At 39.0% G+C, this 133710-nt stretch overlaps 1 protein-coding gene across 2 annotated transcripts; it reads left to right on the forward strand.

The window, feature by feature from the left end:
* Nucleotides 1-638: 638 nt before the first annotated feature.
* Nucleotides 639-80638, forward strand: tgfbr3 (transforming growth factor, beta receptor III). 2 transcript variants are annotated; one of them, XM_007554701.2, is made up of 17 exons: nucleotides 639-901; nucleotides 6789-6969; nucleotides 25041-25228; nucleotides 39465-39602; nucleotides 50318-50501; nucleotides 54093-54249; nucleotides 54672-54819; nucleotides 58526-58703; nucleotides 58785-59053; nucleotides 60156-60311; nucleotides 62204-62326; nucleotides 63091-63273; nucleotides 64926-65225; nucleotides 67068-67182; nucleotides 71774-71800; nucleotides 71902-72009; nucleotides 75999-80638. In XM_007554701.2, the coding sequence occupies exons 2-17, from the start codon at nucleotides 6909-6911 to the stop codon at nucleotides 76115-76117; spliced, it is 2454 nt and encodes an 817-aa protein (XP_007554763.1). In that variant the 5' UTR covers nucleotides 639-901; nucleotides 6789-6908; the 3' UTR covers nucleotides 76118-80638. The 2 variants fall into 2 exon arrangements, with proteins under 2 accessions (XP_007554763.1, XP_007554764.1); XM_007554702.2 differs by having other exon boundaries at nucleotides 639-872.
* Nucleotides 80639-133710: the final 53072 nt, after the last annotated feature.

Genomic DNA, 133710 nt, shown 5'->3' on the forward strand with positions numbered 1-133710 from the left:
ATCTGGCCTTTATGGAAGAGTGTAAGCTGAGGAGATTCACTTTCCACACACATCAGCCTAAACAAATTATCCCCATTTTGATAGACGGTGGTGGCAGCAGCATGCAGTGCGTGTGTTATGTTGCCAAAAGTATTTATTAACCAACCTTAATCCTTCAATTGAGGTTTAGTATGTTCCAGGAAGGTACCCAAGGATGCAGTGTGTGACATTTTCCTCACTATGAAATGTTCCACTGTCCACTGTAGGGGGTGTAATAAGAAAGCATTATGTGGAGTAACAATGGGATGTCACTCTAGTTTATGTGTTTGTCAGATTTGGTTATGTGTGCGTCATCACTAGCAGCAGTCTTAATTAGTCAGCCATCTCCATAACCTGTACACAGATGCACATCACTGAATCCCCATGCAATGAGACTGACCTAGAATGTAGTTGGATACTTGAAGTTTTGCATGGTATCGCACATGCGCCTGTGACAAATCGACCGTATGCCAAATTCGGATCAAACTCATGACATCTGTGAGGAAAGTGGTCGCCCTATCTGTTCTTTAGAGCTTCCCAGTGCCGTCTGAAGGGACCGCGCGCTTTGCTTAGGGACTCTCTCCTCTCGCTCGCAGCTCTCCTCCTCCCTCAGGCCCCGCCCCTCCTCGAAAACCCTTGCAGTAAAACAGGCAGATAGACGCTCGTGAACTTAAAAACTTTTAGTACGGGGCGTTGTGAGGGGACAACTTTGCGAACAGTCGTTTTCCTTCAACAAAATTACCACTCCGACGGCAGAGACGAGAGAGAAGAAGGACTTTCATGTCCCCCCCCACCCCATCAACCGGAGTGACTTCCACTAAGTTTTTCAGGGCATTTTGTGAGGACTCTTCGTGGTACGTCCGCTCTTCTTTTAAAGCTAAAGGTTTGACGTGTTTTTTGTTTTACTTTTAAAAAATAACGTTTTCAGAAACACCTTGTTGTTCAAAACAACATCTCAACACCTCCCGTCTGTTGGTGGTGTATTAGAACCCGGTTTTAGCTTGTTGCGGAAACTTATATCCAGCTGAACATCTGTCTCGTGCGTCCGTTGACATGCAGCTCTTCATTCTCTCTCGCTGAAGCGCTTCTAGCTTATTACATTAAGACACGGCTTCTTACACCCACTTTATAACTTTTTCTTACTAATCTATGAAAACAATAACAAACCCAAACACTTATGAAGAGAATGTTTAGCCAATGTGATATTCCCTTCAGATATCTAGAGGAGGTAGTGGGGCTGTGAGTGTGCTGTCAGGCTGGCACTCCACGCGTTGTTGTGGGGCGAAACGTGACTGACAGAACATGGGTGCAACGTTTGGGATAAGGACTTCCAATCGGTCAATAAATATATTTGCAACTCCGTTAAAAAGAGGGAATTGTCTGGCAAATTTAAGCAGCAGATGCCTCTGATCTGTATTTAGATCTGTTATAATAGAAACAAAAAGTAATCTGTTCTTAAAGATACTGCCCTCTGCTGTATTTATTTCACTAAAAATATACACTACCAATTTAAAATCATATTTGAGTTATAATGTATAAATTTCACTGCAAAATACAAGGCAAATCCGGGAAAAATCCTGCAGATGCTGATTTGTTTGCATTTGGATTGATGACATCACAAGAGACACAAGAAACCAGCTGAGATTTAAAGATCAGGGAAGTTATGTATTAATGTATACATTAATACATTAATTACATTAATGTATACATTAATACATAACTTCCCTGATCTTTAAATACACGCACGCACGCACGCACGCAAACACACACACACACACACACACACACACACACACACACACACACAATTCTAGTTTAGTTTGGCCTTAGCAAGTCTACTCTGTCTGGATCTTCATGTATTTATATCTTTTTACATTTATTTCATGTGTTTGTTGTTTTAAGAAAGGCTCTAGTTTTGTTCTTTTGTTCCATGGAACAAAAGCGGCAGCAACAGCGTGTTTAGTGCATGCTGCTTCACGCCTGGTTCAGTGCATCAACCATAAACCTACCACTGGGGATGCTAACTGGCTACTTTAAACGCGAAATAGCCATAATTTCATTCCATTCAGTTCTCTATTCAGAGAGAAGACCAACCTGTCTGGCTTTTTGCATCTCATCACAAGAGTTTTAAACCATTGGAAAAGTACGAAGGAAACTTTCACTGGTTTTGAAACCATGAATTTTGGATATCACGATAATTGTTTCATGCTTAGTCATTACTGTATGATAAAAATTTGCATCAGGTTCTAAATATAGGGGATGGTTTTTGTAAATATGAGCATCACTTCTAAAATGCTATTTAGAGTTATTTCCTTGGTGTTGTCAGTGGGCTGATAACTGGTATAAAATTACTGAATAAGAGCTGAATCATAGATCAGTTTGATTATACCATGGAATAACGGTACACATTTTTTTGTACCGATTTTTTTTTTGTAATTTAAATAACAAAAAAAAACTGTCCATATTTTTCAAAGCATCTTTTATTTGATATGTTCACAGCAGAACACAGGCACAGTCATTTGAAATCAAACGGTCACTCTTTATCTGCCAGCAGCAGGTTGAGTTGCAGACTCCTGGACAGCTTCTCCTCATGGTTGTCAGGTTCTGGGCATACCTTCTCCAAAACCCCTAAGAGCAATAAATGCAGTCGTGTATTTTGTGGCTAAATTCTGTAGAAGATGGCTCTTTCCACATAGTGTGTTATCTTGCAGTCACTGTGTTGCTTTGCATGCGAAGGAAGACCAGAGTAGATGTTGAAGATACCAGCCCTGCCTAACAATGCTTCTTGTTACTTATCACTGTTTGCCACAGTGTTGTGTTGCCTTATTACAGACGTAAAACATGCAAAAAAGAAAAAAGACTCACTTTATTGTCTGAATTGTTACTTTTTCTGCATGAGGTAGCACATTAAAGTTAGAAAAGAAGGAACCTGGGGTGTATTTCTTAGAATGTTTGTGCCATGTAGCAAATATTTGTTTTTTTCTCTTACTCTACTTTTACTTAACTAGCATTATTTAAGTAAATGAAGGTAACTGTAGCACTTGTGCTTGCAGGATTAAGATTATGTAAAGCAATGAAGCTCACCTCTACAAAATCAGTTGCTCATTGTGATTAGTATAAAAGTGGGGATTTGGGGCTTAGTCTTGTACACGCGGATATGTGGGATAAAAAGATGAAGAAGTCAGTTAGGATTCATGTTGTTTAGTGAAACCTCTCCACAGTTTATTAGTCATGTTGGTATATCGTTACATGTTGGTCTGCTACAAAAAGTAGGCGTTGTCAAAAAATATGTGGTGTGGTACAGAGTAAGGAATGACATTTGAGCAGCTGGTAGTGAAATAATACATTTACAGTGTTTTATGTCAGCCTTTGAAATGTGTTTTCCCAGCTTTAATAGGAGACTTTTTGTAGTTTGTCACTTCTTTCTCAACATCAATATTTGCTTTAAATATGGACAGTGGGAATAAGAAACAGTCTTGGAAAAATAAATAAAATAAAATAAATCACTGGAACAATGGAATTTGGTCCAGACACCCCAGGGAAGGTGCACCACTCTTCCATTGTGTATAATGGCTTTCACTGTGATTCGTTGGAGTCGTACAGCCTTAGAAATGTTGTTGCAACCCTTCACAGACTGATATATATACAGACTTTGTTTCCCTTCTGTTTTTGAATTTCTTTAGGTCCTGACCTGATGTGCCACTTTTTGAGGTCTTCCAGCCATTGGTTTTTATTCTGTAGGTTTAGCAGTAATGAGGCCTTGTTTTGGCAAGTTAAAAAATTTACCTTAAAAAAAAATCTTTGTTTGACAATAAAAGCCATTTCAAAACATGTGGAGGTGACCAAGCAAAGCAAAAAAAAAAAAATCTCTAAGGTGGCACATACCTTTTTTTTAACCACAGAGGACTGTGAGACGCCACCTTGCTAAGATATCTGAAAAGTGATTGCAGTTTTATTCAGCAGAATAAAGCACACTGTAATGCACTCATGTCCTTTCCCCGCTCCATACTGCTGGTCAGCTGGCTGAAAGAAGGCCTCTTCACTATTCCATTCCTTACACCACCAGCTCAGCTGATTGGGAATTAGTACAACCTACCATTCTCATTTCTGTTAAGCATAAGCCTGTCGCAATCAGCAATAAATCAGTTAAACACACGATAAATCAAAACAAGTTTGATCATTTCCATTTACACAATTGTTTGTTTTTCTTGTGTCCCTCTCTCTTTTATCAAAAGCTGGATGATGAATGGTTTCAGCCTGGTGCATTGGTTTGAATATCAGTTTTGCTTAGAGACTTCATTATCGATTTTATTTGTTGTTTTTCAGCGGATTTTGTTTATTTATTTTGGACATTTAAAATGTCTTAGACATCAAGTGTTAACTATTTGCTAGAAATAAAAGTTTATTAATCTTTGAGAGGCTGCACCTGCATTATAATGCTATTATTACCATTGTAATATAACAATATTATTGTTTATCTTATTGGTTATTGCAATAACTTTTGGGACAATTTGTCACTGAGCAAAATTTGTTATTGTGACAGGCCTGGTTAAGCAGCCAGTTGCAGGTTGGTTATCTGTGCTAGCTAGCCGGTTATCTTGCAGCTACTTAAAATCACAGTGTTATATTTTTAAAAGCAAAATTGCAAAAGGTAATATGCAACAAAGTGTGCATGATTGCTCAACAACTACAACAAAAGTCAGTTCAACTGTGCATCAGAATTAAAATAACAATAAGTGTTAACAATAAATGTATAAGTGTAATAACTGATATGGAAATAATTGCTGGTAACACTTTATTTGAAGGGGTGTGCATAAGACTGACATGACACTGTCATAAACATGACATAACACTTGTCATGAACATAAAGAAGTCTTTATGAATGTTTATGACTGTTGTCATGAAGTGTCATTGCATGATTTTGTAAATTATGATAATTTAATGCAAAGTTGACATTTTTAATGGACTTTCCATGCAACTTTTTAGAGCAACTTTACATTAAAAGTGTCATTATTTACCGAATGACACTTCATGACAACAGTCATAAACATTCGTAAAGACTTCTTTATGTTCATGACAGGTGTTATGTCATGTTTATGACAGTGTCATATCAGTCTTATGCACACCCCTTCAAATAAAGTGTTAACGAATTGTTTGTACCCATACTATCATACTGTGAGAATCCGCTAACTGCAGGCGGCCATAGAGCAAGCTTGTTTCAGATTAGTAGCTTAGTCGTCCAGATGCAACATGTAATACAGACAGTCTGCTAAGATATCCCTCTGTGATTACTATAACAACATCTCTACTCTGTTCCTAGCAACACAACATGCACAGGAGGCAGTCGTGATGATAGATGGAAGCCAGGACTTTAACACTGAAGCCACCACAAGTATGTCGCTTGGTTTCAGCAGTGTTCAGGAGAATCTGGTAGTTCCTTCAAAGCTCTCCGTATTCTGATGTGATTGCCAGATTTTCTTTATGTTGCCACAAGAAAATCAAAAGCTTTAGGTGGAAAACCGCTAGAGTTATCTCACACCAGGTTGAAAACGTCTCCGTAAATCTTTTCGTATACCTGGGTAAAGCACAGCTAATCTGCAGCGCAGCAGAAGAGAAGAACACGACAGCAATTTGACTTTGATTGTGGTCTCTGCTTCCCAAAAAGTGTTGCAACACGGCCCCACCGTGTTTAGTTAGTAAGGAGGTGAATGTCAAGGAGGAGCATAAATCAAACAGAGGGGCACTAATCCTCCCTGATGAGCTAACGATGTAATATTTGTCAAGATCTTCCAAAAAAGACTTCCTAGCCCATGCAGCTGCCTCACACTGAAAGGCCCTTTTGTCTTGTGAACGCTGCTTGCACTGCAGAGTGATGCACCTAAGCGCTTTGTGCATCACTTCCCATGCACACTTTTCGGGTTCACTGCAGTGCACATATGTGTGCACATGTGCCTGCTCTTCGTGGCTTCCATTCTGGTCCAAGGCAGTGCTTTTAAGCTGTGAACAAGTGGGCTTCCTGTTACAGAACCTTGCACACATGGATTTTACATTGACTTGGGTACAGTTACAGTCTGGTTATCATGAAGAAAACAGGTAGCACTTAAGGTAGCGGTGTGCTTGTCTTTTATCTGGACCATATGTTTCATGAGAAATGTGCACAGTATATAGAGTGTGTAGGAGTTGTAATTGGTTTGAGCTTTCTGTAGGATTTCCTAATTTATTTTGTGTTTTGAAGTTTTAGGATACACAAAGTTTATTGCAATAAATTTCAGTTTTTGTCATTGAACCGTAAACGCTTCATGTGTTTGATTCTTGTATTTGTACAGAGAAAAATAAGATTTTGTGATTTTTGTACAAAATACTGAACTTTAATTTTTCCTGCTTACAAGTTCACAGTGATGTGTGTGATTGTATCGAGCTGCTTACTCCAAGACCCCACTGGCAAGTCACAGTATGTCCTGATGCCGTTAATGAAAGTGTGTTTATAATCCGTGGCATATTGTAGAGCGTTTAACACCCTCCAATTAAGTCACTCTTGCACTTTTTACACACTGTGACCTTTCACAGAGTTGTTTGCAGCATGGCCCTTTGAAGCGCGTGTTACCCCCAATTAACCCCCCAAATTAATCCCTTGGTCTGCAAACTGGCTGCTCCTCTTGTCTCATCTGATTGCTCCCACGGCGCAGACAAAGCACTGCCCCGCTGTTTGTTCATGCTCAGGTTTGACTTTCTTCCCCAGCTGACATCTTTTATTTCTGTTCCCTATGCAGCTGGAGCTGGAAGGTGGCTTCCTGTAGGCCCATTTACGGGGAAGAAAATCTTTGCGAAAAACAGAGAGAGTTGCAACTCAACCCACTGACATCACATCAGAGGCTGCAAGAAAAAACAAAATGGGTCAAAGATCCCGCATTCCTTTGATGCTTCTTGCATTATGCTGCCTGACGTCAGCAGGTGAGTTTACTCAAGAGATCATAGTAAACACGTGAACCTGGGTGTTGCGTATGCCCTGTACGACATGCATCAGTTTACAGGATTTCTATTTCAATATTCTGACTTTCTAGACTCTAATTTCTATAGTTTTTTTCTATGCAATTTGTACATTCAAGTGGAAAACATTACTCTTGAACCTCCCTGAATGGTTGCTTGGTCTTATTTTTCATAAGTACCACAAATAATATAATAATGAAATCAGTTAATGTGTAGCAAAGGGCTATTTCACTATTTTTGTGGCACCTGGACTAACTGAGATGAAATCTGACCTGTCAAATAAGCAATGGAAGATGTTGGATGAAACGGAGGCTAAATGGCACCTTCTATCATGCTTCCTTTCAGCCTTTGGCTTGTAGCTTTCCATTATGCTTCCAAAGATGTTGGCAAGCATCTTTGCTATTTTAGATCCATTAGATAAGTTATCCAGAGACCAAACACATAAAGAAATTACCCCTTTGGATTTCAGAATGAGTGTACCTTCACTTCAAAGTCAAAACACAGAAGATGTGATGTGACAAATCAAATATATGTTATGTCTCTTTAATATAAATGAGTGTAAAACAAAATGAATTTAATAAGCATTGTTAGACTTTTGTTTTGGAAATGGAAAAATGTTTTTTTTTGTTTTCTTATCCAGACCAGGTAAACAAACAAACAAACAAACAAAAAAAACATACTTTTTCAGACTTTTTAGATTGCAAAGGTTCCCTGTATTTACATCCAGACAGAAAATGTATTGAACTACAACCACTGATACTAACTGAAATATGAAGTCATTCTGCTTAAAAGTGTAAGTTTGGAATACATAGATCATCAGGAAAAACACTGTGATGAAAAATGCAAGCTTACTTTATGAAAATAAACTGAGAATTAATTAAGAAGGACTCAGAAAAAGTCTCCATTATAACAGTCATGAAACTGTCATAAATCAACAGCGTCTTCAGATTAGTTGCAAGACTGACTGCCACACTTCCTGCCCATGGCGTCACTATCTACAATGAATCTGAAGATACTTAATGATATGAGTTACGGCAACATTTAATTTCTATTTAGGATAAATGGAGCATTCAAATTGAATTAATGTATTATGTACTTATTTAGCTATTTGATAATGATCCATTTACTTATTTGATTATGAGCACGTTGGAGTTCCATATTGCTCTGCCACGGTGCCTGTCAATCACAATTTAGGCTATGCTGTGGGATTTTCCACTTTTATCTCCCAGCAAGCTTTTCTTGACAGTGCATGTCAGAGTTGTGAGTAAGGAGGATTAATACTCTGGAAAGTGCTGACAAACTGAATCTCAGAATGAAAAGACCCAGCAGGCCTCAGCAGGTGTACTTGTCAGATTGTACGGAATGACGCCAGAATGCTACCAATTATGCAGAAGCAGAACAGCAACCACAGCAAAAAGAGAAAATTAGGAACTTTGGCATGCTATGTCAAATTAGCTCTGGATGACATCATCAAATGCCCCAACCAAAGCTACTAATCCTAACTAATTTATCAAACTGTCGTTCATTGTTTTGCTAAATGTGCATGTCTGTATTCTCTCCAGCATTTTCTGAAATAGAAGGAATCCTAACAGTTGTTGAGAATATCAGTCTACTGTCTGACAGCACTTAGAAGTCCTTTTTACCTTTTTATTCAAACCAGGTCTGCTTCAGTGAAGCATAGCTTTGTTTTGCTGTAAATTACAGAAGTAGAATAAAGTAGTCAAAGTTGCCGTATCTCTAAAAACTTTAACCTAAAAGCAAAAACATGTTAAAAAATAAAAAGTTGAACATGAATATAAAAACTACAATTAAATTATGCTTTTTTAGCTAACTTATTGAATTTAGGTCTTATTTTGTTGCGACTTCCTTCAACTAGCTGACTAAAAATAAGCAGCAACAGGTTGGAAAAAAAGAGTGCTTCTCTTCTACTTACAACAAAAGATAGTGCTAGCCATTTTGGCACTTTCTAAAACCTTGTGTGCAGGAAGTTAAACTGCAGAGACCATGTGATAGAAAATTTTGGTGCTATACCTTGAAACTGGACAAGAGCCAGTGCCTAACATCTTTGTTCTGATGAAACAGAGCTATCTATTTCAACTGGTACAACACTCTGAGTTTCAGTTTTTAGAGCTATCAAAGTCTTAGTGATACATGAGAATGCAATGCTTACACTTGCGTCAAATTTTACATAAAACTCTTTGGTTGTTTATAATGTAGACCTAGTTGATTTGTGGTTTTCAACAATGACTTTCCAAAACACAAACTGTTAAAGTTACCTGCATAGAGCAACTGCTCAATAGATAAATCAGAGTATAAATCAATAAAAAAGTACTTAATTTCAACCACTCTAACATTTTGTCCATTTTACACAGCAAACTTGAAATATCCCTTTATTTGAGGTAACGTCTAGGATGCTGGGTTACATAAAATGCTGTCTGGTTACACTGTAATGCTAAGAGAACAGTCAGGGTAAGACCACAGCTATTAGGTCTCATCTTGTCTCCACAAGTAACATCTCCACCAATTTTCCTGCCTCCAGAAGTTAGTTAGAAGACTTTGCTGCACATTGGTTCTGGAGACTGTGGTTATATCTTTCATGGCTATCCATGAAAGATATAACCACAGCCGTGGTGTCTCCTCAGCTTGATGCAAGCTGTGGAGACACTACTGCTCTAGATAGCAACAGTGGTTTTCTTTGCTTTGCTTGGGAACCCGACCATCTTTATCAGTCTGGCACTCAGCCCCACGTTTTGATGAAAAATCTGTTACGGTCATATTGCAAAGTAACCTTAGACAGAAGTATGTCCATTTCACAAAGATTGGTTTCATATTGCAACATCATAGTATTTTGCTTTGCCAGTACAGGGATAGTTACCAAAAAAAATAAAAATAAAAAATTATCCCAAAAACAAAGCAAATAAATTTTGGGTTGTATTTTTCAGACTTTCAGTTTATTTGCCGCCAAAGTTTGTTATTTAAAAACTCCTCTCCGTTCTCCGGGGATTTGAGTGGCTGACTTTTGCTCTAAGGAAAACAAAAGCAGTGTAGTCAGTTTGTGTTGTGGGCAGAGAAAACATCATCTGTCCCACAATGCCAGGATCTAGAACACAATGAAGTTTTCCTCTAAATTCTTCCTCATACCTCATGCAAAAAGCATTGTTGTATCGTCTCACAAGGGGCAGATATTTAGAGTCAGACAACCAAGTGCCCTTCCCTCCAAAGTGCACAGGCAGCAAGCGTGCTTGCAGTTTCGGCTTACTGACAAAGTTTCAGATGTTCCTCTTTAATACCAATTAGGTTACCAGAACAGAGAGATACGTAATTTTTTTCTTTCTTGCTTGCGTTCATTTAAAATAATTTAGCATAGTTACATCAGACTCTACCTCTCATCTTTGTATGTCTGTTATGTTGTTGCGTCTGTGTAAACACTCAGATCTGCCTGTCTTTAGTTGGAAGAGCTCTTGGGTATTGTTTAGATTACCCTGTAATGAATCTGTTATTAGTGAAATGTAACCCTGGGTCTGAGCCTCCCAAAGCTCCTAAAACTCAGAGTGTACCTTTGACATCTATATTTCAGTTGCTTTTTGCCGTCTTCATATATATTTTTTCCTTCCATATAATCATTACCATTTTGTGGTTGCCTCTCCCCAGATTGCTATTACCACCATTTTGGGAGGGGATGTGCAGGCATATTTGTGCTGACTTGGTGTTTTGCAAGGAAATGAAGTTTTTCAGGAGCCATGCCATGTGTTACAGAGACTTGCAAAAGTATTCAAATCTTTTGAATTTGGTCACATTTTGTAACTTTGCAACTAGAAACTTGTGAAAAATGTTGTGGAATAACAAATCTAAAAAAGTGTGGCATGCATTTGCATTTCCCTCTTTATTCTAGGCTTGTGCTGTATTTAGCTTTTTCCATCTTCCTATAATTCTGAGCAAATTCCCTCTTCTCTCTCCTTGAAGACAAGCCTCCTCACAGCATGACCTTGTCACCACCATGTTTCATATCATCACGTTCTTATGTCATTTTGTACCAAAAGTGATGTTTGGAAAAACCTACCACCTTTTTTGTGTGAAGACAATTTAAGAAAAATAAAACAACAACTCACTTTTGGGGGTTGGGGGGAAAGACGCAGGCCATTATTTTAGGAAAGTGATAACCTTAGGGATGATTAGTTTTGTTAAGTGTTAGGTTTTTGCAGATAGTATTTTGCATGTAATCCAAAAAGTAAAACTTAGCATATGACTCTCTATAGATTTTAAAAGTCAAAATGATCATTTCCCTAGGATTAAGCATTAAAGACACTGAATGCATTCTCAGAATTTAGGCCACATGCTTTACTTTCAGCTTTACAGTAAAGTAAGCAAGTTCCTTCTGTCTGGATTTTTGTATATTATTGGCAGACACAAGTCATTGCAATGCCAGAAGTGGTTGTAACTTTTTTCCCCCCTCTTTCCACCACAGTTGAGCAAAAGGTTTGTCGCTGTATCCACAATGCTTTCTTAGGGCCAGCGAGAGTCAGCACTGCCAGAATGTATTGTGCAACCACTGTAATATGAGAGTCGGCGTAGTCGGGGGGAAGAGGAGAGAGGCAGGCGCAGGCGTGGGACGTCTGGTCCTGATCGACACACTCCACACACGGACGGTGTGCCAAACCGACAAAGTCCATTCCAGCACGCTAAACCAGATGTTGCTGTGTGATTCATGCCGAGGAACCGGAGCAGTGCAGCGAAGAGGCCGCGCTTCTAGGCATAGTGGTCGGGATGTTTACATAGCAACGGGAGTCCTGACTGTGTCTAATTACAGGTCTGCTCTGCCCCCATGGTGAGGCCTTTATCTTAACAGTACTGTCCAGGAGGAGGATTCATTCTGGCCCTCTTTGTTTAGTGCTCCTTTAACATTGCATTACCAACTTTAATTAACACAGTGTAGATGGAAGGACAGATGACTTACTGTGTTTTTCGTTACTCAAACATTTTTCCGACTGCAGAAGCACATCGACACAAGAAGAGGAAACTGCGCATGCATTCCTCCGAATAGATATGTCATGTCTGCCATGTCTTGTCAGCGTCCCGATAAGAGGATGCTTACGCAAATCCAAAGGAGTAAACTGAATCCCGCCCTCCTTCCCCTTTCTCTCTGTCTCACTCTTTTTCTCCATGGTTCCAGTAAGCCGATGTGTAAATAATTTTGGTCGGAGCCAGTAATAGGAGACATCTGGGGTGATAGTGTGCTTTCCATTATGTTCATCGGCTCTGTGGAAAATAGTGAGTACCGAGCCCATAGTAGAGTAAGAATTGTAGAGTTACATGTGCTGTGACTTCATAGAAGAAAGAGTGGGGAATAGTAAAATGAAAAATAATAACAAAAAAATACGTTCCTTGTGAGATAACCTTGGAAGGAAGGTGTTTACATCGGCACTTATGGCTTTTATTATTATCAGCTATAGTTTCAGCTTTCTGAATGACTCTGAAGGTCTTTCTAGGGGGTGTGAGCTAATGGCCTCCAGGGTGGTATCGTTCATCAAACTAGCCCCCTCCTTTGGCCTCAACTTCCCCACTCCACTTCTACCACACCAGTCTTGCTGAAAGACCTGGTCCAAGTTTTTGCAATGGTTCTTTGGAAAACCACAATGTCTGTCCAATGAATGACAGTTGTCCCCATTAGATGTCTTTAGATAACAAAATACATTCTCAGAAAAACAGTGCACTCTTTTTCCACTTGTGTTCCAGAATTTGATTTTGGATGTAAAAGTAGTAAGAAAGTAGATTTAGAAGAAATAAAAGAACTCGCAGGTGCCGTGAATATTTGAGAAAGTTATCAGATAGGCCGGTGCTTGGCTAAAATAGTTAAATCTTCTTATTTAGCTCAAATTTGATAGCTCAAATTTTTTGATGGAAGATTTTGAGAAGTTATTATAATTAAAAGTTCATTTACTTATTTTAGAAAGTCATCAATTGGTTGAAAAGAGAAGAGCAGGACAGGGAAAAGTACATCGAATCTGGGGCCACTGTTTTGCTAGTTTTAGCAATTAGAGGGTCAAGTCATCCAATCAGGTGTTTTTACACCTGATGGTCTGGTAGACTCGGTTTGATAGGGGACCAAAATTGTTCCATTTTCAGCTGGCACAGATTGCTTTCACACTGCACTGTGTCAAATGAACCAAGCCTTTTGAAAAACCAGTTTATCCCCTCACCTGTGGTGGCGCTGCACCAAGAACCACTGACGAAAACAACACAGAAACCTCAGACATTGAGCACAATTTCCTTCTTCATAAAATGTAAACAAATGGAGTGGTGTCAAATTGTCTTTGGCAACAGAAACCTGGGTTTTTAGTCTGGTTTTAGCTGGTTAGGTTTAGTCCTGTCCATGGCTAACACATGGATAGGACTCAGTGTTAGCCACCGAATCCTATCAGATTCTTAGTAATCTTTTAATGCTTACTCATCTGTCTCCATTCAGTCATTGAATCACAATCCAACTAATCACACGACTCAAGTGTATTTACTCCCCCTTCTTGCTTCATTTCATTGCTGATTTCTACTGGTCCCTGTCTCTTGTGGAAATATAGATGGTTAATATGCACACTGTAGACTGGCAATGTTGTTAACATAAATGGTTAGAAACTGGTACAACACTCTGAGAACTCCAAACATACATCAGAATGACATCTGCCTATTAATGTTAAGGGAACTGTTGTTGATAAAAACATAATTTAAAACAAATCTAGCTACCACTTTGCACTTTCCATAATGCATGTTGTCTGGCCATATAATGTGTTTTTCTTTTTGGTCAGAAAGACTCTTCTGGGTTTATTTGCTGTCTGGTGCCTGTTCTGACCCGCCTGCTATTTATCACACTTTGCATTTTGTTAACTGTCCAGTTAAGAAGTCCTCCCAGCTCCTCTGTACATGTTAATACTTGAGGCAGAATGGCATTTGACAAGTCATTCCTCTTCTTTTCCCTCCCTTTCATTGAGGAAGCCCCGTGGAATGAAGCCTCTTCCAGTCTGTGTGTGAAAGTGGCATCTGCCTTGGCCCTTTTCACCTCTGGCTCTGTCACACTGGCCTTCCTCACTGGCACAGAGACTCGGCATTGTTTCAGCTTTTGCTCTCTGTTTATGGTAACCTAGAATTTTTTTCTTGAGCTTAAAAGGAAGAGACTGTCAGTTTGCATGCACAATTAAAACAAGGAAAATATGTCTATACCTAGAAGCACCATCATTGTGATCCAAACCTGCATACTTTCACCTAACTTTGTTGGTCAATGTCTGTTTATACAAAGACAATACAAATACATACAAGCCAGAGACATCTGAGTAAAACCAGATTAGGAAAATATTACTTAACTGGGACATTTCTAACTAGGAACATGTCTACAGTTTATGAAAGTTTTTTCAAAGCCCAGCTAAAGATGGGCATTTGTCTTTAGCAGAGATACACCAGACATTTGTGGGGAGTTTCCAATCTCAATTTTTAAAAACAGCTACTATTGGTTTCCCAGTAAAGATTTTGGGTAACCTCAATGTCTCTTTAATCACAATAATTTTCAGTTTTTCTAAGGATTTTTTTTCAGGTTTTCTTGCTGTGAGCCATTAGTTACATTAGAAGCAGATTTGACATCACACTTTGTGTGTGAGATACCAGTTTTTCTTACAATAGTTTTACTGTTTACAACCAAAAAATGACAGTTTACATTTTAAGCTGTCTTTAGCATCTTATGCTAGCAATATGCATAATTAGTGCAGATAGTATTATGAAAGAACACTCTCTGTATTTATTCCCTACAGAGGCTGTACTTCTTTACTTTAATTCTAAAAATACCTAAAGCCTGCCAGTGTTTACAAATACAACATGTTTAATGACAGATAGAGTTTGAAAACTGCAAACAATAAAAGGGGTGGAGGTAATTTCACTCCTTCCATTTTTGTAACTTTGCAGGTCCAGTTGTTTCTTTCCTGATTGTTTGTAATTTATTGTAAGGAAATGTGGTTTTATGGCCCCAGTTAGTAACATGCACCAACTGAAGTTATTTTGGCTTGATCATGGGTCATAATATGTCGCATTTTAAAAAGAGTCAGCTTGCCATTAAGAACTAAAATAAATGGGCATGGAGTTGAAAGCAATATATTAGAGAGTAATATTAATTTAATTAAATTTTGTCTCAGACTTTAACATTGTCACTGTCATCTGGACTATGTCTCTTTGGCAACCTTCTCTTCAAAGATTGACCTAAAAGATCAATCAGACTGTGTAGTTCAGAGAATAAACGTTAAAATACTTTACTATTCATAAATTGTTCGTTTATAAATTATTGAACAGCAGCAAAATACATTAAAGACCTGCTGTCATCTTGTCAAACCTGCAGACCAATCAGATCTTTTGGTTCAAGTCTACTCTGTATCCCCAGAGTCAGAACCAACCTGGTACGAACTTCCAGAAAACTTCAAAAATGCTGAAACTCTGAGTTGGGTTGCACTCTTTTTCAGGTAGACAAAACATTAGTGATTTTCTTTGGCAGATGATTCTTTATCTATCCTAAAAAGTTTGGTAGAGAAGGGCCAAACTCTAGGACATGAAAGGCAGAAAAAGCTACATGCCAAAATCTGTTGATAGCAGACTCAATAAAAGGATTATATGCCTCCACTGAAAATACTGTTCTTTTATAGCTTCTTACTTTTAAACTTTTTACATTTATCATGCAACACTAATACTGTAAATATCTAATTTTGAATTTTCTTCCTACAGTAACAATATCCACACTGAAGAGTGTTTAATTAAATTCAGAAATACTTTATTGATCATAATGGGAATAGATGTTGGGTTTTTGAGTTTCCAACTAACTGGTCAGATGAGCTCAAACAACTTCAGCTAAAATGTTGCAATACTGGCCAGCAGACCTCTGTTTAATTCAATGCATCTGTTTAATGCATCCCCACTTTTTGGCAAACATATTTGTGGATTATTAATACTATATTTGAGGAGGCCAGATAATCCAGCAGAAATGAAAGAGCTGATACTGAACGAGATGAGACAAACTGCCCCACGGCACACCTCCCTGGTTCCCTTACTGGGTTTAAATCCTAAAGTTAATAGTAGGAGGCTTCTGCTGAACCCCCGCCAAGCTGCTGTCAAATACAATGGCTTTTTCAGGCCTCTATGACTGATGAGAGAGATGTCCTTCGAGCAGCTCTAACCCTTTCTGCATATTGCCAAGCACAGGCTGTTATGCCTAGGTACTTTTAGTATCAAACTCCATTGGATTAACTGAGAGCAGTTGCACTTGACTTCTGGTGTCTCACTTTTCATGCAGTTGCCTGATTTAGATAATGTCTCCCAGTTCAAGCATATTAATCCTGTGACACCACTGTTGCTACTCTAGCATTCCTGCTGTTTTTTGTTTTCCTGAAAAGTGCATTGACCTGTAATTTATCTAATGACTCATAATGGTGTTTGACCGTTTTCTCCTTTATGTCGCTTCCCTTGCCGACAAAATTTTTTAGTCTTGTTATTATAGGTCAAGACAGCACATGTCAGCACCCATCAGTAACGACATATGAAGGTAACACAGCTAGTAAAGTGTTTAGTCATACGCACACAGGCCTGTTCTCAGCCAGCTGTCTCACTTTCCACAGTGGCTCCTGTGTTCCTGTGGGAATCAGCCTTGTCATCCATCTCTTCAAAGCCCTCTGATTTTTCGTCTGTATTTAGCAGCAGAGAGGAATGCAGCACTTTCTATCTGCACTGCTTGCCTGTGGCTACATATGCTCTGTGTAATTGGTCATGTAGTCTTTTTTTTTGTAACATCTTTGATGGTTTACGAACAGGTGCCCATGACATTTGTCAGGGCTAATTCACAGGGAGCTTCTTTACTGTCAGTACCAATAAAATGTGTTACGTTCCACCCATTCTCTAGAATATAAGGCTGACCGATTCATTACAAAGCAAAGCACAATATTAGCATGTGCTGTTGTGATGCTACTGTCAGTGACAAGACTGATAAAAGGTTGGTGTAAAGGGACAAAAGTCACTTATTTATAATGATGTAGCTGTAGAAATGATTGTGTTAGCAACTTTGCTGTAGTTTTAGCTAATGTGATAGCATTAGCAGCAGAAAAGTAGTTTTGATACTGTGTGTATTACTTAGGGATAGGCATTTATCTGATAATTTATTGCTAAAGTGAGCAAAAAAATCACGTGTTAAATTTATCTTGACAAATTCCAAATTCCAAGGAATGATGTTTGAAACAACTGATTTTGGAGGTCGTTTTTGGTTGTATGTTGCTTTGAGGAACACAACATTGCCCCACCCAAACCAGCTGCATTGTCTGCCAGGGCAGAGAGAGCTGCTAATTTAGCAAGCTAATATCAGCTTGCTATACTTGTGTTATTTCATATAATAAGTGCAAAAATTGAAATTATTCTGCAATCAGTTCTTGAAAAGTAATACTAAATGTAGCGTTTATTCTATATTTTTGCAGAAGTGTATTTCTTATAAGAACAATAACTAAACATTTTTGCAACTACAGAAATCCAAAACCTATTTTAACAACAGTAAGAACAATTTCTTGTCTGCAGCTACACCATATTACATAATGCTGCTCTAAAGTTTTAAGCAAATACTGTGATATTCTCAAGTTATTTTCATTGAAAATCTCTTCATGTGCTCCATTCACTCTGTCATTCTGAGAATCTTGAAAAGTTGTCAGCATGTGAATGTTGCTCAGTTGTTTTTAAATGTAAAACACATGATCTCTCGTGGGTTGATGTAGGCTTTTGTTATTTTTTCTGCTCCATTCCTATGAGTTTTCCATTAAAATGACAGAGATTCTCCTTCTTTTACTTTGAATTTAGTTTCTATGTTGTCTGTATAGTTTTTTTTTTTACCATTCACAGGAGTGTAATTTATTATCTGACCACCTGTTAACATACTTTGTGAGTGAAAGAGGCTTTGTCTGAATATCCAGTCTTGTGTCGCATCTCCTTCAGACAGTCAGAACAATCTGTAGAATTTCCTCTCTGTAAACTGTCTCGTCAATTATATGCCAACTGATGGGATTATGCAGACGACTTCGCCAAATAGGAGCCTGCGGCTGATATTAAGTTACAAAGAGAGTTTTGTTGGATATTTGACTTCAGATTTCACACTTTGATCTGGGAGTTTACGACTTCCCTAATGGAGTGTCTGCTCGACCCCCTTCCCTCCTCACTTCATTCCATTCCAGCTTCCTTCTCTTGCGCCTTCGGTTTTACACTCCAGAGATAAATCCTTTTCATAGGCATGCTGGTGAACTGAACTTACACTACCCTTATGAAAGGCCTTAGTTACTTCCTGTCGTAGTGGCTCAAGGTTCAGGGGTGAGTGGGCTGTGCTATAATGTCAACACTGTAGAGCTTAAGTCCAAACCCTAGGAAAACAGAAAAGGGTAGAATATTGTGTACTTCTAGCTGAATTGAAGTGGTCTATGGGAATTGTGTCCATCAGCAAAAAGGAAAGAGAGAAGAGGATTTGTACAATACCTCAAATGCCTACAGTTTCATTTTGCTCTGGATGCAGATGTATTGAGTAACTTTTTGTTTGTTCCATTATCTTAATATTGGATAAACATTGTTTATTAAAAATGTTCAGGCTGACTTGTCTGCTTCTCTGTTATTGTTTAGTAGAAACTTTAGAAATACTGGGAACGGGTTATATCTGCATGTACACACACAAGGGAAAAGTTCTGTTTGTTTGTCTTCGGAAATGGCTTTGTGGGAATATCAGCCTTGTCCCTAACTGGCACACAGGCTGACATCACTTCCTGTACCCTTTTCTTGGCTCGGCGTTACAGTGTTGAAGAAAATAAAGTGTATTTCCTGGAAGCAGAGGCGTGTATCTCCGTGATAGAACAGTGTAAGCGTACAGTGGAGCGGAAATTTCTGCTTTTGTATTCTCCTGATGTACAGGAGAACACTTGACTGTTTTATGCCTTTAATGTGAATATATGCTGACAAAGTATTTCTCCTGATGTTAGAAACTGACCAAGTTTTCAGAATACATTTTATCGCATGTAGGCTTTCCAATGGATTATGAACCAAATGGATGAATGATTCAACAAACAACTGTTGTTTCTTTCAAACACACCAAGAAACAAAGTGATCAAAGCGATAGATCAACAGATAATAATGTATGTTCAGTTAAAGAGAGGAGATAACATGATATTCACTTCATGAGAGCAAGACGAGACAAAGATTTTGGATACAATAGTGGAGGATAAAATGTATCATCCTGCTGCTGCGAAAGTGGACCTGAGCTGCTTCCTTTTCAAAAGTGAGGTAGATTTTATTTAGCTTGTCACAATAAGGGGTTGTAAAAGGTAATATTTATGTAATCTTTTATTAAAAGAATCAGTGAAAGTCTCACTTCATGAGAGCAGTATGAGTTGAAAAATGGGGACAAGGGGAAAAAAATAACATTATGTTATTTTGTCAGCATTTTTGTTTAGTTTTTCTTAGTGATTTTTGTAAAAAAGAAAGAAAGAAAAAATATCTGGGGCATTCGCTGATAGGAAGAAGGTTGGACTTCTGAGTTTTTGACCAGTCTATTCACCAGCTGATTTCTTATTTTGTCTCTTTAAGGAATTTTTTTCCCCTGCCACTGAAATTGATTAGAAGGAAATGTGAGTAGCTTGTAATAATAAAAACAGATCTTTGAATCCGTTTTATTTTATAACACACTGAAAGTTTATGGAATGGCTAATGCATTCAAAGAGAATATCTGAACAATATTACTGTTTAAATCATAGATGAAGTTGGGGTTCAAATTCACCCTGCCAGGGACTGTGAAAAGTGTCTGGTGACATCACTGGCTGGATTTCACACTGTTCAAATATATCAAAAGTGTTTGCTGGCACAGTCCCTCTCTCTGTCTATCTCTGTCCCCCTCCCTCTCCGTCTTACTTCCTGTCCTACCTCTAATACTGTATCAGACTGGCTCAATGGCGTTTTAAGCAGAGTAGAATAATAAAAGTAGAATAATTAATGTCCTTCTACAAAAATAAATAAAGCCTCCAGTGATCTTAGGAGGCAAATTCAAGATTTCTGTTAGGCTCGTGTTATGCATACCTCATACCAAAGCCAAAATTGAACAAATAAACTTTTAACTGTGTGGATAGAAGCATAGGTCAAGGTGAACGTCAGTCACTGGTGCTTAGTCTTTCATGTCCATGTGTTTAACACATTGTGAACAATCAGTCATTCTGCAGCAAATCCCGCTCATGAACTCTGGAGAATCTGACCACAACTGAAAAGAGTGTTGCGCTCACTAAAATGAAGGACAATGGAAGATGACAGCTTCAGATTTTACAATGGATATTTTAACTTCTAACAGTGGAAACGTCTGCCTTGATTTCAGATGCTTCAACTTGAACGTCCCTGCAGAACTATACTGGATATGTTCAGAATGTAATCAGACGCAGAAGCAGACAGGGTGCCCAAACTTTAAACATAATGACAATAAAATTGATAGAAGGAAGTTTGAATTCAAAGTAACAAGAATCACCAAAGTAGAGCGATCAAACAGAAAACAGGGCTGCTCAAGCGTATCAGGGCTCTTGGGGTGGAAAATGTTGATGAATAAGCATGTTTTCAAACTTAAATACCCAAAACAACACTTTAAGCAAGAACATAAAATGAGATGTAGAGTTCAGTTTAAAAAAAGTTGCAGCTTTTCATCCACATTTTCAGTTTAATAGAGATTGAAAGAGTCCAAAGTGGTGTTTTTTGCTGAGCTGGTGTTGCATCTCAGCCTTTCTATGTTACTATGGTGAGGACACATCAACCTCAGCAGAGCTGTATATGAATATTCCACGTCATTTTCTTTCAATATGTATGAAATCAGTCACAAGGAGAACCACCCTGCTTACTGAAGAACACAGTGAAGGTACAGCTATGCTGAAGAAAAGCTGAATCCCTCTGAAGATATCCAAAGAACAGTAACAAAGCTTACTGGGTTGATGAAATTAAGGGTTCAGTTTTTCTTTAGATCATCTTGCCTTACAACAAAAAGCCAATCTTTTAGCTTGCATGCCGACACCTCCACACACTTGTCAGTGAGTCATACTAGAAGCACATTTGTGTTTTAGGTATCAGTTTTCTCTTTGTGGTTGTTGCTCTGAACACGAATAATAAGAAATAGAATAGGGGCGGCAATTTGAACATCACATGTTTTATAGCTACTGGTGCACATTCTCTGTCGCCACGAGCTTTAAGGTGACTGATTTTTTAATTGGCAGCAAGATGGTTTTCCTGCATATTAACTCAGTTTGAGACTCAGCTCAAGTCCTGGTAGCTTTGTTTCTGTAGCCACCGACTACCAGGGAGAATAAGTGAGGCGGTGAAAGTTTCTCAGTGCTTTTAACTTCTCAGCCTCAGAGCTAAAGCCACAAGGTTTTATTTTGCTATTACACGTGGTTTTTACACCAGCGACTGTCACTGAAAGTTGCCTTTCCTGATGCCTGTCTGAAATGAAGTGTTTCACTTTTAAGCTATTATGTAGCTTATTTTAACGTTCAAAACAAGCTTCCCTTAGGCTTTTTAAGGCCACTGTGGCTCCAGTGAACTACAGCAGTCTGGATAGCAGCCATGTTTTTTCTGGATTCCATAATCTAAACAAACTAATCTATTTCTGAGCCTTTGTTTGTTTGTTCCATTTTACAGTGGCTGTCAAGAATCAAAACCTGAACTGTTTCAGATCTTTCTCTTGATAATAATCCAGTCAGCATCAGCGTTTAAAGCTTAAGCAGCCGTTTTCAAATGGCTTCAAAGAGCTTTTTCTTTGACACAATTTTAAACGTGCAGAGTTTCATTTGGCAAAAATAAGAAACGTATATCGACTCATTGAAATCTCTTAGTTATATATATGCCGTACTTACAGACTTAAAAGGGTTGCATTAATACAATAGTATCTACTAAATACATTTGCAATAGAACTTTGTCTAAAAGTTTTGGCACCAATTTACTTGATTATCTCACAAAGGTTCACATTTGACTAATATGAGCAATGAAATGTCAATAACCAAATTTAAAAGCCTGTGGCCATTACTGTGTGACCTCTATGACTTATTACGGTTGGGGTAAAAAGCCTGACCTGGATAGAAAACAACCAAACTGAAAATGAGGACAGAAGCGGGGGAGAGAAGCAGACGGATTATGTGGTGGAACCAACAGATGCTAGCTTTATTTCCTGTGTCTTCTGGTTTTAGTCTAATAGAAATTACATATGCAATGGAAACAGAACCAGGGATTTTAACTAAAGGGACAGTTCAGGGCTTCTGAAGGGGTTAAGGCAGTTCAGACCATACCTCCTGTTGATAACTCTCGTAGCAGATTCTTTGAGTATAAATCAGATTAGTTGGTCCCTGGAACAAGAGGGGCCAGAACTAAGTTATGTTATATATGAAGCATGCAATAGTGAAACATTTCCCTTTCCCCACCTACTACTGAGCACATATCAGCTGATTGCAGATCTCCCAAAATGAAAGAAATTGGGGCTGATGTATTGTTGCACCCCTAATTATTACAGCCAGAGTAGGAATAACTGAAAATGCTTTTGTTTATACATTTTCATTGAAACTCTTGAAGCTGCCAAATTTTTAAAGAACGTGTCTATGTCTAATAATAAAATGAGGTTGCACCAAATTAGAAGCTCAAAAATATTCTGTTGACTTATGTGAGCAGTACTTTATGAAGCTTAGCTTGTCACAGTTGTTTTGGATGGTTATGAGCATAGTCCAATGGTAATTGCACACAGGAAATGGGGGCTGGAGATGGTGGGCCACCAATTATCTTCCTGTGTGACACACATACTGGCCACAAAACACGTAGGTTGTTTCTGCCCTAAGTAACTCTCTGGGAATAGAAGCAGTGAATTATAAAAATCTACAAAATAGCATTAAATAAAGTTCCTGAGACATTTTCCCGAAAAGTTTAAAAAACATGAATAATTTGCTCTAATCTTGGTTCCTCTAAGACTAGTCCAAATATCAGGAACCAACAAAATAAAGTTATCCACTATTATCAACTTAAAAAGTTGATAACAGTGGCATTAAAATGGTATTAAAAAGGTATTAAAAAGTCTTAAAGGAGCAACTTTCTTTAAAACTTCTAAACTATCCCTTTATTTACCTAAATGTGTACTGGCAAAAAAATGTAGTCTCCTTACTTTTTTCCCTTTCTTTGTATCGTTTGTTCTCTTGTGCTCCTAAACAATTAGAAAATCAGATCATTCTCCAGCTGGTGCTGTAATCTCTTGGAAGTCTCTGACAAGGAGCTGCGTTTTTCTTTGTTTGTCTGGCGGTTGTTTGTTATTCTCCATGTGAGTAGGGGGGAAAAAGTGAGTCGGAGTGCCCTCGGATGTGTTTGTGGGAGTGAGATGTGATGACATGTTCAGGGAGGGAATTGCCTGCGCTCCTTTGGGAGGAAGCGGGTATAAGGGTCAAAGGCAGAGGGTGGAAATACTGATCCATCACAGGTTTTTGCCATTAGGCCTTCTGTTTTTATCGCCTTGCGGGATCTTACTTTGTCTTAATCGGTTTAAACATGATCTTTAAGCTCCTAATAAGCTTCTGTCTCCCTGTGTTTGGATAAATGGTGGCACAAAATTCAGCTCGAGATAGCTTTTTTCCTTGTCAGACAAGTATGGGAACAATAAAACGTGCCTGATTTTCTCACAACAAACGCAGGGGAGGTGTGCCATGTGTGATGTGTAGCTTTATGCTGATCTAACATAGACTTATTGGAGAGCACAGAAAGAGAAAACAATGGCTGTGTGTTCGAGGTTGAAAAAGAAGCCGACTTTTCCCCAGTGGTTTATCCCTCTGCTGAGGCACTATGTTTTCAGTCGGGGGAAAATTTACATTTGCCATCGAACTGTCTTGCTCTCAAACTTTAATTGTTTCCACATGTTCCATCAGATTGCCGTTGGCAAGCTTTTAATTTAATGCAGTGCATTTGAAATGTTAGCGTTCCCTGACTGGTACAAGGCAAGGATGAACTGAGAGGTGAAAACCTGACCATGTCAAAGCCACATTTTGCTGGGCAGTGTGCTGCTTTGCTTCAACAACTGAATCTTGTTATGAACCACGGTGCCTTTGGGTGACAAAGTAAAGACCCTGGCTTTGAGTAAGTGGGTTGTACAGATGGCAGACAGAACGGAAGTGTACAGTGTGGCATGCCCTCATTCTTCAGTGCAGCCTGTAAACAACCCATAAATCTTGTTGCTTAAATGTAGTTTCATGTATAGTGAACCCTGACATAGACCATAATTAAAACATGATCTTGTCCTTATTTAGGTTGCTCCCCTCTGTATACACGACTCAATCATAACTTCACCTCTTTTGTCTAGTTGCCTGGATGATGTTCATTTTTGCTACTGGCTCACTTCTGTTGCCAACCAATACAAGGCTGTAAAAAACAAAACAAAACCTTTTAAGCTTGGTGCTACAGGAGTTAAGACTGTAGAGAGCCATATGCACTGTGAGAAGCACACAGACTCTCCCGATATCCGCAAGCAGCCTCCGAAATGTTAGTTTTTGCCATGCTTGATTGTAGTGTAGCAGAATCTCCCCATCATCCTCTATATTTATTGTATTTTGGTTATAAATCTTATTCAAAGTGGCATTTAAAAGGTATTAAACAGTCTTAAATTTGACTTGCTGAAACCTGCAAGAGCCCTGATTAAGGTGTCTTGCCCTTTTTGACCAAAGCAACCACAAACTTCTCAGAATTTTACTGGGATTTGAATCAAATCTTACCACCATGTCTCACTGTAGACATGATATGTTTATGGCGATGAGCAGCATCAGTTTCCTGTAATCTTTTTTGCCAAAAAGTGGGAAAAATTCAAGGTGAATGAATAGTTGTATAAAGCTGTTATTTATTGCTTAGCTTCATACTATCCAATATGTGCTTATCAAATTGATTAAAAATTACAGATATATATTCCCTTAATATACATGTGATGTATGTGTTCTTTGTGATTTTTCTTTGCTTCGAAGGGCCATTGCTTCGCAGTCCATGTGAGCTGCTGCCGGTTGGGACTGGACACCCTGTGCAGGCCATCCTGAAGAGCTTCACCGCCATGTCAGGCTGTGCAAGCAAAGGCACCATGAGCCTGTCTCAGGAGGTCCACGTCATTAACCTGAGAGGACATGCTGCAGAGGGCCCAGACAGCACGCCTGCAAGAGTGAGTCATTCACACTTGAAAAAACAAAGCTCAGAAACGTCTGAGGATATCTTTTTCTAAAGACTAAAGTTCAACTTTGTTCCATTTGATCTGAATTAGCTCCGCCTCCTCATCTGTCTAGTGCCTGAAAAAGACCATCCTCTCATGACCAGCTTCTGAGAAAATCCACACACTCTGTGCATTTTGATACCTTGGTGTGACCTTTTAACACACAGCAGTATGTGACGAACTCACACAGATTCACCAAGTAAAGCGACTATTATCTGAACCCGATCACATCAGTTTTCTCTACCTGAACCTAAAAGTTTTTTCAACTTTTAGAAAAGGATCAAGTATTTTGTTGGTCCTCTTCATATCTCCTGATAGTGAAGCCCCTCCCCATCTTCAGGGTTTACGCCGTAGATCCTGCGGCTGGACTGCGACTCGTCAGCCATACCTTGAACGTGAATCATGAGTGAAGAAGTCTCACGTCTGGATTTTTAGCTGTCACCACCGTGTGTAGGGTAGCATGTGCAGGCTTGCAGTTTGGAGCTGCTGAGTGGAATCCAGAAAGCAGCTTTGAAGTACCTGCAGGAGAAGAACTGTTCCTGCACTGCTGAGGCGTTTTACAACATAATGATAATAATACCCATTTGATAATCGCTCTCTCATACAGATGATAATTGCAAATAATAATTCTATTATTTTAATTGAGAGATTGATGTTTTGCTTTTGTTGCATGTATCTTAAACCTAGATATCACAGCTTTAAACTGTGAATGTTCCTTTATAGTCAACAACAGTTTTCAGCTTTTTAATTTTTTTGCTTCTTTCTAGGCTATTCTGTAGAACACTAAAAGTCACTTTCAATTTTCCAAAAGCTAGTCTCAGCAAATGCACCATATTTATGAACATACAATTTGCCCTTCCTCTTAATGTCTGCAGTTCACTCTGACCTGCTCGAGTTTAGTTTCTATGTGAAGGCTTGACAGATCCAGAGAATTTTTGGAGATGCATCCAAAATGTAAATGTTCTGATCTTTCATCAGAACATTTACATTTTGTTCTGATGTACAAAATGTAAATGTTCACCAGAACATTTACATTTTCTGATGAACAATCTAAATGTTCATCATTTATATGAACATTTACATGTAAATGTTCATTTACATGTACCATGTCACATGGCTTGTGACATGGTACTTCATCATGTTGGCTAGTATTGTGCTCATTTCATATTTTGATTATACTCTGCTCGTGGTGATGGTTTTGGATAGAAATGTAAGGAAGCCCACTCCAAACACATGAACTGTATGAGGATACTTTACTGTGAAAAGTAAAGGCCTCAGTCTATGTGCAGATGTATAGCCAGCCCTGTCAACCATAATTCTACAGCACATTCCTCAGGAGCAGACGGTTCTGGGGCTGGCCTGGTCTTCTTGACTGCAACAAAACCTAAAGTTCATGATGATCCAGAAAACTGTTTTTTGCAGCAGTTTCCCTGCATGTGAGGAAACATATTTTTGCGAAGTGAGTCCCTCGTATTCTTTGGATGTAACCACTGATAAAATAATAAGGCAATGATTTGAAGCACATTTGTCATCTACAAATTAATGGTTGGACTCGAAAAATTTCTAATGGAATTAATTTCAGGGTCTGTAATCAATTAAATAATTGCAATTAATTGTATTTTTATAGAAAACCATGTAAAAGAAAAGCAGCATTTTCAATTTAAAACCACTTCTTCCTGGTAAATTATTGAATAAATTGACAAAAGGGCTCAAACAACAAATATATCTATTGTTTTGCATCTATTATTTAGGTTATTCGTCCATCAAATTGGTGTAAACCCCTGATCACTCACTTAGCATTTTTAAATACTTCTTCAGAAATGTGGATTGTGATTGATCGTTGACATTAGCGTTGGGGATGTTTGTGCTTCTGCTACATGTTTAGCATCGAGATGCTATTTCAAACTTGAATAGCTTCACTGATAGGCTAACTCCTTTTAGGACAACCTGAAAAGAGCAATAGTCTTTTTCTGCATCCCATCAGATTGTTTTATGAAGCAAAAATTAAAACCCCAGTGACCCAAGAGAAGTGGCTTTGTCGTCCAGGGTTGTTTGTGGATGTTGCTTGTGTGTCAGATTTATGGTTGTACCAGAAATGCACATATACAAGGGTTCCAGACAGAAACTTTGTATGTAAAATTAAAGAAATAATCAAAAAGATGACTAATTGCATTAACATTTTTAACGCTTTAAAATTATTTAATCTAAATTAAGGTATTAAAGTATTGGCCCTACTACAAATCTGTCTACTCAGGAGTTTGAGTGAATTTATTCAAACTCTGTCACAGGTGCAATACGCATGGAGCTACCTTAAGTTAATAATTTATCAGATCAATATTATTTACCTTGTCTTTCAGTGTTCATTTTTTGTGTGCAAATTGTCTATTATTAACATAGAACCACATGAATCAACCAAAGATAAAGCCTTCTTCCTTTGTGACACCATTTACATTTACCTCCCACTTTTCTAATGAAACTACTGATCAATATGCTAAACCCAGTTTTTCCATTACAGACAGCAAACACTACGTTACCGTGGTTCACTGTCAACTAACAGCTTCAAAAAAATGTTGGCTTTACTCTGGTTTAATCATTTGTGCTGTAATATTTATGAAATATCATCAGAAATACATTCTGACGAGATAATCCCGTCTATGTGCTTCATGAAGACTTGAGGACATGAGGGTGAAAAAAGGTCATAAATATAACTACTTCTTTAATCACTTTACTTTACTTTACACTCTGAGCTTAGTTTTGGCCTCTTAAATAATGCTGTTTTTATTTCACACAAAGCCCTTGCCTCAAACCCGACTTAGCTTTTGATTGTTTTTCTTTCTTTCTTTTTTTAAATAAACCCTCAAAACTCTACAAGTCTCCTTAGAGTTAAAGTTTATATTTTTTTTCCAGGGAGCCTCATATTTTCTTTTCAAAAATGAACAGAATGTTTTCTTTTATCAGTGAGCTCGGTATGTTGCTTTGGAGTCGAGTCATCTTCTCCTATCTGTAGGTTCAGCTCGTCCCTATAGTCCATCCTTGGCTACAGAAGGTCACTCTGGCACCAGCTGACCATGCTGAAGCTCACTGTGGTTCTCAAGATCTTTGCTTTTGATTAGATAAGACCCTCTGAAGGACAACCAGCGCCTCTACTCAGTCTGGTCCACCTGAGCTGTGGAGCACAGTGCCCTGTTTGGACTCAAATTCCTCCTCCGCCAGCCTTCAGCAGGAGTGTGCTGGAGATACACCGTCACCAGCTTAATCTGCCCCTGATCTTTCATGACAGGAAGAAGAGGTTGTCTGATAGATTAAAGGAATTATGGGTAAATAAAGAGAGATAAAGAGATCTCAAATCTCCTTGGCCACATTCACTTGAAAGAGCAGAGCTAAACAGCCACTTTGTTCTCCATTATTTATCCTTGACGGCTCCAAGTAAACAGTTTGTCCTGCGATCAAGAGATTACATTGTGAAAGAGTTTCTCCCAAACCTTAAAGCTGATAATGTTTTTAGATCACCAGGGTTCCAAATACAAACCTTATTAACTATCATTAAGTTAGTCAAGCACAAACTTTCTGTCCCACACAGCAGCCTTTAGGATTTGCAACATGAGGCTTCAGAACTGCAAGTGGCTCTTTGAACCTTCTACAGTGGCTCCTAATACTTTGGACTAAAAATTGACAAGAACTAGCTAAATTAAGTATAGCTCAAATAACAAAAGCACGTTTTTAGTAGTTTTTTCCTCTTTTATTATGGAATAATGGAATTGAATTTCCACAATAGAAGACTTTTCTTGGATTGATTTTTTTGTCTAGGTTTGAAACTTTTTTTTTTAACATTATTTCAGCATCCCACAGAAAAGAGTTTATCAATTCCATTTGTTTTATTTTACCAACTTTTATGTTTTTCTGTATTTCAAACATAGAAATAGAAACAGAACAGTTCACGTAACATTTGTGGCTCTGTTTTGCTGGAGTGAGGGGAAAAATGACTCTTTGGATTGCAAATGGCTGCTTTGGGAAATATGTTGGGTTTAGTGGTGTATATCAGATTTTTATATAATTAATGGTTGTGCTGCAGTCCATTCCAGATTGACCCAGTTATAGTCCAGCCTGTCTACTGTTAAAGGTGCACTGATCAGAGATTTGGCTGCCAATTTTCAAATACTGATATGAAAATAATTATTGAATCTGTTTTTTTTGTTTTTGTTTTTTTTTTTGCTTTACAGATACATTGAAAATTGAACTTCCTTAACAGTATTTTTTTTTTTAAGAAAAACATTAATTTCCTGGGAAAATAAAGCCCAGGTTCTCAGATAGAGGTGTCTGCAGAAATTAAACACACCTAGAAAGAATCACATCACACCCTACTGAGACATTTTTCTCTATTTTTTGGAACTCCTACTAAAAAATTTCACCATATCACAGGAAACTAAATAACGGCTGTGATTAAATTTATTGAAGAGGAACCGGGCTCAGATTGGCTGCTATTTGTTAGTTTGCGAAACTATTCATTCAGTTTTTGCACATCTGTACCAAAGGTGTCATCACATAAGAGAGTTGTGCTCTTATTTAGTGATCAGCCAGTTTCCGTTTATGCTCGTATTCGGTAGTTGTTTTGGTATTTCTCAAAGTTTCACTTGTTGCAGAGATACAGTGGATGTTTTTTTTTTCTTTTGCTTTGAACAGATTTCACGTAACTCTGAGGTGTGATAAATCAGTTTCCTCCTTTGGCATCACTTTGCTTTTTTCAACCTGGTCAGTGTGCAGTTGAAGAAGTCTCTCTCTCTTTCTCTTCTCTCCTCTTCACCTCTGAGAGAGGAAGTAGCATGTTGGCTGCAGAGCAGGCTGAGCTGGTGTGTTCTGAGCGACGGCCTTGCAGCACGGGGAACGCCTGTGGCTCAGTGTCGGCCATCTGCAACATGAAAACACAAACTGACCCTCTGAATCACAGCGAGCGACTGCACAGCCAAGACTCGATGAGTTACGGGGAGCAAATCAGCTTTTTCACACCGAGCTTATGGGCTAATAAGGACAAGGGAGAATTTCAGACACACACCCTGCTGGTGCAGTGTGTGAGGCCTGCTTCATGTGAAAGTTGTGGTTCGTCTCCGCTTTCTCTAAAGCAGTGAAGGATTTCCTGCGTGCGCCAGTGAAGGCGCTCTGCAGAGTCTGAACTGTTAGCCACAGGTGAACATGACTCAGAGTCAGCATTCTGGCTCCAGCCCAGTCCTTTTTACACCAACACTCTATCAGTACGTGCAACACAGTAACTCAGTAGTCACTGTGCATACATCATGGTCTGGGATAAGCTTACATTCAAAAGGCATTCAGTGATATTACAGGAATGGTCTCAAAACAACAGCATTATCACTTAATGTAATAACTTCTGAGATAATTTATCATCCAGCAAAATTTGCTATGGTGACCGGCCTACTGGTTTAACTGATGGCACCCAATTTATCAGATGTCCCTGTTATTTCTTTCTACTGTTGATCCATGTCATTGTGTTTCTTTTGCACTGAAATGTAATTTCTCTAAGTGATTATGGTAAAGCAAAGCTTAAGAGTAGTGGCATGTAATTCATTTTCGGTTACGGTCTCTTAAGAGTTAAGAGTCGTGTTGATGGCTGCACCAGACTATCTGGAATTCATTCTGCCAGATAGAAACATGTAGATTTAACCTTTTTATTTTTTCTCTTCTTCTCTTAAACTCTTGATTTTTTTAATATCTGCGTCCTCTAAATATGAGACTTCTTGTTTCATACCCTCTTAAGTCTCTGTTTTCATAAAGTTCTGAGCTCTGACACAAGCATGTCTAGACGTGTTTTTTTTATCTTTCCCTTGTGTTATTAGCATTTGTCTGAAATAAGACGTGATGTTTTCTTCAGCTTCAGTGGCCCTGAACAGAGTAACAGAAACCCCTCTCCTCTCTTTTACGCATGCAGGCCCCCGAAGACAGCGGGGACGGACTAGATTCGAAAGCATTACCTATAAATAGGCCAAGTAAGAGTTAGCGTGGAAGCTGTAGCGCTTGGATGAAATGCAAGGCTTCACTACACTGTGGTTTCCTAAAAAGAAGTATGAAACGCTTTCACAGTTTCAGGGAATGACAGTGAGTTTTACTTTAAAGAAAATGAGATTCAGGCAGAGTGGCCTGCTCATATTTCATCTGAGCTTTAATCCTTCAGGGATGTTGTAGTCATATTTTTACAGGTTGACCCAAAGAAAGAACAGTTGCCTCATTCTGGCTCCTTTGCTCTGGATTCAAGATCCAGGTATAGCATTTTTCCACATGCATTTGCTTTCAAGCAGTGTATTGCGCCATGGCGACGAGCTGGAAACGTGTATTAGCTTGGCGCAAAATACAGCATTTCAAAACAGAGTCCCGTGGGGGGGGGCATAAACAGACGGGCCGGTGATATCTCAAATCGTTCCTCCTTCTCTAATCAGTACAACAGACATCAAATGCGGCCGCAGACCCTGATCAGGGTGAGGCAGAGCAGATGATTGCTTTATCAGCTGGAATTCACAGATATCATAGACTGTGTAAGTGACTGGCTGGAGGAACTCACAAAGCACAAACAAGTGGTGAGAACAGAGCTAAGCTGAGCTCACACACTAAACAAAACACACACATTGGGAGCCGGCAAAGTTTGCTCTCAGGCCTGCTCTCAGTGGTTCGTAACCACTGAAGCCAGGATTTTGCCACATCGTGTTCCCTTTAGGCGACTGTGCTTTTTCCAGATTTTGTTTAAGCCTTTAAGGTTTTTGTGGCGATAAAAACGTAAACTAGATTATGTTGGTAGCACAAACCAGCAAGCTTGTCACTTTGGTTGAACCTTGTGCAGTTTCAGCTTCGGCTGATGCAAATTTAATCAGCAAGTCCACACAGCTGGTGCAGCCAACTGTGTGGGCCTACAGACGTTATAACAGTTTGGCAACAATGCACACACTCCCTATGCATCTGAAGAAATCCATTTTTTTCTTTAAGAAAAGCACATTAAAATGAAAATGGTAGATTGAAGAACAGAAGAAAAGCACACAGTTATCCACACCTCCACAATGCTCCATTAGATACCAGGATTGCGGTCTCATTATATGTCCATTTATGGGGAGCTTAAGCAGTAGAACCACATGCACATCAGCAGAGGCCCAGTCAATTCACTCATGCACACATGGAATCCAAGATTTGGCTCTCGCATCTTCTGCTTTGAATTTTCTTGGTTAATATAGGAATCATAACTCTCTAAATCCCCTTAACAAATAAATGTATTGGCTTTAATATTAGTTTTAAAGTCTACTTTTTCTCTGCCAAACCATGCTTTTGTATTTGTGATAAATCAGCACAAAGTAGTGCCACCTTGTGGAGGTAGAATATATCTACTTTTCACCATTTCTAACAAACGGAAAACTGAAAAGTGTAATGGACTCATCGCAACCCATTACTCTAAGACTTCCCTTACAAGACCCCTGATAAGTGTAATCACTCTGCTGACTCTTGCTGTGTGTCAGCAGAGTCAGCAGAGTGATTGATGGAGAACATTAGTGAACCAAAAGCATCATAAAGAGAAAGTGGCACAGGTTAGGGAAAAAGTTGGTTAGGATGTACGATTAAGTACATCAGCAGAAAATAAAAAGAGCATGTCACAGCTGCAAACTGTTAAACGCAGGTTAATCCTGAAAGAAAACCTGTTCTCTTTCTAGGAAGAAAATAGTTGTGTTTCTACAAATGTGGGCAAAACTTTGATATTCCGATAATGTTGATAAAGCACAATTTTTCAATTGTGTGTTTTTAATTAAGCAAAAAAATTGCAATTAAAGTCACCTGTGAATAAGCTTGCTCACGCGATAACTAATTAAAAATCATGCCGCGCCATCATCTTGTGCCACTTCCTGTTATCTTCTTTGTGTTTTCCGGCAGTAGTAACATTCTGTTGCTAATCATGTGATTAGTGTCATGCAAAACAAGTGTTTCCTTTGCAGTTTTGCAAAATACACTCATTTTGATACGGCCAGAAAACCACCTCCTCGAAACACCAAAACTTCAGATTGAAAAATGAGAGGTTTTTCAAAAGTGTCGCGTTTCCATTAAGCAAATTTATTTTCGAAATGTCAAATTGCACAGCTTTAACGACAGTGGACATAGAGATAGGGACCCAAACCACACAGCCAGAATTGCACTGGAATAGTTCAGATCAAAGGATGTTCAGGTAGTAGAATCATTGGCAAGCCATTTTCCTGGTATTCCAAAAATGAGCAAAACATTCAGTTTCTAATGTGCAAAGGGTACAGAGACGTCCCTCAATGGACCAGAAGCTGTTAGTGCTGTGAGCCGGGGTTCTACAAAGTATTAACTCTGTGATGGGGGCTGAATCTAAATGCTTGCAATGGACCGTGTAAGACTTCCTTCCAGTTCCCAATTAGCCACCTAATAAAATACATGAAAGTTTGTGGTTTCAAAGGCAACAAGATCCATTTAAGGGATTTGAATACTTTTGCAAGGATCTGTAGATCTGATCCAGTCTTTTTAAAGTTTTTTATCCAAATGCTCCATCTGACTTTGACGTCTTTTGGGCTTTTTCTTCTCCTTTGGTTTTCTCTGGTGTCTGACATTGAGCAGAGTGCAGACTGATAAGCATCGCAGTTCATGGGGAAAGGCTCCAGGTAGCGTCCCTATCATGCTGGAAAATTTGGATCAGGCTGATAAGAGCCATTGGTTCTCCTTGCTTCCATCACTGAACTCCTTGGCTACAGGTCCATGTTCCTCCTTCCTCCCTTTGTGTAACTGCAGTGATCCAGAAAGAACCAAGATGTAGACAGACAAGATACACCCTCATATACAAACACACATCAGATAACTGAACAGATTGGTCCTTGGCAGGTCGAAGCTGTTTGATTTTAAGCTAACCTTAGCAGTGCTCCTTTGTGATATCCTTCTTAAAGGTTTTTGTTGTAATTTCAGTTGTCTGTGTGTTTACCGATTTCTTAAAGTGAGCTCCTGATGTTCATGTTTTGGGACACCTTGTGCTTTCATTCTTTCTTGAGCTGATAATTGTTTCCTGGGAGGGAGAGTGTTTGGCCAGATTAGCTTTACTTTTTGCCTAATTATAGGATGTTTTGGGTTTTCTTCTGAATCGCTGAGGCTCATCAGGCACTTAATTACCTCTGTCAATAAAGGAAACTCCCTTTTCCTGCGAGACCACTCTGACGTGGAGCTGATCCTGCGGGGTCGACTGCCATGTTCACCACAGGGCATGGTGTTCAACTTAAAAGGGTATCACATGACCGTGTTGATGCACACTCTTTGTAAAACACTCTTGAAAGGTAGTGTAATTTACTCGCCTCAGAAGATCATAAAATTAGAACCACATGCTCAGGACATGGGAAGCAAATCACCCACAACAATTACAGCACACAATCACTAGAGGGATTTAAAAGCACCCATGTGGGTTTGTTTTACAAAGAAGAGACATCTAGGAGAAATCTTTTTTAGTGTCTTTAAGTCAAGTCAAGTTTATTTGTATAACATATTTCAGCAACAATTCAGTTCAAAATGCTTTACAGCATAAAAATATTACAGAGTTACCGATTATGAAACCAGTAATAAACATTATGTTTTGTCTAATGCCTTCATCAAGCAAATATAAGTCAAATATGTTGATGAATGTTCCACTTACTACTAATCAGAGGCATCTCTAAGTTGGTGGGTTTTTAGCCTTTATTTAAAAGAACTCACTGTTTCAGGATCTTTGAAGTTTTCTGGGAGTTTGTTCCAGATTTGTGGTGTATAGAAGCTGAATGCTGCTTCTACATGTTTGGTTCTGTTTCTGGGGATGCAGAGCAGAACCAGAACCAGAAGACCTGAGTGGTCTGGAAGGTTGATACAACACATCTTTAATGTATTTTGGTATTTCAGTTGGTAGGGTTTGTTGTTTGGAGTCAACATTCTCTGGTTTGGTTATTGTTTCTCTTGTATAGCTCCATTGTTTATATGCTGCCTTCTTGATCTGCCATGCTTGCACAGCTCCAGCTGTCGTCCCCCGTGTGAAGTCTAATTTCAGTAACATGATATGCCTGGACAAACCTACAGCAGTGGCTGCTGGCAGACACACCCCAGGACCCTCTCAATCCCAGTCCCAGTCTCCTAATAATCCATAAGCCTCAGCCTCCTGTATCCAAACAAATATGGCTGATCCTGGCAGAAATCACAAGAGGTACTCCCATGCTTTCTGCACCTCTTCTTCCCAGGCTCATCTTGCTAGGAAGAGGTTTCATGCCAAATCCATAAGCTATGCCAGAGCCTCATGATGGCAGATCTATGGGGAGAGATGTTAACACCAGCTGATTCTGCTCCTGAGTCCTCAACAATCACTTGCAAACCATTGATGTTGTGGATTGCTGGACTCATCTTCTGTCTGCCATTGATGTTTATAAGTCATTTTTTTCAAGGGCAGATCAAATATCAAGTCTCAAATGATTGAAATTACCCTCTCTCTCCCTGGAACCGACACTTGCTGTGGATTATTTTCTTATTTATTAGTTATTCCTAGACCTGATTTAAAACATGGACTTTTAACACCTTTACGTTTTTTTTGAACGTTGAACTCAACTTGCAAAAATTGGCCTTGAATTGTGCTTACCATATTTTCCAGACTATAAGTAACATTTATTTATCTCATCAAATGTGAGAGGGACCTCATCCATGTTGATAAAAGGTTCTGGTGACACTTTGTGATCATTTTCTTTTTAACAAACTCACAGAAACTGTCAACCTTGGCTTAGAAGTCTGCTGTCAGTTTCTGACGCACCGATGTCCATTCTCTGTCCATACTTTAATTACTTAAAAAAATATTTATAAATGCATAGAAATATGCATTTATGTTCAAACGAATCTTGGTCAAATATGGTCTTCTTAATGAGTCAAACAGGAAATACCATTTAATATGAAGAACCAGAAGTGACCTGATTTATGATGGTAATTTAACAGCAAATTATTTGCTGAGACTTTGGTAAGTTTGTTTTGGTCAGAAATGTCTGTGTGCTCATTATTCTAAAACTACAGCTGTAAACAAGTTGTTATGAGCTCATAGTAGCTCAGGGTCTTTGAATGTCCCAGGTTAATAAATCCAACGGACCTTTAACTGGAGAATCTGCTGTCAGAGTAGCGGCCTGTGGCTTTCATTCTGTAAATCCTTGCTTAATGGATCCGTTAAATAAAATCAGACAAACGTGGAAGCTTCTGAGAACTCCTTTTACAGGCATTTTTCATTAGAATACATTATTGTAACTCAGAGGGGGTAACATTAATCAAATAACAACAATAACACCTCTGATTAGACTTTTATCACTTTAAATAAAAAAAAAAGATTACTCATAAGACTTGGTTCCCAATACGAGCCCAGGTCAAGTCTTTCTATTTGCCACTTCAGTGCGATTAGATACTAATTAGCAACCTCAAGTCAAGCCCAGTCCTGCTATCTGCCTAATCTCTCAAAAAGAAATTGTCCAGAATTATCACACTTTTCACGCTTTTCGACCCTCACTGCTTCCTGGCAGGTCCCCGTCTCAGTGCTCTGTTTATGCTTGTGTGCTCAGGTGACTCACGTCTTCTGGAAATGTTTCTGTCTGGCTTTAAAATTCCTCCTTTTTTTAACAAGTCTCCCCCTCGCTCTCATTCTTCTTTTACCCCCCTGTTCCATCTCTCAAAGCCAGGACCTCAAAGCCAAGCCAGGTATGATTATATCTCGGTTGTTGTTATTCTCAGAGGAACAACACTTTTTCCCAGTGTCTGGAGTAAAGACGGCGTGAAGAAGAGGAGGTGGAGGGGGGGCATCTGGAGGAAAGACAGCGAGTCTGTGATCTGTTTATTTAGATCCTCATCCAGATTGCCTCATAGATAAGTGTTTGGTAATTTCTTCCATTTTCCTGTCTCAAAGGAACATCTCAATGATTCTTGCAGCATTGCCGTTTTTAAACGTTCTGCTTTGTGCTCCTTTACTCCAGGGGTAAAATATTTGGGCTTTGATGCTTCTGTTTTCTCTTTTCACAGTGCTGCTCTCTCCTTCTAAATGACTTTATCAGGGATAGATTTTGTAAATGCAGTAGTGGTTTTATTCATAATAATAAAAAAAACACTGACGTTCTTAAGTAGAAAACATCTGATCCTAATTTTCAGCCAGAATCTTTAGTGATTACAAGAAAATATGAACTTCTTATTTTTCCTCATTAATGTGATTGCTCTAACTGAAAAATTGAAAACTGACAAATGGCTCTAAGACTCTGAACCACTTGGTATGAAACAGCCTGGCTTTACAGAGTACACATTTTAAGATTATTCTCCAGCATTTATTGATATATCAATGTCATTCCTTCACAATATGATTACACATTTCAGTGATACAAAACAGCTAATAAATTATGCAAACACTTTCATGTATGAATATGAATCTAGAACTTTGCAAAAATATGTTACCTCCTGAAATGTTCCCCTTTTTGTCACCTTACAACCACAACATTCTGCACACTTTTTTTGAATTTTAGATCATAGCACAACACAAACCAGTGTATATTTGTTAAATGTATTTAAAATAAAAAATGTGTGATATTTTTATTCAGACCAGAGAACCTTCTTCCACACGTTTGCCTTGCCATGGTAAAATGTGGTAAACTTCTTACTTTCTTCTTATAACGTATGTCCAACTAAGTGTTGTCCTGGTAGAAGTTTCTCCAACCTGAGCTGTGGCTTAGTTTTTTGTAGGTTTCCATTTTGTGATCATGGATTGATAAGTAATCAATGTGATGTGCGGAGCTTTGGATACAGTTTTTTCGACAGGCTGTTATTCTTTTATGACTGAGCTCATCTTTATTTAGGTCAATCATACCATATTAAAAGTAAAGCAAAAATAACTGAAGCAGATTCAGACTGTTTTCCTCCACTGCGCTGGAACTAGAATAATAATATACCTAGTCCATGCATGAAAGTTAATTATTTCTCCTCTTTGCTTTGATCCTCCCATGGTGAAAATTGCCCTGTAAGATTTTTGCTACACAAACAAAGAAAGAAAGAGTGCAAAGTAAATAACATGTAGTTTGTAAAATGTTAATACAATTAAGGCAGATGTGCAGATTGCTTTAACTTGTCTTTACATCAGTCATTCAAATGATTGTCCGTGATCTTTAATAATTAAAGAACAGCAAAGTTTAGTTGTTGATTTTCTCAAAAAAAAAAAAAAAAAAAAAATCAGATCACTTCATTTGCCTATAAATAGTCTCCATGATAGGTAGTGTTTTCATAAGAAGCAGGACCAATATTTTTGTTAGCTGTAACTGATTAAATTACTTCAAGGGTCGTTAAGTCCCATAATGTGGGCTGGGTTTGTGATTTACTGGTTTTTTCTGCTGACACACTGGATGGGGCTAATTGGATTAACGTGAGTAAAAGGAGCCTTTTAAGACGAAGAGTGTGACTGTCAGCTCACTAAATCTTTCAGCCAGTTCCCAAAACAGCCTGAGAGAAAGAAAACTCTGGAGGTGCAAAGCTTACAAATTAAAGTCTAAATTTAAAAGTTCAGAAAGATAACTGAACAAAGTGGCAGATTTGTGTCAGATGGGTTTGGGTTCAGTGGACTTCCATGCTGAGTTGTATTTAGTCCAAATGATCCAGGGAAGAAGGAAACAGAATAAGGTCCCACATGAAAGTTTGTTTTCTTTCCTTCATTCTAGCAGTGAAAATCTGTTTGAATAGCGTTATGAGAACCAAACACATAGTTGCATTGCTGTAGAGATCACAACAGAGACCAGCCACTTACTATGCTTTCTGCCTTTAACAAAGACTCCACTGTGTGAGAGTTCAGATCCCTCTGAGGATGCATATCAGAGCAAAGCAAGATCCTTTTAGGGAGAACCCAGCGTGCTGTCTTTCTCCACTTTATCAGTAAAGTTCAGAAACAGCCCCAAAAGCCAGATAAAGAGGAACAATCTACAACACAATAAATCTGTGTTTACACAATGATAGTCCCTTTGTTTTGCCTATTTCTTGCTAAAAGGAGAAAATCCAAAGGTTTGATGTTGATGTCATGTATTTGTAATTGAAAAGAGATCATGATGTGCACTATTGGTTCCACCGCTGTGAAAAGGAAATCTTGCTGTCTTTCTCATGGGAACCCTCTCTGTTTCTTATTTCCTCCTCTCACCAGGTTGAGCTGCATCTCAAGCCCATCCAGTCCGTGCGCCAGCACCAGAAGCGCTTGGTCTTTGTGCTTAACTCCCCCCAACCTGTGATATGGAATGTTAAGGCAGAGAACCTGGCCCCGTTCATCCATCATACCTTTCATGTGAGTCCTGCATCACTTAAAGCCTTTAAATCCCTCTTCCTCAAGCTTTGTGTTCATTTCCTCACTGTCTTCCCTTCCCGGTTGCCTATGTCTATGACTAAAATATTTGATGCATCACAAATCTGCAGAGGAGGTTGGCCTGTGATGCGAAAATGACAGGCGTATTCAGTGCAGCAAGTTATCAATCTTCTTTTATTTGTTTGGGAATTTACAGTTGCAGTTCTTACAAGTAATTTTGTAATTGTTTTTTGTCACAGTTAAACAAGTTTTATTCAAGCAGGTCTTTGGGTTAATTTTTTTTCCACAGCAGTTTTGGCCATTCTTTGATGCAATTGTTGTCCAGACTCTTTCTCATTGTTGAATCATGAACATTGACTCTGACTGAGGCAGATGTGACCTGCAGTGCTTTATATGTTCCTCTACATTCCTCTGTAGACTCCTGGATGAGTTAATAATACACTCTTAAAGTAATTTTGGTTGGCCAGTCACTCCTTGAAAAATTCACCACTGTTCAGTATTTTTCCTTTATCATTTGTGAATAATGGCTCTTTCTGTCCAGAAACATGATAGATGGCTTGGTGCCTACATTTTGTGTTCATACAACAAAAAGGCAAAAACACATAAAATCTTCACTGCACTAATACAAAGACTGCAAAAACAGTTTCTGGTGCAGATATCTTAGTACACTTAAAATAAGTCAAAAATAACTTAGATGTAACTATTCAGTGAGATATGGGAGCTTGTTTTTATGAAAAAGTACAAGTTCCACTGGCAAATTATTTCACAAATAAGGGAAAAATGTCTTGTTAAAATTAAAATTATCTTTCAACTTAACTAGTATTTTTTCATCAATATTGTAGGATTATGCAATAGGAAATATTGACTTAAAACAAAAAATCCTGTAGTATAGGTATTATTGTTGCTGAAAATAATATCTTGCTGACAAGTTACTTATACATATTTCAAGTGTACTAAGATATTTTCACCAGAAACTAGTCCAAAATGATGTCATGTCATGTTTAAGTTATTTCTTATTTTATAGCATCTATTATTTTAGTGTCTAAATCATTTTGTTGAGGAAGATGAAGATGTATCAGTCTTCAGCCAGATTTCCAGCTTCCTCTAAGGTTGTTCCGATGCTCAGTTGTGTTGCAAGCAGATTGTGAAATGCTTTTAGAAAAACATTAAAAAAGGTAGTCTTTTTCCACACATCAAGGCTATTTTTGATTTATATGAAAGACTATAAAACACACTATTGTAATATTTTTTATAAGAATTGCTTACACATGCTTGACTATATTGTGGAGGTTCATAATTACTCACACAGCATTAAGTATTTACAAGATCACCTTAATCTTTCTGAGGGTTCTGCAAAGGTCAACAACTGATTGGCAGGCTCTCGTTTCTCTTTGCCAGCATGAAAGAAACATATTTGATATTATTTGGCACTAGGAGTGACCGCTTCTTAGAACAATTGGAAACAACAGTCAAAATCCTAAAAGGAGAGTTGTATATTCACACAAGCAGGGAAAGTCTTTTAAAGCCATTTTAAACAGCAGTGAATTTAGATCATCAGTTCAAACAACTTTACATAAATAGAAGTTCTTCTGATGTATCACCAAGTTGCCAGGGTCTATATAAAGGCCCAAATTACCACCCTCAGCAGCGATCCAGTACTCACCATGCTTGCCATAAACTGTAAAAAGCTTGGAAACCAGTGATTCTTTGTATTCACATGGAAATGGTTCCTACCAAGATGGAACCAAAGTCAACACTTTGAAGCTGAACTGAAATTTGCAACAACCAATTGGCAAACCAAACCGATTTTGAGAGAGAGAGAGAAAAAAAAAAAACCTTGAGAGGTTTGATCAGTTTGAGAAGATGGATGTTTGGAGGTGTCAAGGTAGTCTGCATGAGGAGGGCAGACTACCTCACTTCACATCATTGGCTAGACAGCCAAAACCTCGATGTGTGTTTAAGGTCCATTGACCTTAAACACACATCAGAACTGGTTTGGCAGTGATCAAAGCAGACTACCATTAGGATGATCTCTTCAACACATTTACAGCTTGTGGGTTATGCTTGTATCCTCAATCTGTTCCAGGAATAAAATCAGTTTAAATGAGCTCCAATAATTCTGCCAAGTAGAGTGGTCAAATATTCAGCCAGAATTATGGCTGAATATTGCTGATGGCTATAAAAAGCATGTGGTTGAGGTGCATCTTGCTACGTAAGAAACAGTTGCTTGTTGGGTAAATCATTCTACAGTATATAAAGAATTTAAAATTAAAATCCCAAAAGGAATATGTTTATTATTCTCCTGAGGAGTGGCAGTAAATGTTCTAGGATTTAGGTCTTGTTTTGTAGGAGTTAATTATTAACCCCCCCCCCCACCCCCCCGCATCTCCCTGCCCTTTTTTTTTTGTACCTTAGCTGAAGAGGAGTTATTGTTAGAATCAGGGTACAATTGGTTGAGAAAAATAAAAATATTTAGCAAGGGTTTAGCCAGAACCGGGTCCCTGAGGGAGCCAGCAATATTTAGCAAAGGTACCAGGGGGCCTCTTTGGGAAATTTAATAGAAAACGGCCTAAAAATGGACTTCTTTAGTGCTCTCGTTGAAATCCTGTGTATCACACGAGAAGAATTACCGCAGAATGCAAACCAGAAGCCTAGGCCAAGCCCTTATTATGTTATATGAAAATCTTTTTTTTCACCCTCCGCTTTTGCCTTCCTGTGGTCTAAAGGCTTTTCTGTGTTTTGGCCTTCCCAGAAGCAATCGTATCGTTTTCAATTGCATCTTAACACCACAGCATTGTGGAGGAATGCAGCATCAGGTACACAAATGATTTCCACATGTGCTCAAGTGTTTCCTGCTTACTTCTCCAACGCAAAACATCCTGCTGTAAAAGCCAGCGCGACATGTACCGGCTGCAGAAATGGTGCACTGTATAGCGACTCGCCTATAAACGCATTCATTACGTTAAGATATACGTTAAGATACGTTAAGACACATATTTTGTGTGTCCCAGCCTATTTGACATTTAGCGGAGAGTATTAATAAGCCTCCACTAGACCTTATGAAACTTCTTTCCACTTGCGTGACTGGGGCTTTCATCACTCAGTAATATTAGTAATCTTCACCTCCACATTAAAGTGCTTCCTGCACAATAATGCTTCTGTGTAGTAGCTATGATGTTTTTTTTTAACTGCATTTCATCTAATATTAAGCTCTTTTAATAAAATCTTTTAAAGCAAATGGCTTTCAAAGCAATATACATGACAGCCTTAAAGGCCGAGCGTCATATGCTTCTACGTTCTGTAATGTAAATATTCTCATGTCTAACAGAATGATGCATTCAATGCAGATGGATGTGCATTTGGCCGGGGAGTCTGTGGGGAGCAGCAGGCCAGTGTCAAAGTAAATGCCTTCACTTGTTGGTAGTGGCAGACAGAAAACAGCTGAGAAGCGTCATTAAAACATGCAGTGCAGGCAGAGCTGCTGCTGCTGTGTGTCTAACAGTGTTGAACATCATTCCCCAGCAAAGTCATCGGTTTTCACTTCTGCTTCAGCTCCAAGGGAGAAAAAAAAGGCTTAAGAAGAACCACATATCTGTATTTAATTCGGATCTCTGTTGCTGCCATGCCTATGTTGGTCTGTCACAGAAGATGCCGATAAACTACACTGACGTTTGTGGTTGAAACGTGACTTAATCTGAGAAAAGCTCAAGGGGTATGAATAGTTTTACAGCGCACTGTACGTCTCTGTGTTGTAGGAATATATATCAGACATATCTGACAATCAAAAGTATATTCACTGAGTGAAAGCCAAATTGTCAGCTTTCACTCTTAGTGTTTTCTGCTGGTATTTGTCAGATGCACAAAAGCTGGGTCGTTAAGTGTGGAAACTTAACAGTGGAGCGAGAGGCCCCTGCAGTCAGACAAAGCTGAGCTAATGGTTTTACTGACTCCACGGGGCCCGACTGAATTAGGTGTTAACTATTTCATGTTTGAGTGACAGCTTCTGGTATAAGACGCTGCCGGTTTCTTGTTCACCCACCTGACTTGCTTGCTGGAATATAAGCCAGAGGAGTCCCAGGCACCGATCTGCTTCTCTGCTTCTTTCCACTGTGACAGCTCCTTAACATGCCACAAACTTGGAACTCCTCGCAACACATTGTTGACGGAACAATCTGCTCTGCACTTCACCGGTGATATTAGAAACTAGAAGGCCACTGAGACATGCTTTGTTTCACAGTTACACTCAAACTCCTACATCACATTTAAAGTTGTTCATTTCTGGGATGTGACAGCCATGAAAAAATATTGCCCATAGCAATATTCCTTGCTGTGGAAAAAAAATATTGTCCCAAATTATCCCTGCAACTTGGGAAAGTTACAGTAAAACTATTAAAACTTAAAGTGAAATAAAAAAAAAAAATAGAAACTGAAACACTGAATTAATCACAGGATTATGTTTTTGACACTCTGAGAGTTCTTTTTTTTTTAATTTTCTTTGACTGACGGCACAGTGCAAAAGTATTCATACCCCCTTGCATTTTTTTTACCCTCTTTCTTTTTACTATGAAAACTTCAAAATAGTGGGGTGTTTTTGTAGGCCTGGCAATAACTGGAATTTATCGATTAAGCAGAAAAATGCAATGTTTGGAAAAATTAGGATTTTTTTCACCAGTGCAGTCTTTGGGTTTTCAAAGTTTAGAATGACGTTAGCCCGGCCATGAACTACCATATTGTTTGACAAGCATGCTTTACAACTTCTATTTATTTTGACACTGAGGTGAACTCACACAAGGAATGATGGAAATAAAAGCCAATTTTTTAAGATATTTTGGGTCATTTGTAAAAAAGTTTTAAGAAAAAAATGAGGGGAAAGAAATCAAATTTGGTGTAAAAAAAAATTTAAGATTTTATTTTGAAGCCGTTTCACCCAGCCCTATGTTTTTGTATTCAGCCTGCTGAGTCAATACTTTGTAGAAGAACTTTGTGCATTTTCTCAAACTTCTCCCCACCCTTTTACTTCATAATAGCTCTGAAATTCAAGTCTTGCCACAAATTCTCAACTGGATTTAGTTCTAGATTTAACCTTTGACATTCTAACCCAAGAATAGACTCTATATAAACCAGTAGTGGCCAAAGTCGGTCCTGAAGGAACAGCATCCTGCAGGTTTCAGTTCTCTCCTTGGTAGCAGTAACAACCTTTTCAACACGTCAATGTTCTTCTTAGGGCTTCTAATGAGACATCATTTGATCCAGGTCTATTAAACCAAGGACCGACTTTGGCTACCACAAATATAAACTGTTATGCATCAGACTCTAGTCTTCATAGTCTTGTGTACTGCAACTTTTAGATGTGTCTCTGCTCCAACATACCCAAATCGAATAACTCGATTGCTTCCTCAGCATGGAGCTATGTTCTTCAGAGACTGCTGATCACATGATTATTTGATAGGTATGTTGAAGCTACAACAAATCCACAAGCTCCAGATCTCCATTGATCACCTCTTGTAGGTGGGGCAGCAAACATGTGGGAGAAAGAAAAGAAGAGCTAAGTCTGAGCTTTATGCTGGATATTTCAACCCACTAGTTAACGTCTGTTACTCCACCTTCTAAAAGAAAGACAATAGAACTTGGAATAAGTTCTGCCATTCCTTTTTCCTGGTCTGAGTTCTCTGTAGACGTAATTGACTCACTGGCAAAGCTTCATAGATGTTGAGTACATAGTTGCTGTTGGCCACTGGACCCTGCCAGCTTTTACTATGCCAGAATCCAGACTTTTGTTGTAAAACATGCTCTCGGCAGTTCTTTTTGTCAATCAGCAGCAGCCAGGAATCATCCTGGTTATGGAATGACATGAAATATGAAGACTGAATAACAGCCAGTTTTCATTTTTATCAAGGGAAAGCAGGATCTGAAGTGGCACACATGTGCAGAGTGTGCTGTGTTGACTTTGTGGTCAAATGTATGTATTTCTTTTGGAGGGTTTGGTTTTGTTGGGTGGCTGGGGAGGGGGCTCACTTGCATCTTTGAAAGACTTAATCTGAAGCAAATGTTTTATGCCTCTTGATGGAACAACACTGTAAATTTTGGTCGTTGGCTTGTGTGTTGGTCATTGTTTGTTTGCCAAGATTCGCCTCTTTACTCCCGTGTTTCTTTCATTAGCTGAAAGCTTGTAGTCTGAGCTCTCGCATGAGCACGTCCCTGTAACTGTTAATGGAAACCATGGGTATTCACTACTGGGTTTGATTCAGACATGAAGACGTCAGAAGAACGCTCCAGAGTGGCGCAGAGACATATGGTATTGTTTTCTCCACCACGGGGGCCCCTACAGTTTTCAAAAACAGCGAGCCCTGGCATTGGCTCCCCCACATCTCATCAAGAAAAAGAGGATGGAATCAGTCACAAAAAGGCCTTCATCACATTAGTACCACCAGAGAGTTACTCCGTGTTCATTTCATCTATCAGGCCTTTCTGAACATTCCACCACCCTCTTCTGTTTGCAACACCTCATGTTTTCTGTCTTTTTTTTTTTTTTTTGCCGTTTCCCAGACTCTGGGTGTTGCTCAGTGAAGTCTTCCAGCACTTGGGTAATTGATCTCAAACATTTGGTATGCACTTCTCCTTTTTGATGTACATGTGGCTACACTATGTTGGAAGAGTTGGAAGGATATATACTCTTACATGTTTTTGACCACACAAGACAGATAATGTCAACAGATTATTATTTTCTTTTTTAAATTTTGTTGAGGTTAATGAAGCATTATGACTTTACAATGAGTGGAATGTGCAGCTATAGTTATAATTTGGTCTTCTCTCTCATAAGTCAAAGATTTTCCCTTTTATAAAATTACAAGGAATTATCTAATGCTATTAATAACTCTGCCAATGTGGATGTGCCTTAACTGTTGGATGATCTTTAAAAACCTCCTGAAATCCCATTCTTTAAACTTTTATTACCAATGGAGTTTTGACACTTTGAATATATCTGGTGTATTTATTTTGGCATTCTTGTTGTAGGGAGAAAACACAGGTTACAATGATTTATAAGATGTTTCAAAATGTAATTTACATTCAAATGTGCGAGACAATGGTGACTGTGAAAAGGAAGTTACTTTAAAATATTCTTGAAGATGTTTTGTGATCTTAACATACAGTAGGAAACAACACAAACAGTTTTCTGCCATCATCAACCTAGCGGCTAATGTTAGTTAGTGTAACCTTTAGGTGGAGGTTTAGAATAGTATGTCTTTTTTCTGGGTACCTTCATACAAACATTTCAGATTTACTTGTATTATGTATTATGTATTTTACCAGCATTATGTGCAGTGTTCTGCTTATATTCTACAAGCAGAACACTGCGCACCAGATTCAGCCAAAATAACAGAAGATTATTTGCCTTAAGCAGCTTGACAAGCATGTCCTTTGTTAAAGGCACCAATACAGAAAATTAACTAAGACAGAACTTCTTCAGTAAGTTCTCTAAACCTTAAAAATGTAATTTGAAGCTAAGCAAACCAGCTTACAGTATTGCATTAACTAGGAAAAACACAAACTGAATACTGGGACTACAGACTGTAATTGTCATCAGGTTTGTAAATATTGAATCTGCTGTAAAGTGTTTTGCTATTCAGAGGAATTTGTTGTTCTCTCAAGGGATGTGAGGCATCCTGTGACCTTAAAACCAAATCATCACCATCACCATCATTGGGTGGAGGAGTTTGTCCTTTAGATTTCTTCCAATGTGCTGCTGTGTTTTGTGGCCAAATATTTCTACTTTGGTCTTATGGGTCCAAAGGGCGATGTTCCAGTCTTAAGGTTCATTCAGACCTTACTTCACAAACTACACCGGTACTACTGTTCTGTTTTGTATGAAGATATGTTCTGACTACACTTTAAGTCTTACCTGTTCAGTCTTTTGTTCTGAACTTTAACTGACATGAACTTTAACACATGACCACTCAAGCCTCCAAAGTCTGAAATTGAGTTTGTAGACTTTCTTGCAGGACCTTTTATGATTCAACAGTTTGATCTTGACGTCAGCTTATTGTGAAATCTGCTTCCCGAAAGACCAGCAGATGTGCTAACTGCTTGGAAACTATGAATAATCTGTCTTCTTACTATATTTCACTTACAATACTTTGGAACAGGTTTGTAATCCTGAAATTATAGGTTGATGTACCTCTTCCCATTAGGAAAATATAAGGTAAAAACAAATGTCATTACTTGCTAATTCAGTGGTTGCCGCCAACAATTTCTACAATCCTGAATAGTTGGGTTTCAGTCCCGGTTCTGATTCTTTGCAGTGCCTTGGAAGAATTCCTCTCAATTTAAGTTAGCCTGCAGATTTTATGTAGCACATTGCTCCTTTAAAAATAATCCACATTTAGAAAAGACTTGGGAGTGATCACTATAGATTGCTTTATAAGCATTGGGCTCTGATTTATGGAAGTTCTTCTTTTCAGGGAAATGCAGCTTCAGAAGTTGGATGTCTTCACCTTTGAATTTTTCAGCAAGCTGTCGTTATCTATGCTGCAAACATGGGTCCATATGCTACAAAAAGGCAATAGTTGGATTTTAATAAGGCAATTTACTTTATGAGTGTGCAATCAACAGACGTAAAACTGCAGCAGCTTAAGTAAATAATATGCTATATAGCCTACTTATATTTATGAATTCTATTTAAGCAAGTGGCTTAAATTGCTCTTTGTTTCTTTTTTTCAGCTCCGTTTCATCTGTCAGCTAAGTCAAGATGGAATGCGAGTGGAGAAAGTTAGTTAAAGCCCAGAGTGGGTCCCTCGCTTCCCTGTTTCAGATTCCTGAGGTTTTCAGCTCTCTGGAAGGCCTGGAGCTAATTTGGCTTTCAGGCTTTCCCCCTGTAATTCTCTGTGACTAATTATGGTCGTATTCCCGCAATTAAACTGATAAACTCTGCTGAGCTTGGCAAGAATAGTGAAGAAACTCCACCCCTGCTTCTCAGCAGCTCCGGGCTCCACCCATTCGCTTTTCGTAATCTTCTCCTCTGCAGCTTCTCGTTGTAGTAAAGTCACTAAAAATAAAGTAAAAGCGAATCTGGCGACAGAGTCTGTGTGGAGGATTTACAGCCTCCGGTGACAATGTCAGGAACATGGAGAGGAACGTCCAGAGGTCAGACAGATGTTGCCCACGAGGATTAAAAAAAAAGAAATACACATCTGCTTGACTTAAACGCCACAAAGACTCATCGCTATATTATTATTAAACTTGATGACCATTAAGGGGTAACTTTGTTGCATTGCTATAAAAAGGTCTTGCGTAATATGCTTGGAGTGAAATGCATTTAATGTTTTAATTGGGACTGCCTTGACTGTCTGAGTACACACACACAGACTGGGCTACACTGGAAGAAAGAAAAATAAGCACAGAAATAAAATGAGGTAGACTGTCTACGCCATACTCTTGGAATCATTTGGTTGTTAGGTAGCCTTCCAGCACATGGAAATGTTTATCTCTGTGCAGTAAGGCACATGGTTGAGCTGCATTATATGCCAAAGGTGGGCCTTCCTTAATATATTCTGGCCAGTCTTTCTTTTCCTACTTTTGTTTTTCATTTTACAAATCAGACTGGAACACTTTTACCTGCTACACAAACGTGCGGGTCTGTGTTCTTCTGGCGGTGGGCTCCGTCTAATGGTTTATTTGCTGTGAAGTACTTTCGTGCTCCCCGGCCTCTTGTGGCTATTTTGAAAACGCACCTACGACATTCTACTATGGTGTAAACAGTGAAAACCAGACACCACACCAAGTTCAGGGACGTGGGTAGAAAACAGGCAGAGCATATTTGCGGAAGCTTTGCAGTAATAGCTTGGGCAGAGTGAGGGATTGGTTTCCGCCATGTTTAAAGAGGTGGCTTAATTTTCAAAACAGACCTTCACCATGTTCTTTTTAGCCCCAAATGTCTCAGATGAAAATAGACCTAAAGCAGCCATGTTGAGTTGGTCTACTAACTCCTCACATCCAGATTTTGTGGACTAAAGTATTCATATCCCTGAAAATTTTCCACATTTTGTCTCATTACAATCACAAACTTCTAGGTATTTCACTGTGATTTTATGTGACATACTAACACAAAGTAGTGCATAATGAAGTGAAGGAACATTTTTCAAAAATAAAAACCAGAATTCCAGTGGCATGTGTTTTCATTCAACCTCCATTCAGTAAGAGGTGGAACCAACTTTCTATGCCAATGCAGCTTCAAGTCTTTACTCTAGTAGTTTTATGAATCTATATGGTAAACACTCTGCTCATTATTCTATGCAAAACAGCTCATGCTCAGTGAGATTGGATGGAGGACACTTTGGACAATTTTCAAACTTTGCCACAGAGTCCCAACTGGATTTAGGTTTGGACTATGACTAACACTTGAACATACTTCAATCTGAACCATTCCATTGTAGGTTCGGCTGTACGTTTGGGGTCGTCGTCCTGCTGGAAGCAAAGATCAAAGTCAAAAAAATAACTTTATTATTAACACTATCGTTTTCAATTAACAATACTATCTCTTAACGACAACCACAGAGGCTTTTTTTTTGTTGTAAATTCCTCATGTTGGACACGAGTGTTGTTGCTTAGCTGAAGACAGACGTAGAATAGAACTGACAACAGATTTTTTTTTCCAACAGCTCCTTTGTCTCCTAACACTGCTCTCTTTTCTCCTCCTTCAGGTATCACTGGGCTCAGAGGTCCTCCTTAAACAGGCAAACTTCTCCCTCAACACTCAGATCCAGGAGGAAAACCTTCCCCAAGGCAACGAACATCTCCTCAACTGGGCCCAGAAGAAGTACAGGGCAGTCACCTCTTTCTCTGAGCTCAGGATGACTCAAGCCATCTACATCAAAGTTGGAGAAGGTGCGCACCAGATTCAGTAAACTCGCAAACATAGCTCTGGGCCCCCGAGCAGCCCCTCGACCCCACTGACCTTTAGCTTGCGTAACTTTTCTTAGCTTTTGTGTTGTGGCCCAGCCTAGAGGTTTACTTTCACTGCACTTGAGAAAAGAACTGCCTTCCCTCAAATGGAATTCACCTCCTCACACTGTTTTATTGCCCATTTGTGGTTTTTCTTAGTTTGGCTTCTTTACAGTGTTACGAATTATTAGACTTGTGAGGAATGAGGGTTGAATTTGGCAAAACTACAGCAACTTTAAAATAAATAAGTATGATTACACTGGTTTTTAGGTTTCTGGTGGAATTTATTAGCAAATATTACAATATTTATATAAAATAAACTATTTTCAGCTGTTTATCTTAAGATGAAAAGTAAAAATTTGTGAAAAATATATATTTTGATGAAATGAATATGTTTTTGGGTTTGTCTGAATATCTTAAAAGATTTATTGAAAAATCAAAGCATGTAACATGTATAATTATAATTTGTTGAAGACCATCAGAGGTTTATTTTTTAAATTATTGACTCTTAAGAGCAGAGGTGATATAACCTGCTATAAAACAACATTTTATGATTGTAAGACAGAAAAAAAGTCTGATTGTTAGCATCTTATATTGGGGATTCACACAGCTAACTAGCATTAAAACGTAAAACAGCGGTCTCTGCATGTTCTAGAGAGTGCTGACTTTTTACCTCTGAGATTTCCAAAAAGACAGAAAGCCTTTTCAACTCCAGAGTGGTTCATAACAGACAGAAGCTGATAACTCAGAAGAATAAAATTGAACAACTTTGCTGTATTTGGACATGTCTGAATAATGAAAACTGCAGTTTGTCTTTCAGTGATCCTCACATATTGCTTTTCCTTGATTAATTAGCAACTCTTGGATACTGAAAATAGATAACTGGCAATTCTTCAAACTAACAACATCCACAGAAAGGAGTTAAGTGCTTACTGCATACTGTGGTGCATTAAAACCACAGTATGCATTAAAAACCACATGTGGTGCATTAAAAATGCAAAAGTAATATTGATTTTCCAATCAATATAATATGATAATATTTCTTTATTTTTTTTTGTTTGTTGTTTTCAAAAACCTAAAAATTTAAGCAACCATAAATACAGGAAACGAAACGTGGGTGAAAACATACAATTTCAAACAAACAACAAAAGATGTTCAAAAATAGAACAGGAAGAAGCAATAGCTTATCCAGTCCTGTCTGCAGGTTTACATACAAATTCTCAATCAAAATAATGATTCAATACTATTTTGATTGAGATATATATGTATACACTTGTGTATACATATACTGTGTTGTGTACACAGATGTGAATGCATAGTATACCCACACATATATCAGTGTATCTTCAGATGCAAATTTACCCCCATGCCAACTACAGATCAGAGCTTAATATACATTCACAGTTGAAACAAAATGTCAATTTATCTCATTTGTTTTTGTACACAATATTTTTGTCCATATCTGCAATAAATTATTTGTGTTTCCATGTTTGTTCTGTAGTCTCATAAAGACAATGTGGAAGAGAAGCTAAAATCTGAAAAAAGATTTAATAGCAAATATGAAGTGCATGTCCTTGTCAAAGAGAGAGAGGTAGAGCAGTGAAGCTGGAAGGGAGTTGGATGTACTCAAGTTGGAATTGTTTCAGACCTGCAGATGAACCATTGAAAGCAACAGGCAGTACACAAGAGAGGTGAAGAAGAATGCAGTCAGGATGGAATAAATGCAGACACACGTCAAGAGGGATTTGATTGTTGAAACTGCTCAAGTTGTGAGAGACAAGGTTAGAGAGGTAAGCCTGAGTTTGGAGATGTGAAGCAGGATAGTTGATATATGGAATAAAGGATGTTGGATAGAAAACTGCCTGAAAGGAGGAAGACCACAGAGAAGGTTCATGCTGTTATTTGTCATGGGTCTTGATCTGAGTCTCAAGACTGGTTTGAGACCGCATTTTCACTCTTTGCCTTGTCTCAGTCCTGATTGCATTTTTACTCTGTCTTGTTTTGATCTTCAACATGTTAGACTCTGAATTTATTCTCAAGAACTCAGGTTTTTTTCAATTGGATTGCCTAGCTACATTCAAATCAAATCTATGATTTTTTTTGAAAATTTTGACATTGCGTCCTGTGCTCCAAGGTGACGAGGATGAGATGGGAGGGGAAAAAATAGGGAGAACAAATATAAATAACAGACAGGAAGAGTTAACAGGGGCCTCCGCCTGTTACCTCCACTTCCTGCAGCTAATGCTAAGTAAGTTAACGTTAGGCTGGATGTGTATGCTACTCAGAGTTTTCTGGTTCATCACATGCTTGTCAGATTTATTGGACAGATAGACAGGTAGACAAGTAGTGAAGGAGGATATGCTGAAATGGTGTAAAAGAGGAAAATAATAACATGGAATCTGTGACACTGGAGGCTACCAGGGGGAAGAGAAGAACAGTTTCAGTCTTTCAGCTACTATTACATTTCTTTTGTTTTTACTTTGCCCCGTATGTTGGCATATTTGAAAGTTGTCTTATAAATGGGAAAAACAGGGAAAAGAAATATTTTTTCTGAAACATTAAGTCCTCTCATTTCTATGAAGACTACAGTTTATGTGGTGTTGCAGCATTACAAAGCAGAATTTATTTTGACGTGTACATAAACATTCTGTGGGAGCCTGGCTTTGCTGGAGATGAAATTGTTTATGCTTCAGGAAAAAGTGCTATGTAACTAAGATCTCATATCATTCTGTTCTTTGAAATACAAGATGGATATGCAACAGTGTGATAGAGATAATGAATCATTTCCACTTTACAAAATACCATTGTTATCTTTGATTAAGGAGGGTTGGCTTTGTCAAAGAGAAAAACCCAAAATGTTAACATTTCCTGTGAAAGGCATACAGACAAAAGAGAGAAAGAATCAGTAAAGAAGCTACAGCTAAAGAAGCTGTTTTACCGTTCATATGCTGCTTGTACAGTAATCAGACGTCCGATTGAGGTTTGCAGTTCATCAACTCTCAGACAAAGAATCTTGTATTTACTGACAATCTTTGCATGCGAATTAAGCAAAGCATGCAGGAAATCTTGGCTGCATTATTGCTGCTGATTAGCTGATTAGTAAGTCCTCTCTCCTTGTGAGCCTGTGGTAAGCAGAATGGTCTTTCTGCCTTCAAGCAGTTGCCTTGTATCGCTGTGGTTTGGCAAATCGCCAATTGACATGATTCATACTTCACATAGAGAGCTGTAAATTTCCACTCCTTCACATTTTCTGTGGAGTTTTATGAGGATGGATAGGTTCTTGCTGGGCATCTCAACGGGGCCCATAGACATAGTCTTCCTCAGTATTGGTCTAGCCAAGGTCTAATCAATGTCTAAAATAGGTCTAGCCATGGTTGATGAAGCTTTGGTGTGTGCCAAAGACATTAGGCTTTAGCTTGGACTTAAAGTTGGCAGGGTTGGCATCTTTTATAGTTTGTTAATCTGTTTCAGTTTAGATCAGAATACATTTGTAGATGACCCAGGCAATAACACAAACAATTTCTCTCTTCTCAGACTCAGTGTTTTCTGACACTTGCAAGATTGACACCAGGTTCCTGTCTCTGAACTACCTGGGCAGCTATGAGGAGCCACAGACGTCAAAGGGTTGCATCCTGTCTGTGCCCAACAGAGAAGTACACATCATTGAGCTGCAAGCCCCGAACTCCAGCAGGTAAGCAGCCAACATGTCCAAAGCCAAAAGTACATTCTGTCATGGCCTATTTTTAAGGGCAGGATGCTCTCAGTAATCTCTGTAGAGTTTATTTTGGATTCGAGCAAAGATGACGACAGAGGGGGCTTAGCTGTCCACACAGTGGGGTTCCTTTGAGGAACGTTTTCCAAAACAAGCTCTCAAAGACCAAGCTGTCGCACAATGCCTTCAGTATTTGTTGCAGCAGAATTCAGAAAACACAAGAGTGTAAATCTGGGAACATTTTAGTATGTGTTCAGTATCTCTCCTTGGTGCTATATCATCTGTGGTGCACATGTCTGTTTATTTTCTGGGAGTGCACCCAGCTTTTTAATTAGTTGGATAGACATAGGAAGCATGATAACACTGTGGTTCTTTTCCATCTTTTGCTTTTTTTTCTGTAGCGCTTTCCAGGTGGATGTCATTGTGGATCTAAGGCCTCTGAAGGACGATGACTTGGTGGTGCGAGATGTCACATTGGTGCTCAGATGTGCAAAGTCTGTCCACTGGGTTGTCAAAGCCCACAATATGCGGGGGAATTTGGAGGTTGTGGTAAGAAAAAAATTTACTCTGGCTCACAAGAAATCTTTACTTTGTGTACCACTTGAAAAGAGATTTGTCACACCAAGACGTGTTTGAAATGGCACCTTGTCCTCATGGCACAACTGGTTTAGAAGAAATGCGATTTCTGCGTTGCTTTGCAACATAATGTATTATGTATTTATGTGTTTATTAAATATACAACAAATGTCATCTTAAGGCACTCCATAGAAAATGACAAATTAATTATCCTAATTACATACATTAATAATGGATTCAGTCTGTATGACTGAAACCATCAGATTCAGTCATAAAGAGTAAATTACATATACTGTAATTTGACCCTAGTTATCTAACTACCCCATAACATTTTATTTGAAGGGGTGAGCATAAGACAACATGACACTGTCAAAACCATGACAATACCTGTCATGAACATCAATGACTCTTCATAAATGTCTATGACTGTTATTCTGAAGTGTCATTCAGTAAATAATGACACTTTTAATCCAAAATTGTACTAAAAGTTGCATTAAAAGTTCATTAAAAGTGCAAACTTTGCATTCTTCGGTAATTAATGACACCTTTAATGTAAAGTTCCATTAAAACTTGCATTAAAAGTAATTTAAAATGGTCAAATTTGCATTAAACGTGTCATTATTTACCAAATCACACTTCATGACATCAGTCATAAGCATTGATTATGACTCCATCATGTTTATAACAGGTGTTCTGTCATGTTTATGAGAGTGTCATGTCAGTCTTAAGCCCACCCCCTTCAATTAAAAGTGTTACCTTTAATCAATTAAAGCCACTCATTTTTCTTTTTTCTTTTTGTAAAATAGCTTAAGGTCAGTCAGGTTAGATGAGTAACATCTGTGAACATCAATTTCCAAGGCTTGGCACAAATTAGACTTTTGTCTGAACTTTAACTAGGCCATTCTAGAACACAAACATATTCAGTCTTCAATCTAAACCATTTCATTGTTGGTCTGCCCATATGTTTAGGGTTCCTTGGTCTTCATGATACTGTTTATTTTCTATTGTTCTCTAGCAAACCTTGAGACCCTCATAGACCAGCTGGATTTATATTGAGATCAAATGACAAAAAGGTGGACTCTGTTTTAAGGATATCAAAATAAAGGGGTCTTATTCCAAATGCTAACTTTTTTGATAGTTCAGATATTTTTCAGAGCAATGAAAACCTTTTGTCATTTTCCTTCCAGTACACTGCTATACACTATATGGTGTTGATATGTCACTTAAAATCCCAGACATTTATTTTCAGGTTTGTTGATGTCACTTCATACATGTGAAAAATTCAAAACTAACTTCACCATATGTTAAAAACTTCAGCACACGATCCTGAGTGGCATGTTAATTATGCACAGCATGAGTACAGCAGAATTGCTATTAAATATTTTTGTGCCGTTCAAGTCTCTATGGCAACTTTAAAAATGTAGCACCTACACAGAAAGAAGAGTGTAGCTGTATATCATGTTGATACATAACTTGCAGTTGGAATTAGTCTCTCGTGTAAATCAGTGTAAAAAAAAACAAAAAAAAGCTGGAAGAGCCTCATCAGTATTCTGCTTTTCAAAATGTCTCATAAATATGTTGGCAGAGGTATTCATTATGTGATGGATTGTCTCTGCTTGTCAGTGTGCTACTGTCTTGCATGCACCTCTAGGCTGTCTTCTTCCAGTATTCATCTGAGAGGAGGTGGTCCTGGTGGCTCAACATTTCCTTAGTGTGTGGTAAAGCTAATGCTGCTGCAGCCATGACACCACACTTTTCACAGGCGCTTTGTATTTGCACAGCTGTTTGGTGGCTGCTTTACATCAAATTAGTCAGATTGTCTGAGTGTAAATCCAGGTCAAACCCTTAGAACTTCACATGTCAGTGGGTGAACAGTCGACAGAAAGGTGATATAGGATTAACTACTATGTTTACATAGTGTAGAGTTGTGTAAAGGTGAATATTTGTGTTTATTTACAGTTACTACTGCGACTCATTGTTGCCACCTAGAGTAAACTCAACCATCAGCAGCTATTGTGTTTAGTTCTTGACCTTAAAATGTAGCACAGAGCTAACCGGACTCTCAAACCCCAATCTTTAGCTATTTAAGTTTTCATTTCAATCTGAAATATTTTTACTTTAGAAAACTAGACATTGAATTTGGGTGGCTTTGGTGAATACATGCCTTATAACGTATTTAATAGCCATTTGTCAGTCAGCATTATCTAGGTAACATTTTAAAAAGATATGGTTTTAATAGCACTAAAGTTGAATTGTTCATGTACAGTTTGAAGTCATTTTCATGAAATGTATGAGGAAATGCCAGAGGAACCAGAGGTTTGTTTGGCTGTATTACAGAGTACCATAGGAGCGGGAGGGAGGGAGTTGTTGTGGGGTTGGAGGTATGAAGAAGACAAGAAGGCTACCATATAGATGTGCTATCACTGGGGGTGTGCGACGTAATTAGTCAAATATGGGAAATTTACGGGAAAATACTGATACGGGAGAATCCTGGAACAGAGGGATAAAATTCGATAGTTTCCTGGCCAAAAATCGCTAGAGCCACATTATAAAATCTACTAATTTCAGATTTCAGAACTCCATTTCAGAAATGAGTAATATTAATAAAAAATACACACACGCACACACACACACACACACCCACGCACGCACACACACACACACACACACACACACACACACACACACACACACACACACACACACACACACACACACACACACACACACACACACAATATATACAAATATAGGTAAAACATAAAATAAGTGTAATTATTTTTTTGACATTTTTGACATGTTTAGGGTCTGTACAGCTCTAACAGTTGTGCTTTTGATGTTGCGGTTCCCTTTGACTGGTAGCAGTGGTTCATGAAGTTCATGGAGACGAGTCTGATGGTCAGAGTCATGTTCCTGCAGTGGTGCCATATTGCAGCTGGAGTACCATGCAGAAACACAGTGTGTCAACACATTCCCCACTATCCACAGCTGTTATTAAATCACATCCTTAGTGACATTCTCGTAACAAACTCGACACCAGTGTCTGTGCATGAACACCACTCAGACTGATATTGTTATTGTAGTTATGTCTCTGATCAGTGTATTGAAATAGTCACAGAGGAGTCTTCCTGTAAACCAGAACGGCTACAAACAGCTGGTAAAGCCAGTGTAACACTGTAGGCTCCAGGTAAACTACTGTCCTAATCCCAATAACAAACTGCTGACACTTTCACTTGACAGTGAGGGTAGACAGGATGCTGTGCTTGTGCAATCACTGTTTTGTAGATGCTCAGCTATGCAAGTCATTTGATGGCCTAATAAACTTTTGTTGGCGTTGCCCAAGAGGCTTGACTGTGTGGGAAATGACTGTGAGAAAGAACAAATCCTCACACGGTGGGAGAAGCAGGGCAGGAGCCTAACTTTTAAGAGCAAACTAACAGACTTCTCAGCTCTGATCAGGCTGTTACACGCCCATTACCTCAGCTGCATTCACATGATTCACGCTCACCACAGAAAAAGTACAGGACTGTACTTGATGAATATCCTAATGATGCCAATATACTAAGTTTTTTCTTTTATGATCTATGAAGAGATGATCAAAGTGGTAGGAGGTGAGAGTGGGGGGTGTTAGGGTAAGGGTTAAGAAAAACAAACATCTGATGAAGTGACTATTCCACAGGCTTCTGATACAGTGACCATTAACTCCCAGATGGTAGAGACGACTTCCCCCAGACAGCTTTTGCCATCAGGATCACAAGCCTTGATCAAGTGGGCAGTAGAGAACGGCTATAATCCAGTCACCTCTTACACCAGCACCCCTATGGCAAACCATTTCAACATCCGACTGCGAGAGCAAGGTAACCTGAAGGTCACAGTCACACCAAAGAGTTATTCTATCTGGTGAAAGTCATCATCACCAGGCTGCGTGTGTCTTCCAGATGTATCAGATCATCTGGAGAGCAGATTGCCTCCTGAGCTGTTCAACCTGCGTCATGTCAGCCCTCTGCCAGAAAAAGGACCTGCGGCACCACCTGCGGCACCACACTCCAGTCTGCCCTTTCCATTTCCATACTTGCCCATCAGTTTGCCCAACCTGAACTATGACAACGAAGAGCCCGTTGAGGATAGAAATGTTTTGGATGTTGAACTCATCGTTCAATGTGAAGAAAAGAGGATGGTCGTCAGCATTGACAGGAAGAGCCTGGAGGTGAGTGTATATGCCTCACAGGACTAGCTACTGATGTTACTTAAAAACAGCTTTTTTGGTATTATTTATTATTCGTGCATTATTCGTGATTTGTAAAACAGACAAATCATCCTGAAAAACATAACAAATATAGTTATAAATAAAATTAAAAATATCTGTACATTGATATATTTTGGTACAGGAAATGCCTCAAAATGACTAAATATACCTTGTTAACTGCATATTTTATTTTTTTCTTTCTATCAAGAAAAACACGCCCCACATAGAAAAATAAGTTCAATTCAATTTTTTCATCAAGGACAGCACTTTAAACAATTCTACATGTTTAAAACAAAACAACAGTTGTTATAGTTTTCTGGCCAATTTGCAAACTGCAATGTAATAAAAATTATATTGAAGTTAGGTTTGACCTAATAAATGTTTTTTGTCAAGTTTTTGTTCATGCAGCACAAACTTAATCTGACAAACTTTGAATAGAAGGACCAAAAACAGCCTAAATGGCAGACACCCAACAAAGAATGATCTCCCCATTAATTATGAACCTTATTGATTGTCATCTCCACAGTAATTAACAACAAAACTCTATTGACAATGCTTCAAAAGCTCATAGAATCTCCAAATGAGAGTTATTAAAATGACAAACATCAACTGATGATGATTATGTGATAACAGACCAATCTGCGTGTGACATGTCAATGCATCAGCAATTCCCGTTGTCTACTTCAGTGTTTCATCTGCTGTGCAAAAACGATGTGAAAGAGTGTCTTGGTCATAAAGAAGTGAAATATTAAATTGTAATGAAGCGAACTGTTTTCACATAGGCTTACACTGAGCCATGCAGTGCTGTAGCAAACATTTGGCGCAGATACGTGGGTACAGCTCAGTCAGTCCACATCACAGAATGGAAACTGGCACACTCTGTAATTAATAGTTGGAGCCAGACCACCTTGTGGGATTTGTTTATTCCTGAGAACTCCATTACACAACCACCACTTTAGCGTTTTTATCCTGCTTTTTACTTATACAATTCTGAAATTGACTTCATAAAGGCATACTGTACTTGATCTTTATCCAGTGTTGCTGTGTTTGAATGTTTTCCTAGGCAAAAGGATTTGCTAATGCCAGCCTCATGCTGAAAAATCCAGAATGCAAAGCAAAAGTCAATGCAACCCACTACACACTGGAGACACCTCTGACTGAATGTGGCACCATTGTGTTTCCTGTGCATAATACCCAAGATGTCCTTCATATCAACTCTGTGAGTATATGCCATGTCTCTTTTTCTTAATAAAAGGCCTAACAATGGGGAATGCATATTATTTCAATGACCTGTACTGACTTCATACTATCTTAGCTAAGTCTTTATTAGATATTGCTTGTACTGTTACTTAAACAGATATTTTAAAACATGTAAGTGACTTTCTGTTATAAAGTTAAAAGCTATTGGTATCTTACCTGAAGTAGATAACTCAATCAGACAGGGACCAAAATCAAATAACACCTAAAGTGGCTGGAAGATTATTGCTGGATCACCAGCTCCTCTATTTCCTCTGTCAAAACTAGAGATACACCGATCTGTACCGGTCCTGATATTGGAAAACATTCTATATTCGGTATTGGTGACAGTATACTTGATCTATAAGGGTAGATCTGCTCTGTCTAATTCTATGCTTTGTTTACTGAGCGGCATCATGCTTTATTATTTATTTTACATTATATCTAGAATTACTAATTATATTTTATGAACTATTTAAAATAATGTTTGTTGCAGTTTATTTTTTACATATTTGACCAAGCTTGTGAAGCTATTGGTGTATTTGAGAGTGCTGTACTGGTAAAGAGTTATCAATTAAATTTGTTATTCAGTACATTTATGTCTGTGTTCAAAAAAAAGAAACATTTTAAGTCAATTCTGCACAGTTTGTATCGGATCAGTTCGTATCGTAACAGATTATATTGGATAATATACTAAACCTCAGATATCTGTATCGATATCAGATGTGAAAAAAGTGGATCAGCATATCCCTGGTGAATTTTATTGCCTTCTCTTTAAATAACAAATAGCACATACTGTTGTGATTTGTTAGGAGCCTTAATATAACAAGCTTTTTTTTTTTTTCATTTGATGAGCAAGGATTGGTTGTTACATCTGCTTGGTGAGAGCCATGTGATGAGCAGCAGTGGTGCCAAAATCCACTGTTGCTTACTAGGGAGCACAATGTTTACTTTATCCATCTAGTAAATGACGTAATCATATAAATTTGTAACTAAACAGATTAGATAGCTGTGTATCTAGATTTTGAAGAGCTATGCTCCCTAATGTGACTTGATAAGAACTGCTCATGTCGAGACTCTACAAATGGCTCATCTAAACACATTATACAAACAACTGAGGAGGGATAATACTTCACATTTTGGAAGTAGAATATGATTACTTTAAAGTTTTATATAATGTTGAACTTTTTCTTTTTTTAATCATTGTTCACGTCTGACATTCCTAGTTATCATCATTATATGGGAATGCATTCATTCAGCGCATTTGTTCTAACAAGTCAGGATGAATCACTTCCTCTCTGGCCTTTTGAAATCTTTTTGTGAGGGGAAATTTGGAACAACACTTTCTTCTGTCACAGATTGAAAACCTGGGCGTTTGTCCAAGGTCATCCTTTGTGTCAGTGCATTAGCGCTGGGGCCATCTCTGACTTGTGCTCAAAAGACATTCATGTTCATTGCCTGGGTCCCCACATATCAGAGATAATCAGTTATAGTAATTGTATCTTCTGTTGTGTGTTGACTTAATTCTTTGATGGCTCCAATGCTGGGTCAGCAAATATTTTGTCCAGACATCAAAATAGCCTCATTGTTTGACCAACTTTGTTTTCTCATCATTAAATCGCATGCTTTTAGAGCAGCATGCTTTATCTGTGACCTCTTTCTCTGAGATACTGTAAATATGTTTTTTGTTCTCCTTTAAGTCTGCACCTATCGTGCTTCCTAAATTTTTACAATTTACAAAGTAATATTAAGCTGAGTCCTATCCAAAGTGCTGAAATATTTGCTAAAATTAGGCAACTTTCACAGAATGGTGCTCGTCAGGTCTGAAAATAGTTTTTGTGAATGTAAAGTAATCGTTTTCTCGGCGGACTACAGGTGACAGTGATTTCCGAAGAGGCTCAGGGTGATGATGATCCAATCTCCACCTGGTTCCCCAGACTTGGAGAAGCTGCAGAGAGTACACAGACTGAACCAAATCCACCAGCTCCTTTGATAAACGTAAGTCTGAGCATTTTTCTACGAGAGCTGTTCTCCTCAGCAGCTGCAATCAGACTGAAATGTCAAAGAATATTTGAGTGGACAGTTGGAGGAAATTTTATGTCTCAGAACCCCTTGGTGGCTGTAAAACTTACTTGACCACAGCAGACTCCCCATCTTTCCATGATATCCATGAATAACCCTGACCTGACTTTTCCATTTTGAAATGTCTCCAAAACTTAACCAATATATTTTCCTTTATCTCATCAATCCATTTCTGAATTCCTTGCCATTGCTTGTGTTATCTCATACCTCTTCCAACAACTCCTACCAGTTTCAATTTCCCTGCTGATTAAAGCATCCTTTCAAGCTGATGCTTCCACCCCAATGTTTAGCAGTGATTGTGGGGTGTTCAAGTTGAAGTACAGTGTTAGTTTTCTGCCATTTATTCTGTTTTTTGCATTGGCCAAAAAGTTCAGGGTTAGTCTCATTTGACTGCTTGCCTTATTGACTGTCTTACAGTTTTCTTTCAAACTGTTTTTTTATTACTCCTCCATAAAGGCCAGATTTAGGAGATGGACAGCCTATATTTAATGTGTCAACTGAATCCCCCACAGCCATGTTTACAGGCTGTGTAAAACAATTTCTCCACCACATTCTCCCTAACCTGTCTGCTGTGTTTTTTGACCTTCATTAATCTGTTCTCTAACAAATACAAACATTGATGCAGTTTAACATCTGGTCCTTCCTAATTGTTATTTTTTTGTATTTTGTTCTTTTTCTAGTTCAACTGCACATATAGAAAATCCAAGGAAGTCCCAAATACTAAACCTGATTTTGGGGCAATTCCAGGACAGCCAGTCAACAGCATAAGTTTTGAGATGGAGCTGTACAAGACTCAGTTTTTCAACAATCCTCCACAACAGCGCATCTTCAAAGTTTCTGACCAAATGGAAGTGGTTGTGCAGGTAATGTTTTGCATTCATATCCCACTGTTTATTTTCTTTTCTTAAAATTTAATCACTTTTTGAGTGAAACATGCTGTGTGACCTTACTGTAGGCTCTCTTTGATCTCTGTGAGTGGCATCAGCAATGCATGATTCTGTTTTGTTGTGTTGGGGCCAAGATGCTCAGCTTACTTTGAGCGCCCCACATTCATTTAATTCCCTCTCTGCATGTGTTGCTATCCTGTCTGTCTAGCTTAACATATTTGATTAGAAGCAGTAATTTTGGTCCTCATTTATGGTGAAAGCTCATGGTCCAAAAGTCCTTTGAAAAAGTGATTTATGATGCTGTCAGCAGGAGACTCTTCACTGGCGGAGAGGACAAAGTGTTGCCTGTCTATGCTATGGCTTAACCTTCCTCTAGAGCTCACACTGTGCTGAGACCTGACCTCAGGCAAAGGCCAGAAACTCCACACAGTTAACTTCAGTAATAACCACAAAGTAACAGTGTTACCCACTGTGGAAATTCAATGCAGTTATGGTAAATACTTTTAGATTTAATGGCATAAAAAAAAAAAAAAAACATTTAACATTTGGCAAAGCAACTTCAGAAGAATGCGAAAACATGATGTAGTGCAAAGATATTCTACATTCTGAAAAACTTAAAGCAACTAAGTAAAATAAAGAAACAAAAAAACTGAACATCACTGGCAGTAATCACCTCAGTAAATATAGTAGCGTTCACAAATTATTGCTGGAAAGCATTCCCATTTTGTGTGCTAACAAGCACAAACAGTTGCTAATGTTCCGACAAAAAAGATCTACCTAAATGTGTAAAGTGTAAATGTGCAGATAAAAAACACCCTCTACATTTTTGGTTTAGCATCAGTAAGCATTTTAAATTATCTAATTGTCATGTGAAACTTCCATTTATGGAGGGACAAAGTGAGAATAAGCCAATTGTTCATGATCAAAATCGGTACTCTTATTAGTTCAAAAAACTAATTTTCCAATCGTGTATAATCTTTTACATAAGTAATACAGAAGAGAATACCATAGAATTGGATGTAAAATGGGGCTGCACAGAGGAGCAGTGGATAACACTGTTGCAGCAAGAAGGTCCTGGGTTCGATTCCCGGCCCGGGGTGTTTAGGCATGGAGTTTGCATGTTCTCCCTGTGCACGCACAGGTTCTCTCTGGGTACTCTGGCTTCCTCCCACGGTCCAAAAATATGACTGTTAGATTAATTGGTCTCTCTAAATTCTCCTCAGGTGTGAGTGTGTGTGTGCATGGTTGTTTGTCCTGTCTGTCTCTGTGTTGCCTTGAGACCCCGCCTCTCGCCCGTTGACAGCTAAAGATAGGCACCAGAACCCCTCCCAACCCCAACAGGATAAGGGTGTAAGAAAATGAATGAATGCATGGATGTAAAATGATACTACTCTGAAAACAAAGTGCAAGACTGAATTTTCTTTCCACAATCTGTGTGCAGATAACCACGACACAAGTCAAAGCTACATTCCATTTTTACTCAGTTCTGTAAACAGGTGTTTTTAACAAGTTCATTAAGATTATTTCTTGAAGATGCTTCTAACGACAAAGAGCAATGAGTAGATTATATTACTATATGTGTATATTTGGCTCAAAACCTTTTTTCTTTTGTCTCTTATGTGCTCCAGATCACGTCAACAGCATCAAACCCTGACATTGGGCTCACCATCACCTCATGCTTCATCTCCCCCAGCTCCAGCCCCTCAGAGTCCTCTGACTACAGCCTTATTGAGACATTCTGTACCAAGGATAACTCACTTAAGTGGACCCAGAACTCTCAGGGGCACTTCTTGTTTTCTTCTGGAAAGAAGGGGAAATCTTTTAGCTTCACCTTCAACTCCAAAATGTTGAACAAAACACTTGTTTTTCTTCACTGTGAGATGTCTCTGTGCTCAGAGAATTCTCAGAGGTACCAGGAACTGCCACAGGTATGCATGAAATCCTCTCATGACCTTTGTTTCTGCTCATGTCTGATGAGTTGTTCTCCCTAGAGCCATGCAGAATTAGTAGTTTGTTTATTCATATTACCATTGACTATTTTACGTTAGATCAACTCAGCTGGAAACATGTCAGGTATCAAAGAGCAAAGCAACATAGGCAGTTTTTACTGCCTATGTTGCCTATGATACTGATTTTGACCGATTCCAACTTCTTTTTAAAAAACAAAGCAGAGGTTTGAAAGTATCTTTAGGACCATGTATTAGCAGTTGGTGCAGCAAACATATCTAAAACAGCAATCTCCATTATTCTGCCTTTCCAACACTACCAAAAGGCAACCCACATTTCCAAATCCAGCAAACTCAGAAGTAGGCCTGTCACGATAAACGATAAATCAATTAATCGCAAGATAAATTAAACCTATCGACCTCATTTTAATTATCGGCTTTATCGTCTCTTCCTGCCTTTTTTTCTTTCTCTTGATGACACTGAATGAAAAAAGGCTCAACTCTGGTGCTCTCCACTCACCCTCCCTTCCTCATTTCCTTAGTGTAATGTCCAGAGCACACGACACGAGTTGTCGGCGTATTTTCAAAACCTGAGACCACACATTAGCCGGCAGAAATCCTAGGTATAACAGTTTGATTGGGTTCGATTGTGCTGTGTGGTGTCCAGCCACACAGCCATTATTTTGGACTTGTAGCCCAAAATAATGGCTACAAGTCCATCCATCCATTTTCTTTACACCCTTGTCCCTTAGTGGGGTCGGGAGGTGCTGGTGCCTATCTCCAGCTAACGTTCCGGGCGAGAGGTGGGGTACACCCTGGACAGGTTGCCAGTTTGTCGCAGAGCAACAGAGAGACAGACAGGACAAACAACCATGCACACACACACTCACACCTAGGGACAATTTGTAGACAGTCATGTTTTTGGACTGTGGGAGGAAACCGGAGTACCCGGAGAAAACCCACACATACACAGGGAGAACATGCAAACTCCATGCAGAAAGACCAAACCCAGAACCTTCTTCTTGTTATGTGTTCTTTTGAAAATAAAGTGTATATCTATGGCAGGAAATAGCATGCATTATTATGTCATTTCCATTAAATCAGTGTCAAAAGGTCTTGAAACAATATAATCATTTATCACAATAATTTTTAGACAATCACTCAGCAAAATTTATTGTGACAGGCCTACTCAGAAGGACAAAAGATACTTTGCTACAAAGTGTTTAGCCTCCTTTGCTCTTTCACAGCCTTAATGAACATAGCAAAACTACAGTTCTCTTTTAAATAGATCCTTATATAATTGTCCAGCTACTGATTTCATCTTTAACACCACTATAATAATGAAAATAATAGGGGTTCACCAATAAATCAACCTCCATTTCCTTAATTTTGGGAAATCTATGATTGGCTGATATCTACATGACAAACAGATGTTATATACTAATTTTACCTACCGCTACTCAAATACAAAATCAGCCACTGTTCCCATGTTTTTCCAACATTGTTATCAGCAGGTCAGTTTTATAAAGATCAGTGATAGGACAGGAAACTGCAATCGGTGCAGTTTCCTGAAAATATATAGTAAATGAGTTCTTTCCTCAAAGTAGCAACTTCCAGATTGAAAAAAAATATTGTTTGTGCAACTTGGCAAAACTTTCACATACTATTCATTCAAGGTTGGGAAAATGTGGTTAAGATAATACTTTCTCTTGCAAGCTCTGTCTTCCACTTATGTTCTATGTTTTTATGTAAGGTCAAGAATCCACATGCGTTGTAAATTTAGCTTTCTCAAATGTCTTTTATCTTCTCATTTTGTCTGTACAGTGCCCGGACCTCAGAAACTGTTCTTCTCTGACGGGAGAGACAATGTTCGTATTGATGAGCAACAAAAGGTCTCTGACGAAGCCGATCGCTGTGGTTGATAACAGTGAGTCTCAAGGTTAGTGTGATGAAGACACAATTACCAAAGGTGTTACAAGAAAAAACAGCTAGACAGAGGCAAACACTCATTCTAAAGGTGCCATAGAAAGGTTAGATCAATCCACATTATACTATACACATCTGGTAATCATTACCTCCGAAGCGTGTGTGCGTGGCTTACATGTAACCCTGTATACACACGTGACAGCTGTGCACGTGCCTCGGGTTACGCTGACGGCTGTACGCAAGCGCGGGCTTTTGGCAGTGAATGCATCCTACCACAGAGTTGACTTCAGCAAAGAGGAGTGAGCTCTGGTTCTGGCCTCCTAGATCAGACCAAGAAGAGGAAAATGTGGAAAAACAGGAGTCATGCGGCACTGAGCACCAGTTGTTTTCACTTTGGCCCTTCTCTGCGGCCTCCCTTTTCCACCAGAACGGGGGGAGAAACGGGGGCAAGTGGTCTTCTCGTTGACGTTGGGAAGCCAGCCAAAGACTGAAGGCCCCTTGGTCACGGCCTGCGCATTCGCTCATCCATCCACTCGCAGCGCCTTACGAGTCATGGCTTAGCAAGGCAGGCGCTTGCGGGAGGTGGGTTCATGACTTAACTGTAATTAGATTGTTGCATTTATGACCTAAGCTCAGATGGGTTGATGCCATGAGGCGTTCTCCGGTGCATTGTTGGGGATTTCTAAATCAGCATCCCTTCTTCGATTACATGAGAACTGCAGTGAGAATGACTCATCATTGTTCACTCATGATATGAAATTGCTTGCATCATTTCCATTAGGCAGAACTGTATGTCATCTTGGCAGATTTTAGCCAATTTAGAGCTGTTGTGGATAAAATCAGATTATTGTTTCTGTGAACTCGGCAGCACAGCACTGCCCTGATCCCTCAGGGGTGGTCAACTGGGTGGGATTATTATGGAGGATTGTCTCACTATGTTAACATCCATTAAAAAAGAGAGAAATTGCCTGTAAAATATCAAAGCTTTTCCACGCTGTTGCATGTTCCTGATGTACTATGTTGGTGTTTCTGGAACTCTAAAATAATAATGTAATGGATCTCAGCTTTAAAAAATATCCTGAGTCAGAGTTGTTTGGGATAATTCGGGGCAGAAATGGTTCTCATTATACTTTGGATCTTAGAACTGGGCAAACATGTAATCAGTTTGAAGTCTCAGTTATCATTGACTTCATCTACTTAGTTTGCGCTGCTCACTAACATGGAGAGGGCTCAGTTTTCGTAGGAATACACTAAGCAAACAAACCCACTGTAAACACTGCAGATGGATTCTGTTCCAAACGCCATGTTTTCTAAAGCAAACAGATCCTCTGTGCTGTGATGGCAAACCAAATGTTTTCATGGAGAGAGGAAAGAAACGAGAAGAAGAAAATGACCTCAAATCCCTCTGGTGAAAGTTAGATTTACTTCTTTACAGCATCAGTAATTATCAGTGTGTTGTAAATTTATTTAAATGTAGTCCCAGACAACAGACATATCATATACAATATTGTGACTTTATGTAAAATAAAAACAGCTAAGCCAAAATGAAGAGACACTGTGTGGAAAAAATGAAGAACTAACTTAAATAAATCATACTTTGTATTATCTTATCAGTCTTGATGAAGAGTTTTGACCCACTCCTCTCTCCAACATTATTATCGCTCATTGAGGTTTTACCCACCACAACTCTTCAGTTAGTCAGGGTGAGTTCTTAATTATAACAGAGCTGTTGCAACAGTGCAACAAAATCCTTTGCAGCCATTTTGTTTGTAGATTTACTGTCATTTTTGGAATGTATCTACTATATGTATTTTTTTCTATGATGTTCCATATAAATTTACTAAAATATTAAAACCTGAAGATGGACATTTTTAAAAAAATTATATCCTATCTCACATAAAACTGTAGAACTGAGATACGTTCTGCTATCTGTTGTTGTGATTTATCTCTGTAAGTGACAGATTTCTGATAGAAATATGAGCAATAACACCTCAACTTAAAGCCTATTCCATTTTTGACTGCTCTATTAAACCTCCAAAAGTCAAATTGACTACTATATTGACAGAATTACCATAAAATAATATGAAACAAATGTTAAGACTTAATTTGTATTTCACTGCTTAAATCCAGAATTATTCCACAGCATGTTAACAGCTGGATTAGGGTGAAGAAGACAGATAGTGTGAAGTTATGTTTTATGGTAATGTTCTTTGTAGCGCTGGCAGCTTTATGGAGCAGGTTTTTTCTGTAGTGATTGTGAAATTCAGCTGTGTCTAATCTGGAACCATCTGTCAGGGAGTCTTGGTGGTGTGACCTCTGTGGTCGTGTCTTCAGAGGTTGAGGAAAGTTCAGGGTTCAACCAAAGTAAGTCGTTTTGCGGGAAGGCGCTCTCTCCGTGGCAGGAGCTCTAACAAACAAATGACGTTTGCTGAGATACCAGTGCTGTTCTAACGCTGACCACACTCTCATATCTGATCATATCTGATTCTGTTAAAGCAGCAAACACGGCCGGCCGGGAAGACGTCCAGCATGGTTATCCACAACATGCATCAGGACACTGTGTGAGAAGGCTTAGTGGGTTCTCAGCTTTATAACAGTGCTCTGCAGAAGTATCCATGACGCCTCAATAGTTTCACATGTTGTCGTTGCACACGTTGAAAGTTAAAGGATAAAGTTTTTAAGCACTTTGGCAGGAAAAGTTTGGAAAGTTTCCTGCGCATTCATATTCAGGCTTTCTGAGTCAATACTTTTTTAAGTTTGTTAGTTTTTAGTTTAAAACTTTTTAGTTTCTGCCATTGCACCTGCAGGGTCCACTCTAAAAATTAAAACTAATGTGTTCTTAAAAGGTTTGGTGCTACAAATTTAAATAAAAAAATATTGAGTGAATTGGAAACCAGTCAAATTCCTTAAATATGCTCCATCAATTGTATGACTGCAACTAAAAATATTTTTTTAGTATGAATAATGACATAGTTTGTTCATTAACAAACAAAATTAAGTAAATACAACTGAAACTATAAGTTAGATAAGTAAGCCAGTCTAATGCCTCTGAAGCTCTGGCTGTATTTGTTGGGTCGTTGTCCTGCTAAAAGGTGAACCTCCACTCCACGATCAATTCTTTTGCAATCTGTCCTTGCTAAAGAAAAGCATCCCCACACAGAATGATGCTGCCATTAGGCGTGTCATGATAAATTTTGATGGGCAATAAACTGGCCCAGAAATTATAGAAATAAATGTTCAAAGTGGAGGCCATTCATGGCCCCCCTGCCGTCTGGACCACAATTTAAGGATAAACGAAATCAATTAGGACAAAACCACAACTTTTAAATTAAATCTACTGACAAAAATGTTAGATCCAACACAAAGTGATAATCTTTTCCAGTGCAGTGACAAATTTGAAATTTAAGACAGCCTCTTCCTGTTATGTCATCCTCAGTTTGCTGCAAATGTTACCGGCCTTCCTGAGCATTCTTAGCATAGCAAGTCGCCTAGGTCAGATAACATGGAGGGCTGCGGGGAAAGGGATGGGGTGGCCGTCATCTCCTCTGTTATTAAACTCTTCTCAGATGACTTGTCACCATCCATTATGTGAGCCGAATGCTCCTTCCAGGAATAGCAGCCATTGTGAAGGAGAGCTGGCCACCTACCAGCTCTGCCTCTCTGCAGCACACAAGCGCCTTTGTTTTGTTAGTTAAGACATCATTACAGCTAATTTCACTTTTGAAAGGCTTCCAGATGCGTTTTCAACAAATGGCTAAGCAGAACCTAGCGGAGTCAACAGGTCCATCTGTGAGGGGACACTCTCACCTCATACGTAGATGTGCTCTCGAGATTTGTTCTGCTTCAGGTTTCTGCATCGAATTCTTCAGTGGATTGCTTATCAGCACTAGAGAGTATCTGTAATCTGCTGTTTCTGTGGCATGCGGCTGACACAGTAGCCATGTTTCCATTGTAAGCGTGCACAGAACAGTTGTTATTCTGCTAACGTTGAAAAAGAAACAATGTCGCAATTGTGGCGTTTCCATTAAATAAGAAACACAATTAAAATCATACATGAATAAGTTTGTTCACACAATGAGTCATTAAAAAACATGCAGCACCATCATCCTCTTATTACTTTCTGTCATCTTTTCTTCATGGTTTGCGCCAGTAGCAACATCCGATTGTTGACCATGTGACTGGTGTGATGCGAAAAAAGTGTTTTCTTTGCAGATTTGCGAGAAAAAAAAGCTAATTTTTTGATATGACAAAAAACCCACTTCATCTCTGATATTTTGTCTGGCAATGCTATTTATTCAATGTGAATTGCCATACTTGCTTGTAGTTGTTTTGGTAAAGTTTTACTTAAAAAAAACACCTCATCCCGGTACAAAAACTTTTTAATAGAAAAACAAGAGTTCTTTTCAGAATTGCCATGTTTCCATTCAGCAAATTTAGTTTTACAATCTCAAATTTCACAACTATTGTAAATAGTTGTGATGGAAACAGACTTACTGACTCATGTTACATTTTATATCTTCATAGTTTTAGGTTAATACTGTGCAGTTGTGTCAATGTGAAGAAGCATGTTTTTAAGTTTTCATTGTCGATGTGTTCTTTTGCAGATTATCCTCCAAAAAAACATGAAGAAGGTAAAAAAAAAAAGCAAACTTTTTTTGTTTTTATTTTTTCCTGTGTTTCCATTATTTCCATGTGACTGAGTGTTAACTAAATAAACTGTTTCATGTTCCAGCTGAGATGTTTCTCTTGGACACCACCACGGTGGTGTTGATCGCCTTCGCCGCCTTTGTTATTGGGGTTCTGCTGACTGGGGCCCTGTGGTTTATCTACACACACACAGGTAGGTCCCTCACCTACCGCCCCGCCACCCCCACCCAACCCGACCCCACCCCACCCACCTCGACGCTTTAATGAAAAAAGATAAGAAGCAAAGGAATGTCCCAGCATGCCGCAGCGATGACCAAACATCCTGTAGCTGATAGAGGGCGCCTCACAATAACATATTGACTCCTTCACTGTAAATATATCCTGTTGGTCAGCAGTAAGAGCTCCCCTCTTTCCTCCCTTTGAATGTTTTCGGGGGGCCGCAGGCGGTCAGCAAATGTTCACAGCACAATGGCTGGAGACAAGCTGGAAATCCCCCTCGCTGGGTTTAGTGGGCGCTCACAGGAAGAGACACACAATCTGTCTATTAGATGCCAAGACTTTCCCCATCGTCCCCAGCCCGCTGACCCTGGCCGACCCCTGAGAGGAAGCCCACCGAGTTCAGCACTGCATAGAACTCCGTGTCTCAGTGCTGATCCACTGGGCCACTGACCTGCAGGAATGTGGCGGTTCTTCAGTAAAACTGTTTGGAAGTTTGCATGTGCGTTCTGGAAAGAGCTCACTTAGTGTGAAATGACTGCATTAGTTGGCCAGATCCAAACCGCTATCAGAGGGATTACAGTTAAAGAACTCTCGTAGTCATCATACTCCCGTTACATTTCTGAGGAGGATTTGTTGCCACAGTAACCATCCCCTGTACCAAGCTGAGCCCCCTTATCATTCTCCAAATATTTCTCTTGGCTTTTCTATAGGAACAGTCATCTTTTCTGTTTTATATATTTACAAGTGAGTGACCAACAAAAGAACACAACGGATCTGCTTTTCCAGAGATAGTATATTCCAGATAAAAAGTCAACACACGGGCGCACACACACACAAACACGCACACACACACACACACACACACACACACACACACACACACACAGAGCAGGTTTAAAGATAGATGACATGAAAAGACTCAGTTAAAGGCACATTTCTGTTGATGTTATGAAAATAGACCACTTTTGGATGGGAGTGTTAACTGTATCAGCTACAGATGACCTTATATGGCAATGTTTGCAGTTAACCCCAAGAACGTAGATCCCCTAAACAACAACCAAAAATATCACGTTCTGAGTGTATTTTCAACCAGTGTTCATAGTGATGAGGCATGGAAACACTTTGGATTTGTTCCAGCAGCATTCAGAGATGCCTTTAAAAGTCATTTCTCCCCTCTTTTATTTACTGACGGTCATGATGGTCATGTCATTTATGAATACATGACAATTACTGAACAGTCTCTGTTCAGCAAAATAGAAACTTAGCTGCTTTAAAAAGAAGCCACATACCATCATAATATCTGGAATTTTGCTCATTATGACGACACATGCAGTTTACAGTGAGCCAGGCCTAAACTTTCTTATTCTGTGGAAAAATGAAATCCTCCTCTGTTTAGTTGGTCTAAAATCAGCACAGCTAAAAACTTTTAATAGTTTCACTGTTTTGAGAGAAATTCATAGTATATGTTATAGAGAAGATTTACACGTCATGATAAAGCTTAGGGCTGTCAAAATGCTAAAACTAAAGAAAAATACTTGATACAATTTTCAGTGTGGAACAATGTGATCCAAGCAACAGATAAACAGACAAGATATCAAACAAAAACTTCCTAAAGTTACAGTAAGATTCCAAAATCAACTTGTCACATTTTTTAAGGTTGTTTTTGTTTTTGTTGCAACCTTTTCAGCTGTCTAATCCTGTGTAAAGATTGCATCCTAATGCAATGGATTGTGGAGTTATAGTTGACACCAGAAGTTTACATACACCGAATAAGAGACATATGCAACATTTTTTCTCACTGTCTGATGTTAAATCAGACCAAACTTCCTTTGCTAGGTCAGCTAGAATTACTCATTTTCTGTTTGCGAAATGCCACAATAATGAGAGAATATGTCAGGGATGTATTTCTTATTGTCTTTAGAATCAGATTAATCTCTTTAGACATTGAGGAAAAGCTCAAATGATGATGTCATAGCTTTGGAAACTTCCAATAGGTTGATTTGAGACCTTTGACTTAATTTTAGGTACACATTTGGTTGTATTCTAAGGCCTGGAACACAGTAATTTTTAGATTGACACGATTAGAAGGTCAAAAGAACTCAAACAGTAAGAGCAACATAAGGTGATTGACAGCAATAAGACCCTCCTCCTGGCTCTGATTGGTTGTTTCTGACTAAAAGTCAGAAACAACCAACCTACTGCAGATGACAGTAGGACCACAGGGAGGAGGCAGAAGAGCTTCATTTTTCTTTCCACATATTATCTCCCTCATATTATACAGCTGGGTCATAGTGACAGTTTTAACAAATATGGAAAAAAAAACATTTTTTTATTAAAGTTACATACTGCAGCTATAGGCTTCTTTCTTTCTTGGTTTTATCCTGCACAGGCACTGGGGGCTTTCTCATCCTTATAGAAATAATTTCTACACCTAAAGAGTAAAGGCCAAATGTCTCTGAGCAGACATCTGTTGCAAGCGCTGCACCTAGGGGTTTTTATGCACGCACAAAGTGCTCTTGTAACAAAAAGAATGTGCCTTTATCTTTCCCATCTATAGAGATAATATCAGACATGGGAATTCTAGTTTCCTCCAACAGCTGAGGTGAATCCCTTTGTTTTTGCGGGGCTCTGGTCAGTCCTGTGAGTGAAGGTCTGCTGGCAGCCAGCCCTCTCCTGCTAATCATTAGCAGAGCTTTGGGGCCTGACAGCAGGAGAGAGCTTCCATTTCACCCATAGGTACATACAGCTGTCATATACAGAGGCACTCGCTCCCACAAGGCTGCATGCCATTACAAATGTGCTCAAATCTTTGTTGCTATTCTGCTGATGTTGAAAGAACACAATTTCACAATTGCGGTGTTTCTGTTAAATAAGAAATTAAATTAATTTCACAAGTTTGGTCATGCGATAAGTTGTTGAAAATCATGTAGACAACAGATAGAAGCAGGTACATGAGATATATTCACAATTCAGCTATGGTGCTGCTAGCATGCATCTATCAGCCAATCAGAGGAGACGTAGGCATCTTATTCAGGCATAGAAGCAACAAGCCCCGCAAAACGTTTTGTTGAAATTGTAGTCTCCTTTACAGAAGAGCTGTGGATTGAACATGTTCTAATGACACAGTGTTTTTAATTGTGATGCTGTGAGAGCTCTGGTGGAGCCAGCTGTGCAAAGTCCAAAAAACCAAAAACAAACTGTCACGCTCCTACTGCTTCCTGTTGTCGTCTTCATCATTTTCACCAGTAGTAACATCCAGCTGTTGATCACGTGACTCATATGATGTGAAAAAAATGTTGCGATAAAGCTGAAAAACCATATCATCCTAACTCTTTAGCAAAAAACTTGTTTTTTTGAAATTGACATGTTTTTCCATTAAGCAATGTCTGATGGAGATGTCTTTTGTAAACAGACAAAATAAGTAATTTAAGCTTTGGAGCGAGTTAGTTTATGATAGGAAATGCTTTTTTAGACAAAGAACAATAACCCAGATGCTTGGATGACAGTAACCGGTTCCTGTGCTGTTTCTCCTGCTTTGTCCTGAATAAAGGCTAATTAGTTCCAGATAGCTAAAGACACAAAGTCATGTGAAGAGCAAAACATTTCTTTCAAAACCTGTTCCTAAAAGATGTGACCATTTGGCTCTGGACCTTTCAGGGGACATCTTTAGGGACGTCCTGTTTCTCATCCTGCTGGCCAGGGTTCGCCTTGGATTCCTTTACACTTTGTTCTCTTTATGCTTTGTTCTCTATATGTTTTCCTTTGCCTGTGAAAGATAGATCTCAAAGGACAATAAAAAATTGAAACTATGTGAAATGTCAAGCAATAAGCTCCATACATTGACCATTTTGTATTTTCAGCCAGATCAGTTTGTCATGTTTTTGGCCGATTTTAAATCCAGTCCCATTTTCTCTGGTCCGACCTCCCCATCCCCACCTCACCCCTCTCCTGCCCCGCATCCAGGTGGGAACGCCAGAGCGCAGCCCGTTCAGAAGCCACAGCCTGTCTCGGAGAACAGCAGCGCGGCCCACAGCATAGGCAGCACGCAGAGCACGCCGTGCTCCAGCAGCAGCACGGCGTAGCTCGGGACGCCTCCCCGAACGCACTGGCCACAGCGCCTTCACCCAAACCGGTTCGTTGGTCTTCTAAAGTGTGACGCAGAAAACAAACAAAAAAAACACTGACAAATGTGCTGCAGTGATTCTGAGACGCGTCTCAGCACAAGAAAGAAAGAAAGAAAGAAAGAAAGTTCTGTTTAGATGGGCTTTTTTTTTTTTCAAATCCAAATGCTGCTCTTCTGATCACAGTTAAGCCTTTTTTGCTTCGTCCTGAAATGGTTTGAATTCAGTCGCTTTGCTCCATCGGTGATTGAACAATGCAAGATTAGCAGAGGTTAGGAAGTGATATGTTGATGGCTGGACCGTAAACACATTACTTTAACACACACAACCTAGAAAGTAGCACAGGAGCAACACAACCACTATTAGAAAGAGAACAAAAGTGCAGTATGAACTGATCTGTTATCATCCTGACGAAGAGAGACAACAGAGGTGTTGAATGTATGAGAGAACAAGCACCAGCAAATGTGAAAGAACAATGTGAAAGATCTGCAGGTAGACCTCCATATTTTAGAAAAAAGAAGATTTTTCTTTATTTTGGATTAAAGTGTAAACAGTAGATATAGGAGTACATTAGAGCGGCTCAATAGGTGCAAGTTTAAAATGACCACATTTTCAGAGTTAAAGCATACTAATTTGCTGAAGTTAAAGGAAAAGACTGATACTTGTTTTGTGTCTGTGTGTGATTGGCCTGGCTTCATGGAGTCAATCAATCATTGGATTGATCAAATTGGATCAATCAGTCAGTTTTATTTAGCTAGAAACATTTGGTGTATGTTGGAAGAAATCCTCAAAATCTGACCTGGCGTTTTAATTCAGTTCAGGTTACTCACAATACATGTAGTCTCTCAAGACAATTTATTAAAAAATAACATGCAATTTATATAGAGAAATAAGTGGCGCCCCCAAGGGGAGGGCCACTTGAAAGATGTTGCCCCTGCCAGAGAATTGTGCTCAGGCTGGCGTACATGGTAAATGGGATATAGCATTTTATCATAATCATCATCTTCAATCACAACATAAATGGATAAAAAATAAATTTATTTATACAGTTCTGGAAAAAATTAAGAGACCAAAGCACTGAATGACATTGAAAACTTCCTGGTTATTCCAATAGATATTGGTTTCTGAACTCTTCCTGAGTTAAAACATCAGTATTATTGTTTCTAAATGAATATGAACTTGTTTTCTTTGCATGCTTTGAGGTCTAAAAGCACGGCATCTTCTGTCATTATTTTGACCATTTCTCATTTTCTGCCAATAAATACTAAGTATTTGCTTGGAATTTCAGAGACATGTCAGTAGTTCATAGAATAAAATAACAATGTTAATTTTACTCAAACATACCTATAAAGAGTAAAATCGGAGAAACTGATCATTGTTTATTGGTCTCTCAATTTTTCCATATATATATATCAGGTCATTGACATACATTCCAATGTGATCCTTTAAGTACCTTAAGTTATCATGTGTGGTTTAAAGTCCTTTGAAAATGTTTTAAACTCAGTATTTCACATTACATCTTCCACTCAGTCCAGCCATTACTTTGTAAGCCAAGTCATTCTCTTGTTTGCATTACTATCCTTCAGACACAAGAGAGGTCTCAGTCTTTTTCTCAGCTGTCTCTCTTTATATCTCCTGAAGTGTTGGTGTACAGTTCTGGTCAGAAGTTTTCATACGCTTATTGAAATGAATTTCCTTATAATTTGGGGATTGAAATTATGTATTTCAACTATATTTTTTGATGACTGTTAAAATCTTAAACAACCTCAACTGTGAACTACGCAACAGTCTCAAATATACATCGCCACGAATCCTTGGAGAAATGTTTGCCAGCAGGGAGATCTTTGTATTAACAACCTGCTGGGAGGATTCTGCATATTTGAGCATGTAGTGTTTTATAAATCAGTCCATGGTGGAATAAAAGGCTCAGATCAATTATTTTTATATTATCAGACCCAATTAAGGCAACATTCATGCTAATGGTGACTGTATGCAAACTTCTGCTCCAGACTGTTGATTTGTATTTTTATGTGAATAATTGTAAATAGGCAAATGTGTTTTGAGGGAAGCACATGTGCAAACTTCTCTTTTCTGCTTCATCTGTGCCAGTTCCTTCTTTTATAACCTGAGGAATCTCATCCACAGTGTTGACTGACTGACTGATAGCATTAACGACGGCCATATTTAAAGAACAACCCAGCGATCATGGTTAGCATGCGCTAGCTGAGGTCTTGCTGTCTGTCCTTTCAGCATGCAGCACATTGTCACAGGAATAGAAAGGCGTCAGATGATAAAAAGGAGTAGCGCTCCCTGTTTGTAATCTTTATCAGACAAAACATGAGGCATTCTTCCATGGTTTGCAGACACCAGACGGCCAGTGTTTGGAGTTCCTTATCCCACTTGGTTTTGTGTAAATCTTGGCACTCAGTGTGTTGTATAAGCTGTGGCCAAAGTTCTTTGTTTCACATATATTTTCTTCAACATTGTAAGCTCTCCACCGCTTTACAAGAATATGAATGTTTTCTGTGTGTGTGTGTGTGTGTGTGTGTGCATGCGTGTGTGTGCGTGTGTGTGTGTGTGTGTGTGTAGGTGTGTGTGTGTGAGTGTGTGCGTGTGTGCGCGCGTGTGCGTGGGTGTGTGTGTGTGTGAGTGTCAAGAGTGTGTGTAGGGGGACAAGCAGGGGCCTAGAGTGGGACAGAAGAAGAGATGTTTCCCTGAAGCAGCAGTGGGGACACAATGCTTTGTATCTGTTTGTTTTTTCTTCTCCTTTCTCAGTGTAAACTTATGTACAGCTTTCTACAGATGCTATAAATAAATATATTTGTGTATAAGATTATATTTTGGAATGTATTTACGACAGAATTTTTATTGTGATGTGTGTGTGGAAGTACTGTGAATTGTGGATTTGCTCATATAACATATGGTTTGGGAAATTCTTTGTAAAGCATACATAAAAGTGTTGGACGCTGTCGAATAAGATGCAATTTAGTAAATAATTATACTATAAAGTTGTCAGTAGGAGACGCCTTTTCTTAACAAATTTCTAGACACATTTCACGTTTGTTGTTCTGTGTGAAACTTTAATAATCTGTGCAGGCATTGCTGATGTTGTACACCCCATCCAGCTGTTTAAAACTAAGAACAGGACTCACAACTCCAAATGTATTAAGCTATGCTTTTTAGACACGCCGTTCATTTTAAAGCTGAAGCTTTTAGACGCTTCATAGCATCCCATCTCCAAAGTAGCATGTAGTAAAACATGAAACCAGCTTTGGTTTGTAACCTTTGGGTCATGCGCAGTTTGTACAAAATGATTCTGCATCATATTAAGCCACAGCCTCCCATCATCAATAATCAACTTTTGGTAAAGATGAGCAAAAAAGCATTAAATTGATTTTTTATTTCAGTAGCATAATTTGTTGCAGATTTTTAAAGATACGTTGTCTATAGTCCATCGTCTGTAAGCTTAAGCTCGTAACTATTTTATTGATGATCTTCACACAGAACCAAAATGGCATGTTGTTTTGTCTTTCCAAAACAATGTGTCTGTCCTCAAGGGAACATAAATGCTGTCTTTATTCATTCAAGTGTCTTCAGATTTGTTCCTGCTGTTTTGCAGTTAGAATCTGCAGTAGCGTTGTTCAATCTATAGACGCCTCTGACTGAAGACTGTTACTGTATGACAGTCTCATGGCCATCATGACATGCTAACTGCTCAAATTCCAGGCAGCAGAGACAATATTCCTCTGTAACAGTGGTTCTACTCAACCACCTCCTTTGCTTTTGCCAATTTGTCTGGCAGAGATTCGTTGAACTTGGAAGAGAATGTTTCTCTTTTTCTTTCTGCACTTTAAGTAATAAAATTGAAAAAAAAAATAAAAATTAGTAACGTAAAGCACAAATGATCAAAAAGCTTAAGCTACACTCACTTTAATATATCAATGAATGTGTCCAAACTGATTCAATGAAAACATTTTTCCTCAATGTGGTATTTTTATATCAAATTAAAGATTGGATTATTTTCTTTAAGAAATTTTACAGTGTTGAATTATCCTGCAATAAAAGCTGTGTTCAGTTTAATGTTTTTTACTCATCTTTGCCAACGTATAAGGAGGACACGGTAATTAGAGCACAAATCCATGGATCTATTGATTGTATTTTTTTATTATTATTTGATCTGACTACCTCATATGTTTTTTGAATGTTGAGCTTGTATGCCTGTATGTCTGGAAGTGCTATAGGTTAAGCAGCCGTTTAAGATTTAAAGCTCGATCATGATTCTTTTTTTTTAAATCACACTTTGTCATTTTAAATGAATCTGACAGAAAACATTAACGTTATGATAACCCTTCTTTTGTGAGCCTTTGTACGTTTAAGTTGATCATTTGACTTTCTTTGTGTTCATAAAACCTTTTATACGCTGTAAATATGCATGACCCCTGTACTCCCATTATGACCAATAAATATTTTACAATAATTACAGTGAGACTCCTGTCTGTTTGATGATTTCCTGTGTTGATCATGGACACACACTCCCCTACTGTATATGGAGTTGGTTTAGAACTCTGATCAGTGGTGATGAAGTGTTAGGTTCGGCTCTGTGGCCGTGAAGTCATGACTCGTCTCTGGTGAGCTCATAACATGATACAGACCATGAGGGTTGGAGGGTGTAGATGTAAGGGTTAGATGTAAGTAAGGGGTTCCACACTGAGGAAAATTTCACACACACACACACAGACTGGCATTTTTCTCTATGATTATCCGTCCTCTGGGTCTGCATCAGCAGCGTGCCTTGGCGTGAAGCAGCCCTGGGTGAATGTCCCGGCGCCTCTGGACACATCCCCAGCGATTGTGATATCATACATTTCCCTTTCTTCTGTTTTCCATAAGGAGCTCGTCCAACTTATGAGTAATATTTAGAATTTTTTTTTCAACAAATGATCACAGACCTCATCATTCCCTTAAATGTGATGTCATTATTTTCATTTCCAGCTTCTCCCCCCTCTGCCTCCCTTGGCTACCTTTGCCAGAAATTTGTTGTTCTACTGCTAATTCATTGAGTCACTGATTGCATGCACCCTAGACGACAGAGATAAACACAGGATCAAAGTTAAAAGAATAATTAGGTTTCCAACACTGACATTAAGAATTGCGCCTGGTTTAAATTTGCCCTCAGGTCATAAACCTGATTACGTGAATTAAGTAAAGTGAAATACTTTTTTGCGAGTTGTGCAAAAGTAGAGACAGATGAGCATGGACTAGCTTTCTGATCACACCTTTATACCTGTAAAGCAGCTAACGTCCAGCAGGAGCTCTGCTATCTTCGTGCTGGAATCTATTGCAGATGTTTATTTTTCAAGGTTTTCAGGGTTTTACAGAAAGGGAATTTCTTCTTGTAACTGTCTTTTGCAAAAGTACTCATACCTTGGCACATTACAACTTGAAACTTTAGTACATTTTTTATAATTTTTTTACATTTATTCCTTGAACATTTTCTTAAAGTTTTGCTTGATTCAGAATCGGCTTTAGGCCTGGATTGGCGTGGGCTTTTCTTATACATTAATCTAAACCAGGGGAGTCCATAGTCATTCCTGAATGACCCAATACCCTGCATGTTTCAGTTCGCTCCCTGGTTTGTCACATCTGAATTAAATGATGGTTCATTAGCAGAACACTGGGATATTGAGGTGGTAGTTGGACCATTTGAATCAGACAATAACAAAAACTGGCAGGACTTTGCTGCTTCAGGACTGTTTCACTAATAAGACCAGACTTGGATTTCTGACCAAAGAGTTCAGGCTTGGTTTTGACTGAGTAGAGTCATATCTTTTGATTGTTGGAAAACCGCAAAGTGAGCTTACAGTTTTTTGGGAGTTTTTTTTGCCACTCTTAGGTTAAAATGAATAGCAGAACTAATACTTGACTTGCTAACAGATTGGAAGCTATGTCACAAATTAGGTGGATGTGACAAAGTAGTTACATTTGTATTTATTTACTACATATTTCTGATTTATTTAGTCTTCAGAAGTTGGTCATAATGTTTTAGTTTAAACATTGCTGTTGTAACTTTGCTTCACTTACTATCCCGGGTTTGTTTGTGGTAGATATGCCTGTTTACATCCATGCAACTCTTCTTTTAAAGGGGGCAGAAATATATAAAATGGTCTGTACATCATGTTATACTGATATTCCTTCATCAAAAACATACTTAGAGTTTGCCTTGCTTCTTTTATGCATGTTTGAGAAATCTTTTAATCTCCATGGGAACCATTCAGCTGTGCAAAACGGCTGGGGAGACTTAGCCCCGCCTTTGAGGCGCAGCTTGTCCTCAGAAATCCAGGTATGAAGCAACACGTATTGTTGTATATTTTCCTCAGTTCTGAGCTTTGGTCAGTGTAAACATCTGCTAGCTTTAGCGCTCCCTGTTTGGTTCTTATATTTCAACCATGGATCTGTGGGTGGTAAGGAAAAGCCAAACTGAGTGACTTAGTAGGGCTTTTAAGTTCTCTAGAACTAATGATGGTGGGCACTGAGTCAGATCTCAATCCTCACTGGTTGATCATTGTGAGCAGCATGTTATACAGTAGAACTGTTGCTATTGCAAAACACATTGATGAGGCATTGCCTTGGCTAAGCTTGGAAAATGACCTCAACATGGTCCCCCAAAGGTCCGGGGGGCCTTGGTTATGTCCAATAAGGAGTCCACCCATAAGCCTGGTATCATGACTCATTTATATGTAATAAAATGAAAGTTCGACGGTACATTTTGATATTCCAGTCTCTTATCCACAATGGGGCAACTAACTGAATTAATTTCACCGCAAAAGAGCACAAGGTTGACATAAAAATGTTCAACTCAATATTTTTTATATGAGCATTTGTCCACAGCTGCATTTAGTGGATAAAATGTATAAACTTAAAGATTTCTGACACAACTGCTTGTTATGAGGGAATGTTATTGTTTATTTTCATGTTTGGGACATTTGCAGTACAAATTGACTCATCTGATTAAAACATAACAGAAGGTAGAAAAAGAAACATGACCTAACTATAGTGGGTCTATGTGTGCAGTGAAGTCACAGTGGAGTTTTTCTCTCAGGTGTCTCCCTTTCCTTTTAATGTTAAAGACTAATTTACCTGGAATTAATGCTGTCAACTCTAGGTAATTAACAGCTTTACCTGTTAATTACTTGTTACTGTTAATGACTGTTAATGTTACCTGGAATTACTTCTGTTAATTCCAGGTAACATTTTATCACATGATTTTTAAGAGATTAGGAGTTAAAAGGATAAATTCTGTTTTTTATAGAGCTCTATTGAAGAGCTATGAGTAGTCAGTATCATAGCAGCCATAGATAACCCCTCTAGTTTCATCCCTTTGAAACCAATTAGCTTTATAGCTAGGAGTCATACTATCATATGAAATTCAAAACTGCTCCAGCAATTTCTGCCAACTCAGTTTTATAAATCTTAGCTATATACGTAAACAATGTCTTGAATTAAACATTGTTTACATAAAACTCTGTAGTTATTTTCTCAGAAATCTGTGTTTGTAACAGAGACCATGTAAGACATACTGCAAAAGTGTTTTGGAGTTGTTTTTAAGATCGACACAAACTTTGCAGCTCTGAAATAAATGTTGCAATGATTAATATATTGCATACCAATAACAGCTTTAAGCTCAAGCCACACAACATCCGAATGTATGCTGATGACTTAGAGCAGATCCAAGGTTTTGTCATGAGGCCTGACTTTTTTTCTGGTTCATTCAGGTAATTGTTTTTCACTTGGATACTGTGTACGTTAAGTTATAAGTTAAGTATGGATTTAGAAATTGAACCGAGTCTACCAAACTGTCAGGAGTAAAAACATACTTAGTCAGGCTTTTACGTTGTGTAGAACCAGTGTCACTGGGCGCTGAGTCAGCTTTCATTCCTAAACCGGTTCATCATTGTGAGGGGCATGTTATCCAGTAGAACTGTTGCTAATTCACAACACATTGATGAGGCATTGCCTTGGCTAAGCTTGGGAAATGACCTCAACAAGAGTCCCATGGTGCTACGTTCAGTATGTTCAGTAAGGAGTCCACCCACAAGCCTGCTATCATGACTCATTTATATCTCATAAAGTGTAACCTCAATGTTAGATCTTAAGAGTTTTAATTTAGCTCAAACTACACAAACACTCAATGTATGCTGATGACTACTTGCTCACCTCAGCATGACAAAAGCTTGGAGCAGATCCAGCTCATGACAGGCTGACTTTCTTTTTACTTTATCCATTTTTTTCACTACATGGGTGCACTTATCAACTTTGTATAGATTCAAGTGAGGGAAATTGAAATAAAAAGTCTATATGGGAAACTTATGTGCACCAAAGGTGAGTTTAAAAAACAATCTAGAAGTAGATGTTCTACAAAATGTGCTCCATTTCTTGTTGTAGACGTGTTTTTAAGATATGGTGAGACCAAAGCTGATGTCAGTGGTCATTTCTCACTTCTATCAGCCACAGAAATCAGGCAGTTCTACCCTATCAATGCTGTAGGATCTGAACTATTGGAACATTCCCCAAAAACAACGATTCATCTGACTACATCTAGAAGGACTTCCCACAGAGCTGTCGTTAAATGGAGACTGCCAGACGTCTACATTGCTGCTATCGCAAAACACATTGGAGTTTTTCAGTAAGTTTCAGGTTGGACTTATTGAGCATTAAAAGTGCGTATCAGGTGTGGGGAGCATAGTTCTCCTGGTGGGGGGGTGGATTCATTTAGCAGCTGCGCTGAAACTAAACCCCCCTGGGTGAGGTGTGCAAACTTTAGCTTCACATCGTAGCTCGTTGTTATGCTGCACAAAAGTAGAACTAGTTTCATATTGCTGCCAGAATCCATAAAGCAGGCCTGATTTTGCTGAGCTGCAAATTCTGTTTTGATTGTGGCACATGGGTGCTGCATGTGCATAATAATAAATATATATATATACATTTCTTTATAGATTTGAGGCCCTCATGCTTTCTGCTGGAACACTCTGGAAGAACTCCAGCTGGAAGAAAGGAAACAAAAAGAAAGAAAAAGAAAAACACTCTCCATATGGCCTGCTTGTAATGAAACAGCTCAGTCATAATTAACTTCATACCCCAAACGTCTCCCAGTCAGTTCACGTCAGCATCTTTTTATTCTTGCCTGTCATTTCAGAATCCAAAATGGAGCGGTGTACGGACTCATGCATATGACGGCATATTTATTCAGAAAACAAAACTATTCCCACCCTCACAGATTTCTCGTTTTATTTATTTTCAGAGACATTCAAATCCTTAAACAAAATATAATGTCAGACAAAAACAAATAAATAAATAAATACAAAATGCAAATTTCATTTTATAACATGACAATATTAGTCCCTCTGCAGGGACTATATTTTTTCACATAGATGCAAACTGCTTTAGATGGCTTTTTTTCCATCTAAGTGTTTGTCTTGCTTCTTGTGCAAATATCTTAGACTTGAAATAGATCTCTTCATGTTCCTGCACTCCTCAAGTCCAGGCAGTGAAATCAAGCCTCACATGATCGGGGTGCTGTGGTGGTGTAGGGGTAAAGCACAACTCACTGAGGCCTCAACATGGCCGCCACAGGCTCGAGTCCCGGACTGATGACCTTTGCTGCATATCTTCCCCTTCTTTCATTACCCTCTTTCCTGTCTGTCCACTCTCAAATAAAGGCCAACAAAACCTTTAAAGAACATCACATAATCTCTTCAAAGACTCACTGTAAGATTCATTAAAGCAGAGCTGTTTCATCCAGGATGCGAGCGCCGTTTATATTTACATGTTTTATTAAATTTAGCCTGAGGTCAGATTCAATCAAGCCGGCTCGTTTTCTGTGAAAATAGCTCACTTTTCATTGGAAGCAGTTGAGAGTTTATGTTTCCGCTGGTGTGATTGAAGTCGTAGCTCTTTAGGAGGCGCGTGGCCTGGACAGACACATGGTTCTTTTACGCTTGACCAACTTGTGGCCTCAACCACTAAGTGACTCTGAGCGCTCTGGAAGGCGCTCTTAAACACACAGAACTGCATGAATGGATCAGAATCTGGTCGTATTCTGACTTTTTTTTTCTCGACATTAATAAGCAGTGGACACATGTTGGAGCTAACAGACTCCTTCTGGTTTGTTTCGTTTGGAGGGAAATAGGCATTCAGTGACAATTAAAACCTAGTGAGAGACTCAACATTTGAGCAATAAAACCTATTTCGAGCAGGATGGTTGCTATTTATTTTCACCACTGGGACCTTTTGGTGCACTCATTTGAGTTTGTGCCAACACAATCATATCATCTGTGTTGCAGATGATCCTCATGCAGCAGATGGTGGCCACTGCCGTGCTAGCAGCTCCTCGGTTTTTCATATTAAATTCACAGAGAAGAAGCTGCCAAACCAAAGAAAAAACAGTTTTTGTCTCTTTCTGCAAAAATCTAGTTTCCTAATCTAGACAGAGATATATTTTTTCTAAAAAGTCATCGTTAAATGGAATATATTATACATTTATAGATTTATATATTTATATATTACCCTAACACGGTGACCAATCGGGCTCAGCGGTGGTGGTGCAGGCACAGCCCCAAAATCTTTTAAAAAGAAAAAAAAGTGTTCAATAGTTGAATTTAACAAGTCCAGATTTCATGTGTCTCATAGAGATGCATAATGCTGGAGCCTTTGTTTGTGTTGTTTTTAAAGGCTTTATGTTAGAGAAAGGAAAGACATGCAGCAAAGCTCATCAGACCAGGACTGGAACCCAGGAAGGTTCATCAACTGCTTGTCCTCAGCTGCTTCTTACCAGCTTCAGTTGGGATAATATTCTCAGACTCAACATGTAACAATGGTCATTAAGGTCAGACACTTCAGTTTGATCTGACCACTAGACTTGTCCCTGTATACCACAGTGTGCCAGTCATGGCCTCTTCCTGTCAGAGAGGGTTTCCAGCCTATGTCCTATGTCTTTGACTAATTAGTTAAACTCTTGATGTGTGTGAACTTCTGATTATGAAGAAAGTTATAAAAATTATGTCTCATTATTCTGGCATTTAGCAAAAATGAAAAAATGTTGGTCGTCCAACTGACCTTAAACAGGGAAACTTTAGTCTGATTTGATGCCAGAAAGAAAAAAAAGAAAAAGGTTGTGTCTCTTTTCATATAATGTATTTTAATAATTAGTCTAAACTGTATTTTCCTGGATTCCTCTTGTAAATGTGCGTGCTTCCAAATCAAATCGTTTGGTCCTGGTCTGCATGTGGAACAACTTACATCCAACTTAGACATCCCCATTACAGTGGATAGACTATTATTATTTTTTTTATGTCAGTGAGTATGTAACTTAACTCAAATTATATGTGCCATCATAAATCGAGTGCTGTTCCTTGTAAACACTTTCGAAAAGAAATCTTCTGGTATAACAAAGAATTAAAAATGTCGTTGTTTGGAAGGCAGCAGGGCAGCTGTGAAAAATGATATAGTATCTCACGTTGCCATGAGAGCGCCAAGTCTAACATCTGTGATTTTTTTTCCACCCACTTTAGTTATTAAATAAAATAAAACACTCTTTCTGAAACACAACACGGTGGGCAGTTATAAAGTGAAGTTATGGAAGCAGGTTTTTAATAGAACCACAGGAAAAAAATCTGATCTCTGCAAAGAGTTTCTTCAATTTTACTTGCAAAGAAAAAAAAAAAAAATCTCCCCTCTCTGCCAGCACTGAGGAGCGACAAACAGCACGAGAGGAGACTTCATTAAGATGTGTTTTTCCATCCAGGAGCCTCCTCGATAGGCCCCCAGAGTTCAAATCGACGCTGCAACCAAATCAAATAACCTGGGTCCAAGTACCCACTGCTAACCACTAGCAGATGTCTGCCCTCTGCTAGGGCCCAGAGAAAATACACACCTTTGCTGCGATTGGCTGAGCGTATGCAGCCCCAGCTGATCGGCGGGAGCTGTCTTCCAAAAACCAGATGTGCAGCGGGGCCGCGTGCGGAGGATCCGGTCGCAGCCCGGGGCCACGGCTCCGAGGTGAACGGAGCAGAGGTTTAGCTGAAGGAAAATAACAGCAGAACTCCAGAAACCAGGAGGAAAATGGATCTCCCATTTTTTTTAAATGTACTGTAGGATGTGTTCATGTAAATATGACTCTGCTTGGACTTTAGTCAGGCTGTTGCACAACACAACAGTATGGATATGAAGAATTCAAGGCTGAAAAATGAGACATCTAGTGTTTCAATGAGAAGTAATGATGAAATATGTCACCCCAACCCCGGATTCATCGTGTTCATTAATGATACGGAGGTTAGGTGTGATTAAAGTGAAAAAACAGATGCTTGGATCAGCTGGGAGTGGAACCGAGTTGATCAGAGAGCCTGAGGCAGCGCCGAGGCTCAGGGATGTGCTCTCTGACAGACGCCATCATCACCGCTTTTCCTCCACCTCCTTTAACCTGCCGTAGGTCTTCCACCCTTTGTTCCTCCCGTTTTCTAATGATTTGGATTCTAAATGCTGATTTTGGATTTAGAGATTAAACACAGACGGTTCCAGACAAGTTTACTATTCAAGACTGCTGCAGATTCCAAGTGACACATGGGGGGAATCTGAGGCTGATAGCATGATGTTGACACCAGGAAACTCACTGGTGTTTTCTAACCAGAGGTGACTGAGCTTTGGGATAAACTGAATGGATTGCATCAATGTAATGTGTCCAAAAAGTGTTCTTTAACAAAAGGTGTTGGGTGGAAGGTCAGTCAAGATTATTAGTGTAGCACATTTCAGCAACAAGGTAGTTAAACAGCTTCACACCAGAGAAACATGATAAGCTAACCAAATATGAAATATTATATTTTGTCAAATGCCATCATCAAAATTATCAGGCAAATAGTCACCAAATATGTTGATCAATGTTCCAATTATTATTCATCAAAGGCAACTGTAAGAAGTATCTTTAATCTTCATTTAAAGGAACTCAGTGTTTCACCTGTTTTGCAGTTTTCTGGAAGTTTGTTCCAGATTTGTGGTGTATAGAAGCTGAAAGCTGCTTCTCCATGTTGGGTTCTGGTTCTGGGGATGCAGAGCAGAACCAGAACCAGAAGACCTGGAAGGACTGGAAGGCTGAAAATATTTAATCTGCTCATCTAGACTAAGATTCATTTAAAAATAATGTATCATTATTTTTGATGCAGAGAGATTTTTCATCAGGTAGAACGTTTGTCAAAAGTGGGGATTTAAAATTTTTTTAAAAAAGAAAATACTTCTGTTTTAATCACATCCATTGGAATGTCAGGCCTCAGCTTCCCTCCTCTTTGTTTTTGCACCTCAGCACTTCCATATGCCCATATACAACATATCCAACCATTTGCATGGTGCCACTAACACTGACATTCACAATCCATTGTAGCTTTTGTTAATAAAAGTTCCTTTTTCTGCCCCTTAACCACAGCATGATCTTTGTTGCGACCTGGAGCCAGTCAAAACAAACAAAAATAACAAATTGGGGGCTCATCCGGGATTGAACCTGGGACTTTGTTTAAAAAAGTTTTAAAACAAGGTATTTTCTTTTTTTAAATCACATCCATTAGAACATTGTACATCCCAAAGCTCAGATTAAATCTTGCTGGGAACATGTAATCCTAGAGAGCTTGTTGGATTCCATCTGGTTCTTTTAAAATGTTCACTGCAGTGTTTTTATTTTTCTTTTTTTTTTAATCATGTTTGGACTTCCAGTCTGATTCTAAGTGATCCAGCGGCCATTGAGGGAGAGGTGAGGTACAAATCTGGTGAATATTTATACAAGACATTGTTGCTTATTTTAAAAACACTCCATCATCTCAACCAAAGTCCACATCACATGATCTGAGCTGCTTCCCGTCTATTTAGTCCAGTAAAGAAAAGAAAACAATTTAAATGAGTAAAATGGCAACGACTTGGTTTAACATTAAAACACAATGTTTTGTTTTTGTAATATGTCTCATTGATTTTGACGTGCAACATGTTTCTGTTGAACAAGGGTGTGCTAGTCAAGAATCTTTCGTGTTGAATCAATTAAACTTGTTGGCCCTGATTAGAGACATATTTACCATGGCCAGGGGCAATTTGGGAAATTATTGCTCTTGATTTGAGACTCTTTTTCTGTTTGGTTGCTCTTGATGAAAACGAGTTCCTGGCTCTTAAAGAAATTGTTTGAGTTTTTGAAGTAACTCTCTGCCAAAAGCTTATAAACAGTTAGTAACTTTTACATGTAATAGATAACATCACTTGGTACAAAACCAGATTAGCTTGTCTTGAGCTAGAGGGTAATTTGAAAGAAAAGCAGCAACAAAATGGATTTCTATAGTCTTGAAACAACTCCAGCCTTAAAAAACATTACAGCTGTTTATGCTATTAGTGCCATTTTAGGAACCTTTAACCTGTTTAAGTATGTTTGGATAGTGATTGTGTGTTTTATTGTTAATTTCCTTATAAATTCCTGCATGTTCTCCTCATGCATGCATGAATTCTCATAGAGTACTCTGGTTTCCTCTCCTAGTCCAAAATCATGACTTTTGGTTATTTAACATTGAACTTGTGTGAATAGTTGTTTGTTTTGATAGGTGAATATTAATGAATAATTGCTCTTGTTTCAGTGAATCAACCATACGCTCACCTCAAAGGACCAACAAATCTGGATTTAAACCAAATGAAGACCTTTGTTGACTGCAGGTAAGGATTAGCTGCTTATACATATTCAGCAGAATCTCACTTGAAAAGTTCTGCCCCTTTACGGACTTGGAACTCTGTAGTCAGCTGGACTTGTTATAATAATGGAGAAGTTATAGGAATATCTGAAATGAAATATACATGTGAGTGGATTTGAATGTCAAACAGTCGCAGGATAAACCTGAAACGAGAAGAGCAAGCCCGACACGAGTTTTTAAAGAAGCTTAATATGCAATCAAAATGTTCATAGTATGCAATCCTGATCACGCTGATGAAGAGGAATAACAGAGTGCGAATGTGAAGGTAACCTTTAAAGCGGGCTTTCATTCTGGCCCGGCTGAGTTACGTTCCACAGACACACGGCCATAAAGTCTCCCTCAGGAGCTCTCATCTCTTCTCACAAGCTTAATAACAGACTCTTCCGTGAAGCACAGTTAGGTCAGACCTGGCTGTGGTTTTCGTCTCTTCAGATCTCCAGCCTCTCTTCATTCTCCCACCCCCACCTGCTTCTCTTTCCTAGCATTTTAAACCCTGATGCTAATTTGCAAAGCAAATCTTGGTAGAACTTGGTAGAGTCGACACGAAGCTCGCTGAGCGATGATCACTATAATCCAGCTCTCATCGCCAGGCCCCAACAAACAGCTTTAAATCTTTATGCAGACAGAACACCTTTCATGTCACCCTGTTTTTTTTTTTGTTTTGTTTTTTTTAGGCTGTCAAAGGCAGAGAGACAGCAGGAGAGCCTCTTTCTCCAGAGAAGCCCTCTGATCCTTCTGGAAGTCGAGTTCGTCTGATTTCTCTGGTGTAAACAGATCCGCAGATCCAGCCGCGCTCCACTGCCCTGCCGAGACTCTGCACCCTATATGGTCAGCGTAGTAAAAACACTCAGGGTTAGGACCCCAAACAAATTATTCACAAGCACCTCTGTTTATGAAAGTGTCGACATCACTGCGTCTCGCTTTTTTTTCTTTCTTTTTTTTTTGCGAAAGTTCCTGTCCTTCGCTGGAACCCAGCTGCACAAAACCCGCCTACCCCTCAGCAGCCTAAACACTAAACGTTCACCACCCAGATTTATGCTCACATCTCAATGTTATAAACCCCCGATGATCAATATATCACAGAGAAGATTAGCGCTGACGTTCATTAAAAGTGTCACACATTCCTCCCCCCTGTGAGACCTCTGCAGACCAGCAGATGTTGCTCACCGTCAGTTTACGTCAGCTGTTCGCTGCGTGGCGTGTGTGTATACCTTACTGTGTGTGTGTGTGTGTGTTTTTTTTTTTAATGTTTTCCAATAATGAGGGAGATTTACTGGCATGCTAACACCTCGGCGCTGCGGTAAATCACGCAGCTGAGCAGAATACTGCAGCCCCGCTCAGTAGGGCCTACAGGCCTACCAGACTCACAGACGGTGTTTGGGTTGGTTTGCTAATGCAGAACCCAGCTGCACCCTCTGCTATTAGAGACCAAATGCTGATCTGCTTGGAAATTCCTTCAGCTTTTAGGCATCTTCAGCTGTGTTATTATATTCTCGTGGCAGAGGTTTACATTAAAGCGGCTACGAAATCAAACTCTTCTGAAAGATTATTAAAGGGTATCAAAGTGTTTACTGAAGATTAGATGATGGATGTAAGTGGAATCATTACTTTTATTTTTCTGAGAGCTTGTTAAACTTTGTGCAGTGCATTTGGCTTATGTTAGACACAATGCATTATCGTCACCTTTCTAAAATAACAGCATAAGTATTTTTTTTTTCCAGATGACTTTTTTTAGTTACCTAAATAATCTTTTAGCAAAAAAGTAGTGATTTTTTTTACTTTTATTTTTTCCCTAAAAAGCTTTAGAAAAAAAAAGATTTAATCCATTATTTGAGGAAGATGACGATATTTGAGTTCATTCGATTTGACAACTGCACAGAAGTACAATTCTCTACAAGGCCATTGGGTGGCACCAACCACGTGTAGGGGTAAAAATGCGCAAAAATCAAGCATGTTTTTGCGGACACTCAGGCCAAGACAGAGCAGAAGCTCTTTATCATGACTAAACCAACACTTATGAACTGAAACTTTATTTAGATTCATGTAATTCCTTGTCAATACAAAGCAAGGCCAGTACAGTGTAAATATGGACATGTTAACCTATTTTACTATTATTCTCCCTACTTTTTGCATGCAAATGAGAAATACAGCGTACTTTCCACACATTGACATTATAACTGTAAACAGTGTGTTGCCTGTCTTTGAGTTTTGGTCAAAGGTTTTTGACAATTTTGCATTATTTACACACTTTTGTTGTGGACCTGAGTAGCTAAGTCAAAGTTTCAACACTTTTGAGTCCAGAAAAGAAATTCATGTTTAATCCACAGCTGTGCATTGAAATCTGGTCTACTGCTTACTGCTCTACTTCTCATATCTCTCCATCTGCACCATCACTTGACTTGACTCTTCAGCTTTACAGGTTGCCAGGTTGGTCATGATGCCTCGTATGGAACAAAGCAGCCATCTTTATCCTGTTCCTATGGTTGAGGAAAGGCTTGTACAGCCTCATGACTGATACTGACAGATCCCCTCATGAAAAGGAACAATCTTCCTTAATGACAAAATCAAAAAATCAAAATACAGTGAAAATTACACCTTAAAGCTGTTTATTCACATTCAAAACTGTATAATATTAAAAGTTCTCCAAGGATAATATATTTATAAGCTCACAACATGTGTCTCAAAGTAGCGTTTCTGATGCATGTATGCATCCTACAGAAACGTGTGGTGGATCTGGTCATTAGCCTTGCAGACACAGAGGCGGCCATCATGTTCAGAATGCCTCTGAATCTTCAGCAAAGGTCGTTGACCCCTGCAGTGTCACAGAGACATCCTTCATAAGGCCAGCTACTTCCTCCTAACAATGACTAATTGTGTGACCTTCACAGAGCCACTGCATGAAGGCTGCTTCTATTTCTGCAGTTGTAATGCTAACCAACCAATATGCAGAAGTCAAAGTCTGTCCTCATTTGCATAATGAGGCAGAAGTGCATAAAGTAGAGACAGAAAATGTAAAAAGAACACATGGGAGTAAAGAGACTTGTGAGAAAAAAGACAAAAAAAAAATAAGATATGTAAATACATCTGAGTGAAAGAAAAAAAAAACAGTAAAATTTGTACTATGTGTATATTTGTTGGACCTCAGCTGAGAAAATAAATATCAAGATCAAATATATATTTCAACAAGAGATAAAGTTTTATTTTTTACATTTTTTTTTGGTGCTTTTATGTGTATTGATTTATTTAGTTGACACTTCCATAGCCCTGCTTTCATTTTTAATTATTTGTCAGTTATGGTCCTCCATACCACATGAATCCTTTCAAACAATTCTACACATAAATGCCGACTGTCCAGCTCCCACCACGTTCAGTTGACCATCTCCATATTTCAGAGATGGACAGACTGAGGCTGCTAACAAAACAATTTCATTTTCCAGCCGGAAATGAATCCATGGGCTACAATACAAAAATAAAAATGAAATTAAATTTCATGACAGAGTCTGAAACTGATGTATAGATCTTACTATGTTAGTATTGATTTGACACTGATATTGACTTGGTGTGGATATTATCAGTATTTTGTGTCGGTCTGCCTACCTCTAACCAAAGCACCTTTTCCACATGTTTGCTGTATTCCCACAATAGTTTGCAGAAATCTTTGAATGGAACATCTGCTGGCTTCCTTCTCGTTAATTTTCAAAAACAAGAGAGCACAAAACTGGGAAAGCTCAGTTTTGTGACTGCAGTGACCTGAAACAAGGTTGATTTTATTTACAGTAGCAGATGTTTTCCTGCCTGTTCCTTTAGGATGCTGAGAGGAGGGAAATGGGATACAAGTTATTTAATCGATCAAAAGCACCTTAGGTAAAACTCCCGCCCTTTACGTCTTTCAATTTTTTAAGTCCTAACTTAAAAAGTCTCATTTACTCAACTCTTGGAGATAATACTAAATTACTGATGAAAAAGTTACTACTGTAAGTTTATCTTTCACAAACTCCAACATTTAAGTTTAAAGTCTAAACCTTGCCAGATTTATTTGACTTGAAGACTAGCAGTTAGCAGACACAACTAAACACGGCTCAATATATTACAGTGTTTGTCTGTGACAGACCGTAGTGCTGGGCGATATGGACTTAAAGGTTTATTATGATATTTTGTGGTGCTATTGTGAAACAGATAAATGTGACAATAAGAAATATTTATTCCTTTTTTTTAGGTAACTGCGTGGCTCACCAATAATACCCCCACCAGAACAAATAATGCTCTTGATCGGCATGCATCCATTTGGGACATGCTTCCTTAGGACATCAGTCATGTGAAGAAGTGTGATTTTGTATCGCTGTAATGCCCTCAATATAGTTTTTAATTTATTGATATTAATTGATTTATTTATTTGGTACAGGAGAAAATTGTAAAACATAACAATACCAACACCAACAGTACCAGCAGTTCAATCTGGAGAAACTCAAACGGAGAAAGAAAGCGATTAAAAGAGTTTAATGACAAAATGAACATGAAAATAAAAAGTCCTTTGGCGTTCAGGCCTCGGCCGGGGACGTTGAGCTGGACTTCGATGAGCTCGATGAACATTCCTGATGCAGCACAGGAATGTAGACCCTCCAGGGCCGGTACTGGTGGCGGCGGTCGGAGGAGGAGGAGGATGAGGCCTGAGAGCTGAGAGCTGGGAACAGGAGGTGGAGATGGGGTGGAGGTGGGTTGATCACTGCTGGTGAGCAGAGGAGGCCATGGGTGAAGGTCCTTTTAAACTGAAGCCCCAACGATGATTGGCTGGAGTGAGGCTTGGACCGGCACTGATAGGTCCAGGGTGCAGAGAGGCGGTGCTGATTGATGAGGCAGGTGCGACTAGAAAGTCTTCCAGTCAAGACTCCATTTTTATAAGTTTTTAAACTAAATTAAGTGGGATTTTTCAAGACAATAATAAATCACAATTTATCCTGATAAGAAATTTGTCACGATAAATGATAAACAATGCGATAAATGTCAAACCCTACGTGAAGGTACCAAAATGTGGAGAAAAAGAAAAAAAAAAAGAAAAAATACTCAAGGGAGGGGAAGTAACATTTTTTAACAGCCAGAACTGCCTCTCTGTTAGCTGGTATTTAATACCGTACACCACGCTATAAATATCTGTGTGGCAGGAGACAGTTTGTTTTGATCAGGCAGATCCACAGCTGACCCACAGGAGAGTGGGGTCCTTCCAGAGCCTGCCGTGCCCTGTAGGATCCAAATCCATCACTCCTTTCCTTCTTCTGTCTCCCTGCTGCTCATCCACACACACTAGGAACCTCTTTCATGGACGGCATCAAACATTCATCTTGCGTTCTCTCGGATCAGCGTGAGAACCTCTTTTTTTTCTGACACTTTGATGTTTAATGTTTTAAAATGAAACACTTGTCTTTTACAGTAAGGAATATTTACAACGTAACACTGCAGAACAGCTCTGTCTGCTACATAACTTCACCCCGGCCGCCTTTATTTAAACCCGGGCTGAGTGGAATTGTGATTTTTCTTTTTCTTTGGATAACAATCTTGTTGCTTGTATGCCTACGGTGCAGTGAGCGGAGAACGGGACTCGGTGGAAAGATCCTATCAGTACAGGGCGGCAACATTAAGAAATAACAGCATTCATATGGGACTGATCCTGATAAGACATATTCACCATAATGACCAGGCAGGACTCGGAATGCCCTCACGTTATGCCACGCTGCGTCGCTCAGGTCTGGATCCCAGACTGGAGCCAGCGATACGCTGTGGTGCCAAGGAAATGCAGTGTGTTGTGTAAAATGCAGACCACATGCTTATGGCGGCCTCGAGGCGGATGGGGACCGTCTCTGCAATAAACCTCCCTTGCGCGGCTCGTGTGGTAGAACCGCATGAACACCAAATCTCCGTTCCCAGGGGGAAAGCTAATCACATGGGCAGTCGTTAGGATCCAAGCCGTGTTGCGATCAAAATTGTGGCCTGCGCACAAAAAAGCTCCCCCTGCTCTAATAAAGCATACTTAGACCATTAGATTAGCCACAACTGACAATTAGTGCTGCTGGCTGGCTCCCTCACACGTTTTCTTTAAACCTTGTTCAATTGTTAAATCCAATCTTTGCACAGAGCGAGGAAGGAACTGCTCCATCAAACCGTGTTAAAAATGTTGACTGGCGCAGATCTGTGTCACACAGTAAAATGGAGCGGGTTGTTGTTGAGTTTATTTATTCTTTTTATGTGTAACTCATCTTCTGCTAGCCAGATGTTTCCAACCCTAAACCATCCGTGTGGCTTAAAGTGAAGGGAAGTTTCATCAGCCACATTTCCAGACACTGTCACATGCACACACTCACACTCTTGTATGAAGAAATCCTTGGTTTAGCCCCTTATTCAGCACTCAGTGTATGAACTTTAATGCAAGTTTGACCCCCTATATTTATAGTTTTGATGTTTCTCTCAGTTTTTCTCCTAAAGCCAAAAAACATTTACAAGTTTTCAAGATCACACAGACCTAGCCTGGTTAAAACCAGCCACTTGTTCTAAGCTTTGCTTCATACAGATGATCTGGACGCTGATCTTTCGACCAATGATTGTTTGTAGGAGGCGTGGACTCAGTTGAAGTTTTGAACATTCAGATCTGATTTTACCCAATCGCTAATGTTTAGCTGTGGTGTCAAAAACTATACTATGAAGCTTACCCGAAATTGCCTCCAATGTAGACAACCATCTCCCACTGCAAACAGAGAAGTGCCAAGCCGAACAACATCCTTATCAGAAATAAAATGTCTTAGACATTCCTCTTGCTCTAACTTTAGCTGCTAAATATTTGGAAGTGTGGCCAACACGGACTGAACGGCTTTGTTCATTTTCTCCAATGCCATTATTAAAACTACAGGCAGACTACAATTCTAAAACGACACAGAAAATCGACATCATAGTTCACAACTCGTCCCTCTGTTCACTGATTGAAATTCATCCTGAGAAATCCACCTCAATGGAACAAATTCCACTGAAGGGAGATGAGAATCGAGCAGAATTGCGTTGGAGTGGAATGTCTACAGATACTTCACAAGAATCTCGGTGTATAATAACCCTATTCAGATCTGGCCAATCTAAGCATTCTAGATTTCAAACTAGATGATCAAGTACACTCCAGATTCTCAAAAAGCAGGAATTTAACGCAACTCCAGTATCATGATTTGACTTTTCATCTTCGTGTTTAGTCAAGTAAACAGGAAACACTCATTCCAACGAGATCCATTTGTTTCAGAAAAAATAACCGAAGGGAATATAAAAAGCAAACCACAGCTAGAAATACAACGTCTGTTAAACTCTAAGGTTTTCCTGTAAATTCCAGGCCTACCTGCTGCCGGGAAGCCACCTGCTCAACCCAACGAGAGCACCAAAAACATCTGGGGCCTGCAGAGACATGGCTGCCACTGCTGCCTTCTGCTCATTCAGCAGACACCAAATCATGTCAGAAGCATGTGGCAAAAACATGAAGAAATAAAGCAGGACTCGCAGATGTTGTGTCCTAAACTAATGCTGATGATCCTACTGCAATGATGGGAAGAAGGGGGAGGGAAAAAAAAAGCTCGTTCATCCAGATGTGAGGAAGACGTGTCTCCCGGGGGAAACTCCTGGCAGAGGAGCAGAGTCTCCTCCAGACGGGACAGACAGGCATAATTCATCCCTGGTCCTGCAGACTCCTGTTTGCATCGTATTCGGGCCAGCGGGTCACTGCGTATGGGCGATTATCGGCCACAGATAAATCTAATTTCGCTGCTCAGTGTTTCACGCTCTCCATAATGTTTCGTTTTCCCAACTGGAAACTGCTTCTACTAAAAGTGAAATTTTTCTTAGCCTTATCTTAGCAGCTTAAGCTTTGGACATGTTTCCTGCAGTCGGAGCCAGTGTTACCTGTGAGCTAGCCAAATCCATTTCGTGCTGAATGCAGATTGCATTATTCACATAACTGAACTCGCTGGCTGAAGTGACGGCGTGAGCGTACAGTAGCACAGTTTAATCTGGCTCGCAATAACAACTCTTATTCAGCTTTCACAATAAAATAAAATAAAATAAAATAAAATAACTGGAATAAAATGTTGACAAAAGTAAAACACGTTTCCATATGAATTTTGTGTCTACAAAAAAAACTGACAGATGAAGGATGTTGTTTTCATTACTCTGGACCACAGATGGTTCATCCATTCCCCTGCTTTCCTTTCGGGGGTCAAGTTTATTTTATTTATTTTATTAAATTGCACCAGATTACTGCAGACGTTTTTTAAGGCTACCCTTCATTCAGAACCTCACCCTGATGGCTTTATCTGCACACTGACACATCATTTCTCTCTCTAAATTAAATTCTCCGCTCTCTCTAACACAGACAGTACAGTCCTTCCCCTGTACTTACTAAACATGGACCAGTTACATGTCTTTATGTACATCACGATATCTAAAAGTGATGGATCAAAACCACACATGTTTTCAGTTATACTTCTCCTGCAGGTCTTTATATTAAAACACAGAAGAAGGTTCTGATGTGAGTAGTGCAGTACTGACTTATTACATTTTGGTATATTTACGAGGAAGAACGTTGGCAATTTGGAAAGTCTTGGAACCAACTGGTATTAAGGCTGATGCTTTTTTGAAAGTACATTTTTTATGCTAGCAGGCTACAAACACATTCAAATACACAGAGGATTCCTTTTATATATATACTGATGGAAACGTTTGCATTGAAATGCCTCTAAAGTCCCTTGCATAATCATGTTAATTACAAAAATCTATTATCAGGTAGAAAGGAAAAGCATTTAATTACATAAAAATGCAGTGCAAAATGTTTTAATCATTTTGCAAATATTTGCTAACTTGGCTAACTGGATGTAATGAAGATCCATACAAGATTTTCACAGTGGTAAAAATATTTAATTAGCTAACTGTGTCTTAATCCAACTTGGTGCTTAGTCAGGTCAAAAAGTTTGCTAAGCTGGGCATGACATCACTCCTTGATCCAAGATTTGGATCTTACATACTAATAGAAGTCAGCACAAGACCTCATGAATCAAAATAGCTGAGCAGAAGAAAAAAACTGTTCTTGGAACGGTTGACCCACAGAACAATCAAATGAGAAAGTGGACAGAAATGATATGTTATGCATTATCAATCAACATTTGTTTGTGCTGATATTTGGAAATGTATCAACAATCACTCTACACCTCAGAAATGTAACCAGTCTGGTGATTTGATTGGCCAGATTGTGCAATGCTGCTTATGTGGTTGTAAATGTTAAAGGTAAGCTCCACTAGCAATAGAGAGGAAACAACATGTCCAGTTCAGGTTAATACAAAATGTCTGCATAAAGCTTTAGACCAGGAAGGCCTGGTGGTTCACTAACTGTTCCCTCTCTAAGTCAGCTTTGAAAATACATGCACAAAATTACCTATGAACTTTAGCTGTCCAGGTAAAGCTGATCAGACATCTGACATGTATACTAAAGCATCATCAGCATATAATGAAAATGGTCTTTTGAACACCCTATCATAGCATTTGTTAAATTTTTAGTAGGTGTGGTTTGCTTTCACTCTGCACTGTATCAAACAAATCAAAACTGCTGAAAACTTGCTTACGCCTGTGGTGGCGCTGCACTATGACTTACTGAAGGAAACGATATGAAAACCTCTGAAGAAGACACTGAACGCAACTTCCTTCTTCACGAAACATAAACCAAAATTGAGTGAAATCAGATTTTAGCAGTTGTAGGATGTCTCTTTTGTCTCCATTTCTCCCACTAGCACGCGTTTGCTTTGGTTGTATTCACCCAGAATGCCCTGCAGCATAGTTCACTTCCTGCTTTGGTCTCTCTTGCTGTTCACATATGCATTCGAGTTCACCTCAACCGAACCAAGACCCAGGTTTGTAAGCAGACCAGAGTTTGCTTCTTTGGTCTGAATCAGAGTTCGGTTCAGGGCCTCTCAAATGAACTGGACTTTCTAGGCGATTGAGCTGGAGCTTGATTAAAGTGAACTAAACACCCTAAAACAAAATATATGATAGACTATCTACAGCCATTACGTTAGGCTCAGAGGAAGCCTTCTTTGTTCTACATCAACGCATATATCTCTTGTTCACAGATGAGTTGATGGTTCTCATTTTAAGGAGACTGTGAAGGCATCGCTGCTCAGACAGAGCTCCCTGTGATTGCTGATGGCACAGAGTGGGGTTTCTGCTGCTTCTTCAGTTGTGTTCATTGGCACTGTGAGAGTTCACAGTAACGCACCGTAGAGGCAGAAAATATTTGTCTTGGATGGGGACCAGAAGGGAGGGTTGCACAACATCAGGCAGAGCGCACTATGTAATGATGGGGAGGGGGAGGCTGGAAGGGAGAAGACAAACTGTTGGAATGAAAAGCTGATGCATCCCACTGGATGCTGGGTAGAATCTTAGGCAATGAGAGGACGGGAACTGGACGTAGGCAGGAGAAGCTGGAGTTGGGTTCCAATGTTGCTCCAAGAGGAGATAAGAGTTCATTTCTAGTTCAAAGGCCAACGTTTTCAGGTACAGACAGACTAATGTAGTAATGCTAGGTTGATAAACTTTAGTTCTTTAATTTTTTTAAGAGCAACATCTTAAAATTGGCTCAGTCAACCCAACAGTGATATATACTCAGGGAAGATGTGATCTCAGTGACACTCAAGGCGCTTATACGTTGGACCATTGTTATTTAGAAACTCAAAAATATTTAACTATAAACTGATCCAAATAGTTTCAACATGATTTATGACAAGTTGCAAGAAAGATTATGTTTAAAAACAATATTTTGTTGTTTTTTCTAATGGCACACTCAATATTATCCCAGTGTACCTCTCTCTGCTGTCTGATCTCCAGAGGAATGGCATTAAGCAAAACAAAACAACACAAAAATCCTGGACCACCCACCTCGCCTGTTTCTTTCTTAGCCTGCCCAAACTGTGTCAAACCATTCTGTGACTGGATCTGCTGGAGGTTTCTTACCTAGTAAAAAAGTTTGTTTTTTTCCCCTCTCTGCAGTAACCCTGTTCTTGCTCAGGGTGGGAAAACCAATGAAAGTGAAGATTTACTAAGTACCATTATATCATGAACTGAACCTAACTGTGTCGTATTTAGCTGGATTCGATCTGGACAGAATGGACTAAACTGAACATATTTAACGATAAACGTGTCATCTATATTCTGATATGACTCTGACCTTTTTTGTGCTTCCTGTTTGTCGTACTTGTGGCTTGAGATGACATTTGTTGTGAAGGAGGCCAAAGAAATGAGCTGAATTTGTTTGTTTCTCTCTCTGTGTCCTTCCAGCTGGAAGTCTCTCGCTCTTTCTTTTCCTCACATATTCGCTTTAATTAGCTTTCACTTTTGAGATCAAAAGAAGTTTACTTTGGCATTTTCAGCAAACCTGCACGCTGATGACTGGGTTACCAGTTAAACAGTCAGGCCTGTGGTATAAGTCTTGGCTGGTTGGTTCATAAGTGTTTGAAAAGCAGAACTCCCACAAGGTGGTTTTGGGCCAGATTCCACCTATAGGCGTGGAATTCAGTCCGGTTGAGTATGATGTTTGGATTGGAATAAATGAGACAAATATTTTCTGCTTTAATTATTTTTAATTTATTTTTATTTGACTTTTTTTACCCAACCAAGGACCCCTTCCTCCGCAGACTCTGCAACAACAAGCATGAGCTCACCTACAGCGCCCTCTTGTGGACATCAACGGATATTGGGGACGATGAGCAAGATGATAGAAAATTCTTCCACTTGGTGTAAAATGATGTCTAGATTTTATTGGGAACTAAGAATATTGTTTTAATAATAAACTGAAAACACTTAAATAAATTATTTATTTTTCATTTAGCAGTTTAAGAAGTTTTTATTATTATTATTTCTCTTTTCTGTGGAAGTGACAGTCAGTGATACTGGATGTATTTTTAATTCCAGAAATATCTCATCACCTTCCTATAATAAAAACACTTTCTTTTTTTTTTCTTTTTTTTTGCCAAAAAATGATTTATGCAAAAAAATCACTTGGCAAAAAAAATGACTTAAGTCATTATTTAGGAAGGTGACGATATGAAGGAAAGATAAGTTTACTTTTCATCTATTAAGGCCGTAAAGATATTATATTTTTCTTGCCTCTGCTAAAGTCCACATTCATCATTTTAACATATATACATTTACTGACAACAAAACAGAATCAATTAATACATTAAACTCTGTGGTTTCACATAGTGAGACAGTACATACACAGCTGCCCCAAAGATAAAAACAAGAGGAAATTTATCAATTCTAAAACGATATTCAAACTGTTATAATGTGATAATTTAAGTCATCAAACCTTCTTTTTTCTTTTCTATTTTGCCTGCAGTAAAATCGGTTTCATCCCATTGTGTACTTCCTGGATTCGTTGTCAACTGCACCAGCGTTTAAATATAGCTTTCTCTTTACAGCAAAGGAAAAAAAAAAAAGAAAGCCATGCATCTGGACTTGAACTTGACTGGACCCCTTCAGCGCAGACAGACAGTTTTTTTTTGTTTTTTTTTTTTAAGTAGGAAGGATGAGTTTGTGGAGGAGTGCAGACTGCATCCTGGAGCCAAAGTCTACATTCCACCGGTGAACAGAGCGCCAATCGTTTCACAGGACACTTTTGGACGTTTATTTCAGCAGCTCAGTTGTTGGATATTTCAACAAATGTCCAAACTTAAGTTTGAGTATGTTCATTCAGTGGAGGTGGAAATATTCCATGTTAAGGAATAAGGCTTTTATAAAGTTGTTAGTTGCCAGGTGAGAGGATGTTTGGATCTCCCAGGCAGGCCGACAACCCAACCTTTGGCTGGTAGAGTTGGTAGAGTCTGAAGGTTGTTATGTTACTCCAAAATTGCCCAAAACTCAAAGTGTGAGCTTTTTGGAGATTTTTTTTTTCCACCTGCTTCACCATCCTCCTTAAGGTGACAAAATAAATGTGGGTTATCATTTTGCCCAGTGGCTAAGAGAAATGACTGTCTTATCATATTCACAGTGCCTGTAAAAGGCATGTACTCCTTTTGACATTTTTTCACCCTCTTCTTGCTATTAAAAATCAAATATGACCAACATAACTTGGCTTTTTTTTTTTGACAAAACAAAGAAAACCCTTTATTGTCAAAGTGACAACTGAGTTCTACAAAATAATGACAGCTATATGCAAATATTTAACATAAAATAAGTGATTGCATAGACATTTGACCGCTTTGAACTGACTGACCTAATTCAGTGGAGGTCCAGTCAAGTGGTCCTGGTAGTCCCACATTTTGTTTGTCAAAAAAAACCCAAAACAAAAAAAAATTGTTGGTTTGTAAAATCAATAAAAGGGAAACCATCTAGAACTTTTTATAAACACAGTATACCTCAGAGAAACAGAATAAATGCACTCAAATATCAGGCTGAAGTTTCCTCATTATGTCATTGTGAGATTGTGCGACTTCACCAGTGGTGCTAATAATAAATGTGGCCCACACTCTGAAGCTGCAGCTGAAAGATCTCTAGAACTTGTGCTGCCATCTAAAAAAACTAAAGATTTGTTTGTGTCATATTGATACTGACACACAGCAACTGAATGCCCGACTGGGACGGTATTTTAAACAACTGGTGATCACTGCAAACAAGAAACTCCCTGATATCGTCCTGCTGCAGCATGAGATCCGACTGTGGGTCATTAAAACCGTCCCGCTGCTTGGCGCCCCCCATGGCTGTGCCGTCCTTATACCCATTTGTTTCTCAATTAAACTAAAAAGAGTTTCTATCATCAGGGCACAACTGTAAATAATCCAGCTGCATGGCAGCTCAAAGACTGTCAATCAATTATCCCATTAGTGGAAAACTTTGCAGAAGAGCCTGGTTTGTCTTGTGTGATTTACTAACTCAAACGTGTAGTAGGAGGGGGCCCGACTGGAGGCGGTGGTTCTGATAACAGGCAGGACTGGAGAGGTCCCTCCCCCCCGCCGTAACCTCGCTTTTACTCAAACGAGCATGTATTTTTCTTTTGTGCAAAAACCCCCCCAAAGAACGAGGTCATCTTCTATTCTCTTTCTGCAGCAATCACAAAAGGCAAAATGGGTTTTATTGAAATAATGAGCGCAGGCGTGCAACATCTAACCCACCAAGTCTGTTTCTGCTTTGAAGAGAACAACAAATATATTGGTGAAACTTTAAGCTTTCCTTTTTAATTCTCTTCCTCAGATATGTTTGGGGAAAAAAATACTATCACTGCAAACTCCAAAGAGCTTTTTATCTTCAGAATGCAAGAAACTGATCAGTGTGTGTTTCCGGCGCAGGGCCCTCTCCAGTGTTTATTAGCTGCATTCTGACCCCAAAGCGAGGCGACATGAAGTAGGAAGCGGAGCGACGAGAGGATGCGGCTCATCTTAATCCTGCCTGCTTTAACGTGTTTACAGGGACACCAGAGGTCAGTGTTGTCAAAATCAAATAATTCCACCACACTGACTCCAACGCTCTCCCTGTTCTTTTCTTCCTTGACAGTAACGCACAATTAGGATCAAAGCCAGAGCTGCTTGTTTATATCCCAGTAACGACAAAAGAAACTCCGACCCTCAGTTGGGAACAGAAGTTTGCAAAGCTTGATTTACAGCAAAATGCAACAATGTTTGGAACCCTTTGAACTTTTCCATATTTTATCATATTACAACCACAAGCGACAATTCGTTTTATTGGGACTTTTATGTGACAGGTCAGCACAATGTGGAGCAGAGTTCTGAACTGGAAGGAAAACTAGTACATGATTGTCAGTTTGCACTACAAGCATTCCATGGACGCTTTCTAAAACCAGAGTTTATTGCAGCTACAGAATTACAGCATTGGGGTGTCGGGTATCGTTGTAGTACCACCGTTGATGGTTTCGTCTTGGAATCAACCGCATTCGCGGTTTGTCTTGAGTCAGACGCTGAGGACAGTCAAGACAACAACTATGGAGATATCAAAAAATTGCCAGAGTATTGCCCAATACATTTAACATCCTTTCTTTCACTGAAGGTGATCCATGGTAGATTATGTCCCCTAGCCAATAACTCCATGTTATTCCCAAAGAAATCAACTATAACTTTATATTTTTCAAATACTTGAATAGTCATAAAAATCCCAAAATATTAATGCAGCTCCCGTAGTTTGGGCATATGAGTTAAAATACAGCATTTGCAAAGCTTACAAAAACAAAAAAAAGACAAGGAAAATTCTGGTCCCCCACAAAAACATTGGTGCCCCGAGTTACTACCCATGTCATCCCTTTCTAAAGTCTGGCCCAGTTCACCACGCTGTTTAATTAAACTTGTGCTTAAAATAAATAGCTTCTTTATTGAATAAGCTAATAACCAAATTTGGCACTCCATAGTTTATTATGTGGCCCTCTAGACTCCAAACTACATCAATAAGTCCCTTTAGTTTTGCACAAATCTGCCAAATTCACACAAAATCAACAGATCTCCACATTTTTTCTGTTTTTACTGAATTTTTCTCAAAATTGGTCCAAAAACATTGGGTTGAAGTGACCGCTGCCTCAGCCTTACTTGATGTCAAGTTATAGTTTGTGACCGATACAGCGATTAATAAAAGGTCATAGTTAACATCATACATTAGCACAAATATTGTAAAAGTTACTTACAAATATTTCGAAATTAGCATCACAAAATATGTGATTTTGATTTGCAAATAAATAAATAAATAAATAACTCGCAAAATCCTGGATGGACTGATCAGTATAAAAAAGATATTCAATATTATTTTAAGAAATGCTTACTGAATGCTGAAACAGCTTTGATATATTAACAGTTTAATGGGTTTGATCAGTACATTCCGGCGCAACTGACCCTTAAAAAACATTGAGGTTTTTGAGATGGGCCAAAATGAAAGCGAGTTCGACACCCCTGGTCCGTCACCTAAAATCCCAAACAAAAACACAGAGGTTCCTGCTTGGAATGTGACAAAATGTGAATACTTTTGCAGGCCATTGTGGTTTCCTCAGCCAACCTGCATTATTAGGGTAGTTATGCAAACAGAAACACAGAACAGTTCTCTCCTCTCATGTGTGAGGCCAGCAGCTCTTCACTCCGACTGAGAACTGCTTAAGATCCCGCACCAGCACTAGAATGTGAATCTTTGCTCCACTCTAGGCTCATCAATGAATTATGGCCCGCTGCTTTCCAAAAGACGCCACCATGTGAGATCTGCTTAGCCGATGAAAAATTACATCCACATCAAAGAAGATCTTCTTAAAAGAGAAAGTTTAGAAGAATTAATATTTGATAACGCTCAAACCCTGCATAACCACACAGCCAACGAGTGCCTGATAATCTCCTAAGAATATTAAAAACCCTAATGTGCCATATTTACTCATTTTAGGGATTAAAACAGCATATAATATGCATTTAAAAATCGTTTTGCATATCAAAATACAATTTGTGAGCAGTGATTTAATGGGAGTTAATAAGACCCTTTTAACAAGAAGTACATGAGGGGATGAAGACAGCAGGTCTCTCTCTGCCACCTTGTGGTCATTTTTTCAAACTGCGGGGACAAGAGAGAAGACTGCATTTTAGATTTGTCAAGAACTCGTTGTTCAGCTGCTGGAGGTCAGAGGGCAAGTTGGAAATTTCCCCGTCATTACAACAACATGAGCCCTGGAGGATTTCTTCTCAGCTTCTGTAATCTTTACATTTTTGCTACAAAGCCTAGAGATAAAAGTCTGCTGCAGACAGCAAGGGAACGACTGTATTAGCATATGTCAGGGTGGTAGAGACATGTTAAAGAGTACAGTTTGGATGTGAGCGTGTTTTTCTCCCTGACCTTTACAGAGCCATGGTACAGTGTTGTGTTTGCAAAAATAAAGGACAGCAGAGCAGGCCCTGGGAAGCAGATAATCAGAGATGCAACCCAGAGGCCTATGGCAACCCAGAGGCCTATGGCAACCCAGAGGCCTACGGCAACCCAGGAGGAGCTGCAGAGAGACTCCGCTTACGGAGGCAAATCTGTTGACAGGAGAAATGTTATTCACATAGTCTGTGAAACTAGCAGGAGCGGCAAAGAGGTGCTCCGGTTAGATGACACCCAAAATTCCAACACCGCACATCATCCTGAACACACCAACCCCTTGGTGAAGCACGGTGGTGGTAGAATCATGATGGATAGAGAGCAAAAATATTATTTATTGCAGATTAAATATAATTTATTTTTTTAATTAACAATAGTGCAGAAAGGGAAACAACAAAACCAAAAAATCACTGACAAATAGACAGCACAAGTATAAATAGCAATACATGTAGGTGTGTAAATGTGTGAGTGTGAATGGGTGAATGTGACTAAAGTGTTAAAAGGATTGGAGAAGCATTGTATAAATTCAGTCCATTTACCATTTTGCCTTGAGATTTTGCGTTGGTCTCCTTAACAATTTCTGCTTTGTCTGAAATTCTGCCTTATAACTTGTGCTTATAAGTTAACCAAATGTGGAAAAAATTGACAACTTTAGCAATAAATGGAATTGCAACAAACTTACCTATGACTATTTCGACCAGTTCGCTGCTAGAAAAAAATACAATAAAATAAAAAAAACTCCAACCAAATATGGGGAAAAATAAAAGACTGGGCCTTTTCTTCTTTTTTTTTAACAGGTCAGGTTCCCCCACCCCTCCAGGTCAGGCTTAGTAGAATTGATAACAGAAAATATCCCATTTAAAATATCACGGAGCGGTCAGGTGGTGACCTTGAAGTGAGTATCAGGCCTGGAAGTGGCTTCATTAGCGAGACGGTTCACCTGGTTCACCTGACACCGCCTAGCCGATCCACGAGCCGATCCACGAGCCGATCCACGAGACGATCCACGAGACGATACAGCCCATTTTTTTCTACCGTAATTCGCGCGCCGCCTCGCGCCCCTATCCACGGGCCGATCCACGAGACGCGACAGCCCATTTTTTTTCTACCGTAATTCGCGCGCCGCCTCGCGCCCCTGCGATTCCAGCCGCCCCTCTTCCTCGTCTTTGTTAACCAGCTCCGGCATAATGATGTAGTTTTCTGTGATGTTCCAACACCATGGCTGCGGGCAGGAGTTTAGTCAGCAGCATGCAGGATCAAGAGAGAGAGAGAGAAAAAAAGAGCCACTGAAAAATTGGGGGGAAAGGGGGGTATGGCTTGCAGTACCCCAAGGTAGGAAATAAATTGCAGGCGATAACTAGTGAGGCGAGGTACAAACAGCATAATAAATTGTTCAAGATCTTCTTTTTTTTGGCTCTCATTTTGCAGAGCAAAATCAAACTTTGGAGTGCGCGGCTGGCAGGCCATTAAAAGAATTACTTCATGCTCGGAAAACAGAGGGAACGTGTCAGTCCCTATATCTGCTGCGGAAGAGGCTCCTCGGAATTGCTTTGTGCTTTGAGTACAATGATGAGCTCAGATCACAGCCAGCCCAACACAAATACAGTAAGTGACTCGGAAACGGCTTTGAAGGGAACCTTCTGCGCAGCAAACAGACCTGAACCGGGACTTAATCCGCACTGGCGTGGTGGAGATGAATATTTATGCACAAATATTTATGTCTTACAGTTTTCCAATATATCGGGATTAATAATTAATTGTCTGCATTCCCCACTTTTAATAATTAAGTAAAAATAAATAAGTCAAATTATGCAGACACTATAAATATTCAACAGATTTTGCAGAATTTTTTATTTGTCTGTAGACTTTTTTCTTTTTTTCCCCTTCTTGTTGATAACAGCAATCAGTGGGACAGGACGCACTACAAGAGTTGTTTGTTGTTTGCATAATGCGATGAATATTTAATCTTTGAGAAAATTAGAATTACCACTCCAATCAGCTCCAGTGGCGCTGCAGCAGCCACACACAGGCTGTGCTCAATACACCAAGTCTGTTACTGTTGGGTTGTTTAATGGAAAGAAGTAATTAAATATCTGCATCAAAATGTATTGACTATGTGTTTTTATATGAAGGCTCATTAATAATGCATCTCTGCATACATTCTTTGTCACAGTTTAAACGTTTCACTTGTACAAATTAGACCAGATGTTATTTTCTCAAATTCATTTCAAGAATTTCATCACCTGATATGTTTCTGTTCTGTTTTTAGCTCCCAAACACGCCGAGGCCACTTTCACCCAGCAGGTAAATGCAACAAAATCAGATTTCATTTGCCCACATGCAATCAATATCTGACTTTTTCACAGTGGTCTGAACCATGTATTTTGGGATCCATCCAGGGGACAAATTGGGGGGAGCCACTAGGGGCCGCATGTTTCCTGCTGGTGCCCATGCTCATGTGGCGTTGACCAACAGCCATAGCAATCTGAATTACCATAAATTCTGGACTATAAGCTGCTACTTTTAGTGCAGGAATGAAAATGTGAAAAGAGACGGAACCAGTACCTGATTTGCTGTGAGATAACCCAGACAGTTGGTTTTATAGAGACAGGTTCAATGATTCGAAGGGAGGTTCTTTGAACTTAACCTTCATAATTTCCTTTGAGAAACCTTTAGTTGTGAAAGAAAATCGATGGCTGGGAGTTTGAATTGGCAGTTTCTGCTTGTTCAGTATCACAGACCTCTGGTTTAGGCCTCTCACAACCAAATACCTACAATAAATCCAAGCAATGTCAGATATCTTCTTAGAAAACTATGCAGATATCTAAATGCCTCCACTGGCTGTCTCTGTTTCCTTTTCTTCCTCTCTTTCATATCAGCACCGTAAATTTTGTAAAAAAAAAACAAAAAACGTTTTTTACATATTTGTTAGAATTGTCTCAATATCGTGACAGTATGGTGTGATCATGAAAACCGATGACAGCAGATAGATGTCTTTTTTGTAATGGTGAATTGTTTTTCCACTATTAGCACACTTAGAGGCACATACCCTGAGCTTGATGGACAGCAATAAGCCTCTCCTCCTGGCTCTGATTGGTTGTTTTTGACCAGGAGCAGTGCATTTCTTCAGATATGGTGACAGTTTTAATAAATATGTATAAAAACTTTTTATAAAAAAAATAAAAGTTACAAACCCGAGCTTTAAGTTCCATATGATCCCTCAAAGACAGAGTGAGCTTCACCTGGAATACAAAGATGTTACACTGAAGTGAGTTAGACAAGCTGAGGTTAGAGTTTCATTACACTGTTTTCCAAACATTTCCTATTCCTGGGAATTCTGAACCGATTCAGGATGCTCCAAAATCAATTTGAGTCTGCCTAGGTTTTTGTTAAAATATATAACATAATTCTTTGATTTTTTTTTTATTTAAGAAAAAAGTCAGGCAAACTTTTATGCACAAACCTATTTTTGTTTGAATATAAACTGATGTAATTTGACACAGTATGGAAGCTTATAGAATTGTTCCAAGTAAATGTTCTGCTTGTTCTCAGTGTCTTTTCCTCTCGGTCACTAATTCAATCAGAATCTCTACACTGTTTGAATAGAAACATTGGTTTCTGAATCAAAAATTGCTTCTGAATAGAATTGTGACCCTAAAACCTGAATTAAATTGAATCACTAGACACTGAAAGGTTTGGCTCCTTAGCCACTGACCTTAGCGGTTAGCACTGACTGCTAGCCTTCCACCACTAATGGATCTATTACTGGTGATAACTTTCCAGAACATTCAGTAACACTGTGGCTCTGCATTGCATCAGATTCCTGTTATCCATGCTCCAGGTGGAGGTTTTGTTAAATTAAAGGATGGACCTACATAATGGGCCCATCTGACTCTGCAGGTGTCCTGAGGATGAGCTCAGACGATTCCTGAAAGCAGGCTAGGACATGCTACGCGCCCACTATTAGTCTGATTTCATTAGTACGCCACAGACAGGACGGAAGCCAACCACTCGGCCAAATGAATCAAGCGTTTCAGGCACGTTGTCCACAAATTGATTATCTGTCTCTTGACAAGGTCAAATATTTTAACCAAGATGCCTGAAGTCTCTGAAAGCTCTGCACAGCAAACAGCAGCGTGCTCTCTGTTGGCCCGGCTGGCTGCTTACACAGCTAGAAATGAACACACCTGGGACTACTTAAGTGGGAATACACTGGCCTGAATTAGCAGCTCTGCTCAGGAACAGCTGCAGCCATGAGATATTTCAGTAATCAGATGCATCAACCAGGAACACTACAGTCTGGAGAAATATCCTGGATGTGAGGCAAAAAAGGAGCAGTTACACTATTAAACTACGTGTTTAAATCGTTCACATGTATTATTCTTGGTGGCAGACGGTTTGGGGCAAGCGTGAAGGATTCCATCAAGAGCAGTGCTTTGAACTTTTTTCTTTTCTAAATTTATTTTTTTTAAAAGTTTGATTAAACCATGAGACATCTGTGAGAAAGGTTGTTTTCACCACCCAGCAGTAGGATTTTAGACTAAAAACATGACTTTACAGGAGCTTTACAACACTTTCTGTTTCACTGTACACATGGGCGTAGGTTTGGGTAGGGACGGTAGGGACATGTCCCGACCAATATTCACGGGATATGAAAAAGTCCCGACCAATTTTTGCCATATTGGCTCAAAGAACGTGGATCTACGATCTTTGATTAGCAGCAACAGGCGGTGCGCGGAACGGAAGCTTCTTAGTTTGACATTTATTATGAGCCTCCGAGACCGTGTCGGAACGGTGCTGTCGGGGGGCTGGGGGGAGGGGGAGTCAGTTGAATCGTCGGACGTTCTTTGATTAGCTGCAAAAGGCGGCGGCTAGCTGGGCACACGCGTCTCCTTCTGAGTCTCCGAGACCATGTCGCCACCGAAAAAGAAAAGGACAGACAGAAGTTATTTCGCTACGTCGGCTGTAAGTACAGTGAGTGGACCCATAAGTTAGATATCTATCACGCAACGCATTTGTTGTAAAGTCCGGTGTTTAGTAAGGTCAGCACTGAATGTGAGGTAGAATAGGTCTGTTAATGATGTAATATTTTTTCTTTTTTCTTTTATTATTGATTTCTTCTTATCTGCAATTGTGTTTGCAAGGTCCCCACCAAAACTTAGACCGAACCTACGCCCTTGACTGTACATAGTTTTTGATTCCTGGTGAGTTTTTCGTCCGTCCAGCTAGTCTGGACGGATGAAATCAATCAATTTCTTGACTGATTTCTAACATTAGTCAAGAAAACCCTGGATTGTGCTGAGAGATGCAAACTTTATGTGAGTATTGTACAAAATGATTGAAACTACTTGCAGATATTCAGTTAAATTACATCCAAAAATACTTTAATTATCCTAAAAAGAAACATTCAAGCTTCTTCAGAGTTGTTGTAGAGGCTGATGTCTGTGGGAAGGAAGGATCTCTTGTAGCAGTCTGTATTGCAGTCAATTTGAGGAAACATCTGATACTCTGTTTTTCTGTGACAGATATAATTTTAAAGTAATCCTTGAATATTTCTAATTTGTTTCTTCTGATTGGAGGTTATTTTTACATTTGCAGTAACTCAGTAAAGGGCCAGAATTAAATTGGATGTAGAATCTGTGAAGTGAGCAAAGATGAGAGTATTTCAGCCTCAAAGATGTGAAGCTGACCAAAGATGAATCTTCATAAAACTATGCAACATGCAAAAGACAAGAAGGGTTTGATTTATGTAATGCCAATAAAGAATGGAATAAATCAATGCAGTCATTGATTTATTATTTGCATGAGCCTCCTGGCTGGCTTCCTGTCAGAAACTCCTTTCCAGAATGGAAGTAACTTTATATCTTCAATCTGCCATAGAATTAATAATTAGCTTCACTGTAGCTATGCCCGTCCTGCTGAATAACTTCCCTACTCTAGCTGAACAAAATGTCCACTCAGCATGATGCTTCCACCACCATGTTTAAGAAAAGGAGGTGATGTGTTTCAAATAATGTTTAGCACAATTACCTTTAACTGTATGAAATAAAATGACTGTATATATTTCTGCTACATAAATTACACCAGTTTGATTTGTTTAGATGGGGGATGTAATAATGTTGCTGATCTGCCATCAAGTTATTGTAAGCTATACAGTAATTATTTACTTTTAATTTTAATAACTATTCTCTCATGCAAGTACTGTAATGTTTTCTTCATGTTGTGTAGAAAATAGGTTTCATTTGTCATATTTGGTATCCCATAATTAGTTCAATCTTCTGATTTTCCTGCTGTGATCATCCTGTTCAGCTATTTCCTTGTGTTCAGGGTTTTCATGTTCCTCACCCAACTGCAGTGGATGCAATTAATTGAACTCACCTGGTTTCCATGTCACTAATCACCTGGCACTGAAAGCTCCAGATGATGCTAGGCAGCTGGAAGTGTAGCAGAACACTAGTTCCCAAATCAGGGGTCAGGACCCCATTATGAGGTCATGAACATGTACTCTTGAGGTCCTCTTCTGTATGCAACAAGGTTATTAAATTTCTGAAATTGATTACCATCCACCCCCCCCACCTTTCGCCTGTTATCCAGATCCATTTTAGTTTCTAGTCTAGTGGTGGCAGTAATGCACCTAAATTAGTTTGCCAGCTGCCAGTAAAATCAAAAGGAGAAGGTCCACTTCAGAAATTAACCTAAATGCTCTAAATATCAAAAACAATGAAGAGAAACCATATGGATTTTGAAAATCATATCATTCCATGGACCACAAATGGCTCCCCAGCCACACTTTGGACACCCTTGCTTTAAGGCATAGTTTGGATTTTTAAGGTGAGGGTCTGATAAGTGACCATTAGTGACAGTTTCCTGTCCTGTTAAAGAATTATGTGGTTATGCACCAAGTTTAAAAATAAGCGTAAATCCTTAATGCGATAAAAGGCTAACAGCGAGTCAGATGAACCCTGTCGCCTCGTTTTGAATGGTTTTGGAAATATAAAACGCTATAAATTTAAAATATTTGATTGAATCTCTTGTTTCCATAGGATTACATTGCTGCATTAGTTTTAAATGTTAAGTATTGCCTAAAAAACTTTGATGAGAGCGGATCAGGTAAACTTTTATAATTGTTACACTAAACCTAGCTTGGTAGTGTCCATCAAGCTAAAATTAGTTTGGTGGACAAGCTAGCTTTAGCTTGGTAGTGTACACCAAGCTAAAGTTAACTTGGAGGAAAAGCTAACTTTAGCTAACTTTAATTTGGTAGACAAGCTAACTTTAGTGTAATATCATACACGGCAAGAAACCTGAACAGTATTTTATAGAGCTGTAGATATTAATATGTGCTAGTATAGCATTCTATCCTGGAGATGTGAACATTTTATGCTTCAGTAATGAAAATGAGCTGTTAGTCTTTGTTAGGGAGAAAAAAAACTAGTGTTTTCAGAAGGTTTCTGTGGATTCCTGTAGTAGGTGCCAATAGTACTTGAACTGAGGCACAAAACAAATGTGAGAAGGCCAAAGCAGAGTAACAGAATCAGTGTGAGCCAGCATTTTTTACACGGTGCAGGTTACACTCAGTGCAAGATTCTTGCTGCAGCACTATACATGTGCACACTCCATATGTCTGGAATTATTTTAACTGATAACATGCATCAATAACTATCCGGCAGATTAGCTCAGCAATTGTTCCAACCAATCAATGTGATTTTGTTTTCACATAGCTGCATGGTATAACACATGTTTTCATTTTAACAACAGGGCTCTCTCTTTGCATGGGATGCTGTGAATTAGGTGGAATAGGGAGAAAGTTTTTGTGTGACCAAAAAAACAGTCCTGGGTCAGAAAAACAGTGTTTAAATATATTAATTAGAAACTATTTTGTGGTCCTCTTTCTTGCAATAAATCTTTCTTCTTTTTTTTTTGCACCTTCTGCTCTGAGGATTTCTTGACTTCTCTGTTTACTTTGGGTAAGTCATCCATCCATTGTCTAAACTAGCTTATTTTTGCAGAGTCCCTGGGAGGCTGGAGCCTACCTTCATCGGTCATTACATGAGAGACAGGATACACCCTGGACAGGTTTTCGGTAATGCAACCACTATTGTGCTTTTCTTTTTAAATGATTTGTGTAGCAGAAAAAATACAATATCTCTGTGATTTGTGTCCCTCACACATTTTCACACCATCAGTCCCAGACCTGGAAATTTTCCGTGCCATCATTAGACTGTAGCGTCATATTAAGAGATATTATTTACTCCCGGTTTACCAGCATCCCCAGCTGACAGGCAGTCGAGCGTGCATGTTTGTGTTTGGTTTCAAGCAGCCACTGAGCCGAGCTGAAGCTGCTCGAGCCGATAACGATGATCTCAGCTCCAGTTGCATTTCAACTGAAAAGTGTGGAGTCTAACTTTCTTCCTCTGCCGTCGCTGCTCAAACCATAATGGCAGAACATAAAGCTAAAATGTGACTGTGTGTGAAGAGGTGTTATCATTCAGTGTCACGGCTGCGTGCCTCCTTACCAGCTTAACACCTGAAACTGTGGCTCAGATGTGTGAAACGCTCTGAAACTAAAGGTGGGTGTGATTACCAGTCAAATTAAACCTGAGATGTCAGTTACATGTGTCAGTGCTTCCACCCCTACACTTGGCAGGTTTGTAGGGGAGTGACAAGCAGGCTGTTGATTATATTCCAGTGTGAAGGCGAATCACTGACACACAGCTACTGTTTATGATGCCATATTCTTTGTTTGATTTTGTTCTTTTTTTATTGAAAAACAAACTTTTTTTTGTTCTCTGATGTTAAAACTGCCACCGCTCTGGATCGTGTCATCATTAAATAGTCTAGAACGTCGTTATTCCACGATCCGATCAGCTTTTCTCTGCTTTGTTTTCAACAATGTGCCTTCTGATGCAAGCAGCTATTTTTGCCTAAATGGAAACACATTTCTGTTTGTCGCTTGATCACTGTAAAAACACAGCACATGTTTTGACTTAGCAATCAGAAAATGTCAAATTACGAATTAGGGTGCCTTGCAAAAAGTATTCACACCCCCTTGAACTGGGTCAAATCTTCCAAGTTGCAACCACAAACCTTTGTGTAAACTCATTGGCATTTTATGTAGCAGACAACATGCGTAGTGCTTCACTGTGAAGTAGAAATGAAATGGCTAAAACATCTGAAAAGTGTGGTATGAATTTCTATTTAGCTCCCTTTATTCTGATAGGCCTTAAAGACAAGGGTTAAGGGGTATTATGTAAAATGTACTTTTTTTTTTTGCTTTACGAGAAGTTGCAATGTTATTCCCTCATTAACATATCTGGAGTGTTGCCTTGATTCCTTCATGCATGTTTGAGGACTCCTTGAATCTCCTGCCGGCAATCATTCAGAGGTGCCTTAATGACTGCTCCTCCAGACTAGCGGCAGCAGCAATTAGCAAACACCTGGTGGAGCTCTGTGTCTGCTGAGCTCCTAAGAACGGTTGTAAACAACATCAATGGATACAGGAAAGGTAGGAGCTTCTTAAAGGTGTCAGATATGGTCATGATGCAAAGTCAAATTCCTTCTCTTTTTCAAACGACATTTTCATGACATGTGAAGGTAGCATAGTTACTTCGTTGTGTGATATAATGGCAGAATGTTCACAGTTTAGACCCGAGTTGCTTTGAGCAAATATTTGTCACTACTCAACTGCAAAACTAGTTGAGTCAAACCTCAAATGATTTACAGCTGTAATTGCAGCAAAAAATCTGTAAGCAGAGATGCACACCACACTTTTCATATTTTTATTTATTAAAAAATATACATATATATTTTTTGTACCTTTCCCCCTTTTCCTTCCATGTCAGAATTGAGCAAATCAAATTGTATCAGCAAATCACATAAAATGATGCTGGTGGTTGGAACAAGGCTCTATATCTGACAAAATCATTTGTGAATGAAATATCTCTCATCTTACTGGCGTTTCCTTTGTGTTTCTGCTGCTTACACTCCTGGAAATATTCATGGCTGCAGCCGTAGCGAACAGCATAAAGACGCGTTTCCATTCCCCTAATTTGTAATGGCTGCTCTGTTGTGATGGATTCCCAGAAACATAATTGAATACATCGCCGAGGTTACGGCTGATTGACACATGACGCCGCCTTGATTATATGAGAAGCTTCAGACGAGCTGCTTCTCAAACTGAATTCAGATTGTCAACATGCAAACACGGGTGTTTTTTTTGTTGATTTTTTTCTTTGTTTGTTTTCCAACTTTGGGATGTTTTTCATGTTCTCAATTTGAAATTTACATATATATTGAATGGCATTCCCCCTTCAAGGTGCACAGAAGTGAATTGTTTCCAGGGAGAAATTTCCCTTTTAGACTTTTAGGTGCTTGAATCTTATTTGGCGGGGGGTTGGGGGTGGTGGGGGTGCGAGCTTGACGCGGCCCATCAAAAGGCTGAGTGAAGCGCCGAGTCATGAGCTGTCTGCTGTCCACCGGCCCTCTGCTGGCTCCCCTTCTTTCACTCGGGATGTGGCTCGTTTTCTCCACTAAGGGGCAGAATATGATCACTGATGCTCCCACGCTGAAAGGCAACATCTGGTAGCATGGCCCGAGTGAACACTGAATGATTTATGTGTAAACTCGGGAAATTCAAACAAAATCTCCTAATGAAAAAGGAAAAACATTGATGTCACTGTGTGCAAAAATGTGGGTGGAACCTAAGTGAGCTTCCAGTTGTATCTAATGAATCTGTGTTTTTAGCTTTTTGTCTAAAAATGATGTGGTTTCAACCAAAACACACAGGTGTAAAAGACTATTAGTGTTTTTTGTGCACAACAGTCTGGATTTTCTGTTCTAGTACTTCTAGATGGTGGGGGCTCCTATTGTTACTGAAGTGCACAGCACCTAACCTGTTCTGTGATACCTTTCTCAGGTTGAGCTCAGCACTTTCCTCATTAATTTGCCTCTTTTATTCTGCGAGCCGGATGTGATATTTGAGAGACTTGAGCGCGAGGGGCACAGGTTAGGCCCAATTATGCCGACGCCGAGCTTTTACCGGCGCGCTTGACGACGTCTGGAGTATGGGATTAAACGTGGAGAAACTTACATAGATATTAACCTTCATTTCGGTCTCCCGCTCGAACTGCTGAAGGTAAATCCTCCTCCAATCGGTGCTGTTTTTCCGTCCGATTGATGACCTTCGATGGGGAAACGAGGCGCCGTTTCTGCTGCTTGTGCTTTTAAAGTATTTCTTTGCCCTTTTAGGAGCTCTAACACTTTGTTACACTACATCCCAGTACAGATTTGTTTTTGCTCTCTTGTTTTCTTTTTACCAGTAATGTCATAGTTATGCATGAATAAAGAATTTTGTCACACTTTATGGATAACCAGGGCCGGTTTTACAAGGACGCAGGCCCCTGGGCTGGAGCTAGATTTGGTGCCCTATCTACTACAAAAAAAAACAAAAAAAAACTTACTAATGCAAATTACAATATATTAATAGGCAGCCTTATACATGAATCGATGCATAAGTTTAATATGGCCCCTGAGATGTAGCTTAATGTTCTAAAAAAAAAAAAATCACTATAAAGTCATAATTTGCAAGTACTCAAGTATTATTTATTATATATAAATCCCAAAATATTAGTACAATTTATAAAATTAGATGTAAAGTACAATGGAAAACACACATTAAAACAAATAAAAAAAATATTGTCTTTGGGGCCCAGGGGCCTAGGATCTATAGAATAACTAACTATCTGCTAGATAGTTGATGGCATCAGTGGATATCATCAACTAATTTAAGAACAATTGATAAAATAGCTGAGAGAAATCAAAGAAGAATTTGATATTTATTTTAGGGATGCATTTTTTTCACTTCTGATACTAATACAGATACCTGAGGTTTAGGATCGGATGAGACTGCTCCAATATAGGTATCGGATCAGTATCAGTGCTGAATTTACTTAAAATGTTTTTTTTAATTCTGAATTACAAATGTATCTAGCTCTGCTCCAGTGCAGCTCACTTAAATACACCAATAGCTTCACAAACAAATGTAGAAGTGGAACAGCCAATGTAAAATAAATAATAAAAAAACTGAAACTTATAAAAATAATAGGCTACTTTGGTGAAACGTGTAAAAAAATAACTGCAACAAATCTTTCAAAGGGTTCAGAAAGAGAAATTAGGAATTCTAGATATAATGTAAAATTAAAAAAGCATAGAATTAGACTTCCCTTATAGACACATTGTTGCGATACCCAATCTAGTTTTTTTTTTTTTTTTTTCCAATATTGGGACTGATACCAATATTAATATCAGAACGGTGCATCTCTAATTTATTTCCTGCTCAAATTTAGGAAGCATAATTTTTACCTTCCCACATTTTTTTTCATGTTTTTGCTGCAGGTTAGCAGCATTACCCAATGGTTAAAAAAAGGGAAAAAAACTGTTACTCTGCTAATGATATAGAAAAAAGGAAAGCTAAAATATCACAGCTGTTAAGCACCACTTAAATGATTAAATCTATCACTGTCATCATTTTCTAATTATTACTATGCAGGGTTATTTAACACAATTAGTGTTTAAGTGATACTATATGACTTTCATCCTCTCAGCTTGACTGATGTGGCCACTTCTGGCTCATTTTTACCTCCGTTTCCGCGGCGACGCTCAAGGAAGAGCAAGCCTTTCAGAACAATAGCGCTTCCCTCCCTCGTCCCTCGGAGAAAGGGACGCATTTTGAGCCCCTTTGATTCGCCATGATTTGTTTTGATGTTGGGAGTGAGTGCTTTTTAAAATCTCCTTAACTCCCCAGGCCCGGCCCAGCCCGGCCCGACCGAGCCCAGCCTCCCACGGGGCTAATGACCGCAGCCCAGCCTGCGCTGAATAATACAGACGCTGGCGAGGGTGCGAGTCGGGGGGTTAGACGCAGTCCCTCCTCCTACAGTACACCTCCATTGATGAGATTGCATTAATTGGTATGAATAGAGAGGGCTTTCTCACTCTCCTTGTATACATTTACCATTATACTCATTAGCTTCCTGTTGCCTCCCAGCGAGTTTCTTCTTCACATCCCCCGGGGTCTCCTGGGAGGCAATTTGCATCTCTCCATGGTGTCTCTCTGGGGTTATTGAGGAAATATTAGCGCCTTTTCTTCCCTGGCCGACCCTTTGATTCGTGCAGAGCAGGGGCTGATAGAGTGCCACTCACATGTTAATGACAGGCGCCGATACAGGCCCCCTGGTGCAAGACCACTCATTGATCCAGGTTAGAAAAGGTGCAATTGACAAGCAGCACCAGCTAATCATCTCACATGCGTGTGCGAGCGTACACGTGTGTGCACGAGTTCAGGCCTTGCGAAGTGACAGGGGATTCCCTCTGCTGTCAAGGCTGCCGTGCTCCAGCTGTCCACTTCTCCTGATAGAGTTGGATAAACAGCCTTTTGTTGCCCTTCGGAATTCCTCTGCACTTTTTGACAGCCGCAGTTTTTTATTTTTCTGTCGTCTCGTCTTCAGAGGCTTTCTTCTCCTTTGTTTGCCACTCGTGTCGTCTTTGACCTCTCTGTGATCACAGGCATGCTGTTTTTCTTTTCTTTTTTTTAGCCACTCCCAGGACTCTGCAGCCAACATCTGATTCCAGTTTTTATTCAGATTTCTGACGCCTTGTCTAGTTGTGTACTGATAAAACAAACTGCTAAAATGTAGCCCTAAAATGTAAACTTTTCTATGCTAAAGATATTTAGCATAGACATTTCATAAGAGTAACAGTTAAGACAAATTAGTTTCATTTCTATACTATATGTTTGGACTACATCTGTATAATAGAAGAATACCTCCATACTATACACTTAAGCAAAAATAGTTTCGTTTACCTATTTTTGATGCCATTAAACACATAAAAAATGACTGACATATTAATAAACTTTGCAACTCTATTCTAACATAGTGGCAAAGAAAATAAGCTGCTGCTGCAGGCTCCTCTTCCAGCAGGGGGCCCAAAAGAGTATTCACTTCTTACACCAAACTTAATGTAGCGAGAGAACAGAATAAGAAGGGGCCTATGTTTGTCATCATCATATATTATTTAGAATACTATTTTCTTTCCAATCTATAACTATTTTGGATTTAAAAGAACTGACAAATTTAATAGCCATAACCATTAAAAGAAAAATATTTGTTAAAAGTGAGGGATTGAAAGACATAAATGTAAGAGCAGGGGACACAAACATAGAGTAACGTAATAAGACTGGGAGACTAACATAAGAGCAGGGTGAGGGAATTTTATACCATATTTATGGGAAAATAATACGGGGGTACGGTGGGAACGGGGGGTAAAAACGATAGTTTCCCGGCCAAAACGGGAGTCTTGACATGATTAGGGACAGATTTTCTGTTGCTTGTAAGCAAAACCAACTAACCTCTTTCTGAATTGAAAACCATACATCGGACATGAATGCCAAACCAAATGAATAAGTCTTACTTTAATCAATACTTTGATCTGGTTAATGTGAGAGTCAAATTAAAAGTGTTGTTTATGGCTATATCAGTTGGTGGTTAACTCAAAAGCCATTAAGCTGAACTAATGCCATTAGTGGTGCTGTGGAGGCTCATTGGTCAAATTCTGCTTTAGGGGCCCCATACGGTGTTGCCCAGCTCTGCATGTAAACCTGCCACTAATCTGCTATAAATACCTTTAACAGTAGAAGAAGTAAATGGTGATGTAGTGGCAACATTCTTGGTGGAAAGTCAGTGGTTGAAATAAGCAAACCGTTTCAAGACAAGTCAGGGAATAATCCAAACATTACTCTGCTGCTTTTTTATGAGAAATAACTGACCATGACATGTCGAGATCAAATCAGCACAGTTTCCAATGTCAGCAATGGATTCTGATCCTTTTGCCTCTTCCCACTTCCATATTTCAGTAGTTTGACTTCATGTACTGAAACTCTGCTTATTGATGTGTTTTACTGCCAACATGGTCTCTGAGACCAAGATCATAAAGTTCAGAGACACTGGTGGGAAAAAGATGATAGTAAAAAAAATAAGTTTCAAGAAAAGTATGGCTTTATCAGAATCACAGTATTCACTATTTCATGTTTTCCTAAATGCATGTGACCTAAAGTACTTTTCTATTTACAGAAATATGAATGAATAACTGTAATAGACAAATTGAGTTTATTTCTTTGTTGAAAGTGACCTGTAAAAATTTTGCACGTCTTCTACAGACCTTTAAAAAAGCAGAATTATGTAAAATCGACTCTTGGGCTTTGCGTCATATTATAATGTTGTTCCATCGTCAAAAATGCACCTGGAATGTTGCTGTGATTTTTTTCATACATATTTGAGAAATCCTTTAATCTCCCATGTCGACTATTCAGCTGTGCAAAACCTCTGGGTGGATCTGGCAGTTTCCAAACTTTCAAGCTTCTGCACTGCACAGCAGCTCCCTTCAACTCCTTCAGACTAGCCAGGAGCAATTAGCAAAACACCTGGTGGAGCTGCACATGTGCTGGACTTATTATACAATCTACTTCTATGCTGTGATAACTTCCTGAAAAGGAAGGAACTCAGCCTTCAGATCCCAATTTCAAGGCACTAAATATTGATTTAATTTTTTAAGTCATATTTTATACATAGCATCTTTATAACAATTGAAGGTAACATAGTTACATGATTGTGCTATAAAATGGTGCTATGTGCCTGGAAAATACACAGTACTACCCCTTTAACAAGTCTCTAAAGCCGATTGATGGAAATTTTAAGTGGTTAATGTAGACTATGTAGACTGAAACCAAAATATTTATCAAAACCAAGCAGCTATTATCATTCGCATCCAACCATATTTGAATAGTGCATTTGAGAAGTAATTTGCCAAATGAAAATCAAAATCATTTTCATCAGTATTATTTGGTCCCATCAGAAAGTCTTTTTTTTTTTTTTTTCCAGTGTTGAACTCAATCACTCGGTTATCATTCCAGAGAACAGAGCCCCCTCCCCCCTCCTCTCCTCCTCTCTCCTGCCACGGTGCGCTCACATTAGGTTTTAAAGATAGATAATGAGAGATTTCATCCCAACAGCTGCTGTGCTTGACATGCCTCGAAATTTCAGCTCACTGATGTCTGCTCGGTAATGTGGAGCCTGTCCTCAATTTGGAGAGCAGTTTGACATCGACTCCCTTTCATCTGAATGGTCACATGTCTGCGGCAAAGCAGCAAAGTTTGATATTTAATTTTTCCTCCGCGCATCACTTGCAGCGAGAAGCATCAGAGCAGCAACTCCTGTCTCGCTTTAGTGTTTATCTACTTCCAGATAGATGGTAATAATAACATTTATTAAAAGTCAACATCCTAACCGCCACTAAAACAAGAATAGCAGCCGCCGCGTCTCCGCGTCCTCTCTGCATACTTATAACAGATTAGAGCTTTGCGTATATCAATTGGCCGCCTCATCCATATGGTTATGAGGCGGGGAAAACGCGGGAAATGGAAATGTACCATTTGGACGATCCGGCGCGGCGTGCCAGAAAGCAGGCAAGTGGGCAGCGCTCGCGGTGACGTTCCGGGTTTGTTTTCCTCTCGGCGTCAGGAGATGAGAAGTCGTGTATCTAAACAGAGCAGAGACGATGTTTACTAGCGCCATCTGCTCGGCAGCTCTCCTGTGCCCCCTGCCCTCCTCAAACGTGAGAGCAGCCTCATTAAAACGGTCACATGCCTGAGAAATTTCTAACTGCTGTGTTTTCTCTTTCTTTCTTTTTTCCTTCCCCTCCCCGGCTGCCTTCTTCCTCCTTTTTCTTCTTAAACAAAAAAAAAAAAAAAAAAAAAAAAAAAAAGAGTGGAGTTTAGAACTAACAAAGCCCTGGGAAATCCCCATCAGACGTCCCTCCCTTAATCCGTTTAATTTTGAAAGGTATTGTTTAAAGCTTTAAAGTTTATATCGTTTAATCCCCCTCCAACACTACGGGCAGCAAATGAGGCCGTGTCAGCAGCTTGAACAGATATAATCTACTCCACACAACAGAAAATCCTCCTTCAAGACGAGGTTGCATGGTTTTCCTGTGAACTCTCTGTTTGATGTTTCTACCTGCTATTGAACATGACTTCTGTCTTAACCCAACTGTCACTCGCTCCCTGTCCCCTTTTATCACTCCCAATGTTCTCGCCTCACCTTTTTTCATCAGTAAATCTACCATCACAGCCGCTTCACTTCTTCCCTTTTTTTTTTTCGGGAGCGGGGGCCGAGGGGAAACCAGTTACGGACAGTTTTTCAGGAGGGTTTTTTTTTCTTTTTTTCTTCTTCTTCTTCACTTGTGTTGAACTTTGGCCAAAGAAGAGATTGTGTTTGGTTTAATGAAGTTGTGATGTTTACAGTACTAGTTGGACACAGATTTGATTGTGCAGATCTAATTACAGCCCATTCTGTGGTCCAGATTCAGTCTAAGTTTACCTCCACTCTTATAAATTAATAAACGTCGAGGAACCTTCTGTCATCATCCTCAGCTTCATCACACTTTGACAGCTTACCGACTGTTTTACCCTGTCCACAGGCTCTGCTGCTTGGTTGGTTAATTACTGTTCTATAGCACTGAGAAACAAGCTGATGATGAGAGTCCATCATCATTAGCCTGTGCTCTGCTAGCTCAAAATAGGACGCACATTTGGTCCTCCTGCCCCTGACACATCTGGCCAATGACATAAAGGTTCTCATGTGGTTTATAGTGAACAGAAGTTTGGTTTGTTTAGAGTTTTTTTAGTTTTTTTTTTTGGTGTGAAAAGAAGCTGAACCACTTCAAACTAATTAAACAAGCATGAAATTTGAAAACAGTGTTGGTGTAATAAAGAAACAGACAGAAAAAAATCTGTAAGATTGGCATAGGTTTTCACAGCACTGTGTATTTATAAGGGCCCACTTAGTAACTGGAAATGCATAGAAAACAGAAGTATGAATTTGTTGGAAAGCTTTGACAGAAATAAACTTCTTCTCTAAAAAAAAACAATAGCAGCTTGACTCAGGCTTGCAAAGTTGAATCTGATTCAAGATTTTGGAATTCTTTTAGAAGATGAGGCCAGACCTGTCACCATAACAAACTTTGCTGACTTTTGTTGTCTCAAAAATGATTTTGATAAACGATAGTATTGTTTGAAGACCATTTTAAGCTGATGTAATGGTAATGACATAATAATGCAAGCACATCCTGCCAAAAGTAAATACACTTCGTTTTCAAAAGAACATTTAACACTGGAACTGATAAACAAAACAATCAAAACTAAAATGGACTCAGTTTCTGTTGACATCAGTCATGATGTAATGTTGCTGTCTATTTGCTGTTTGGACTCTGAAATTCCAACTTCACAGTCAGAAAACTCAACTGGAACATCCTGCAAAGTCAGACTCTCTATTCGGAAAGTGAGAGAAATTCCAAGTACTGCTAGTTACGATTTGTATGGCCGACTTCTCATTACAACATGGCAGCTCCTTGCATTAATAAGCTACAATTTAAGTCTTTTAAAGACTTTACATTTTAAGAATTTAAGTATGAATTTAAATTCATACTTAATTTAAATTCATACTTCTATGAATTTAGAAGTATGAATTTACCCCCCCGCCCCCATCAAATGGCATAATCCCAGTCCCATGGCTATCTCATTCATTTCTTTGCTAAAATTGTGGCAGGCCCATGAAAAGCAGATAAAAACCAGAAACACAATACAAATGTAGCAGCAAAATGTGCAGTCTACCTGTGAGGCCAGAGCCACATGGAACACAAGCGTCCTCCACGATCATTCTGCACATTCAAGTATGGAGGAAAATTTACGTTTTGAACGTCCGCATACCATTTGTAATCAGAGAAATCACATCCAGATGTGCTTGAATTCATAGATAACACTGTCTTTACTGCCTTTTATGTAGAAGTGTATTACAACCTTCTACATTATCTTGAGTAGAATATCATCAAGGTTTCATCATCTCCAATCAAATGAGAGCATTTTCCCCAAATTGCAGAAATTTTCTGAAAGATGCACGAGAAGTAAGTTGGATGAGACTCTTTTTCTTTCAGATGCTCACAGGATTATTCCTGTTGTTGCATCCCCATTTTTCCCCTCTTCCTTCTAAGAATATAATATTCTCGGGATCATGCCACCTCTGCTGCTTGTATTTTCCATTCTTATTTTTGTAACCCGGCATCTACGGCTCCAATATGTGCCTCCACTCAAGCAGTAAATTATATTGTTTAGCTATCAAAGACCTTATGTAATTACATTTGTGCAATTCAAGACGACATGGCTGACTGTGTCGGCGCAAGGCACTGGCATACATAATCACAGGCGAAATCCCATTAGGGAAAGCAGAAACCATTATTATGGAAATGACCTTTGGGTGACGAGGATTCAGAGGGATAAAAGAGAACGTAATCCTGACAAAGACGTTTGGTGACGCCACGCTCCCTCCATCTCCTCTTGAGCAAATTTAAGACTATTTGGGTGTTTTATGAATGTGTGATTGTGTTTTGCGGCTTTGCGTTCTCAGTCGGTCACTTTGAAGAATGAGACGGTGAACATTGCTAATTTAAACCCAATTTTCTGTTGTTTGATGCTGTGGATGACTGCAGAGCTGCTGTAGCACAATGAAAAAAAAAAAAAAAAAAAAAAAACTTTTTCTTTTTTTACTTTTTTTCCACAGTGGCTCTTCATTGAAAGAACAGCCTCACCTTGGGATTACTGTGGTGTTTGTTTAAGGTGCGCTTTGATACTCTTACACTAAAGGGGCCAGCTTCATAAATTCACATTGTGTCAAATAAATCAATAGATCCTATTAACTGAGGAAGTTGTGTAGTGCAGTACTTAAGGATGCCGACCCCCACCAATCCCCCAGCCCACCAACTCCTCCAACCCCCTCCGCTTGTTTAGGATTTTTTTCCTGTGAAGTTGATGGCAGAGAAACGTCAGGTTTTGCTCTTGATCCACACAGACAGCTTCAGTGGTTTAAATGGTTTTACTGATTTGTCCCGGTTGCTTTTAAGACTGGTCTACAAACGTGCTGCCACACAGGGTTTCAACGGTGAACAGGAAGAATGGAAGTAAAGTCAAACATCCAGATTCTTAAGGTCTCCATATAGTTCTCAGTGTTGGTGAACACCAGGGTGCTCCAGGTGGACACGGCTTGGAATACCAGACATTTACCATGTTCATTTTGGTTTGGTTCACTTTTAAAAATGTGCAGTTACAACATGTAAAACATTAACCTGCTCTGAAAGACAACGATGTAGACAATAGTTTGTGTAATTCACTTGTTGGAAACAGTTTTTAATGCTAATGCATTTGTCTTTAAATATTTCAGCTGTCCGACTGGATAGCTTTATTATTGTTATTTTGTAATTGGTTTCGAGTCTCTGCTCTTAATAATCAAAGATGTTCTGTTGGGTTGAGATCAGGAGTATGTGCAGGCCATTCATGTTCTTCAAAACCAAACTCTAGGATGCTTTAATAGAGTTGTTGGCACTCTTTATGTTTCTGTATTAAATCCAGTTCTTAATTTTTTTTTCAACTGAATTAATAAAAACTAGTTGTCTGACATTAGTTTCTGACGTTTGTCAGAAAATACTATGGGGAAAATAAGTATTTGACACAACACCAATTTTCTAACAGAGTGGAGCGATCTGTGATTTTAATTGTGGGTACACCTCAACTGTGAGAGACAGAATCTATGAAAAAAAAGTCCAGAAAGTCAAATTATATATTTTTAATTATTTGCATGAAATGAGTATTTAATAAAATATAAAAATAGAAGTTAATGTTTTGCACAGAAATCTTTGCTCATAATTCCAGAGGTCACAGGTTTCCTGTAATTCTGGACCAGGTTTGCGCTGCAGCAGGGATTTTGGCCCACTCTTCCATACAGCTTGTCTCCAGAACGTTCAGTTTTCATGGCTGTTGCTGGGCATCGCACAGTTTCTGCTTCCTCTAAAGATCTTCTATTGGGTTCAGGTTTGGAGAATGGCCAGGCCACTCCAGAACCTCAATATTTCTCATGGAGAAACACTTTAGCTCTGCCCATCTTAGTTGAGAAACATCTTGGCTGACAATGATGGTATACCATCAGCCTTGAGACGTCTTCAGTGTTCTTCCTGAGGGAAGGAGGTTGTTACCCAAAATCTGGTGATTCATGGCCCCATCCCTCCTCTCCTCAATGCGGTGTTGGTGGCGTTGTGCTCATCATTCTTCCTCCAAATACAGCAAGTGGAGTGAAAAGTTTTGTTTTGGTCTCATCTGATCACATGACCTTGTCAAAGGTCAATGGCAAACTACAGACGGACCTGGATGAGTACTGGTTTCGTGTGCTGCAGGATTTTAATCCATGATGGTGTGGTATGTTACTATGGTAACTAGAAACTATTTTCCCAGCTCTCTTCAGGTCATTGACCAGGTCCTCCTGGGTTGTTCTTGACTGACCCGTCACCTTCCTCTAGCCATTGGTTCTACACTAGGTGAGATTTTACATGAAGGCACAGTCTGAGGGAGATTGGCAGACATCTAGAGTTTCTTATGGTGCGTTCACACCAAAGCGCGTCAAAAACACATCCAACGCTTCAAGTTCGACACGTCTGCACTTTGAATACATAGACTTGAAATTCTTTATACGTAGCTTTGTGCATCTGGTTTACCTTCAAAGACTATGTGGAGATGTGTCAGCTCTGGACACTGTTTTTCGCTGGACGCACTTAATGCTTCAAACACTCAAAACACTCCAAACGGTTCAAATCTCGCCACGCTGGATGCTCGAAACGCGCGGCGGCGGTCCTCGACATGCCTCCACATATACTCTGAATGAAAACCAGACGCACCTGACGCTCAGAACGCTTTTGGCGTGAACGCACTGTTACATTTGGAAATAATTTCTTCAACAGTAGTTGTGTTCTCACCAAGCTGTTTGCTCATTGTTCTGTAGCCAATCCCAGTCTACAGTTTAGTCCCTGGTGTCTTAGTCTGCTGTTTGGTTTCATCCATGGTGATGAAGTTGGCGTCTGATTGATTGTGTGGACAGGTGACTTTTATACAGGCAGCAAGTTCAAACAGATGCAGTTAATACAGATAATGAGTATTAACTAATGAACTGGCAGGTCTGGGAGAACCAGCATACTTGCTGATTGGTACATGTTAAATACTTTGATGGAATAAAATGGCTAATTAATGATCTAAAAGTTAGTTTGATTTTCTGTATTTTTTTTTAGATTTTGTCTCTCTCTGGAGTTGTACCTAAAATGAAAACTACAGACCTCTCCATTGTTTGACAGTGAGGAAATATGAAAAATTGATGGCGTATCAAATACTTATTTTCCCCGACTGTAGCTCCAATTATTTGTAAGTTTTGGTGTTTTTCCAGCAGATTTACTCTTTCCTAGTAGCTGCACAATGTGCTGAAAGTAGTTTTCACCTACACATTAAACACCCACTGTCATCTTTTTTTCTTTTTTTTTCTGAGAAATAACTTGCATAATATCTTTCGGAACTAAATTTACTACTTTTAGAAAAGTCGTAGGAGCTTAAATTTCTGTTTCTATCTCTCTATCCAATAGAAATCCTTCATCCACTTTTTTCACTACAGTCACATTGTGTGACTTACATTGATGGTTTAGAAAAGACTGGGCAGGTAAGATGCCATCTTCGATCCGCCACAGGTTGCAGCCTTTCAGGAAATGCAGAGAAAATGATGACAGATTGTTCTGATAGAGCGTTTGATCTTTGGACTCATCGTGTCGTAATAGGAGCAGGTTGTTGACTGTCAAACTATTTGCACCTGCTTTCATATGAAATTCTCAATTTCACTCTGCTGTGAAACAATTATGAAATAAAAAGACGTGCTTTTCTTTATTGTTCACAGTTGAGGTTGACAGAAACCTGAAGGATTTTAGGGTGTTTTTAACTGCGGTTGTGAGTTGGACTGATCACATCTTTTTTGCATGTATTTTTTTTTGTATCAGATCTTTACAAAAAATAGTTTCTAACTTGTGTGTTTTTATAAGTACCAATCTTTTCTACACCCTCATTCATTTCTGCACATGCAAATTGCTGAATTTCTCAGCATTTTTATTTAGCAAGGTTACAAAACTTAATTCATAACTACGTTTGATTTACAAGCACAAAATAGTGCATATGTGGCTAGAATGTTTGTTCATATTATTACTGAGATATTTATTCATTATTGGGTTTGAGGAAACTCTTAATGCCTAAACATACCAACATATTTAGGACAAATGAATGTGTCTGAAACAGTTTGACCACACACCTTCGTGTTCCAACATGACTGTACATCAGCGCACAAAGTAAGATCAATAACAATATGTTTTGAAGAACATGAATGACCTGGACATACTCTTGATCTCAACCCAACAGAAAATCTTTGATTATTAAGAGCAGATAATATAATGTGAGCTTCTGAAAGAGTGGTCAAATATTTTGATAAATGCACTCCAAATATTCTGTTATTTTCCAAATAACAGAATATTTGGAAATTCTGTTATATTTCCAAATATGAGAAATATTTTCTCATATCTATCTCTCTAAATATATGCTGTCAAAGTCCGCATCACTGCTGACACCAACTGCTTTGGAAGGGAACTGCATGTTCTGCTGGCGAGTCGCCTTCCCACTGGAACAACCAATCACTGCGCTCCTGTTTGTGTCCACTTTAATTTAGTGTACTCTTGTAAATTGTCTTCATAAGAGAAACGTGTACAATATGAAATTTGATTTCTTTCGATTTGGAAGTTGGAATATAAAAAACTACTTTCTAACATTAGAAGAACAAGAGATGTTTGTTTACATTGTCTAAATGAATGCATAAGCTTCCCATAAATCTTGTTTTCCAAACTAACAAAAAAAAAAAATAAAAAAGTGTGTTGGGGAGGATACTGGGCAGGGTTAGTAAAAGCTTGTAGCAGATTGATCTGTGCATACGGATTAGCTGTATTAAAGCCCATAATCCCTGTAAATATCTTCAGGCAAGGCAAAGTCAGCCTTTTAACTTTGACTAAATGAGGTAAATAGAAGCAAATACATTTCTAAAAATCGCTTCCCTGCTCAAGCCCTCTTCGTTATATATAGACACAGGTTGTGCGAGTTTGGCTGCTAATGAGCCTTACACGTTTTTTCCACCGACATATTTTGATGGTTTTTGCCACCCTGCTGTTTGGGAGTAACAGTGAAGTTTGCTTTTAAATGTGGAGCGTCTGTTCTCCCTTCAAACATCCCAACACCACAACAGATGGGGAGAATATGGAGCTCAGGAGGCTTTACCTCTGAGGTGGTAACAGTGAAGCCACTCATTAACACTGAATTTACCACTTCGTTAGCAATGCAGGTTCCCGTAGAGAGCAACCAGCCCGGGATATTAAGTCCTCTGAGCATACGTTTTAAACTAAATCAGCTTTGGACAGCATAGTGTAGCTGGGTATCAGAGATTATGTACACTTTTCAGTTATTATCCTACTTAATCACTCAAAAGTATCAGTTTGGTTGGTTTGAACGTTGATTTGAAGGTTCAATCCCTCGTCCTAAACGAATCTGCATGTTGTCTAAATGTGCGTGCAGGAGAGCATGCTTTCTTTGTGGGGGTTTGTGTTTGTGTTTTTAGACAGATTGTGTTCCTGCCAATTTGTCAGGATTGAAGCAACAACAGTCTCACGCTGGGATCTGGGTTGGCACCATCACGGAGTGATAAGACGCAATATGATCTCATTGGAGGTGTACTTTGTTCCCATGGAAATTGGTCAATTTTAGCAGGCGACTGAGAACTTTCGGTGCAGAATCAGGGAGGTTGTGTCCCAGAGGTGCGTTCACATAATTAAGCATCCTCGCCAGGGTATTCAGGGCTAACAGCAGGGTTTGTTGTGAATAGAGGTGGCATAAGAGGGTGTTGGAAAATCATAATGCAGCACAAAATAATACCTTTCTCATTTTGTGGAGCAATGGGAATGCCCTGAAAAACACATTAAAAAAAAAAAAACAATACCCTATTGCCACACTATAAAAATGAATTTGGAAGGGTATTAAATATTAGCTATTAAAATTATTTAGTTAAAAAAAAAAAAAAAAACAATACCCTATTGCCACACTATAAAAATGAATTTGGAAGGGTATTAAATATTAGCTATTAAAATTATTTAGATGTAGAACAATTCACAAATGTACTGTTCAAAAAGGGCCAGTGGTTATTGTTCGATGTGTGCAGCATCCAGCAGAGAATGATATATCTGTTTATTAGGGGTGAACCGATTTATCAGGCAGCAGATTTATCAGTGCCATCCATCCATTTTCTGTACACCCTTGTCCTTTGGTGGGCTCGGAAGGGGTGCTGGTGCCTATCTCCAGCTAACATTCCAGGCGAGAGGCAGGGCACACCCTGGACAGGTCACCAGTCTGTCGCAGGCCAACACAGAGACAGACCGATTTATCAGTGCCGATTTCCTTAATTTTGGGAGATCAGTGATCAGCCGATCTACTTGAGAAACCAATTTTATTTAAATCTACAAATGTCTAAAAATCAGCCACTCTTCTGCTTTGCCCTGACAGAGGATTGACTGACAGATCGGCCCACATTTGCAGTTAACAAAAGTCACCCATCTGTTGCCAACTCAGCGATTTTCTTGCTATGTTTAGCATCATTTCAGACAAAAACACGGTACAGGTTAATATTCGGAATCTGCAGGTCAGGCTTTTTAATAAACGTCGGTAATCTCAGTTCGACCAGCAAAACTGCAGTCGGTGTACCCCTACTGTTTATGCATGTTGTGTTATGAACTAATACATCAACTTAGTGAGAGCGTAGTATTGTACTAAGATTTGTGGTTTGAAAAGTTGATGTGTTCTTAACTGAAAATGTGGATTATGCTACTCCTTCTTTATCACAATTAGTTGCAATA

This window comes from Poecilia formosa, unplaced genomic scaffold (genome assembly GCF_000485575.1).
Source record: "Poecilia formosa unplaced genomic scaffold, Poecilia_formosa-5.1.2 Scaffold65, whole genome shotgun sequence".
NCBI classification, from domain to species: Eukaryota; Metazoa; Chordata; class Actinopteri; order Cyprinodontiformes; family Poeciliidae; genus Poecilia; species Poecilia formosa.

What these genes read in the sequence shown, in the direction of transcription:
- tgfbr3 (XM_007554701.2), top strand. Translation starts at nt 6,909, where the DNA reads ATGGGTCAAAGATCCCGCATTCCTTTGATGCTTCTTGCATTATGCTGC. An exon ending in GGGGGAATTTGGAGGTTGTG is followed by an intron (nt 54,820 to 58,525) that starts GTAAGAAAAAAA and finishes ACTATTCCACAG; the next exon opens with GCTTCTGATACAGTGACCAT. An exon ending in GTTTATCTACACACACACAG is followed by an intron (nt 72,010 to 75,998) that starts GTAGGTCCCTCA and finishes CCCCGCATCCAG; the next exon opens with GTGGGAACGCCAGAGCGCAG.